This window comes from Acanthopagrus latus, chromosome 22 (genome assembly GCF_904848185.1).
Source record: "Acanthopagrus latus isolate v.2019 chromosome 22, fAcaLat1.1, whole genome shotgun sequence".
Lineage (NCBI taxonomy): Eukaryota > Metazoa > Chordata > Actinopteri > Spariformes > Sparidae > Acanthopagrus > Acanthopagrus latus.
Window position 1 is genome coordinate 537,156 of NC_051060.1, and position 121,896 is coordinate 659,051.

Below are 121,896 nucleotides of genomic sequence, written 5' to 3' on the forward strand. Positions count from 1 at the left end.
AAAAATGTTTATAAACAAGTGTTTATAATATGAGAATTTTGCTAACGGCATATGTGTGCGCACTGCTGTACCACTTTACACACTTCTCCATTGACATTTGTTCTTGTATGTCTTCTTATGAAATGAAAATCCAATAAAGATATTGTTGTTTAAAAAAAAAAAAAAAAAGATGTGGGATCCAAATTAAGCTGAAGAGAATTTTTTCTCCAGTTTTCCTAGCTGCTCTACTCCCTAGTGGTGATGTCACGCACATTAGCTCATGCAATATACACCCATTATAAAATGAGAAGACGAGCTAAAACTCCTTAAAACTAAAACTGTGGAGATTTCAAAACCGTAAAAGATTAATAATAATAATAATAATAATAATAATAATAATAATAAGAAGAAGAAGAAGAAGAAGAAGAAGAAGAAGAAGAAGAAGAAGAAGAAGAATCACTACGGAAACAATAGGGACTCAAGTGACACTGTTGCTTGCTAGTGGTTAGAAGGTCAACATTTGCTCGTGTCCATATTAATAGTATTTTTTGGACGGTTTTTCTGACACCATCTAAAATCTCAAAGATTTTCGGTTTTATTTTGAAGGCTGCGAACGGAAGTCACAACTTTCCCTCCACTGTGCTCCAGAGATCTGCGTCAGGAACTGCTGGCTGGTGTGAACTTCCGCGATCTGAGTTGAGCTCGAGCGTCCCGAGGTGGTTCGGTTAGGTCCGTCGGCTGCTGTCTTCACTGGACTGCCTTCACTGAAGGAGGCTCTGGTTGAACCGCTCAGAACAGCCGCAGCCGCAGGAAGTCGTCCCAGCAGCCACTGCGAGGACTCTGCGTGTTCGTCCGAAGAGTTGAGTACAAACCTCATTCAAAACTTTATAGAGCAGTTCTATTGGCACTTATCCACACAGATGTCAGAGCACATGTTGAGTTTAGTTGCGATGATGTCAGTTTTAGAAGAGGCTGTGAGCTGGACCGTCCACACAGGCCGGGGTAACGCGTCGTTACACTCAATACTTACGTTGGCTGTTTTCCTCCAACACCAACAATGAAGCTGTCCGTCTCCCCTGGACCGCACGGTACCGTCCGGTGTCACATTGTGCCACAACAACTGTGTTTTAGATGGGCGAGGCTGCGGCTAATTCCTGGAGCGTGAAGTCGAACGGCCGTGAAGCAGCCACCCTTTTAGTTTCACAGACAGGTCAGTAATGAGAGGGACTCTGTTAGAGTCCTGAGGCCGAGCTCATAGCTACACACCAGTTAAACTTTATGAATTCACTTCGATACAGTGACATCTGACTCCGTACATCGTTTAATTTTCACCAAAATTCTCGGAACTTGAATGGTCATTAACGGGACTGGATTTCTGGTGTAGATCCAGCTCAGTTTGGATTTTCATTCCCAGCAGGCAACACAAAGTACGGCAGCCTTGTTGGAACCTTTTCTCTCCCAGTACCACTCCAGAACACAGGGTACCTGCTGACCTGAGTGTTGATCTGATACGGAGCAGAAAGTGGTAGAAATATTGACAAGGATTGATCCATTGTATTTGAATTGTTTGACAGAAAACATTTATCAGAATATGATTCTATGAACTGAAGGGTGGTTCTTTGAGGGGTTTTTTTTCCCGATAATTTGCTAATTTATAGTTTGAAGAGAGGGCGATAGTGACTGGTAGTGTTTCTCAAAAGTCATATTTCACTTGCAGGTGACTTGTGGTCTATGGGAAGACATCATTTCAACACATTTATCGTGGTGGCTCTTAAGTCAAAAGGTTGTTGGTTAGATTTCTCACCTTGGCTGTTTAATCTCATATTGCAGGATTGGAGACAAAAACACACTTGATCCTCTACAGTGTGTTAATAACAGCCTTTGGGCTTCTCAGAGCCTAACTAAGAATCCATATCCAAATGTCTCAATTGAATGCCAGTATTGCAAAGCCCAGCTGGTGTAGATGTGAACCTTTAACCAAGATCATCAAACAGTCGATGAAAAACTTTCATTTGTGACTGTTTTGACGTTTTTTTTTTTTTTTTGTGATGACTAAATAAGTTTTATAAATGTCTTTTCAAGGGAAACATGCTCACTGGCAAGCGACAACAGAGACACCCTTTTGTTTAGTGCTCTCTAAGGGTTAGTGTAACTGATATTGATTGTAAAAGTGATCAGGGATGAAACCTGAATACCTTAAACATCATCGTGATAAAGTTTTTTTGTCCTTGTCATTTGGTCAGGATTTTCAGAGTAAAGGACTGTGCTTCTGAAACGTCTACATAAAATGTCTTTCTTCTGCTTCCACTTTCACACAAATCTGATTTATGCCTATATCATACCTACATTGGCGAGGTAGCTGCAATGGACCTTTATACGCTAACTTCCTCACTGTGTTTCCACAGCACCATGAGTCTACGAGAGATCAGTGAGAATGTGAAGCTGGCCCGCGAGTACGCCTTGCTTGGAAACTACAGCTCTGCTAGCGTTCTCTATCATGGATTGCTTGAACAAATTAAAAAGTATGCGTACACCGTGCGAGACAGCAGTTTTCAGCAGAGGTGGCAGCAGGTAAATATGGCATCAAAATGTGACATCTTAACAGAAAAGAGACCTGTGAGTTCATCTTCAATGTGACTGTGATTGTGTCTCAGTTGTGGCAGGAAATTAGTGAAGAGAATCGACAAGTTCAGGACATCATGTCGACTCTTGAAAACTTTCAGCTGGACACGACGCCTGCTAAACCCAGTAACCACGACGACTGTGAGATAAGGCCTGTGCACATGGAACCAAGGTAATGCAGTTGGTTAATCACATACAACTTTGGATTTTGAACTTTCTCACAATGGTTTAGTGTATATGCAATTTTGATACTGTTTGAACACTGTAGTTGTAGTTCACTGTTCACCTGTGTCGTGCACAGATTTGTGATGGTGTGTTGTATGAGCAGTTTTTCTGCCAACAATAAGCCTCCTAGAGTCATATGATTGAGATCAGTGAGCTGATGTGAGCCTGTTTTGTTCCCTGCTCTGTTAACCCCACACTGCCTCTTTGGTCTTTTTTTTCCTCTTCATTTCCAGGTCTGGTTACATTAGTACATCCGATGAACATTTTCTCTTCTAATGTAGTGATTCATACAGTCTGCACGACCTCCAAAGTGTTTATAAGAATGCATCACTTTATAGTGCTCTGAATAAAACAGCTAAAACACAACAGTCACAGCTTGAATGGCTGTTGTTTGTTGAATCTTCCTCTTCTCATTTCACAGACATTCTCCCAACCCTGTCAGGCGGCCCTCTAACCCCTATAAAGACAGCAAACCTACCAACAACCGCCTTAGTGTGGCTGTGAGGGCCCAGCAAAGGCATTCGCCTCGGGGGGGCAACGGGGACAGAAGTAAACCCTTCAAGGGCAAAGAAAAGAAGGAGTCAAAGGAGGTGAAGGAGGCCGCTGGCAAAGCAAAGGATGATAAGGTAATGAACATGTTGATGGGTTTAATGCACCGCCTACTCCTTCATATTATTACTTAATATATTTTGTAACATAACATGTATTTAGAGACTCTATTTGCATTGTTGGTTAAACAGTATCCACATGCTGCTTGTTTGCTTACAGCCATGCCTAGCCTGTCATTCCAGTTTGAGTGTGGGAGAAACCAGACTTCATGGGTCACATTCAGGGAGCGGGGAAGAGTGATAATCTTTTGTGTCTGCCTTTCAGAACAAAGCAGATGTCCAGGAGAAAGAAGTGAAAAAGTTTGACGGGACAGGATATGACAAAGACCTTGTGGAAGCTCTGGAGAGAGATATTATATCTCAGAATCCAAATGTTAAATGGTACATTTATGTGTTCATCACATTCTGTTCATCACAGCTGGGAAACTCATGAAGAGTTTTGGTGTCATTTTGGCTAGACGACTATCAAAAGATATTATAGCGTTTGTGTTGCCAACAGGGACGTTGTAGAGCAGGGGTGCCCACACTTATACAAGCTACTTTCAAAATCACCAGCTCAAAATGATCTACCTACATAAAAGATACTAAACACCTATTTATTTATACATGCACTGAGTATACTTTATAGCAAAATGCATAACTGATATTTAGAGAGTAATGTAACCCTTGGTATTGCACATAAAAATTGACAGCAGTAATGCACATTTTTTTATGTCCCTTCTTCTGCTGATATCAATTGAAGCTGCTAACCAGGTCACTTAGTGTTATGTCCATTCAGGACGACTTAATCTGTGTTTGTTTGGCAACGCCGCTGCTTTTGTCTGAAATTGTTTAGTTTTGATGGAAAGTAAACAGAGTTGCATGCATAAACCTCCCATCCAGCGTCCCTTTTATACACAACACTTAGCTCACTTGTGTTTTGTAATAGCTAGCGCGTTTGCGCATGCAGGGTGACCCATGACAGGTGACCCGTACAAGGAGAGATCTCAGACTCAATCAGGTGGCATAGACTCGACCTGTTGTAGACTGCCCTCTGGTGGACAAACTCTGCAGGGCAAACACTCATGACATGGTTGAAAGGTGTTTCGACCGTTTTTATTTTATTTTTTTAAATATTCATTTACCGGCCATTATAAAGCTGATACCCATAGTTTGGAAAATGCCTAATAATAATATAATATTGGCTCTAGTCAACACTCAAAGATGGCTTATTGTTACTTTTTATCCATTTTGAACAGAGCCAAAAATAGCTTGCTAAATCTACACAAATTTAGCAAAAAGCACTGACAGAGGAGTCATATTTTTTAGGGCCTGAGCAGGGAAACCAAACTCCCAGGCGATTTCACCTATTTGCACACAGTATCTGTGGACTCTCCGGACAAAAAGTTATTAAAAGAATTTTGATATTCCAAACAATACTCAAGTTATTAAATAGCAACGTCCTGCAGATTTGGTTCCAAACAGGAAGTGATGTGTATCTCCACACTGGTCTGATGTCTAATGACATGAAACTGAGGTTAATACTTCCATCAGAATCCTCTTGTTAAACCTTTAGCCAATGATATGTTATCATTTTAAGATTATTACCTTACCATGTGGGAATATGCAACAGGCTGTCAGCCTATGAAACTTTACAAAACATACCGTACCATAGTGTCAGAAACACACATTTCAAAGCACGGGCTCTGTAGCAAGAACTGTAGGCAGTGTGCGCTTTATCAAGCAATTCTGTTTGCATGATCACAAACCTTCCAGAGAACTGTTAGGTGTACTCCATCTAACATGTTTCTTTAGGGACAACATTGCAGATTTGGAAGATGCAAAAAAACTCCTGAAAGAAGCGGTTGTGTTGCCGATGTGGATGCCAGCATTTTTCAAAGGCATACGGAGACCATGGAAGGTAATGATTTCAAGATACAAATGTTTTTTTTCATGTGTATCACTAATACTGATGCACAGAACCATTCCTTTTGTGTTTTGCTTTAGGGAGTGCTTATGGTGGGACCTCCAGGCACAGGGAAAACACTTCTGGCCAAAGCAGTAGCTACTGAGTGCAGAACCACATTCTTCAATGTCTCCTCATCCACTCTCACCTCAAAGTACAGAGGGGAGTCTGAGAAGCTGGTTCGCCTGCTCTTTGAAATGGTACAACTTTTGATATGATTAGTAGAGATTTTTGCTACAATGAGAAGTGCTCTCCAACAAGGATTTCAAAAATGAGAATAGTCTTTGATCTTCTAGTTCAACTCATAGAAATGAGGAGTGAAACTACAAATGTTGGGCCCATATTTTAGTTTAGTGTTAATGTGCAGATCTAATTTGAGTAAGATATCTGTTCTCACATCCAGTTTACCATCCCAAACAGTGACAGAGACAGTGAGCTTATAATGTATATTTGTACATTTATGAAGGCTTGGTCACACTGGCAGATTTTTTTAGATTCAGTGTTGAAGTAATATGTAGCAGTGTTCCTGATAAAAGTACTGTATTATAGAAATACCTACTAACTACCTTTCTCTTAGACTCAGTCATTAGGGCCCGAGCAGGGAACCTGCAAGGTTCCTATTGTTTTTCAAATGATGATTATTATTATTATCATTATTATTACTATTATTATTATTTTATTTTTCTTTCATCCCAAATGATTGCATTTTTCACTGCCTGAACATAACCCAAAACTCACCAAACTTGGAATATAAGTCACACCTGAAAAATGTTATAATCTATTATATATCAGAATTTCCACCACTAGGTGGCGCTGTTATTAAGGAACGTGCGTTTTCGCTTATAACTCCCATATACTTTGTTGCACATACAAAAACCTTATATCCACGCGTTCAGTAAATTGTGCTGAATCTTATGCTATATTGCCACTCCAGGCAATTTCACCACTTTGCACAAAACTTGGCACACAGCATCTGTGAACCCTCCTGACAAAAAGTTATTAAAAGAATTTTGATAGGCCAGACAATACCAAGTTATTAAAGAACAACTTCCTGCAGATTTGGTTCCAAACAGGAAGTGATGTATATCTCCACAGTGGTCTGTGTTGTGTTCCGATATTCATACTTCCATGAGTACACTTAAACGTAGTACACTATCAGCACTTACTAAGTACGAAGATTTCAGCCGGTGAGTGTTGTTCCAAATCTAATACTCCGTGGTGCCCTTACCGGAAATTACGATTGTGACAGCCGCCTCTGCCTGGCTCCGCTTCTTCCGCTACGTAGACAAGATGGCGGCCTTTGAGTGCATAAAGTGTACATCGTTGCACACTCAATGTTTTTGCCTTTATGAGGGCAACATCCGGGTCCTTTAAGTACACTTCTTTTCGCCGCGATCGATATCGGAACACTCTAAGTACTCAAAGTAAGTATGGTATAGTAAGTACGGGAAGTATGTATATTGGAACACGGCACTGGTCTAATGACATGAAACTAAGGTTACTATTTTCCCATGAGACCCTGAAGCCCTGTGCAAAATTGTAGGCGATAACCACAAGGTGGTGCTCTTTTAAATTGAAGTATTTTATATCTCCACATTGGTTCATTGAATTAACACGAAACGTAGTACGATAATTGTCAGTGCCCTCCTGAGGACATCTGACAAAGTGTTTACTGAGCCCACACCATAACACTTATGGAAATTAAATTCATAGGGGTGGTATAGAATGGCCCCTTTGACTCACACACCAAAAATGACCAACAGGTGGCGCTATTTTCAATGCAAAAGCGTTTTTGGCCCATAAATCTCACATACTATGTTGCAATTGCACCTTATGTGTACCTGTTCCCTGAATCCAGCTGAATTGTATGGTGTGGGCCACGCCCACGCTAGCCGTAACTTTCCATTCGCAAAATTGCGACTAATGAAAATCTTACTTTTTCAAACTCCTCCTAGGCAATTTGACTGATTAGTACCAAACGTTACATGAAGCATCTGTGGACCCTCCTGACAAAAAGTCATCAAAATAATTTTGAAAGACCAAAACACACCCAAAATATAAAACAACAAATTCCTGTACATTGTGTTCAAAACGGACAGTCTTGAATATCTTGACGAAATACAGTCCCAGTCCGATTGACTCAACACTTTTGTTAATTGTGTTCCATGGCCCAATGAGCATTTGTGCAAAGTTTGATGCAAATCTGCCAGTAGATGGTGCTTTTATGGCTAAATGACAAAAAACTCCAGAAATATCTTCACTTTTGAATGGACAGGCTTTCTCCAACAGAGGGCAGTGCTGCCTTGCTAATGGATACAAACCTCAGTTGTAGATGTGTTTGTAGATCAGCACAGTGTTAGTCCTCTCATTACTTGATCTTTATGTAGATTGCAGGGAGTTTTTCTGACTTCACCTTACATTATTTAATACTAGTAGGAGCAGGCCATCAAATATTGTCATAAAATATTCAACCTCAACAGAAGGTGTTGCGTGAACAAGCCTGACAGCAGCCGCAGCCCGACACGCGCAGCCTGCGAGGGCCCGTTCATCGCTGCTTGCTGCTTTAATTGTGATTGTATTTTTACAGGCCCGTTTTTATGCTCCCACTACAATCTTCATTGATGAAATTGACTCCATGTGCAGCCGGAGAGGGACTTCAGAGGAACATGAGGCCAGCCGGAGAGTCAAGGCAGAGCTACTGGTGCAGATGGATGGTATAATGTTTATGAGACTTTCTTGTGCTCATTTGGAAATGTTCTCCAATAAGCCATTTTACTGGCTATAGCCTATTTTCCAGCATTCCATTTATATTTAAACTGTTATATTTTCACTGTAAAAGCCATCCATTGAAGCACGGATTATTCTGAGGATTCCTTATTATTGTGGCTTTTGTGTAGGTGTTGGTGGAGCATCAGAAAACGATGACCCATCCAAGATGGTGATGGTGCTGGCTGCCACCAACTTCCCATGGGACATCGATGAGGCTCTGAGAAGACGACTAGAGAAGAGGATCTACATCCCTCTGCCATCAAGTACAGTGATTTCTCTGCTGCTTTATTGTAGGGCCTCCTTAAATCTCATAAAACACAACTGTTCACCAACAAAACAAACATGGTAGACCAACAACAGAGGCTCGGACAGGATGCAGCCTCATCTGAACAGCATCATGTGAGGTCATACTGAATTAACCTGTTGCAGAGACCTTATGGCAAAAATGAGCTGTTGAGCACCCACTGACCCCCACATTCCTTGCATTATGTCCCCTGTCACGTTAATGTACGGTGCACACAAGACACACATGCTGCTTCATTGTATTTTGCTTTGGGCACCAGAAATCAACCAGTTATTTTATGCAGGAACACTGACATGTTCTAGGTTTGCTGTATGTCAGTTTATGATAAATCCAGCATTATAGCAAACAAACTCTTTTGGAGGGTTGCGGGGGAATGGATCCCAACAGATTTTGGGTAATAGGCACCCTGGACAGATCACCTGCCAATCACAGGGCTGTATACCTGGATCATTCAGGGACTCCAGAACAATCTCTGTGTGGCTAGATTTATAGTCCAGCTAAGCTTTAATTGGGCTCCTTAGTCTTGTTACCTGGTCGGTGTACAGTGCCAAGAAAAAGACAGTGGCGCCTTTGGAATTTATATTTATTTATGTCTTGACTTTGGCTATGACCTGATGTTCCAGCAATGGACAAACACCATGTTTCAACTAATACACAAATGATGAAATTCACTCAAACCATTTGATTTTGCAAATCACAAAATTATCTTAGCTGATTTCCACCACTCAGAGGACCTGTGCTCAATAATACAACCCTGATTCCCACAGAGTCTGGATGCTCTGTAAAACATATAAATCAGAATGTGAAAATGTGTTTATACTTTTCTACATAAATTCAACAGTTCAAAGTTGAGATATGTAATGTTTAACATCCTCAACTTCTCTGATTTTGTAAATATATGCCTACTTTAAATTGGAAGCTAGACATGCTACAGACAATAAATACCAGAAAAGAAGATCAGACATGGTTTTTACCAGGTAATTCCAAGAGTTCACACTCTTGATACTGTTAAGTGGAACCTACTTCCTGTCTGCTCCACTCAATATTACAATTTTGTTTACAGCCAAAGGGAGAGTGGAGCTTCTCAGGATCAACCTGAAGGAGCTGGAGCTAGCCAGCAATGTGGACTTGGACAAGATCGCAGAGCAGTTGGAGGGTTACTCAGGAGCTGACATTACCAATGTGTGCAGGTCAGTCATCTCTGGGCTCCTCCTCAAAGAAAATTAGGATTATTGTAGGAATTTGAGTAATTAATGTAAATGAGTTTGCTGGTAGTTCATGTATCTCTATAAATTCTCTGCTGAAAATGTTGTTGTGTGATGCTGCAGGGATGCCTCTCTGATGGCCATGAGGCGAAGAATCGAGGGCCTCACACCAGAGGAGATTCGCAACATATCCCGGGATGAAATGCACATGCCCACCACCATGGAGGACTTTGAGTCAGCTCTGAAGAAAGTGTCTAAATCCGTATCTGCAGCTGATCTGGAAAAGTATGAAAAGTGGATTGAAGAGTTTGGGTCCTGTTGAAAAACACCAGCAACCGTGTGTCTGACATTGTAACTCTAGTTAATATTGACTCTGTGTGTGTGTGTGTGTGTGTGTGTGTGTGTGTGTGTGTGTGTGTGTGTGTGTGTGTGTGTTAGGTTGTGGATGTGTATTTCGTCGAACCATTCAGGTGATACTGAAGAAATGAGTAAGGTTTATTACTTTAAGTAAATACATGCACTTACAAAATGGCCCCTCTTCTTATTGTACATTATATTAATGTTGTCCAAAAGCCTTTATCTAAAAAGGGTGACTTAAGAGGCAACATTTTTTCAAATGTTTAACAGAAACCTAAAATTATCAAACATGTTCATCAAAATCTTCTTTAGCTTTCACAAAAACATACAAATCTGACGACACGATATACCCCTCACCACACTAATTTTCATAGATGTTTCCTTATGTTGCCTTCACAAGTGTCTTAATGTCAATCTAATGTTATGCCTGTTTTTTGTTTTTTTTATGCACTTGATCTTACTTGGAACCATGTGGTTCCTTCACATTTTGAAGATGTAAGCTCTTATGAACATAACACTAACATGATATTTCTAAATAAAGTTAATGAGAATGGATATAAACATTGTCTATCATGGAACTTTATTTATTAAGCTATACACCTTTTGGGGAAAATGTACTCCACTCAGGACATGCTTAAACATTATTTTAAAACTTAACTGTGGTGAAGTAAAACCATAGATTACTAATTTGAGTATGAAGTACAGCTGTGTTGGTATTGTGAGTCTTGATAATCTTGTTAATCTTGTAATCATGAGTTTATGACTGAACTAATGTCATAACCATACAATCATGCATGAATCCATCAGTATAAGATGGTGTGAGTGTAGTAGACAGTATCTACCGGGGTGGAAGTGACTAGTTACAGTTACTCAAATGTTTGTGGGGTACTTTATACTTTCATAAGCATTTTCAAGTCGGTAACGTTGCTCATACTTAAGTATTATAAAACCATTAAACCAGTACGATTTGAATTAATATGATAACCTTTGATATTTGTTGCCAATATGGCAGTCTTATCCCAAACAGGCCTATGAAAACCCTGACCTATGGACCAACCCTGCAGCAGTGGCATGTCTGGTAACAAGTGTAACTGATGTTTAAAAAGAATACCTTATACTTTCGCCTAAGTAGTATACCAGTAGGGATGCACCCATACCGTTACTTGGCATCGGGTATCGGGCCGATACTGCGCTCATATGGGCCGCAGATTGCATGAAACTGATCAGAACGCGGCTTGTCATTTCTAGTTGTCAGGCGGACCGCGGTCCTATACAAGTATTTTAAATTTTAACGGGGCGCCTCTATTTTGACCAGCGTCGCCGGTTTAGCGGATAAGGAAATCCACTGACCAATTACACGCGAGTTAAGGTATCCCATGTGATGCTACTCAGCCAATCAAATCTGTGCATTCCAGGCGATAAACATTGCGACTCTATTGTGTTGAACAAGTCACAGATAACATGCACATCACTTACTTTATATCTCTTCAGTTGTATTTTAAAGAGTCAAATCCACCCAAAATTGAATTCCAGACAAAAAACTAATCTTCCCAAACTTTTTTGCCACAAATCTTTTTTTGAATAAATCTATCAAGTAAGAGATGAAAAGTGTATGCAGAAATGACACTTTTAGTAGTTTAAGTCAAACATTGAAACACTTAACATTGTTTTTAGTGTCATATGCATCATGCCTGTACATACAAGAAAGCCAATAGACCACACAGGGACGCACATAGACGGTGAAAGAAAACATTTTCCTTTACCTTTAGCTGAAACATTAAAACATTCAAAGAGGAATTTGAAAATTAAAAAAATTCTGCATGTGAGCTACAGTAATACCGCACACTGCGGGTGTTCTCTTCAAATTAGGCTTCCTCCTTGGTCACCAGGTATCTGAAAACAAAGCAGTAAGTCTTCAGTGTCCTCTCTCATGGTGCACAACCACAATGATCAGAAGAGACAGAGGCTTGATGTCATAAGGAAAGCATTTATTCAGCAGGATTTTAGACCCAACTACACAGTCCAGCTGTAATTCATACATTTTATGCACACAAATGTCTCAAATATTAACACATGGGTCTACTGCAAAGAACAAAGAACAAATGAAAAGATATTTCTGTTGATTTCATGCCTGACGTGTTGTTTGCCTACAGGATATTTTAGTGTCTACAGCACTTTGTTGTTCATCAGTTTGGAATTTGAGACTGATCTGAATACAGGTTGAGCTGTTTTGAGTCATCATGCAGCTTCCTAGTTTTAATGTATAACTTGCTGACAGAACAGCAAACTGTATTCACTAGCTAGACTACACATGCACCGATCACAGTACATCATGCATTTTCCAGATTAACTGAACCCCGGGGGGCCAAAACCACCACCTCAACTGCTCTGAGGTGCACAAGCTGATGTTTTAAGGGTGTTTCTTTAAAAAGCATACATTTGAAATCAAACAAAAACTGTGCTGAAACTTGCAAACTTTTGGATTAATTAGACCTGCTTATTTGACCAATGACCTGCCTTGTGCCCACCTGATTGGCCCCTCATACACAGCCTGGTGAAACATTAGGAGTGATAGCCAGGAGATGTATCATTTAAGTCCTTCTGGCTGTTACATCATGGTGAGATGACTACAAAATGACATTTTGAAAAAAAGGAACATCCATGCAGGTTCAAATTCAGTTTTCACCCCAGAATTCAAAACTAAGTGCAGAATCTTTCCAATAACAATACTACGATTTTACATCAGTCCAACGATAGCAGTAGTTTGTCTTATATGTTTAGAGTGCATAGAAAATCCCAAAAAAAAGAAACTCACTTACATTCTTCATTATAGCAACAGATTACCACACACAAAATCAGTAAAAACAAATAAATCATAATCGCTCCTTTACTGACAGAGTTCCCAAATAGTCACTGAGGCACTGTGAAGAAAGACAATCAATGTGTGAGCCTCAACAGTGTGCAACAGGCCTCGAGGGGACGTGTCCTTCATGAGTGACATTCAGGGTTTAGAAGAGGTGCTGGAAGAAAACAATCGTCACTGAATGTGCAGAAATGATTTGTAATAACAACATTATAAAATATGATCTGCATCTTTGTCTTTTCAGAATCAATAGTGCCTTTGCATCATCAGAGCGAAATGTAACAACAAATTAATATCTTACAGCTTAAAGTATTTATTTTTGCATCAGACAGGAGATAATGCCTGCCTCACGTTAAATAATTATGTTGAATAAAGTCATTTTAGTGTCTTCGCTCCCTTTCTTCACATTTTTTTTTTTAGCAGTGGGGTACAATAAAAAACAGCTTGAGAGAAAGTGTGACCTGAACAGAACTGCTACATATAGAAAGTATTTTTCAGTGAACATAAAGACTGTAAATCATTAGAAGCAACCCCTACAATACTAAGTTTGTTCATATTTATTTGGTAAATCTATAGTACTCCTATCAGCTTTACTAAACCATTGTCTATTCTAATATGTGTTGCTTGTATTTGCTGACATCATACAGCAAATGAAAAGATCCATCCTCAAGGTCCAATTAGTTGCAGTCCTGAAGCTGTTGATCATAACAAGATTTTCATCAGTAAATGGAGTTTCCTTTACTGCAGATGTTCAAACTGCCATTTTTTCTGAGCACTCTGAGGATGTCTCACCAATGTTGGCTTTAAGGAATAGTTCAACATTTTAGGATCCAGAGTTGGATAAAAGAAATCTCAAGTTACTTGATGCCTGATCAGTTACTTGTCAAAAGGTGACAGTCATTGTGACTTTGTAAAATTCTATCAGACCAATCACAGGAGCAAAGAGTGATTTTTTTGTACTAATGATGAGTGGATAGCACTGATGCTGGTAAACAAACCAATACTCAAACCTCACAGAGCTCGCAGTGCCTTCATAATTCAGCACTATAAATTACACTTTTTTTTTTCTCCAATTTTGATCATGTGATTACATTTGAGAGATTTATATGGGCAGACGGCTTTAAACCACTTCCTGTTCCATTGTAATGTGCTTTCAGAGTAGCTAATGTGGAAACAAAACCAAGTGGCCCATAGATCTGAAGTAAAAAAGAAAAGAGAAAAAACAGGCCATGCTGAAAATATAACACAGTAACAGCAGAATAAATACGAACAAACTTAAAATGAAGGGGCTGCCAGGTCACTCCTTGTTTAAGGTTCCTTTTCTTCTTCCTCTGCTTCTATTTCTATGTTCTCCAGCAGAGTGTGCTTCTCCTCCTCTGGCATCAGAGTGACAGGGTTTAGGTGAAAAATGTGCCTGTAAAAAAAAGAGAAAACATTTTGGAAATGATCAGGTTAAGGTCAGCTGGTCAGTGATCACATGGATTCATACACTTTCTTCAGCAGTTTTTGTTCACTCACAAACCTGATGAAACAAACTCACTTGTGTTCACAAGTTGGGAAGAAGATGTCCAAGATCTTGACGATGACTGCTGATCCCACAACACCGATGACAACCACCCACATGACTAGGAAGAAAAGAGGCAGTGACTCGGAGCTGAAGCGCCTCAGACGCTCCCTCACTTCCTCCACCCACTGACACATGGCCTGAGGACAGATGGACATGGAGATATGAGTATTTCCTGCTTGTCTAAGGCTCTATTAGTGCAACATATTACAGAAGGGAAGATATGCACATGCAAACACCAGAAAATAATCCAGAATGACTGAGAGCCTATGAGGAGATCATGTACCATAACTGCATGAATTCCAAAAGTGATGTGGAAAATGTCACTGGCACTCACGGTGTCATGTTAGACCACTAGAGCTGACAGATACCTGCAGCAAAATATTTCTGAAATGTAAGGATGGAAACATCCACATCGAATTTACTGCTTTTTAGCAAAAACTAATACTGGAAGCAAATCCTCAATTGTAAACCAAGCCCCCAGGCAGTACACTATACACTGAAGGCAATCTGACATAGTGGCCAAACTGTGTAATTACAACGTCACATGATGAACCAAAAATTACTTTCTCCCACAAGTTAACAGTGTGATGAAAAGTAAGTGCTTTACCATAGCACATTAAAGCCAAGGTTAATCTATTCAGTGCCACTACATTTGGAAATTCTGTAGGAGCCCCATGATTAAATCATTTTATGCCCAGTGGAATAAGTCAGTGGGGGGCTAAAACAGTAGTTAACTCCCTCTGATGGAAGAAGTCTCTAATGCTCACACTCTGTGGACTGTACAATGTAGAAGCTATGCAGAAGTTCCAGGTAATTTTCGCTCAGTAGCATCTCAATTTCATCTTGAGGCTTGATTTACTTTTTGAAATTCAGAGCAGTTGATACAGTTTTACAATCTTAGTTTTACCCTCTTTACAAGGGAGGAGTTAAAGGGGCACCTCTTTGAACTATAACAAACTTGGACATTGGTCATTCATGTAGGCATATCTAAATTTTCAAACCTATTTTGATCCCACAACTGCAGAGAATTAAGATGAAGCAAATGAGTGTTAGTACTAGCTAGTGGCGCAACGGATCATCATCCGTGATCCGTTCAGATCAATAGTTTCAGTGCGGCACACACGATCCGCAGATTGATTTATGAAAAAAAAAAAAAAAAAAGTTGTGCACATGTTCAATCCACACACTTGTTAAGTACAGCGTGGCTTCCCTGTCAAATATAATGATGAAAGAAAGAGGTTAGTGGATGAAACTGTGTGTAGGCACTGTGGCACAAGAAAGCCACATGACAGTGGAAACATCAAGCATGGCCATTCATCTGAAGCGACATCACCCCAGTGTTTCACTGACAGAAGGCTGCTCAGCAACCGCTTATCACGGCAGCATTTAAGGAGCCCCTTGCTGTAAAATATTCGGCTGTGCAAAACGAGGGCTTTAAACACATGCTGAAAGTGCTTGAGCCACATTATGACATCCTGTCACGCACCCACTTTTATGTTTTTCATTTATTATGTTAAAAAGAAGATATTATGCCTTGAGCATTTTAAGTTGTTTTTATATATTTTCCGTGACTGTGATCTGCGACTTCATTCCCTCTTTGTTACAAGCGACCTCAAACAGTCTGATTTCTAGGGAATCCAAAAATTGTCATCCACTCCCTCTTACACAGCAAACCACACCTACTGCTGACAGCTCTCCTGCTGACATGGTTAGACACCTGTGAGGTAGATTATACTGTATGTTGTCAACTAGACCTAGCATCCTGCTTGGCTCACAGAGTAGGATGATATCAATTCTTTGGGTGGAGTTTCCATCTGAATCTGATCCGGCTGGCTCGGCTCTCTGTCTTCAAATTCATCATCGTATCTGACATCATACAGCAGGTCAGGGTCCATACGCAGAGGGGTCTCTGGGAGCTTTCCTGGAGCTGCAATTTCCTCTTGGGTGGTCTCTGTGTGCTTCAGGGGGTACTGGCTGGTGGTCTGGGAGATCAGCTGTTCTTCATCTGATTTAAATAGAGGAGAAGAAATACAAATGTGTTAAAATGCAAGACCATATAGACATATAGAGAATTTGTATAATAATGAAGAAAAAGCAGCATGTTTTCATACCTTTTCTAGGATTTGGTGGATCTGTGACAACAACATCTTTCTCCCTGGGAACCCTGAAGATCTCACTGTGTCCAATGGGGTAGATGTTGGTGAACTGAGCCAGTTTCTGGAAATCTGGGCTCATCAGTATTTTCACCTCACACATGTCAGGCTGCTGGACCTAAATGATTCAAACCCAAATGGTGTAAAACTAAATTGAACTGGTGTTACTGTATTTGATACAAAATAATTTGTAACACAAAAGAAAGTTAAACATAATTCAGACTACCATCTTCATGCATTAAAAATTCAGTATGCAATTTCTGCCACTAGGGATTTATCATTCAAGACAACAAAAAACAAAGGTTTGATGACAACATGAAGTATGGGAGTTGTTGTCTTCATTGTTAAACAACCACAATTGCATATGAAAATCCACCCATGTGACTCGAAATAACAAACGTTTCCTTCCCTCTTTACTTCCTAATGTATCATCTTATGTTTCACCAGAAGTTAAAGCAACAAGCGACCAAATGAAATACACCATTACCTTGAGTAATAATAATAATAATAATAATAACAATAATAATAATAACCCTAACGCGCAAGTACGCAACTCAGTGTTTCCCACACATTCATTTGTTTGTGGTGGTCTGCCACAATATCAACATTTGCCGCCACATACCGATTTTCTATTTCTGGAGCTGCACGTCCCGTTCTCACTCACTAAAGGCAGCACACCCGTCAGTGAATAGCATGATGTTATTTACTACTGGCGGTGTGGTTTATAGTCTGCCGGTAAAACCAACGAAGAAGAGGAGGAGGACTATTTAACGCAGCTGGGTTGACCATAACTTCCTCTGCAAAGAAGACGGCTGGCCACATCGTCCAGATCCAGCCTCCACAAAGAGCGCTGGGTCTAGAAGTCAGTTTTGGCTTGGCCAACATGAGTAATTACATCATTATGCGATGCACTGGGGACTTTTTCCCACAAGCTAACATTGTGAAAGACACATCTGTAAAACGGTAATAAAAGCCAAACAACCCCGCTGACACGTTTTACTGTCAGAATTTGGGCGATTCAGTCCAATAATATTTGGAGAGTCTAGAATAGCTGCCAAGCTACATTTTATCCCCAGCCGAGTTAGCTCAATGCTAAACCGGAGGTTAGCCGACTCGGTCATCTAAAGTCCAGAGCACGCATGCTCAGTGGCACCCCAGCTGGACAGCCACCTCCACAGTTAGAGTCAGATTCTGTGGGAAACACTGCAACTCAACAAAATCTATAACAAAGGTCTAGTTGTTTTTAGACAATATCATGCAAAAAGTTACATGTTTTATCTTTCATTCAGAATGCTTTATTAAAACTACAAACTGATCAGTATCACATTTAAACAACATGGGAATATTATGACAGAACTATAACTCAGTGATGGACCACGGGCCAAAGGCACACATCCAGTGTGTAAAGATGCAAAATGATAGTATACGGCAGCCCTAAAAGGCAAGAATCAGAAAGCCTTTTTTAAGTATGATCTGAATTGTTTATCCTCTTGCGATTATTTCCAAGAACAGAAGCAGCAAAAATGCTTTGCCAGGAAGATCTTTCGAAGTTCCTAACATTTTTTTTCACTTGACTCTCAGGGCTTCTGAACTAGGATCCCAAGTTCAATTGATCTGTTAATTTAACTCATATTATGAAAAAAAACTGATGATGAAGGATCCAACATAGACCTTTGATCCAACGTTAGCCCACGGACCCAGCTTTGGACATAAATAAAGCTATAAAACACTGTCTCATCTGTGAACACTTTTGCCTGAGTCACGTTGGTACATTTTCCTCAGCAGTAGCGTTGTTAAACAATTAAAACATTTCCTATGATACCATATCAGAGTCATGTGTTTTGTTTTGATTGAGAGAACCCTTGTAGCAGAAATGATATACTTCATATTTAATATTATTGATAAGTGTTGTAGGTTTTGAGATAGTCCCTAAAAGAACAAACACAGTTCTGTGGGCAAATTCTCTCTTATTATCATGGCTAAGAGTTCCTAAAGGGGAACAGACTGCAGCTTCAAAATATATGCACAAAAGACTTGGGAATTCACTTCCTCAATGTCTGATCCTGTGACAAAATTAAGATTTAACAGTTAAGACCTAGAAGTGACCCATAAGATTCAAGAGATATTTACCTCTTTGCCCTCCAACTCTATGACCTCACTAAACACCTGCAGAGCCACCACCTCCTCTGAATCGCTGTATAATCGGTTCTGGCTCACCATCACTCGGGTGACAGTGGTCACCAAGTCCCCGGATTCAAAGTCACTGCTTCCATTGATGCTGTCTACTGTAAAAATACAATCAGTTTATTAATAAGCCGATGATATTTGCATAATATCATGTTATGTTGTAACTTAAGTGATTTTACTTAAGTTCTCCCATTATTAGCTAATTAATCCATCAATTAGCGTATTACCTTAATCAATAACAATTCTGACAATCAAGTCATTTATCAAATAAATGCAACACATTTGCTATGTTTGTTGATCTTTAATCATTGTAAAAATCGAAGAGACTTGACAATTTGAAAACATAAATCTATACTCCAATTGCTTTTACTTGTGACTTTACTTCAGACGCTATGGGAGTTTCCACACTTCTAACCCGAGCAGGGGCTGTTAATGTGCTACATACATAGTCAAAAGTTATTTTTGATGTAGATTTGGTGTGCTAAAAACACTAAGAAAGAAAGAATTAAAGAACAACAAAAGATGGTCAACAGAAAGACCATATATTGTAGAGTTAGAGGTCTTCACTGGTGCCACAGAAACTACTATTGTCATTATTGATTCATCTATTGCGTGTTTTTGATGAAGGAATTTCACATTCCACTGACAATATAATGGCATGATGTAAAGAAAGGAAAATTCATTCTTAAATTTAGTGAACACAATAATTGATCTTAACCGGAAAAAAATATATTTTCCCCAGATTTAGAATAATACTTTCTTCTTATTTCTGTGATTATGAACTACTTGGATTAATCAGAACCGGTGAAGATCCAGGTGATGCGAGAAAAACTCACAGAGGAGAGCTTGACAGTTGAACCTGGTGACCCCTGACAGCTCCACTGGGATGTCATTGACCAGCACCTGCTCTTCACCCACCGATATGTTTAAATTAATCTGTAAGACGAAAGAACAACAATATGGCTTAGCGTTAGCTACTGGTCGTTTAAAAAAAAAAAACACACACACACCTTTGTTACATGGGATTATATTGCGTAACGTTACCTGCAAGTTGTTGGCATCCTGTAACTGTGTATCAGCCAATGTCCCTGCTGTCACGTTAATCAGGATGTTTTCCTGTGGAGATCAAAATGTACAAATATAAGGAACATACCCAAACAGAGGTGGCCACAATGTCTGCTAGTAGCTGGACGACGAGTAAGCTAACGCCAGGCTAACATCAACATCATCAGGTTCGCAAATGTTGACATTTTCCGCTTTCCGTCTTACCGTATTTAGTTGCCTAGGTGGCGAATCTGTGCAGGTTACTGAAGCAGAGAGAACAAACACAAGACAAACTGCTAGCCCTGTGGTTTTCATCTTGACTTGACTCCTCTCAGCAGCGGGACAGCTACAACAAATACATTGAGCAAGGCGGATGCAACGTTAGTACGCGAACGTGCGCCTCTCTCGCGAGAATAGGAACGTCAGCATGGCGGTGCTCCTTGAAACGACGCTGGGCGATATTGTTATTGATTTGTTTACAGAAGAACGGCCTAAAAGTAAGAAACACAAGCAATATCCACATAACGGCGTCTAATTTCGTTAACTGGTCGCTAGTTGAGTTAGCTATCGACAAGCTAAGTTACAGAATAAGTGATTGCTAGCTAAGGCTGTTAGCTTGCTTGCCTCCTATTCATTTGTTCATGTTAATATCATCAAATAGCTTACGTTAGTTAGTTGACTTACTAATAATAACGACAATGGAATATTGATAAACCATCACACACTTCTGTTTATCTTTAAGTTCTTAATGCTAAATAGAGGCTGTGTTATTATGTATAAGGACTGTGTATTAATCTGTGTGCTCTTCTTTTGCAGCTTGCTTAAACTTTCTGAAATTATGCAAGATAAAGTATTACAACTACTGCCTCATCCACAATGTTCAGGTAAAACTAAAGGGTCCCATGCAAACTTCTGTAACAACTCTGAATCTGTGTCCGATATTATCAGCTGAAACACGGCGGAGGCTCCTGCTGACTTGCCTGTGGGGGGCGACATGGTCACAGAGCTGCCTCAATTTGCCTATGAAGGTGAAAAAAAGGATAAAGATAAACTAGACTGCTGCTATGAAGTTAATGGGACAGTGATTGTGTTCCGTGTATCAATAATAAAAAACACCACTGCTTTGGGTCACACGAACAAGATCAGACCGATAAAAGCAACTTGTATTTATTGGCATCACTGACATTGTTCTATCTGATAAATAGCCACTTTTATGAAGCTAAATTGCTTTCACTGACTTGACTAGCAAAGCATTTAAAAACTCCTATACAGAAGGTGGCTGTTGGCCCCTTAAAAGTTGTTTTTTAATCCACCAATGAGCACATGAGAGAACAAAAAAGGGGAAGAAGAAAATGAAATATGAAATCATCTATTTGCACCATTTGCTGCATATTAGCCCTTTTTATTCACAGGTTTGCATAAACCTTTCTTAGAAACTTCTTGAAAATAAAATGATTATTACATTATCGGTTATCAGTTAAAAAGAAAAGTTTTACCTTAAGTGCAAACCAGAGTAACCACATTGATCATCTGCAGTGTTACTTAAATTGTTGAACCTAACAATGATTCATGTGTACAAAGACAGTTACTCTTTGCCTGTATGGAAGTTTTGAAGGCCATAGTATACATGTCTTAATCTGTTCGACAGAGTTGTATACATAAACATTTTTTTTTGTTTCTCATCTTTCCATACGATCATAAAATAAGAAATTCAAATTATTGTCACTAAAATGATGTGGATTATGTGATGTGTGCTGTTAATTATGGTGAAGATACTGTCCTCCCTTATTTATCAGTCTATCTTAGAAGTTGGACACTTGTTATAACAATGTGTTTGTCTCCTCTTCAGAGAGACTTCATCATGCAGACTGGAGATCCCACTGGGACTGGACGTGGTGGAGAATCTGTCTATAGGTCAGTCATCTTCCTCACTGCTGTTGACCGCTGTTTTAAGCCCATGAATTGAATTGAAGTTTTTTTTTTCTCCTGTTTGTGTTTAGCAAACTGTATGGGGACCAGGCCCACTTTTTTGATGCAGAGAAAGCACCACGCATCAAACACAGGAAGAAGGGGACAGTGTCCATGGTGAACAATGGAAATGATCAGCATGCTTCTCAGGTGAATAAGATGAACATCTGCACTGTTGTTTGCCCTGTAAATTGCAAAAAGCTTTCACAGCATAAACAACATGAACATAGCCAGATTTTATAGAAATTCTTCTTTGGGGCTTTCCCTTGATTAGCCAAGTTAAAAATAACTTAATTAAGTTTTTTACCTAATGAATTAATTAGCTGATAACGTGATCCAGAAGTCAAGGATATGTTGAATATACACCTTAATAATTTACACTAACCAAGTTTCAATAATTTCATGGTGAACTATGGACTACATCTCTGGTTGTACCAGTTTTGCTATTTTTGGTATGCTAGCTGTAGCGAGGGTACAGTGCCTTTTTAGCATAAACCATATTTGAGTAGATGTTCGCTGCCAAATGTGTTTCATGATTTGCTTAATCTGTCTTTATTCATGACCTCAGTTCCTGATTACCATGGGTGAGAACCTGGACTACTTGGATGGAGTCCATACTGTGTTTGGGGAAGTGACAGAAGGCATGGATATCTTGGCCAAAATCAATGAGACCTTTGTGGACAAAGACTTTGTCCCGTTTCAGGATATCAGGTGAAACGCGACAAACTTCCAGTATAACATGAAGTGGAAGCATGTGCCCCAATAGAGCATTTATTAATTCTCAGAAACACCACTTCAAATAACGTTGTCATCTTGCTGCAGAATAAATCACACAGTTATACTGGATGACCCTTTTGATGACCCTCCTGACTTGCCAGTGCCTGATCGATCACCAGAGCCCACCAAAGAGCAGCTGGATGTGAGTGCAGTGCCATGCTTAATAAGTTTAGGAGAGTTCTGGGACTACCTTACATTTTATTCCCAGATTCCCCTACAAAGTGATTTCTGTCTAGCAGACGTTATCTGGCCAAATAAACATGAACTATATATGTATACAGTATCTTTAAAAACATAAAAATATTGCCTGAATAACAACACATGTTTCTGCCATGGCTGTGCAGAGTGGGCGAATCGGAGCCGATGAGGTGATTGATGATACGGATGGGAAAGGAGCTGAGGAGATAGAGGAGAGGCTGAACCAAAAAGAAGCCAAGACTCGAGCCATCCTGCTAGAGATGGTGAGAAGAAGAAACCAGCTCTCAGTCTTCAACTGAAGATACTACGTTCGGAAACATTTCTTCTCTTTTCTGTCATAAATTCTTCCAGGTTGGTGACCTCCCTGATGCAGATGTAAGGCCCCCTGAGAATGTGCTATTTGTGTGCAAATTGAACCCAGTGACCACAGATGAGGACCTGGAAATCATCTTCTCTCGCTTTGGGTCCATAAAAAGGTGTTGTTAACCTCTAAGTTCAGCAATTCCAGTTTTTTTTCTAGATGTTTAGGAAGAATTTGTGCACATGAAAATTTTACATGTGGTAATATTTTGCTCTAGTGCTGTATTATTAAAAATGTCTCTTGTTCCTCTGTGGGTTCAGCTGTGAGATCATCAGAGACTGGAAAACTGGAGATTCCCTCTGTTACGCTTTTATTGAGTTTGAAAAGGTGAGCATCTGATACGTTTCATATCCAAGTAAACTGTATAATTGCATGGGTACTACACTTGTCTATTCAAACTATGTCAACCTTGTTCACTGTCTTTTCGAGGGTGAGAAGAGAAGATCAATATTGATGTCATTACTCTGTGTACAGTACAGACCTGGAGTCAGAACATGGTTAGCCTAGCCAAGAGAGAGAGACAAATATCCTGGTTCTTTGGTGTAAACATGCTTGCAAACATGTTTTTGACCTGTGGTAAAACAACTGAAGATAAACAGCTGAAAATATACATAAAATGTTTTGTGGACTACGACACTTCACACGCCTTACATCAGCGTTGGGCTGAGTAATTTTCACTTCTGGATGAACTGTTCATTTTTGTAAAATAAGTCTTATGATACAACACATTTATCAGGACTTTGCCTTCAGGTGTTCATTAGTCTTTACAAAATACAGTATATATGAAGTGAAAGTGACAGTTGGAAAACCCTGAGCACGATGTGATTAAAGAAACCCATAAACCACATCATAACTTTCGTCATACACTACCAGTCAAAATTTTGGACACATCTTCTCATTTAATGTTTTTTCTTTATTTTCATGACTATTCACATTGTAGATTCTCACTGAAAGCATCAAAACTATGAATGAATGCATATGGAATTATGTATTAAACAAAAAAGTGTGAAATAACTCAAAAAAGTTTTCATATATTTATATTTTTCAAAATAGCCACCCTTTGCTTTGATTACTGCTTTGCACACTCTAGGCATTCGCTCGATGAGCTTCATGAGGTAGTCACCTGAAATGGTTTTCCAACAGTCTTGAAGGAGTTCGCAGTGATGCTGAGCACTTGTTGGCCCTTTTGCTTTCACTCTGCGATCCATCCCATCCCAAACCATCTCGATTGGGTTTAGGTCAGGTGACTGTGGAGGCCAGGTCATCTGGCGCAGCTCTCCATCACTCTCCCTGTTGGTCAAATAGCCCTGACTTGGGGTCATTGTCCTGTTGAAAAATAAATGATGGTCCAACAAAAAATCTGGATGGGATGGCATGTGGCTGCAGGATGCTGTGGTAGCCATGCTGGTTCAGTGTGCCTTCGATTTTGAATAAATCCTCAACAGTGTCACCAGCAAAGCAGCTCCACACCACCACACCTCCTCCTCCATGCTTCACGTTGGGAACCATGCATGTAGAGACCATCCGTTCACCTTTTCTGCATCGCACAAAGACACAGAAGGTGGAACCAAAGAAATTGGAAATTTGCACTCATCAGACCAAAGCAGAGATTTCCACTGGTCTAATGTCCATTCCTTATGTTTCTTGCCCAAAACAAATCTCTTCTGCTTGTTGCTTTTCCTTAGTAGTGTTTTTTTAGCAGCTATTTGACCATAAATGACTGATTTGCACAGTGTTCTCTTAACAGTTAATGTTGAGATGTGTCTGCTACTAGAACTTGTGTGGCATTCATCTGGGCTCTAAACTGAGGTGCTGTTAACTTGCAATTTCTGAGGCTGGTGACGCGGATGAACTTATCCTCAGCAGCAGAGGTGACTCTTGGTCTTCCTTTCGAGGGGCGGTCCTCATGTGAGCCAGTTTCGTTGTAGCGCTTGATGGTTTTTGTGATTGCACTTGGGGACACATTCAAAGTTTTTGCCATCATATGAATTCTAACAGATGTCAAATAGGGCTGTCAGCTGTGTACCAACCTGACTTCTGCACAACATAACTGATGGTCCCAACCCCATTTAGAAGGCAAGAAATTCCACAAATGAACCCTGAGACGGCACACCTGTGAAGTGAAAACCATTTCAGGTGACTACATCACGAAGCTCATTGAGAGAAGGCCAAGGGTTTGCAGCGCTGCCAAAAAAGCAAAGGGTTGCTACTTTGAGGAATCTAAAATATGAAACATATTTAGAGTTATTTCACACTTTTTTGTCTACTACATAATTCCATGTGTTCATTCATAGTTTTGATATCTTCACTGAGAATCTACAATGTAAATAGTCCTGAAAATAAAGAAAAACTATTATAAGGTGTGTCCAAACTTTTGACTAGTAGTGTATGTCATAACATATTACTATAGAAATTTTAAAGTTGTATGAATATAGTATATTTACCACGAACCTGGTATACCTTTGGCAAGCTTTTCGACATTATGGAAGTAAAATGTTAGAACTTGAATGTTCTGGAAATGGCCCCAGTTTATGACTGGTATTCACCACTTTTTCAACTGATGAAGGGTAAACGTCCCTGACATAGATGTATACATTTACGCCTTTACGGGTTACGAGAGGGGTATTACGTTCATCATTAGTTTTTCTGTGGAGTGTTGAAGTTGTTTTGCTGACTTCTCTATGGACTGTTATGTATGTTGGAAAGAGGGGCAGGTTTGCCACTCGCCTTGAGTCCTCTGAACAACTTCAACAACAGACTGTAAATAAAAAGACAACAATTGAAATTGGGTACAGTTACAACAAAAAGATGATGGTGCAATGAATAGTGGAAGCATTAGAGGGCACTGGGGAGTTTGTTTTGGAAATTCTGTGTGACATCCAAAATATAATGAATTGTCTTTGGATATGGGCCAAAAAAGTTATCATTATGAATAAGATACATGGCAGCTAAGGGATTTTTCTCAGGGTATTTCATTAATTACCTTTGCTGCAGAAGAATGCCTTTTTATAAAGATTTTTTCAACAAGTAATATATACTTCTTTAAGTCTGGCTTCTCACACCAGACATGCTGGACAAAGGGGCTGCTCTTACCATCACTGTGTTGAAAAAGTGAGCATCTGGTTTAAACAGTGGTTTGGCACTTCATCAAATACCTCCTCTATAAACAGTCTGTGAAAGCCTTTCTTGTTCTCAGATATCTGATAGCAGATAAAAAATGAAGTGATGGTTGTGTTTTGGAAAAGTTTCATTGGCTGGTTCTATCTTCTCCTGCAAAATGAGTTGCAAAAGTTTTTTTTTTCCAGTTATGTTGCCCAATTGTTCTCCTGCTATATGAATATTGACTGTGGGAAGACTAACAAGGACAAATTTGTCTGTTTATAAGAGAAGTTTTGTCAAACATTGTCTGTTTTTTAGCATCTCCAATGCAAGGATTTGGAGTTAAGTTAGAATGAAGCTGTCTAACAAAATGAAACATGAAGACCTCATTTTCAAAACTGAGATATCATCTTAACTATACTAGTGTTTTAGAAAAAAGTTAACCAGAAAATAATCAGAACTAATAATAATGGAAACATTAGTTGGAGCTCTAACAAAAATAACTAATGCTTGGACGATAATTTCTGAAATGAATTTATTACCTAAACTGGTTTTTATTAATCTTCCAAAGCTTTGTTGGTGACATAATTATGTAATCTGTTGTAGATGACCGGACATTTACATTTATTACACTTATTTTATGCTCTCCATCTTCGCAGCAAGAAGATTGTGAAAAGGCCTACTTCAAAATGGACAATGTGCTAATTGATGATCGTCGCATTCATGTGGACTTCAGCCAGTCAGTTGCAAAGATTAAATGGAAAGGAAAAGGTACTTGTACTGGTTTGCATATTTTGAATATTTGTCTTTGTTGAAAGGTTGTGCCAGTGTTGACTGTGTTCCTGTATTCAGTGTTATTCTCTTCCACACCATGAGTCAGAGTGACAGTCTAGGGCTTTAGATGTGGAGTTGTATGTACAAGTACTTAACCCTAGTCATTGTATAACCTGGAGAAGATGATTGTCAACTCTCCCCCTGTGTGGAGCAGCAACTCGTAGCACTGACTGGGAAGCAAAGCATTGTACAGCTAAACAGCACCGACAGCAAGACATATTTGAGCCACCTAACAGAGTGCTGCAGTGTCTGTTTAAGTGTATGTATTGAACATTGTTGAAACTCAACATTGCTGTCAGACAGCCCTTTCCTTTGGCACTACACGCCCTCAGCCACACTACATCCGATTTTTAGGCTGGCCTTCTTTAAGGGGGCTAAAATATCTTGCTGTCAGTGCTGTTTAGCATAATAATTCTCGTGCTGCGTGCTGCATTTCCACACGGGGGGAGAGCCGATGGTCATCTACTGCAGGTAATACACTGATTTAAAATCAGAGGGTTAGGGTCAGAAATCTTTTAATGTCCGGCAGACAGGGAGATTTGTTTGTCCCAGTAGTGACAGAATATTACAGAACAAAAACCAATAGCAAAAATAAACAATGTAATCAAAAAGGGAAGAAATTGGATTGAATAGACGTATATACATATTTACATGATATAGTGCAAAATTAGGGTCTCTCCTACAACCCCACATCAAAAGCCCTGAACTGTCACTGCTACTCTGTTTCACTGTGTTTCATAAGCAGAGAATGTACTCATGGCCTTGTGTGTTTCTTAGGTGGGAAGTATACTAAAGATGACTTCAAAGCCTATGAGAAGGATGCGGAGAACCGATCCAAACTGGCTCTCAAGGATCAAGTGAAGCCTAAACAAGAGTATCCTTGTGTGTTAACAGGATGGAGTTTAATTCAGCTCTTTTCCCAATTCTTGTCATAACACATCAGTCTGCAGTATTTAACTGAGCAGCCTCTGTTGTGGTGGCCCTTCCACATTTTTTTTCACAGTGTCATTTGGCAAACCTTTCAGTATTTACTTTTTCAACTTCCTTAACTTTCCCGAAAGCTCCAAGTATGACCTGCTAATTGAGGAGGAGGAAGAAGCCACAGGCCATCGACACTCTGAGAAGAAACATAAGGAGAAGAGGCACTATCATCATTCGGACGATGAGGACAGCAGGAAGTCCAAAAAGCACAGGGTATCTTCATGCTATTACACCCTACACAACATAATGTGATAAAATCTTGAACATTCTAATGAGAGTTGTGCCGTTCTACTGCTGCAGCTTTTCTTACAGTAAGGTGGTAATACATTTGAAGTTATGGAGAACCTTATCTGGAATTACATCTTTATTTCTAAATCATAAAGTATGTGGAAATACACATGATGTTCTGTGAATATTACCAAAACTATAAACAAATGCTAAACACTTATTCACACAAGGTCAGAAACCATGGTAGGGGCATTTTGATTGTATGCAAATGATGAAGAAGGACAAGAAAACAGTGCAAATGACCTGCACTATTTCTCTATAAAAGCAAGCAATCTCTGTCTGTCTGTGTGTGTACATCATATTTGTTTGGACTACAATGATACCGTTGATACATTTTTTCAGAAATGCTTTACGAATTCCGCTAGCATTGTTAACCGTAGCCACCATAGTCATGTGTGCACCAGAGCCAATCACTGCACACCATAGCCACGTCTGCAGAGCTCACTTCCACGACATACCTTAAGAAACAAGCGGATTTATACCTGCAGCGGTGCGAGCTGGACCACGATTTTGCCGGCAGTTCGGTCCCGTTCTGTGCATCTAAACTGACTGTCCGGAATTGGAATCTGTGGATGTTTAGTGTGTAGCTAGCTGCTAGCCCAACCCCACGGCCCACCTCCTGAGTTGACCGACGCACCGGCAAGTCCAAAACCGGACTTACGGTAAATGATGTCCACCATGCATTTTTTTGTGAACATTGCCGTCACGTTTGCTTTGTGTCTGGTGCAGGAAGAAACAGTAAAAATGGGCTTTTGTCTCAGAAGTGTCCGCAAGGGGCAAGTGAGTCAAAACAATGAGGAGACTGCTGAATGTGGAGAAGGCAGTGCAGCTGGAAGGAGCTGAGGGAGCCCTGACCTGAGGCAACGCCTGCATTTAAATATAAATAGTTACATATAACTTTGTAAATTGCAAACACTTATGCACAAATTTAGCAAACAACAATTTATATTTGCATGATAAGTAATAAAAATGGTTTGTTAAACATATTTGCGGTTTTCACAGTAAAAAAGCTAACTTTTTCCTACTTGGATTTTATGGGTTTTTGGGGGGGATTTTAGGTCCAGACTTCCTACAGGCAATGCACTAGCTAGAATAGAATAGAATTGAATTGAATAGAATAAGATTACTTTATTGATCCCAGACTTGGAAATTATTTTGACACAGCAGCAGTGGGTCCACAAAAATAGAAAGAAAAAAGAAAAACACACAGTACATAACATAAATAGAAAGCAACATATATACAATGTATGTACGCAGTGCAAACTGTACTATAAACAATAATATTCTGTACAACTATACAAGAAATAAGCAGTAAAAATAATATTCTGTTTTAAATATTATTTAATTCAGGAAACTGCATTGTTAATATTGCACAGAACTTATAATTTCAGTGAGCTTCTCATGTCTTCAGCAAAATAGCAAAACACACATGTTCTTATTCCAACTGTCCTTGAATGGATTTACATTAGCAAAGTATCCACTGTGTTTACTTGAACTAGCTAGATAATAAACCTGTCAAAGAACATAAAGGGCAATGCCTAGGGAGGGGCAGATTTGTATATTTAGTGCTTTCCCTGTCTGTGATTAAACTATTTGCAAAACAACAGACCATTTGTATCAGGAAATGGAGATATTTCCATTAACTATAGAAAAACTCCAACAAGGAAGCAACTAACAGCAGAACCTATAATAACTTTTTATATTTATTTAGTTACAAATTCATGATTCAGAATGTTTTGTAGGTTTGAATTACATTCCATCAAAAATTTATGCTTGTTTATAAAAGATTTGCAGTTCATCATCATTGTGACAGCCACCAGTCGGTTTGCACAAACCCAAACAGACACACCAGAGCTTTCTTCCAAGAACCAGGTTTACTGATTTATGTGGGTTGTTGTTGAGAAACTCCCTCATACCTGGAAAAGTGACTGATGGAAAAAGAGCTCTTCCCGATAACTGAGTAAACCTGATTCTTTGAACAGGCCCCTGCATGCACAGATGTCAACACATTGACACGCACAGTCTCCACCTCAGTTTATCCAAAGTCAGGCTATTAATTATGATTTAAACTTGGAAATTATTTTTCCTGGTCTTTTTCTCTCCTGTTTTTCATTGTGTTGCATTTTGGCATTGTATATGTCATACTACAGACGCAGACAGGAAATTGTGAGGAAGAAATATGAGAATCAAAATCTAAGTCGGTTTGTGTCTTCACTACTGGTCCTGCCCGGCCCATTGCCTCCCTTGGTCACAGTCAATAAGACAGAACTTTTATTAAACAGCAGAAAGAGTTTGAAAATAATGATTGAGGCACATTGTGTGGGCACTGAGAAAGCTTTTGTTCTGTCTTTAGCTTAATTTGAATTTCTTAACAGATCTGGGGGAAAAACTAAATAATTAAACAAATCTATCCAGAAGACCGCTGTTGGATCCACTTGTCCAGTGGGCAGTAGGCTCACTGCCTCTTTTTAATGTACACCACTCTTTTATAGTGTCTGTGTTTACATGCAAGGAGTTACCTGACTGGTTACCTGATGTGACTTGCATCTTATCTTACCTTACCTTTGAAATGTTGAGTTTCCTTGTTGATAGATATGTATATATACACGCAGAGGAAACTCTAGCACAAATGATAAGGTGATAAAAGAGGTTCTTAGTAAATTATGTGCAGCATAATGTGCAGACTCTTGTTATCATAGTAATGATAACAAGAGTCAATTTAGCACAAAGCTAGTCCCAGGTCAGCATTATTATGTATACAGTTCCTCGTTCTTCTTGCCTCATAACTTGTTTTTGATTTCAGTCTAATTATTGTACCAATATCAGCATACCAGTTAAGTACTGTATGGAAATCAAAAGCTTAACTAGCCAAATACACTTGATTCATCTGCTCCTTATGACAATCATTTCCTCTTTCAGAATGTTTTACTGCTCACATCTACTGCAGTTGTGACTGATGCTCATATCCAACTAGTACTTAAAGCAAGAGAAGACATGGATTTTGAATGCCATTTGGTGCAGCACTGACTTCTAGTCATTAGATAAATATGTTTCTATTAATGATAAGATGCTCTTTAACAGATGTACATGTCAGATCTTTATTTCGATAGATCTTCTTTACTCAGTGAGGTGCTGAATGTTAAAAAGATCCCACATGACATTGTATACAAATTAGAGGGGTTAATAAGTAGCAGCAAGTAACTACAAAACAACACATACAGGGAACAGTTAAACACTTTCATGAGATGGTTATTTCCTGATGATTCATAACCATTTTCTGTTCAATCAGGATGTTGGGGCAGGCATGCAGATTTGTCATCGGAGTAACTAATGAGATTATCAATGGCTCGATTCTTTTCATGTGTCCCAGTCAGCCATTATGCAGTTTTAGATAGAATGCAGTGTGACGTGTAAAACAAAAATGTCAGCTGTTGCAACATGTGTGGGGCAGCACTTTGAAATGAAAGGTAAAGGTAATAACATGGTAATAACAATAAGATACCAGCCTTATAACCGTTGTATGGCACGATGTGGTCCTCTGCTCTGTGGGTAAGGTGTATCCTGACTTTGTTGTCTCCCCAATTTTCAGACATTTTCAGTTGCCCTTCTTCTTTGAGTTAGTTGCTAACTCCTGCTAGCTGCCATATGCTTTTTGTGTTGATGCGCTACCCTCACATCCCGTTTGCTGTTCAACTCTCTACACAGCCTGAACTGTGGCCACAGTCACGTTACACACTGCTGATCATTTGTTTGTGAAAATCTTGATATTGATTTGGGGACAATGACATGACTGGTTATCTAGCTAGTCTTGTTGTTAAACATACTGTCAAATTATATTTACTGTTTGTCAACCGTGCGCAATGTTATCGACTTTGAATCTTGCTAGCAGTGTGTTAGCTTTCTGGCTCATCGCTGAGTGGACTAGAATATCTCCCGTTGCCAAGTGAACAACATTTCCCTCAGGCGTTACAAGGGAAACTTAGTAGTGGCTTGTGAAAAGCTTCATATTTTGATTGTAAAACGCATGAAATTATAAATGAGTTGTCTGAATTTCTTTTCCTTGGCAAATGACCATGGTATAAGCGGGATAATGCCCTTCGAGGTGTCCATAATCTAGGATTAATGGACTTCGCGAAGGCGCGTCCATTAATTCCTGATTATGGACACCTCGTCGGGCATTGTCCTTACTTATAGTATCGAATTGTCAAAATAACAAATTATAAGAGTGCTGTATCGTAGGCAACCGGACATGTTTCAGTTTCTTGAAGACGTTTCACCTCTCATCCAAGAGGCTTCTTCAGTTCTGAACTGAACTTAGAATACCCATGTTCAGGATGACTGAGAACCTTTATCAATTCATAATATTATCGAGCTTTCATACAAAGATTGTACAAAGATTGTTCCACAGCACTTGCTTTGTTCTTATTCAGGCAAACCTAGACAAAGAACATGTTTTTGTTCCAGACTGAAGGAACCAAGCTTCAGTCTTGGAACACATCCTTACTTTTTAAAGATTTGTCTTTACTCTGTCTGACACCCTCGCGTCTTTTCTGACATTTCCAGGACAGTGAGGATAACCGACGAGACAGGAAGGTGGTACGTCAGCGCTCTCGCTCCCGCTCAAATTCCCGCTCCAGAGACAGGGACCTCAAACACAGCAAGTCCCGGGTCAAACATGGGAAAGAGGGCCGTGATAAAGGCCACAGCCACAGGGACCGGAGCCGCAGTGGCAGCCGCTCCTCAAAGAAGTCCAAGGATAAAGACAGAAGTAGATATAGATGAGGGAGAGCAGGAAAGAAAGATGGTCACCCTAAATTTGCTGAATATCTCTCTGAACTTCTTTCAGCATGAATTATAAAACTACTGGCTTCCTTTAAAATCTCTTGATTTGGACTTTCAGAAAAACACAGAAGATGATTATCAGGTCCATGTTTCAGTGTCTTGTAGAGAAAACATGTTTGAAAATAGTTTTTTTTATGTATTAAAGAGAAAATCTCCAAACACTACATTTGTCTAAGCTTTGTTTCATTTGAATGCCACAACAGACTTCCTGCTCTGATATTTACTTCCTCTGCACCTTCCACTTCCCTCACACACTACCCAGTTTAGAATGGTTTTGTAGAAGATTAATACATCACCTTTGACTTTTAGTTTCTAACAGGTGGGTTTTTTCTTTTACATTCATGAGCTAGGGGATGGAAAATTGTTGGGTGGCATGTGTTTCCACAATAGTCAGGGAATTCACTGGTGTCTCCCTCCACCCACCTCATAGAGCTGCAGTGATATGACATCTCAGCGTCCCATTGCACTAACTGAAAGTTAGCTTATTTCTGGCTCAGGGAGTTCAATGAGTATTTTGGGTGTGATTTGAACTGATTAAATGCCACAGAAAGTAATCTTACAAGTGTGATCTGAAATTCTAATAGTTACTGATGAAAATCAGTTTCTGGTAGAGATGCTGTCTACTGATAAAAAAAATATTCTGTCAATTGTCAAACCCTCCTCTTGCCGCAATGAGCTGAGCATTGTTTTTTAGTTGCAGTCCAAAAATACAAGTACAATAAACAAGAATTCAAGGCTTTATCTACGTCCAGGATGAGAAGCTTTTAATGTGTGTGTTTAGGGTATAACATAAGCAGAGATGTTGAGATCGCCCTTTCTCTCAGTGAGCTGAGGACACTCAAGTCTTCCGAGTGACATCCTTTCCCATTCATGCTTGTGAGCGGCTGAGCCTTTCTTGGGTGCCCCTTATATAGTCAACATTTTTTACAAGTGGAGGGAAGTAATGCCAGAATTGGCATAAGTATTCCATGACTATTATTGTTCTTTTAATAAAATTCATTAGCCATGCAAATATCTAAATGGCTGTCATTTTCCAAGATGGCAATTCTGGACACTTTTCTTTCACAATATGAACAATCCTTGCTGTGAAATCATACATATTTTATTACAGAGAAGCCAGATGTATCAGTCTGGGCAGGCCAGGAAGCTTCTGTCTACCATATTTCCATCATTGAAAGAACCAAAATCTGCTTATTATACCCAGTCATGAAACCATCACCTGTTACCAATCCACCTCTTTACCTCTGGAATGTTCCAAACTGAAGTTTTTGGAGTACTCCACAAGTCTTGCGGGGAATTCAAAACTTGGACTTTGTGTGCCTATTTGAAACATAGTTACAACACTCTACTCCTATCAGTGTTTTCACAATGACTGTGTACCAATGTTTCAGACGAGACAAGACTGTGGGGAAAGGGGGCGGGGTACTAATGTATGGCGGAATCAGATGCGAAGACATGTTTTTCAAGGCAGCAATTGCACTGGAGCATATCGCACTGAAAGTTGTCTTGTGTCAGCAAATGTCTTTTACTATTATAAGCTTTTATAGACCCCCAACTGCCAATTTTATGAACAACTAACTGGTATCTTGAAAGAATCTAATCACAACTAAGAAATTATTCTCATGGGGGATTTCAATCTTAACTGGGAGCATAAGACTAAAAGGAAAAAGCTAAAAGCCATTACAGACAAATACTATCTAGAACAGTTGATTAAAGGCCCAACCGGAATCACAAAATGCTCAAGTATACAACTTGACCTATTTTTCTCCAATAAACGTGAAAGGATAACAAAAAGTTACAACCTGATCACTGGTTTGTCTGATCACAATTTAACTCTGGTGGCAAGGAAATTAACCAAACCACACAAATATTTTCTCTATACCTATAAGTAAACAAGACATATTTCACAGTGAGATAAATAATATCGACTGGGGGGATGTACTATGCTGAAAACCTGGAGTTGTCCGTTATTTACATCAAAGACCAATGCAGTCAGACTCACTGTGAAAATCCAGAAAAAAACAGAAACAAAGTCAACCTGCCTTGGTTCAGTGAAAACCTATGGCAACTGATGAAAAGGTGAGACGCAGCTTTAAAAAAGGCCATTAAGACCAAGAGAGACACCGACACTTTAGATTACAAAGGTTTAAGGAACAAAGTGATTAAGGAACTGAGATTAGCAAAGTCACGTTTTCATCTTCAACTTTTGAGTGAGGCTAAAGGTAACAGCAAAGAAATTTGGAAAAGTATTAACAACTTGAGAGGGAGAGCTCAACATCACTCTAGGGACATCCAGCTCACCATTCAGGGCAAGATAGTAGATGATGTTGCTATATCTGGGGCAGGACTTCGACCTAGACACAGTCAGTGAGGAAGAAGTTAAAGTTATTTGCTCCTTAAGGAACTCAAAAAGCAAAACCTCTCTATTGCACACAGTTCCATTCCTAACGACTGGAAACATGCAGCTGTAACTCCCAGTTTCAAATCTGGAGACTGCCATGTAGTCAGTAATTATAGACCAATTAGCATACTGCCAGTAGTCTCTAAGGTTGCAGAGAAAGTGGTCATAAATCAACTAACTGACCACATTATCAGCTGCAACCCTGGCCTAAATCCTGCCCAGTTTGGCTTTAGAAAACACTACAGAAACAGCCATCTTAAGCAAATTAGAAAACATCTTGACAAAGGTGGAGTTGTTGGAGCTGTATTCTTAGACTTGCGTAAAGCCTTTGACACAGTTGATTACAATGCTATCATATCTAAACTCACCAACTTCAACCTTTCATCTAACACACTTGCTTGGATATCGTCATACCTATCCAACTGAGTATAGTGTGTGAAAACCAAAGATGTGTGCTCTATCATTCTATTCATCTCCCCACTGGGGCTGACAAGGTATGTGTGTGTGTGTGTGTGTGTTGTGTTGTGTGCTGTTTATGCCACTGTGTATGGGACATTTCATATGTAATATATTGCTATTTGTTACTTGTTCTTTATTTATTGAGTTGTTTCATGTTTTCATATATGTTGTATTTGTATTTGTGTTTCCTGCCAGTGGACTTCAGATGTAAACTAGCCTAAGGCTAACTCTGGTACAATGCATTAAATGGTTGCATTTATGTTTTCATTGCATGTTGTCCCTTACAAATAAAGTTTAAATTTAAATGTTGTTGCCCCGTCCCAACATGTTTGAAAAATTGACATCAAATTCAGAATATGCAAATATTTCCAAAAATCAATGGAGATGATGAGGCAACCCTAACCCTAACCCTAACCCTAACATTAAATATACTATCTTTGTACTGTTTTCAATGTATTATATGTCAAAAATGATCACATTCTGTTTTCACTGAAATGAAGTATTTGGGTTGTACAACTATAGATGCGATAATTAACTTGAACTCTCTCACTTGATCATCAGCAAATCTAACCATAAATACACATAGACACATCCATAGTCCCTTTTTTAACAACGAACTTATTAAGAGTCCCCACACAATGTTTTGAGTTTCCCGAAAATACCCAGTTGCGTCGAGAGCAGAGGCGGAGCTGACTATGTGCGGTAAGCAGAAATGGAAACAAGTCCTCCTGATTGAAGCTGAATAATCTCTAGAGGGAGGGTGTAAGAACTGAAAGGTTAGAGCACAGAGCAGCGTGGAAAAAAAGGGTTGCACAGCTTCACTCCCCCATATGGAACCACTGCTAGAGACTTCCCCAGCTGCCTACACTGATACACACCACAGCAACACCTCAAACCTTTTGTCAGATCACAGCGTGTAAACCCAACACACCCAGATGGGGATGAGCGGTTTCTAAATTCAGCTGAACACTAGTGGAGTAACTAAGCCTACCATGCTGTGGTGTTTGACAGCTTTCTCCTGTGACATTAGACCTGTGAAGGCATTACACAAAGACTGATATTTAGAGTTAGCTGAGAGAGCCGACCTCACCCTCTTCCTCTCTCTCCTCATCATAGGATTTACTCATGCCTGTGCCAGCATTGTTTTCTGCTGTTTCGCTCTCTTAACCATGTCATCAGTGTGTCAGCGTACCGAAAGCAGGAATGTCGCCACAGCAGAATGATAGGTTGTCATGTGAAAGACTTCATACGCTTCCGTCAGTCTAAATTCCTGACATAGACAGGATCATGCACACATACCTGTAGTCATGCAATCAAGTGTGCTGTTTAGTAGTTACAGATCATGTAGGTTTTCTCTTGCTCGGTTTGCTGGACAGTAATAAGTAATTGCAGTGATCTCCTTTTCTTTCTCCATGTTTCTGGTGTCTGATCAATCTTTAGGGATAAGGATGGAAAAAAAGATAGATGGAATAAGAGTCTCCATTTTACAGTGTATATGTTTTATTTTTGTAGTAAATAATGAGTATAAGTATGTGAGTAACAACTGTGTGTAAATTACATTAAACCGGATTACATAAGATTTTGATAAATGAATGAATGAATTTGACACCACCACTGAGAACTAGAAAACAGAAAATAAAAAAGTAATAAAATCTCAGTGTTATTCTACTAAAGTTGATGAGAGCTATAGCTGAAGGTAAAGCACCAAACAATTAAAGCACCTGACCAGTGAATTTTAAGCACTGAGAGAGGCTCAAGGTTTCAGTTGAAACTAGAATGGTACTCAGTAGAGCGCATCCCTCCACCAAGGCCCAACGGTCCCCTTTAGTTCAGTCAAGACTTTCAAACTTGATAGCCCTTCATCCTTCATTGGTTCCTCTCTCCCACAGAAAACACTGCTCCTGAAACACTCCATCAGTAGTTCCATCTTTGCTGTGACTTCATGACTTTGTCACTATGTTGCACATTTGCTAAAACGGAGCATTTCAGAGAGAGAGTATGAAGCGCTGCAGCACTGGACAGTAGCAGAGAAAATGCATGTGTTTTTTTTTTGATTATAGAGATATTAAAATGATTCTAGTAGTAACTCAACGATCAAATAACAATCTAGAGATCTCATCAATCCACCTTAATACATCAGATTTTTTGTGAAAATGTTGTTAAAGATGTTTGAGAAAATGAGAAGAAACTCCTGGACCTGCCCCTTTATCTGGATCTACAACAAGACTTACTGGTGTCTATTCTGAGACCCTTCCTCGATCCAAGATTGTGAAAATCCATTCAGTAGTAATCCTGCTGAAAACAGACACAGACACAAACAACAACAAAAGTACAGTGCTATATTAATAAGATGATAACTGAGATTATTTGGTAGCTAGACAAGGTAGATAACAGGTTGTGCTTTTGCTTAAGCAATAATGTACTTCTGAAGAATATTAACATCATCCCCACAGTCAGTGATGATTCACTTTTGTTTTTGTTGCAAGTCCTGCTGTCCTTCAAGGTGTTCTTGTGAATGTTGTGCCCTATTTGACTTGACTTGATCTGAACACTATTTTAAGTACTTTTACATGACATATCATAAAAGCAACTGTATTCTGAATGAAGGCACTCCTCTACAGCTGTGGGTTCTCTCCAGAACGTCTACTGTAATCACACCACCACCCTCATTCACTCTGCCAGCGTCTTTGTGTCTTTCCACTGAAGTATCAGGCGTGACTTGGAAATATCCACCCAGCTGAAGGTGTTCACAGGCTCCCATCTGAACAAGCCCAGACAGACCAAGGAAGAAAGTCACTCTCATTGTCCAACCTGCACACGTCGTGGTTACAGAAAACGTCTGTCGCCATTATGTGCTACCTCTCTTCCTCATTTTACACAGTGTGCGTACACAGGTCAAAACACAGATATGGTTTTAGGGAACCAAAAGCACCATCTGTCATTTCAAATAACTTATTGTTCCAGTTTTGTGCCTTTGCAACACTTTCTTTCAACAAACACTGCATTGTTTTACGTCACAAGAATAATATCAAGCAGTCTTTTGACACTTGACTTGACCTGATCTTTTGATCTGCCCTCTATGGGGTATTTACAATGGTCGGTATTGAAGAAAAAAATAAAGATACTTCACCTCACAAGGAACTTTTAACTGGTTATGAAACATTCTCAATTTAAAACTGATGCCTGTATATGACCTACACAAGCAAACAGATCTAACTATAACTGTATCTGGGTTGAATAAGTCATGAGTGCTGAGGATGAATTAAGGAATCAGATCAAGATAATGTCTGTATTTTGCTTGTTCGCAAATGCAGCACACAGCAGTAGATTGCTCGTAGCAGACATGTTCACACATGTGGGATACTCTGTATTGTTTGGGTGAGGGGTGTTGCCTAAGAGTCTACGGACTTTGTACTCTGTAACGGTAGCTCTTTTGCTCTGGTATCAACAATACATGTATAAGCAATATGAACAAAAGTGTGGAAAATAATATACAGACAAGCAAAGAAGAGCAGCTACACTCACTCATAAAGATCCCAGTGTGGAAAGAAATCTGCATTTCTAATCTGTGTCCAGCAGCTGCATGGAAGCTTGAGAGAACGAGCCGAGGAAATATTCTGGGGCGATATTTTGCTGAGCTTTGATGATGAACAGTTAACACCATTTCTGAGTGTCCAAGTGTACATTTCAGTATGTGTAACAGCTGATTTATAACACATTGTTGACACTTGCTCACTGTGAATTCAACCCAGACAATTGTCTACTCTAGTCACCTGGACTCAGGACGAGGGAACTGGCAGGGTAAAGTCCGGGGCAAATAATGTGGACATTTGTTACACATACACTTCCTACAGCTTCGCCAGGTTAATAAATAAATAAATAAATAAATTCCAAGTTACAGTGCATGCGTGAAAGGGGATTTAGTCTCGCCATCTTTTTTATTCTCGTTATTCATTTTACATCCAGAAAAGGATACATTCCCTCAACACTATGCAACCTGCAAACAGCTGTTTAAAAAAGAAAGACAGTATTAGAAATGTTTCTTTTCTTTCACTTGCTTTAAAGATAATGCTCGCATTAGTCAGATCCAGATCTTTCTGACATGAGGTGTTCCACATGGGCTGCCAGAATCAACAAATAATGAATTTTTTAGTAGATTCATTAAGTGAAATATTCAGAACAACACTACTGAAAATAAATAAAAACATTCAAAATTTTACCAAAAGGAGGTGTGTCTACAAAAGGAAAAATACTCTTAATGCAGATAGTCAATGCAGATCTTCCTCTTCTGATTAAAATGTATTCCCCAAAACTATGTAGTGCATCTTTAATCTTAGCGACAACCCCTGTCATCTCATTCAGCCACTTGTTAGCAACTATCTTTGTAAAGAAGTAAAAGCTTAAGCAGTTAGGTATGAGTGTTTGTGTTTTATGTTGTAGAGCTAAATGTGAAAATGTCTTAAGCTTGTGTGAACCACACAGACAGACATTTCAGACATCCAACCAGACACCCACTGACTTAAGACAATAGAGCCAGAAGTACAAAACTCCTAGTTGCAGGGCTCTTCTCTGCAGCACTCTACTGAATGTAGGCCTGTTAGAATACATTGTACATTTACAGCACTGAAAACAAAGTACAGCTGGGGCTAATGAGAAAGTTACAAGAAACATGTTAGGATCATGAAAGTAGATGCTGAAATTCAAGCCATTCAATAGTTGTTGAGATATGGTGGACATGATTGAACAAATGATGAATCCTTGAATCTGTGGTGCTAGCATGGCTGAAAAATAAGCTTTCATCACAAGTTCATCATCTATACATTCAAATGTATTTTGTGCTCTATATTCTATTCTATTCCATTTAATAAAATAACAACAACAACAACAACAACAACAACAACAACAACAACAACAACAATAATAATAATAATAATAATAATAATAATAATAATAATAATAATAATAATAATAATAATAATAATAATAACAATAATAATAATAGGCGTCCCGGGGGCATCCGAAACAGATGCCTGAGCCACCTCAACTAGCCAGCCAGCTGGCCTGGGAACGCCTTGGGATCCTCCCAGAAGAGCTGGAGGAAGTGTCCGGGGTGAGGGAAGTCTGGGTGTCCCTGCTCAGACAGCTGCCCCCGCGTATTGGATAAGCGGAAGAAGATGGAATAATAATAATAATAATAATAATAATAATAATAGGTTATGTAGTAGTACTGCATGTTATAAAATATGTAATTATTCCTAGAAAGTTTTTTTTTAATATGTAGTAAGATATTGTTTTTACCATTGCAACTTCAGTCGATCTGCTAGATTGTCATGATGCACACCACATTATTTCCTCGTTCTTTCATGTCAAACCCTCACTTGTCCTACCTGAAAAACAGTTTACTGAACCTGTCTTTAATTGTCAACTCACCATGAATCTGAATGTTGTACAATACAAGAGTCTAACAACAGTTTCATCACAAATTGTCTCTCCACTCCCTTCACACTCACACACTCACGCACACACACACACACACACACACACACACACACACACACACACACACACACACACACACACACACACACACACACACACACACTGTTTCATTGTGAGTGCAACTTTACCAGTCCCAAGTCTGCTTCATGCTCGGTTTGTTATATCCTGTCATTGGCGTGTTTCTCTCTCTGTATAAATGCAGGGTGAAGACATCAAAAAGTAAGCTGCTAGAACAACGAGTAGAGCCACAGTGGCTTTGTGTAAGCACAGTGTGTGCACTTTGACCAGAGTGGTTCTTAAAGTAAGGAGCAGTTCAGGTAAACTGTGTCCCATTGTGTACATTTCTGGTTTTAATTTACCCTTAATGATAAAGACAACAACATAAAATCATCAAAAATAATCAGACTATTAGCTATTAGCTTTCCTGTCTTTTCTTTTAAAGCTTACAGTACAATGGAAAGTGTTCAGCTATTTTTAGCTCCAGTCAGTGTGACAGCTCTAAGCACTGTTCAGTCAGCAGCAAAATGTTTGACGGCTGAATATCCAAAGGAGTGTCTTTGTTCATTTGACAGCAGGCAGAACAAGATCACGCTCACTCTTTGTAAGGCCAAATGTGACACTTTGGTTGGATTAGATGTCACCTTGTGGTTTTACAAACATCAGTACCAATGTTGACAATCTATGCCATGACTTATGATATATCTTATGTTGGCTACCTGGAGCTTGGAACTTACATAGCACTATGTAATTTTGGAGAAGAAATTCAAACTCAGAATCTTAATATTTACAGTACTGATGAGGTAATAATACAAACTCAGAAATATATACATTTTTCCAATCAGTGAATAAACAAGCTCTTCTAAGAGGAAAATTAGGTCCCAGAACACTGTTTGAAGCTAGAAAGGGGGCAGGGTTCGCCACAGAAACAAAGTAAAACAGAATAAAGTGTGTTGTCCTTTAAGGTCAGTTTGATTATTCACTTCATTTAGTCATGAAAATGAAGAGACTTTTATCATTTAGTTTGTTTAGGTATAAAGAAAATCAGCCAATGAGGATCTTTGACTTCTGATTCACCAGCATACAGATACTGGCTCTTTTTCTTGGAGTTGTCAGAGCTTTGATTTATCTGTTGCTGTGGGAATGTTAAAGGTCTCACAATCATGTAGTTACTAGATGTTATTCAGGTTTGTGGCAGTTTATTACTCTAGTCTAACACAGACAACTGTAGGCCGTAGCCAACGCAACAGATCTGGCTGTATTTGCTTTACAGTAACACCACACATTAGCACTTAGCTTCAACTCTCCTACTCGTACACTGACACATACTCATCTCAAAGCCAGATGAATAACAAGCAACTCTCTGCAAAGCACAGTCGTGCACAGTGTTAGATGTTAAGATCAGTACCACCCACTACACCGAGACTGGTAGAAGTCCACTAAGCTGACTCTCAAGAGAAAGCGAAGAAGCATATTTCCCAAAACATTTTCTTTAACCACTAATTCAACAAATTCAAACACTTATTTAATGTTTGAAACCCTGAGACCAATTTTTAGATAAAGAAAAATATATAGGGATTAAACCTAAACTACTTGCTTTGTCACAGACATTCAATCAGCATTTATTCCAGCGCACCAGGATGAGCTCAAAAAACAAGAGAGAAGGAGGAAATAATTCCTTCAGGCTCCCACATCAGCTTTGAATCCATATGAGGAAGTAGAGATCACAAATTCACAGAGCGTTCTTCCTTGCTGGTCAGAGTGATCTTGCTTTCTCAGCAGCAGGCAGTCACTTCCTCTTACGAGTAATAAGAGCAGCTTTTCACAGACCGGTCTGCTTGTCAGAGTGACTGACTGACTGAGAGCAGCTCACGCACAGAGAGAGGCAGCAGGGGAGACTCACACTCCGATCTACCACTTGCTGAATGTGTAAGTACAGAATAAGACAACTTCTTGAGTCATGTGAGTCAGTGTAGCTCTGCTGTTTGTGTTAAATGTGATTTCCTAGACAGAGCCTGTAGGTTTGTCTTGTTCAAACTTGTCATGTTTCAGATTGTGAGAGGCAAGGAGGTGTCAGATTGTCCACTTACTCTTGTACTGTGTTACTGAGAGCAAAGGTTGTTGGAGTCGGGACATGTGAGGCAATCAAGCAGAAAAAATCTTAGCCTACACTCTTCATTTTCAGGCAAAAGGAGTGTGAGTGCCTTGTAGTTGTTCTGAAGTCAGCAGCTAAGGATGTGGTTTGGTGCAGGTTGTAGCAAGCTTGTGCGAAGCCAAGCCCCTTGCAGAGGGGAATATGTGTCAGATAAGAACATCTTCAACTGTACCGGTGTCTCGTTAGCATCACATCTTTGGTTTTTCCTCATACTTGAAATGTTTGGTTTCAATGAGCCTGTAATCTTGTAGTAGAGGCTTGCTGATGTATGGCAATGATCAAACAGCCTGGACAGAGAGAAATGCGTCAAAGCATGATAGATATGTTTATCTGTAAACAAGCAGGGAGGTTAGGTCATTATGATGAGATTTATTTAAACTCAACACTCCTCTCTGGTGCCACTGTTTCTGTGTTTCATTGTTTCAGGTGTGAGAGGTTAAAGTTATAAAGTTATAAAGTTTTTTTTTTACTCAGAATAGCTCTGCTTGGTGGAGGGAAAAGTGGAACAGGTTGAGTCATTCAACAGTCTTCACCCTCAAGTCCATCACTGTGATCTCTCTTTAGCCATGAAGTTCAGGGGCTTTCCACAAAGAGCCATAAAAGGCTTCCTGAATGGGCTGAAGCTTATCACATTAATACTCACATTCACATCAGTGCCATTCATGTTTGTTTTGGAGACTGACCTCAATTACAGTGCAAGAAGTCAGACCAGGGATCAATGCAGACCCCCAGCTTCCTCTCTTAGTGTGTGACAGGGGCTTTCTTAACCAGTGTGACATCAGCCGGTGTTTGTGCTTGCGTTGGCAGTCATGTGTTTGTGGTAAGCAGAGCAGATTCTATCAGAGAGCATCAAACCACATTCAATTTATCGGGAAAACCCGTGTGAGACCACAGCTGTGCTTCTATGCTTCCTGTGTTTACAGTGACAGAGTTTGACACTCCCTCCCTCCCATTTTCACACCTGTCAACTGTTCTGAAACACAGGCTGTTGCTGTGGAGACATCAATGAACCACAAGAAATAGGCGAGGAGGCTTCCCCAGCCACACAGTCCTGAGGAGACAGAGGAGAGGAAGCACACAGAATCCATCATGGACCACCACGCCAAAGTGGAGCGGTTTCTCAAGTTGGGGTACTCTCACAGCGACATCCTGAGGGTGCTGGAGAGCCTTCGCCATGATGCCCAGACCAATGACATCCTGGAGGAGCTGATAAAGACATGCCACACTCGCACTCACAGCAACAAAAGTGTCCCTAACAGTCCCAAGCTGGTGCCCAGAGGCTCCAGCCCTAGTCCCAGTCAACCTAGACCTGGAGCAGACAGAGAGCCAGCTGCTGGCTTCAGACCAGTGGTTATAGATGGAAGCAATGTGGCCATGAGGTGAGTCAACTCACTATTCTTATCATTTAGAATACTTGTATTATATCTCAGAGCATTAATGTTAGTATCAAGCTGCAGGGGTGGAACAAGCAGTCCAATGTTTGACTTGAGTATTTCTACATCAGTTAAAGGATAAAGGTATGATGAGTAAGTTACAGGAGCGAAAGTAAATGTACTTTTTGGCCAGCATGTTAGATATCAGAGTGTTATATTATTATCTAATATGGGCCATAACACAATAGTAGCTACAGTCTCTACACTAAAAAATAGTTTCCCTATAACATTACCATTACAAGCAATGTTTTTATATCATGTTGCATCTTTAGAAATGCATTAAGGAGAACTTCAACCTTAACATAATGTGTTTTAAAAGTGTTTATTACTCAAGTATAACATGTAAAAGTATTTTCCTTCAAATAGCTTATTCTGTGTACATATCACACCCATGGTTACTTAAGACTAATAATTATTTAAGAAGCTTATATGTGGCCCTTTACATCAAACGTATGTCACAGAATTACATGGAAAAATGACATGTAACTAAAATACTTCAAGTCACCGGAGTCAAACATATGCCTCTGAAAACATTTTAAGTAACATAGAATAGAAATAACAAGTAAAATACCTGAGTGTCATACTCACGTGTCATGCAGCACTTGAGTCAATGTACTTTGATGAATTTACGTCTGTATATCAGCATCTCTATTTGTGTCAAATCTTGTTTCACTTCACAAATCTGAGCACAACACACTTCCCCTTTAAAGATGTGGGAAGTAGAAAACAGTGTGTGCCTGTATTCTCCTCTGTCCACTACAATCAGGATCACCCAGTACCTGAAGGGTAGAGCAGTCAGGGCTGCCACCGTTGTCACATGTTTCAAATGTGACTTACATTGTGTGTACAATAAGAAGTGAAATGCCGGCATCACATGGTCATGTGGTTGCCATTTTTATGTGACTTAAATTGGGTAACAAGGAAGTTCTGAGTCAGAACTCATACTCATACAGATAACATTGCAAGTAGGTGGAGGGCATGATATGAACTGAAAGAAAAATGTTTGCACAATACATATTCCTGTAAGGACATGAGATCGAAAGAGGAAGAAGACTACACTATTTACTGTCACACCTTTACTCCCAGGAGAGGTGACTGTAGTCTTTCCTCAGGCATGAAATCTCAGAGGCTGGGGGGAAACTCATCAGGCTGTTTTTTCTGTTTCACTATATGTGCTCTGAATACCTGCATGAGAAACTGACCGACAAGTTGTCACCTTTCAAAATGTCCAGAGACAGATTTTTTTTTTTAAAAAACGGTCAAATTCATAGAAGCAGAAGTTGACTGACATTTAGATCCCAGAACGACTTCAACAGCAAAAACACTTCCTATAATACAACCCAATATTTTCTTTTGTTGGACCCTCCCTGCTCAGTATGCACCCATGTCCTCAAATCTAGCCACCCCAGTTTGTAATGTTCTATGAGATCAAGCCGAGATAACTCCGACAATCTCACTTCAGTAATATCCTCAGACTTTGACTACAGAGACAAGGAAGACATTTACTAACTGACCAAATTACCCTGACAGCTACATTTTTCAGTGTTTACATGCAAAACATTGATTTAAAGCAAACAATATGGGGCACTGTGTATAATGTGAAAGGTGTCACTGGTTGTGAAAAGAAGCACTCATCTCCTCGGCTTCACATTGTGTTTTACTAACTGTTTTAGTTGTCAGCAACTTTAATGTGTGGTTTAGTCTATCTGCTTTTCATTGAAAGGCACTGATAAACCTACTGTACACTACCTACTGATAACACCTGGGTACAGAACATCATCCACTCCACTTGGCAGTGTTTCCAATTTTGCTCATTGGCCTTACTCTGGAGGTGTTTGGAAGAAATACCAGTATATCACTGGCTAACTTAAACCAATCATATTACCAAAGCTGGTAGAAGTGTGAAAACATAATTTCCACTGTTTGCATTTTATGCTCTCCTGTCAATGAAATATCCTCTCCAGATCTGCTTTAACTGATGGTATAGTAGCATCTACTCTAACCTCCTGATGAGCCACCACTGTTGTTTTCAAACGTACAGTCACTTCTCTTATGACTAGCACCTCAACTGCAAACAAGGTCAATTATAACTCTTTCTATCTTGAATATTTGATCAATGGCTGTTTCATATTTGTAAAAGTTTCCTTGTGCCGACAAAAGCAGTTTAAGAAGCTGTCACATCATCACAAAGTCTATGGGTAGGGTGGGTACTGGCAGGCAGGGCCAGCAGGAGAAACTTACAGATTATGGGCCACTTAATCAGGAGGTAAACCCAGTAGAAGGTTTGTTGGCTTATGAAGACCAAATGAGCGCCATCTTTGGGTCTGACATTGGGATCATAAAATACATCCAAGCTCAGCGCCTAATAGCAGACACAGTTAGCAATTAGCTGTGGGGTGGAGTGGCACATTTAGCAGCTAAAGAAGCCAATTTTCCCACGACTTTGTGGTGACCAAACCACAACTAATATTAGGTGATCAGCCCCAAAAGTAATGCTAATATTGCTCTGTGTCTGCTGAATGTGTAAATAGAAAACCCCTTGCTAAAGTGTTAGGCTTAACAACTCTATAAGGACAGTTGGTTCCCTGTGACAGCCTGTTTCTCTCACTGCTTCTTACACGAGTCTCTATCAACAGCCAGTGGTGCTGTTTAACTCAAGGGCCCAATCAAGCCTTGAAGTATAAAACACGTCTACAAATAAATAAATAAATAAATCTGCAAACACACTGAGTCTCTCTCTCAGGTTACATTTGAGGAAGCGACAGGCATCAAGGAAACGTCATTCAAAGCAAATTTTATAACACACCGAGCCAATAAAGATACGTAGGGCTGATGACTTTATCTCATGCCAAGCCTTGTGTTTGGTACCTGTTGTATGCAAAATGTCTCACTACTTCCTGCTGATGGAAAGAAGGGAAACCCCCATGTGCGAGCATGCGCACACACACACACACACAGATACACACAGACACACAGTGTTTATGTTCTCCTCCAGGCAAAACGATCCAGTTTTCTTGTTCAGTAGCTCCTCAGTACAGCCTGGTAATGTGAGTGTTAGAGCAGGATTGGATTTCAGACAACAGATTTCAGGTTGCCTTCACTCATTTTTCTATGAACTCTAATAATTGTCCATGACTCTTATCAAGTTCTTCAGGTTTTATGGTGCAATATGTAAGAACTGGCCTCCGGTTAAATTAATTCTCAAACCAGAAAGATGGCAGAACATCTCTAGAGTAACTTCTAACTGCTGCTAAATAGAGCTGCTGTTTGCTAGTTAGCTCAATTAGCAATGCAGCTAGCAGCTTGGACTGAGAGCTCAGAGCAAATGGAGTATTGATGTTTACATCTCGAGCACAGGAGCTTTGGACTGGGATCAGGCGGGGCTAACTGGTTAGCATGCCAACTTCAGTAGATATCTTTACACACAACACAGTCCATAGATGTCATAACTGATGTAAGCTGATATTCTTGTAGAGATGCTGATCATTTAGTGATATTTTTTAACTCATGATCTTGCCACATGAAGTAAAATGTGTAAAGCTAGTACTACACAAAACCCCATCTGTGTGTTATAAGATCTGTTATTTTTGCATTTGTATAAATCCTCACCAATTTAAAAACAAAGTATGCAGAGCTTCTAAAATACCCAGCCCTAGGCTACCACATTCATCCAAACAGCCAGTCAACATCCAAAAGGCCTTCTAGTGCTTAGAGCGATCAACTTATTCATCTAATAACTAATTACACTTAATAACTTATTTGACTTAATAATTTCTAATTCTAATAACTTCTTAAAGTAATATGTTTGAGAACCCTCCATAACATTGCTGTGGTTTATTACAAAGTACTCATTTGTACAGCAGACTATGTAAAATTAGTAATACTGAGAACATTTGTATTACAAAAATGAAAAGGTATTACATTTCTATATTTGAAAGAAACTGGCTTTACTGAACTCATGGGCATAACATCAGATGCTGAATTAAAATACCATCTACAACAGTGTAACAGTCTAGATTGAAAACAAGTCTTTTGCATGTGAACAATAACAGTAGTCGTGGAGAAAGAAAGAGCGAACAGTGAGTACTTGACAGCAACGTTTGGCTGGTCTCCTCAGTCACCGATGATGACTGCTTGTAAATAAATAAATAAATAAAATTAGCAACACAACATCTCAGGTAGAATATAGAAATATGAAATATTAATGGTCAAGTTCAGGAATAGCCAGTAAGGTTACATATTGTCACTCAAAAATGAGTAGTTTGAGGAGTTTGAGCAGTAAAGAAGCACTATCATCAAATAGAAACATAAGCCTGCAATCATCTGTAAGATGCTGATGGATAATGACTTGACTTGAGAAGGGATGTTAGCACAGGTCTCCACTGCTCGACAGAAAATACTGTTAAATTACAGTTTATTATTGTTAACTGAGCATTAACTGTTAATTTACATGTAAGCATGAATATTTAATAGTATTTAACAATTATTTTAAAATACATAAGATACCGTTGTAATCCACTGTAAATTTACAGCAATTCGTTACTGTGTTCACTTATTTTGTAACTGACGGTGAAACAATTATTTAGAAGACATGTAGTCTATAGTCTATGTCCAGTTACTCATCCCAGTGCTTTTGCAATTTTCTTTAGCAATGTTTGAGAGAACTCTGAAAACATGCCTTGTGACACCATCTACTTCCTGAAAAAAGTAGAGGATGTGTGTGCATGTGCATAACGTGCACAAAAGAAGAAGTCGTTTTTTTGTTGACTCTGGCCTCTTTGTCTGTGTAGCCATGGTGACAAGAAGGTGTTTTCGTGCCAGGGCATCCAGTTGGCAGTGAACTGGTTCTGGGACAAAGGGATGAGGGACATCACTGTGTTCATTCCCCTGTGGAGGAAGGAGCAGCCGCGACCAGAGGCTCTCATTACAGGTAGGATCACCTGACTAAGGTGGTGGCAGTGCCCACTCATTCTCACATGATTTGAGGACAGTTAAAGGAAAATGCCACCAAACCTGAAAAATCCTTTGTTATACTATTTAGTTTAATCAGGGTTTGTGTGCATATTATTTCTCCTTGCCACAAGCCCAACAACACCCAACTGTGATGTCATATTGCCTTATGACACGTCTCCAGGCAGTCTACAGATGATTAATTTAATGTGGCAGTGACTGTGGGCTGTTGCTGTTCATCAGGATGAACCAGAATTTAAGCATTAGTTGTGGACTAACCCAAAATATGTGACTTCATCATAAATGCTTCATCATACATCATGCAGACAGGCAAATATGATATATTTAGATGTTTTCAAGAAAGACTTTTGAAAGAAAAATATCATTGTTAGGTTGATCTGTAATAAACTGTCCTTGTTGTTGTTGTACTTGAATGTCCCAATATGTCATTTGAATATGAGAAAATATGTGAGTTAATTGTAAATTAAAGTAACATCAATTCAACGTCTGATGTAAGCTTCTACAAAAACTGAAAAACAGATAAACCAGTCTTTGTTTCTGCAGAAGAGAGTCTTCTTTACAGGAAATGGTTCATTTTACACTCTGAGCAGCAAAACAAGCACTTTCATAAAAAACAGTAGAAGCCACAGCACTGTGTGTGTTTCATGCAGCATGTTGAGACAGTGCTGACATGAGCTGGAAAACTTATCACCAAAACAGTTCCCGAAATCGAGGAAATAAGACAAACTACATTCTTGATAACTGTTCTAGCATGTTAGATGACACCCATCACACGTAATTGATGGCTGCTGATAAATACAACCAATAGAGTCCATTTAAAGGATTTCACCTTGTTTCACTGTGAAAAACAAGTAAACTGTCTGTGGAAACAATGAGAAAGTGTAAGCATCAACATTGAAATCCAGTACTTTTAGTGCTGGGCGGTATGACCAAAAATGTATATCACAGTATTTTTCAAAATTCTAAGGGTTTCACGGTATATGACAGTATTTTTTTTCCATGCATAATCAGGTGTTCACAGCATTTTCTACTGGTTGAGAGAGGAATTACTAGCCTTTTTTAGATAGAAAAGGCGGCACATTTGCTGCAAGGTAAGGGCTGCACTCTGCCGCCCTGTCTATCTAAAAGGGAGGTTTATTAAAAAGCCACCAGTGGGGTAGGTGTAATTATGTGATGTGACGTGAAGCATGAAGTTGGGTGTGAACAGTGACGTACAACATGTGCATTGGAAGAAACGTGGAGACACTTGACAGATTTACTTAATTATAGACCTGTGGCTATGGCAAGCCGTTTTAACATTTAATCGAACCACATTCCTATCTGTAATTGCATTGTAGATAGCCATAATAGCATTTCTCCTAGTCAAAACTGTATTCTCACTAGTCAGAATGGTAATTAAAGATATCCGCAATAACATTCTTACTAGTAGAAATGTTAGTTCAAGATATCTACAACTTTGATTGTACTAGTCAAAACTAAATTGAAGATATCTAAAAATCCTTAAAAAGTATAAGTGGCCATTTTAACATTTAATAGTTAGACTGGATATGTATTGCCGATATCTTTAATTCAGTTCTTCCTAGTCAAAAAGAACATTTCAGATGTCCACAATGACATTCTTCCTAGGACAAATGACCTCACTTTTGCCATTCATGTGTATTGGGCTTTCAATTTCAGATATCCACAATTACATTGTGGATATCTAGAATGAACATTCTGGATATCTGCAATTGAATTCTTACTAGGAAAAACTCCTGTTTCAGATATCTTCAATCCAATTGTTACTAATCGTAATTTTCATTCCAGATTACAGATACCTGCAATACATGTACAGTCTAGCTATTAAATGTTGAAACAGACAACTAACAGGAAGCAGGTCGAATTTGTCTTCAAAATAAGAGCTTTACATTGCACCCCATTGGAGTTTAGAGCTGAGTTCATAGCGGGGGGCTTTTAATTTTAAAGTAGTGACCATTAGTAGATTGCCGCTACAACAACAAGCTGACAGCTACAGACACCGAGGAGACGCTGGCATCTCCTGGACCTCAGCGGCTTTCCAGTTGCTCATCTTGACATCCGCGGATGAAGTCATGAACTGCAATGTCTATCCTAGCCATGTTCACCATAATGTAACACCATAGCACTACTGCTGACCAGCACCGCGAAAACAGTGTTGCGTGGCGCAGCTTAGCATTCCGAACGTTGTGTAATCAAATACGCCGGTGTGGCGGTATATTAAAAATTCATATCATAATGAAAATATACACCGGTATACCAACACCAAGTGACTTGCTCATGTTGAATCAGGCTCTTTGCTGAAAGTGCCACCTTTTATGATCATGCTGTAAAGCACACTGTCAAAACAAAGATATATTCAGAGATAAAAACTCATGTGGACTTGTGTGGTTCACACATAAACATCTGCTTACCAGCAAGGACTCTGCTCTTTGAAGTGCTGATAGCTCCAGTACACCTGCTGTGTCAGTTATCCATGGACATCTTTCAACCAGCACCACAACTGTTTCCACACATGAATGTTTGCCACAGCTGTAATGTCAGCTGTTAACTGACCTCTTTCTGCTGGCAAAGATCTGGCTCTTAAAACAATCTCAATGCACCCTGGGAATTTCTGGGGGGCTGAACATACTTCAACCAAGCGATTACTCAAGTTACAAACGAATGAGGACTTTTTGATTTGAAGTAATTGGCTGATAGTATGGAAAGCCTTATAATGAAGAATGATAAACACTGTTGTCATTGTTTCGTAGATCAACATATTCTCCACGAGCTGGAGAGGAGGAAGATCCTGGTGTACACGCCTTCCCGCTGCGTGAACGGTAAGAGGGTGGTGTGCTATGATGACCGCTACATCGTCAAACTGGCCTTCGACTCTGACGGCATCATTGTGTCCAACGACAACTACCGTGACCTGCAGATGGAGAACCCCCAGTGGAAGAAGTTCATAGAGGAGAGGCTGCTGATGTACACATTCGCTAATGACAAGTAAGACCGATGGCAGCACCAGGTCACCACACCCAGGCAGCATGCAGGGCCGTGTACAGAGTAGGAAATGAAAAAGGTGTGCCCCTTTCTGCGCACTGGTTAGAGTGAAGGTTTCTTTTTTGGCCCAACCTCACACCACTCAATGAACTACCATCACCTGATCCAACTGTGCTTCTGTGCTGGTGCAGGTTCATGCCTCCAGATGATCCTCAGGGCAGAAATGGTCCCACCATTGATGATTTCCTGCGGAAGAAACCATGGACCCCAGACAACAAGCAGCAGCACTGTCCTTATGGTAGGTTTCCATTCTTGTTCCACCTGGCAGCATTCAAAAGTGCTTAGGTTCCACTTCCTTGTACTCTCCTGGGGGATTAAAACTGCAACCATGCCATACACACAATACAATCAGAACCGGTTTAAGGAATATGAAGTGTGTAATCAACATTTGGCTCTGTGACATGAGTTATATCTGTTTATGATTTTCACATTGCATGTTTAGACTATAGCAGGGCAAATTAGACTATGGCAGGCTGCCACAGTCTCTCTAAATATTGAAACCGTATTAAAATGCATTATTTATTGAATGAAAATCAGTAGTAGAGCCAGTAGTGGATTTTTCGTCTTGAATAACTTATCCTCAGGGACTTGTAGAAGGCCACTCTGAGATTAATTGAGCAGTGATTCATTCACTAGCCCTCGGTTGGGGATTAGCAAAACAGCAAAACTGGGACTCAGAACCCTTCAAAGAGTCCTGCAGTAATTGTTTCTGCCCACTGAAGGCACACAGACAGCTGGAGGTTACAGCTAATTTGTTTGTGAAGCCAAGTGTGTTTACAGTAGTGCAGACAGGAAGAGAGGACTGACACACGCACACACACACACACACACACACACACACACACACACACACACACACACACACACACACACACACACACACACACACACACACACATCCCGTGTTGACAGGTTCTTGGTTCACAGCTGTGGAGCTCATAAATAACCTCTTCATTCTTTCTTTCAGGAAAGAAGTGTACTTATGGAGTCAAATGCAAGTTCTACCACCCAGAGCGGGCCAACCAATCACAGCTCTCTGTGGCTGATGAACTGAGGGACAGAGCCAGGAACTTCTCACCCAAACCAAGCCTGCAGGACACACAGTGCATCTCTGCTGTGTTCCAGCCAGAGCACACATACACTTCCTCCACCCCTCCACCTCTCAGCACAGAGGATCAGGCCCACAGGGCTTCACCCAGTGAGCACTTCATCTATCACAGAGACACCAGCAGCCCGAGAAATCCGAACTCGGACCTCCACCACTGCCCAAACCTGGACGTAGACGAGGCCTTCAGCTCCATGGAGAGCTTTATGTCCAGGCTCTACATCCAAGATCCGTCCTACAGCATGGAGCGGCCTCCCCACAGCTACAGCAGCGGGGTGGCCAGCTACAGCCTGAGCCACGACGACTACTCACTCTCCGGGTCATTTGGTGGGAGCACTCAGAGGCCGTGCGTGGGCGGAGGAGGTTATTACCCTCATCAGAACATTTCAGTGTCTGGTGAAGGCCGCGTGTGCAGCCAGTGCAGGTGCTGTCAGCAGCAGACCAGTATGTCCTTACACCAACACCACCCAGCATGGGGCTCCTGCCCAGCTCTGCCTCCACATAACGGGGAACACCCTGGCCACTATTCAGAGAAGCAGTACTACAGACAACCTTCCAACAGACAGAGCCAAAGCCTACCAAGGAACCCATGGGCACAGGCTGATGGCAGGATGAGTGGCCGGGCTAAGAGCCCATCCAGTGAGCAGAGGAAGGGCCTTAGGAGCCAGCTAAGCACCTTGTTCCCTCAGAGCGCAGTGGAGCAGGTCATGAATGCTTACCCACATGTGTCAGACATGTCCAAACTGATCTCTCTCATCCAGAGCAGCAGGACCAGCCACATCGCCTTCTAGATTAGAAAGACTCAAACTGAGCCCACACTGGAGTTCTCATCTCAAAACAAAGTGAAACCGAAAAAAGGGAATATTTCTTAAAATGACTGTGAAGTTATTAAGAATCATACTTTGGTTACCGTGTATTTTAAGCATTAAACTCGATCCGAGAAAGTCTTAAAAAATGTAGCAGACTGAATGTTATATCTAATATAGAAGTGCAATGCACTACGCTCCAGACATGCTACTTATTGTAGCACTGACAAATGTTTTATTAAAGCATGTGTTGTTTTCTCATGTTGCCTCAAAGTGAGGAACTCTATTACACTAGGCTGTACTTCTGTTAAGAACGTCATTGAGCTGGTTTTGATATGAATTTTAGAGGCTTGTGTTTTCACTTTGCCTGTGAAATAAAATGACTTAAATCACTCTGGGTGTCTGTCTGTGATATATAACATACACAAACATCCTGTACTGAAGTATCTGCCAATAAATTAACTTAACAATCGAACCAAAAAGTTAAAGATAACTATACATAGCTCATACGGTATTTACATGTTTGTGTACTGTTTAATGGGTCCACTGACATCAGCATGGCTAATGATCTGATCCAATTTTGAATTTTTTTCTGTTTACTGGAAAGAAGTTATTTTTTTTTACTGTAAATCAGATTTATGAATTATACAGATAAAATTAAGTACTTGAGTTAATGTAATACTTACATTCCATCATCTATGAAGCATCTGCAGTGCATTATGGGGGTGAAATCAGCACTGATTATATTTCGGAGGTGCTGCTGCTGCTCTCTGCTGGTTAAAACACTCATGCTGAGGGTTTGAGCCAGTGGAGCAGAACTTTTCAGCCCTGTGTCAGGGATATTTACTGCAAAATGTAAATGAGCAGCTCAGTGATTGCTCATTTTTCATTTCATTGTTGCTAATGAAAATCTGGCTTTGCAACTGTGTATCTCACAGAAATGTATTTTTTTCAATAGGCCGAGCACTTTAAAGGACATCAGATTTATCCTTTAAAGTGAGCCTGTATGTAACATATTACATCTATCTGTGAAATAGAGATTTAATTTCTTTGCTTAAAGCACCCAATTGCCACTTACAGTAAATTAAATCACATTGTAATCATGATTGTAACATGTTAAAAATTATTATTGTGTATAATTATTATTGTGAGTAATGAACAATTATGAGGTATTGGCATTGGTATTGGAGGTATTGTATCGGTTCGGCACACACGTGATCGGTGGATTGATTTATGAAAAAAAAAAAAAAAAGGTTAGTGGATAAAACTGTGACGGTGTGTAGGCACTGTGGCACAAGAAAGCCACATGACCGTGGAAACATCAAGCATGGCCATTCATTTGAAGTGACATCACCCCAGAGTTTCACTGTCAGGAGTGAAAACGAAGGCTGCTCAGCAACTGCTTATCACCGCAGCATTTAAGGAGCCCCTTGCTGCATAATCCGACCAGGCTAAAGCCATCACAAATGTTATCGGTGTGTTTATAGCTGCAGACATGAGGCCATTTTCGGTCATACAAAACGAGTGCTTTAAACACATGCTGAAAGCGCTTGAGCCACTTTACGACATCCCATCGCGCACCCACTTTTGTGTTTTTCATTAATTAGGCTATGTTAAAAAGAAGATATTATGCCTTATGTACTTTAAGTTGATTTTATATATTTTAATTTAACAAGCGTTTGACATAATAAACAAAAGATAAAGCTGTGTTTATTTGTCTTGTCATGCTAATATTAGCAAACTCAACTCTCATCTCATTATCTACCAGTTTACCCACGCGAGGGGAGCCGGGACTTGAACTAGCAACCTTCTGATCACTCGTCGACCTGCTCCACCCAATGAGCTAGAGCTGCCCCAAACAACATACGGTTGCAGCAAACGGAAGTCCCACTTAGCTTCTCGTCTGTAGCTCAACATACTGTTGCAGTAAAACCTCTGTGTCTTTAATTTATAAACTGCAGCTGCTACTAAAATCAACTTAATACAAGCAAGAATGTGTTATTTCTTCTTTCAAATGTTGGACTCTACTTTAACTCAGCGGGTAGGATCATTGCTTCAGTGCTGTTTGACAGGGGACTCCCATCAGTCATCATCATCATCAGTTACAGATAATTCAGCTACAAATAACATACACATTTTGTTTTTTGAACAAACTAAGCACGTTCAAGGTTTTGCCATCATCTGAGGATGCAGGTGTCTTTCAGCAGCTATAAAGGCAAAACCTCTGACAGTATAACAACAAATTCAAGCTAGAAGCTTTTTTAAACACCATGTGTTGACTGCTCATAATAGAAAAGGCACAACTGTCCCAGTGAGTCAGCATGTCCAACGCCAAGCAATGCAGCTGATAAAACCAGTTCCAGTTTTTCTCCTATGATGTAGCACAAAGTTTGTGTGAACCATCTACTTATGTTCTAGTCCATCACTGTCAGGCCTTTAAGAAGAGTATACTGTGGGAAATATTATGTAACACTAGGCTGGTGTCAGCGGTGGAAAAAATAGTCAGATATTTGACTTAAGTAAAAGTAGCAATACTAGTGCAGAAATATTACAGTTATATATGGTTACAGTTACAATCATGCAGTCAACATGACACTTTGGTAATAGCACATAATTAATAACACTGGATTATATTTACAGCGCTAAAAGTAAAAGCATGATCTTTTCAGAATGATGATTACTCTAATGTAATGCATTATAATTACTGATGCATTCATGACAGCATCCCTTTAATGAGGAAGCTGGCAAAGGTGGGACTAATCTTATTCTTCTTTTGATGATTATATTTTGTATTCTTTATCAGACTCTGCAATTAACTATTCTATAAATATAGTGGAGTACAAACAGAAAATGTGCCTCTGATTTATAGCCGTTTTTATAAGGAGGCTGCCAATTTGGCTGCCCTGTGTGCGGCTTTAGACAGAGGACGGATGCTAGCATCTCCTTGGTCTCTGTAGCTGTTTGGTTGTGTTTGCTTGTTGGTGTAGCAGCAAGCTACGAATGGTCGCTACATTCAAATTAAAAGCCATCTGCTAAGAACCCAGTTCTAAACTCCAATGGGGTGCAATGTAAAGCTCTTGTTTTGAAGACAAATTCTTTGTCGCTTTTAGAAAGCCCAAATTTCATGCTTCACGCACGTCACGTTTATACCTGCCTCAGTGGTGGCTTTTGGAAAAGAAGGAATATTTCGCCTCTGTTTTAGAAAGACAGGGCGGCACATTGCCGCCTTCACCTTGCAGGAAATGTGCCGCCTTTTATCTGAAAGGGGGTATTTCTGCCTTGACTCCTATCTAAATCTCTCCCCCAATAGTGCCCATTTGCAGTCAAGATGGCCGACAAAGGCGCCGCCATATATCCAACCCAGACTGGATAGATGTGTCTTCCTGTGTGTCAAGCCGAAGTTAGTTAATTGCAGAGCTAAAACCAAAATAAAAGCCGTCATATAGCCAATCCATTGCTGCCCTTACCTTGGAGCAAATGTGCTGCCTTTTCTATCTACAAAGGGCTATAGATTCATAGTGACAGAAGTATCAGAAGATAGATATGCTAAGGTAAAGTACAAGTAGCTCAAAATGTACGTAAACAATACTTGAGTGTACATACTCAGTTACTTTGCACCACTGGTGGTCACTCTATACCTGCCTCTACCACAACCAGCATCGCTCTCTTCTGCCCCCTGGTGGATCACAATATCAACAAACATTGATTGTTGCTTTAAAGTAACACAAAGACAAACCAGGAATTTCAGAATAGATTTTTTTTTAATTATTTTTACAAATAACTTATCTGTTACAAAGACAGTTTTCCCAGCTAAAATCAAAAAAACACTTTAGAAATCCAAATTATCTTTTTCCATTAATAAAACATGAATAAACTGCCTCTTCACACCAAGGTGCAGGTAAGCTGAAAACTGATTTCCTTGGGTTGGAAGAAGAAAAAAGTATGGCGTTAAGTGCTTAAGAGACAATAATTCATCTTCTACTTTTAAATGGGTTTTTAAACAATACTAAAATTTAGATTTAAAAAAATGGCACTTGGGTGTGACAGAATAGATTATCAATACAAATTCAATAGTTCTGAAGGCACTGATGCAAAGCAACATTTTCACAAATGTGGAAAATAACAAAACAAAGTAACTACACCAGAGTTAAGGTAAGTTAATGACAATAAAGTAAACTTTAGAAACACCCTCATCAATAAAAGCTTCGGAGGATGAAAAGAGCCAAATAAAAAATAACAGTATACAAAGTGGACAGTCATGTTGTGCTTGCATTTTGACAAAAACTGTTTTTACCTTACTTGCTTCCAAGATGTAACAACTGTGACCTGCTGTCTAGAAGACATGGGACCCATGACAGTATTTCTACATCACAGAAACAGAAACATATTCACTTTGATAACTCACAAAAACCCAATTCAGGTGCACAGCAACATGGAAACGTTGAAGCCAATCAGCTGTTCCAGGAGAGCTCTGATCTGCAGTAACATCCTGATTGTACTGGAAAATGAGTGTCTCTTTGCACTGAGGTGTAGTCGTCCCCACACATTAAACCTACATTCCAGTTGTCAGATAAGATGGCAGTTTGTAATTTTGCTTTTTAACCCTTTCCCTCCCCCAACAGTCCCCACATATTTGGTGTCCTGGAAGAAAAACACAAACAAAAAAAGACTCCTCCATCGCCTTCCACTTTGCTGCATCTGCAGATCGAACAATTACACAAGCGATGAACGGACCGGGCAGATGTAGCTTCATGATGACTGCAAGGGTTTTTACTGCTCTGCTCCTCTCCTTCTGCAAGGCTTCAACTCTCACAGAAATCAAGTAAAAAGCTTAAAAAGGGAGCATGGTGCTTATTTGTTTGAAAGAGGGAAACAACAAACAACAAGACAAAAAGTTATTAAAGTCTATAAAGCTATACTTACAGGAAATACAAGTGATTCATAGTGTGAGGAAGAAGGCTTTTAAGGCACATTCTAAAATTATGTACAGTAAAAAGCTCAAAGGGACTTTCTGCCTCTGTGTACTGTACACAAAGCATGCAACTGAATTTCTTTTTTCATTAACTCATGTCTGAAGAGACAGGATACTGATGGGGGAGGACAAGAGGCATGTTTGAGTGGCAGCAACACTGCTTCCCCCTTGGACATCCTCTAGAAACAGCAAACAAACTTTAAAGTCCACCATTAGTCTGTTAGTTTTCCCTTCAGATGGAGCGGCTGAACACAGTTCCCAATCCCCTGCTCATGCCACCACAGAGGAAGAAGAACAAAAAATTCAATCAGCAAAAGGCACATTGGCACCTGTGTTGTGTATCAATGTATGTGTGTAGGTGTGTGTATGTGCGCCGTCACACTGCAGGGCCACACTCGTAATACTGTAAGTGGGAGCAGCGAGGTATCCCCAGTGTCACCCGTCGAGCAGAGAAGGGGGAGGTGACCCCACGCCATCCAAGTCTCTTAAGGTGAGGTATCATCCGACTCTGCCAGCCTTTATGAAAAAACACAAGCTGTAAACACTATCCAGTCAAGCCTTCAGTGGACAGCATTCTAAGAACCTTAAACAGGAGGAAAAACAAAAAAACAAAAAACAAAAAAATCCAGGAAAAAAGGCCGCATGGTGCACGATGACTACGACCCGTCTGAGTTTTCATACAACAACACAGAAACAGAGAGGGCCCTTTTATATTCTAGTCTGGTAGAAGACGGGCAGGCAGAGGAGGGGGCGGCGCGTCGCAGCCTTGTTGGCTCAGAAGTGCCGTGGGAACTCGCACTGTTCACAGCGGTTGAGGGCGGGATGGTTGAGGAAGGTGCAGGCGGTGCAGCTCCACTGCAAGCCCTCGTCCTCCTCCTGGTCTGCGGCGGGCTTCACAACCTTACTGCCCGGGTCTGAAGAAGAGAGGAAGGAGAAGGAGGTTAGGACAAGTCTGTCTATCAGGAACATCAACATGGTGTGCACATGTGGCTGTGATGACGTGGACACTTGTGTATCAGTTTGTTTACATGCAGTGCAGTATTGTGGACAGTAACCTAAAATAAGTCTATAGGCTAAATGGTTAAAAAGAACTTGGATAACACAGCAACAGGTCTTCTACTAAAAAATTAACTAACCCTAACCCTAAAAGAAATTAAGTGCATGACCAAGGAAATGAGTCTAGTATCATTATACAGAAAGGAGTGCATCTAGTGTAATTTGACCTCTTTAAGACTCTAAGCAGGCACTCAATTCAGTTCATTTTGAAAACCCCCTGTGCTCTCTGCTTCAAGTGACTCTGGACAGTGATGTGTTGCATAACCTGAAAATGCTGCATTTAAACCTTGTCTTACTTAAACTTAGTTTTAGCTATTCTTTAAATCAAGAACAAAAGAACAATTAAAAGACATGCTACATTAAGACAAGGAAGATTTTGAATTTCAAGGCTCAAAATAAACTTGTGGAAGATGCATTTCTGTTTAGTAGAAGCACACTCACACTAGATTATTATTATTTTTGAACTAATACTGATCTTTTTTGCTTTTTGTTTTCTTGAACTTGGGTAGTGCAGTGCAGTAATGCAGTAATAGCACGGGAAACTTCAGCTGTGTATATGTCTGTCCGTGTGTGTGCACGCTTTGTAAATGGATTCAAACCTACAGTGTGTGTGTGTCAGAAGGGAATTAAAGTATTCCACTTCCTCTCGGTTCGATAAGTCGTTGGATTCATGCTTGTGTGTGTTTCTGTGTGTGTGTCTGTGTGTTCACTCGTGCATGCCGGCACTGTGAAATCAAGTGTGTGCATTTACAATGTGTGTGTCTTCATGTATGTGTTTCATCCATCCTCAGCTGTGTATCATTTCTAGGTGTTAGTAAAGGCAATCAGGACATTGTTATTCAATGTGCCTTTGCTGTATTTTGTGGTATCTTTTCCTGCCAATGAGATGATGAATAGACACAGAATGAAAGAAGAGATGGAGTATAGAAGATACCAACCAAGTGGGAGAGGAGTGGAAGGACCAGAAGAGGGCTCCATCATGAGCTCAGAGGTCACATTATATCTACATCCTCCTCTCCTGTCTGGCCCAGGCATAATGGAGCAGAGCACAGAATGAAGCATAAATGGATGACAGGAGGGGGGAGGATAAAGATAACAGAGCAGGTGGGGGAAAGAAGAAAAGTGCAGAGATGATGATATCAGTAGATATCAAAGAAAGAGACTTTGATTTGCTGTGTGATGTTTCGAGCACTATGGTGAAGTCTGACGAAGGGCATTGTTCTCAAAACCTCAGCCAGCAAATAAATGTCCTTCAGATGGGGCTTTTTGGTGTGCAGGTCTCTGATTTTCGACACTGGTTTTCAACAACCCAGATTGCTACAAACATGATGGAACATAAATGGGATAATGAAAAGCTCCCTCACTGAAGTTAGTACTATTAACCTTTTAGATTTAGCTTTAGGGTTTATTCTGGTTGTTTTGCATATTTGGGCCTGCATGCTCAGTCCAAATCCACACTATTTCAGTAAACACAGTTATAGGCAACACAACCAGCACTGTCCTGTAAGTCTGTAAGTATAGCCTGAGAGCGGAATAAATACATGAATGAATAAATGAATGAATAAATGAGAAATGGATATCACAAAATACAACTGAATAGTGACCACATGACTGACATATAAGAACAATAGCACATTGGGTAATAAATGGAAACAATATAAACATATATAATCTATTAACGGGATAACCTGAGGAGACAGTGCTAATGTAGTAAAGCCAACAGTAAGCTAAATGAATAAAATCTTAATGTATGAAATGCCCAGCCATGACCATGCAACCTTTTCTAAACTTACCAATAGATAAAGTACCTTTGGGTTTGGGTGGGACAGGACCAAGGAATCCAATGTTGTCATAAAAATTATGGATTGCACTGGGATTAAAGTGTGGTCCTTAAAACAGAAGAACAAAGAGTGGAACCACAGGTTTACTGTCCATTTAATATAGGATTTACATTTTTTAGTAACACCTGCAGTTAGAAAATCCTGTATATACACCCCAACTGTACACTTTATATAGTACAATCATCACAGTGATGCTAGTGTGTGGCAGGATGTTAAAACTCAACCATGTGGAGCATTTCAAGCGACTCTAAAACACACTCAAAACAGTACACAAACCGGGGTATCGGGTGGTCTGATTAACCCACAAACACGCCCAAACGAGGAGCAAACAGTTATGACGTCATGGTATGAAAACATGGTGGTGTATGCATCTCAGTAAAATGAATAACCATACTGATCCACACTCCAAGCTAAGTGGAAACATTGCACATAATAGCTGTTTTTCAACTGCCATTAAACAACAGAGGCAGAAGAGAACTCAAAAAAAGGAAGATGAAGAAGACACTGTGACTATGAGCTACGGTCGGTTCAAATGAGACTCCGGAGCTAGCAAACCTGGGTGCTTCTTTCAAATCGGCTGTGTGGGAAGATTTGGGAGGGAATGGACAGTGTGTTGGTGTTGTACGACAGTTGTATGTGAGTAGAAACATGTCAAACATTGCATATTAGATGGCATCATCCAGATGTGTCAATCACCAGTGCGAGGCAAAAAGAAAACCCCAGAAAGACCAACAACTTCTCCCTACTGTTTAATGCAACTTCTAGATGTGAAGGCACATGAGGCCAAAGACATACTGAAATATGACTTGTGTTTAAGTGGAGCAACTGTAACCTACACTACTGCCAGTCGAAAATACATGAAAACGAACTTTAAGCATTTGCGTGCCACCAAAACCAAGGTATGTGCCGAACTGTGACTTCTGTGTACCCCAAATCACTAGAAAGTCACAAAACATTAAAACAATCTAACCTAAATCACAAAAGATGAGTGTGACTTGACGCCATAACTGGTTACAGCGAACGTCTGGGGTTAAATCCTAGTTCTCACCAGATTCATGACTTTAGTAGGTGAGAGGTAATATTCATTCAGCCATTTGCCTTTCTTCACCGGCCGGTTGGTGGCTTGACCTCTGATGGCAGTGCTGCCAGGGGGCCAATAAATCCCTTGTTACCAACCAGCAACAGGATGTAATTCAGGAAGAGCCGATAGTTAACAGCACAATGGCAGCAGGTTGACTGTGTGTGTGTGGAGAGGATATGAGCAGGCCTGACTGTGTGCTACAGCTGCACAGGATCACTCAATGACTTGCTGTTGACTTTATCATTACAGAATGCAGTCATACACAGGTGCTGTGTGCAAGATCACAATATCCAAATAGCTGCAAATATTCTATATTTAATATCAGAGAGATATGCACACACAGAATCCTACCTTTCGTTTGAAGGAGATCAATTTCTTTGGTGAGGCAGTCGATGTCTATCTGCAGTAACCTGTTTTTGCATCGCAACTGCTTCATCTCCTCGAGCTGAAAGAGCATGAGACAGGAGGGAATGATGGGTTAGCTGTCACAAAGGCTTGACATCCTGCTTTAAGTCAGTGGAACACATCTTTGAATAAGTGTGTGTGTGTGTGTGTGTGTGTGTGTGTGAAAGCTGTTCCACTCTCGCAACAGTAAACAGCACTGAACCAAGGAGCTACTGAGCTCAGCAACACAGGGCAATTAACCCTCTACAGTAGAGTTTAGATTGTGTGTGTGCGTGTTTTTAAAAAAAAAATAAATCAAAATAATTATAATTATAAGTATTTCCAGCCAGAAAACGCGCATCTCTCTTCTCCCTCCATTGTTGTTTACATTTGTGTCACTGCGTGGTGTACACATCAATCATGATGTAATCATGATGAAAACGCAACTTGTCGCATATTTGACATCACTCCCTGAGATGTAAGAAAATCGCAAAACTATATATTTCTACTAAGGAAAATTACAAACATAATAGTAACAGTGACTGCAATAAGTAACTTTAATCTGATTACTGGTTTGGAAATATTAACTCATTACTCGTTACGGAAAAAACTGGTCAGATTAGAGTAATGTGTCATCAGCATCACTGATTGTGTAGCTTAAGTGCAACATGGAGCTTGCAGATGTAAAGAAATAAATAAAAACAGGAGAATTAACTTTTAGCTAATTTGGAGGAATGGAACCATTTTAAACAAGTCGTGGGCAGTGACAACATATGTCGGCTTTGTCGAGTGCATTAAGTGCGGCACTTGCATTATTCATTAAGATAATTCAAAACATATTTCTGTAGTTGAAACAACTCGGAATTGCAGTTGAGAACGTCACTTATAACAGCCCACGTATTAAAAAAATGTCGTGTGTAAATCAGGCTTGGGTTCATAATTACAGTTAATGTATCTGGCCGGGCCGGGCTCGGACACAATGTGCATGGGCTCAGGTCGGGTCGGGCTTGATTTCTTTTGGGCCCGATCTAAGCTCTACTCTACAGCCACTCTCTCCCGTTGACTCAAACTGTAAGCTGACTCAACAAAAAACTAGGAGAGGCTCTTCATCTGAAGCCGAGATCAACAAACTGACAGCTGAAGATCTGACATGAAGCTGAAAATAAATTTTAAAAAAAAACAGCTCCAGAAAGAACTTTGAAGTCAGTCTGACATAAATTGTGAGTTCTGTCAGTCTGAAAATATGGAACAATATCAGGCAAATCATAAACAGACCCTGTAATCAGCATAGTTTCAGGCTGTCGGAGCACTGATGTGCCATGAGCTGGAACAATGGCAATGTGACCGAGATAATTCTGTTTTGTCTGTTCTGCCTTTTATCTGATGACGCTTTATGACATACATTTATGAGTTAACTGCTAATCAAATCACGATTAGAACTTGACAGATGTGCCAATGAAAGAAATTGGATAGTTTCTTGACATTTTCCCTTTGAGACTTCTCTACATTCTACCTGGTGTCAGCTGAGAAATATGACCAAATGTAGTTATATCATACTATACCTGATGATTGTGGATGGTGGCAGGTCTCCCAAAAAACAAAATATTTTCAAATGTTACATCAAGAATTCTACACACTCGGCGACTGATATGTTCGGAGACCTTTATCTTGAAACTATACACTTGTTTCTGCACATCCTCTCTGCTATGTCACTAATATAAATTACTATACTGATGCTGATTCATGTAGCCCTTGATTCCCTCTCTCTGTTTTCATCCTGTTGCACTGTCACATTGATGTTTAGTGTATTTACTGTGCCACTTAAATATCAGTATCACTTGTTTCAGTATCATCGGCAAACCTATGTTGCTTGCCCTGTATTACTGTACAAATATAAGGAGTGGAGCAGAGTTGACAACAACTTGTTACTTTACTGTAAGCCTCTACCTCTCCTCACATTTCCTGTCATTATTACGGCCATCAATGTTTTCATCCGTGTCGATTTGGCTGTTGGTTTGTCAGTAAATTACACAAAAACTACTGAATGGATTTCCACACACCAAAAGAATAATAAAAAAAATTGACAATTACATATCTAAGATCCCTGAATAATCTTACAGAAGGAATCTGGGAGGCCGAGTTGGATCTCTCCATCCGTCTCCTGGTCAAGTCATTCTCCATCTCGTTGACCTCCTCTTTTAGCTTCTCCAGCTTCTTCTTCTTCAGCTCCAGTTCGTGCCACAGCCTATCCATGCGGGCTTTCTGATGGACCAACAACGCTGGACAACACACACACACACACACACACACACACACACACACACACACACACACACACACACACACACACACACACACACACACACAGTACTATCAGCAGCTGTTTTCTTCTGTTCTATGTTCATTTAGTGGCACTGAAAAATGTGAAAATAATTTTGCATAGGGATGTCCCGATCAGGATTTTTCTTTTTTTTACCCTAGTCCAAGTCCTTTAACAATTAGTAAATGCCGATACCAAGTCCCGATCTGATACTTAGCCTCAGGTTTTTTTACTTTGTTGAAACAAAGTATATACTTTCATATGTCTCTTTCTAATTCTGCGCATGCTATTGCAACATTGGCCTATCGCCGTCCTTGTATTAGTAGGTGAGTCTGTGACACTGCATTATGACAGCAGACCCTCGTGTACAGCCAGTTGAAGTGTGTGTGAGACGCAGCCCACACTTGGTACCTCCATATCATCCATTGCTTTTTTCATATTCCTTACGTTGTCACGTAAAATGACAAGGACGCATTGCTTGTCTATTTCACATGTGTTCAAAATCTCCTTAACTGCCTGTTTTACATGCTCTGCTGTATGAGACCCACGAAACTAGTGTGCATACCAGCACGTTATAACTCGAAAGTGGAATAAATGTAATGTAATACAGAGATGGTAGGGCATACCGGGAGTTATAAAAATCCAGATGACGAAGAAAACCCTCATCCTCTACCATGGAGATGAGCTGGTTACCCAGAGTGATGAATTAATTTATATTTTGTCTAATATTTTATCGTACCAAATGTGTAGTATTAAATGCAACTCTTTTGTTACTCCCTCGTGAAATGGTTGTATTGCAGATGTGACATGTTGCTATTGGACTGCTTTCACTTTCTAATTTAAAATACTTCCACACTGCAGACATTTTATCCAAAGGATTGCCAGAGTAACGTTAGGTGCGCGTCTGAGTTCTGCCACAAATTGTGTTCTAACGTAAAAAAAAAATAAAAATCCTTGGGTCCACATTCAAAATTGCCAATCCCCTATCAGTGGAAAAATGCCAATATTGACATCCCTATTTTTGCATGATCATCAAAAGAGGGAAAGGTTGAGAAAAATGATAAACTTCCTATAACTAAAAGCTGCAGATCAAAACTAAGGCCCTTCCCTTCCAGGAATAGTAGGTGTGCAGTACTGACACTTTTTCATCACACAGGCTAATCTCTGCAAACACCAATCATACCAGTTTTCAGTATAATTCTCTGTGCATAAAAACATCTGAGTTTAAGGAGATACAGAGGAGCGACATAAGATCCCTAACGCTGTCCATAGGTCTGTATTTCATCACCTGGTGTGGTAAGACTGCTGCAGGCACATTCTGATGCAGCGCTTAATACAAAACCTTAACCGTGCACATGATCTGCTCAAGTCTCTACAACATGTTTCCTATAATTCATGATAGTTCCTGCATCTGTTGACAGGTTGTAACTCCTCCTGCACACACATTCAGCTATAAACAACTGCCTTTTCCACTGCTACACACATGCCACTTCACAAATTATAGGAAGATGGCCAACTGGTGATCATACATTAGTTCTCCTGTCAAAATGTCCTCTAGCTCCACTGTTACCTACATCAAGCAGTAGAAGAGAATAGGCAGAGTGTTCAAAAAGGGAATGTAAAAGTGGGGTTCTCCAACAGCCCAACACTCGTAGAGCTGAACATAAAGTGAACATGGAAAAAAGCCAAATGAATGAATGACTTTATATGAGCTGTTGATTTTAGTTCAGCTACAACAATGCCAGATGTGTCACAATGGAACAGTCATTGTGTTTGGCTCTCTGATTCACCTGATTATTTAATTCATTAATAGATTAAACCTAGCGCTGCAAAATGTAAGAAAAAAACAACACTGAAATATTTAGAGACATTTTCAGCCGATAACTTCAATAGTTTATGATGACATGTGATGTTACATTAGGCAGCAGTCACCATGGTTACTACTGAGTGGCAACATTGTGAATATTTATCAATTGATGCAAAGATAACTTTCAAAAATAGAAATTAACATCTAAAATGTGAAAGAGCCTTAGTTGATACTGCATGTCCTGTGATGTGACCATTGTGCATTCACACATTGCGATTTAAATTCTGAAATGATATGCTTTGCATCTCTCCTTAAGACACCAACCAGATTTATCATTTCACAAGAAATACCGTTTTAAGTTAGTGGCATCTAGCGTTGACGTTTCAGATTGCAACCAACTTAACTTAAAAAACCCTCACCTCGCTCCTACTATGGTGGCCAAAAACATTCAGGCTTTCTCTGAAAGCAGTGGTTTATTTGTCTGTGTCTGGGGTAGATTCTGCATCAATGCAGTGACACAGCATAATCAGAAGACTGCACCCTATGTTTATTGGGAGAAGTTGTAAAGTTATATCGCAATGCTGCTCTCTTGCACTGAAAACTGGATGAACATAACACTAGCGTTACAAGTCAATCATGGTCAGTGAGTGATTACAAAATCTGGCCGCATTTGGATTTAATGAACAGAGAGGCACATGCTTTCAGTTTTGCTGTCCAGCTCAGGGAGAAGTGTGTGCTGTAAAGTCATGTTTATGACTCTTGTAATGCACTGCAGACACATTTATTTATGTTTGTTTTGTGTGATATAATGTTTATGTACAGAGGTGTAGGGGTGTCACGATTTCGATTTTTTATTGAAATCGATCGAAATTACGTCATGGTCTCAAGCATCGAAGTCAAAGAGAGGATTGACGATCACCCCCCAGGGAGGTGTGCAAAGCTACGCACGCACGCTACGCAAATTATGCACATTGTAGCCGATGCCGCTAGTTAGCTAACCTGCTCTCCCTGCCTCTCAGGGGACAAAAAAGGGGACAAAAAAGTCCAAACTACTTATTTTTTTATGTTCAACTGTTAGGATATACTTTGTTAAGGCTCTCATTGTTCCATGACTCTGGACATGACTGTTATACTTTTTATTTATTTATTTATTTATTTATTTAGTTTTGTAGCACATTTGTTGCCAGGCATCCTCTGTGACCTCCCATTTTTGTTATTATTATTGTTATGTTTGTCTTTGTTGTTTTCCACTTGACTGAGAAGAAGATTGTTACCCTTATATTGTAAATAAATTATTTAAATTTGACCGTTACTGCCTAATGTGATACATTATGGAAATTGCATCACTTATATGTAGCCCATCTTTTGAAATAAGATTTACTATACAAAATTTGATGAATAAAACCAATGATCGTAGACTAGAATAGTCTGAAAATGGCATAGGCCTCTGTTCTGTAAGAAAAAGAAAAAAATCGAGAATCGAATCGTGACCCTAAAATCGAAAATCACATCGAATTGAGGATTTGGAGAATCGTGACACCCCTACTGAGGTGGGTCTGAGAAATACTGGTATTAAAAAGATTCATATTTTAATTTGAACACTGTCACAGTCTGATATCTTAAAAGGACTTTCAAAATAAAAAGGGAATTTAAATTTATCTAAATGCGCAGTTCTTAGTTTCAGGTGAATATACAAAACAGAAACATACTTTTGAACATACCTCTTAGCAAACCCTTATTTTCTTTACTCAGGGGGGAACCTGTCTTAAACCTGATTAGATGAACATATCACTCTCTTGATGACAGTTGTTTGTTCCAAGAAATGTCAAACTAGAAAAACTTGGTAGTTCCTCTATGTTACGATGTCTAGATTCTCCTAAACTCTGCACTAAATCCATCCGAGGTGACAATTGGGTCATGCAGTAACAAACTTTTTTTTTTTTTAATCTCCAGTGCCTGCTTTTAATTGTTGTTGTTGAGTTTCAGGAATTTGGGGAGGCAATGAGTCACACTGTTATCCAATATTATCAGTGAATGACCTGGTATGCATCTGACTGAATGAATTCTGTTTCAAAAGGACGTGTGATGTTACTAACCAACTAAACCAACAATAACAAACACATAAAACAAATATATGGGTTCAAAAAACATACAGGCTTAACAGGAATGCTTGCAGATTCAAAAGCGTCATTTCTTTTGGCACCAGGTGTTACATCAGTCTATTTAAATAAATCAAATAACACTAAAGTCTGTGGTCTGTATGACGCCTTCACTGATCAGTCAGAATTAGGTTGGCAACACAATTGTGTAATTACAATAATGTTATTCTGCTGCCAAACAGTAACACTTCTGCTGTGAACTGTGCACACATTAATGTTTAGTTAACAGTCAGGTGGTGACAGGTGTTGCATTATCAGCACAACATGACTCAGTTGGAGTCAATAAACACATTTTTTCAAATGTGATAAAGTAGGAGAAAAGTGGGCTGCTGAGGGTCAGCAAAGTCAGCACATCCACTTTGAAACCCCTTTTGGTGGTAGTCACGGCAGTGCGGGAGCCACAGCCGGTGACTCACACGTAATACAGTGAAAAGTCCAAAAAAGGAAACAGCAGTGTGCTCGGACACGTTTGACTCACACTACAGAATCCACCAGTCTCAGGGGTCGTCGGAGCAAACACAGCATTCAGTGCGGAGGACTCACACTGCTGTCACCATACCAGCCCTCACTGAGCGAGTCACCTATGCTTTTATCTACCTCATGGACACGCAGCAGTGTTTCTCCACTGGCTACGCATTGGTGACAGCAAGTATACTCAGTTTGGCTCAAGACTTACATTACACTCAATGTTATGGAAAGAGCCTTTAAAAACACACAGTATACTTTAGAGTAAAATTACTTTCTTGGCAGGCTCCAGTGGAAAAAGCATTTAGACCCTCTGCTGGGAGCAAAAAAAACTGTTCAATGAAGTATTATTCATTGTTAAGGCTGCTTGAAAAACATATTTTTTTGCCTCATCATAACTATGTGCTCTTTAGCTACTTGACCTTTGCTAACAACCAATAAACAGTAAAGCAGTGGTCTAAGAAGATATCAGAGGCCTACTTGATGACGATTCATAGTGTAAACAATTTTTGGATGTCTTTGTCTGTTTGGTTCAAGATGTGGGTGTTAATTCCTTATCTAAAGTATGTATTCACAAACTTGTTGATCGGAGTAACTAGCTTTAAGAAACTGACACCACTTCATACTGCAATTATGAAAATATCAAAAAGTAAAAATAATTATAAAATAGTAAGTCAACATGTATTGTGAAAATAGTTTGTTACGATATTTTTGTCAACTTGTGAATGCTTGAACTCTCATTTTTTATGTTTAGTATAGTGTTCTATTTGGCCATAAAGATTGGGATCTTGATCACTGATGACACGCAGCATTGCTCACCTTGTGTGTATGCTGCATCATCAGAGCCCATGCTGAGTCTGCGAGGCTCACTTGGCCTCTCCCTATGTGGTGACAGCGGGTCTGACAGATGGAGGGGGTCTGGCTCCACAAAGTGGTGGTCTGAGGGTAGGCTGAGGAGGTTGTTGGGCTCAAAAGTAGGGGACACAACTCCTGGGGACACGGCTGGGGGCTTATTGGGGGACACCGTGATTTTAAAAGTGTATTTGGTGTTGGGCTGAGTCACCACCACACGTGGGGAAGAAGCTGTGCCACCCCCTCCCACAGAGGCACGGGATTTAGGGGGATGGTGGTGAATGTAGGCGGGGCCCATGCTCACTTGGCCCCCCATGTTCCTAGCCCCTGAGGGCCCCTGCAAGGGTGGGTTGGCTGAGATGTAGACTGTGGGAGGGTTCCTACCCCCACTGTCATCGCTGGAGGCGTTGGCAGAAATGTAAAATTTGGGTTGGGAACGGGAGCCGGTTGAGGCCACAATGGCCTCCTCAGAAGGAGTGGTAGCAGCAGTAGGTGGGCTGGCAGAGATGTAAACAGTGGGCTGGCTGCGGCTCAAACCTGGGCCTCCAATGGAGAGAGGGGTAGTGGGGACAGTAGCCACCCCGGTTGAAGAGGAAGAAGAGGAAGGGCAGGAGGAGGAGGTGGAGCAGGACCGTGGCCCGCTGCTTGTCCGCAGCACGGCTGTTGTAGTTGTGGAGTTGCTCCTCTGAGGAGATTCAAGTTTGATCTCTATCTGATTCTTCCGTGGGCCAGTGGAGATGTTCTGGATGTTGTACTGACTGATTGTGGACAGGGAGGTGGGCATGACAGAGGAGGAGGAGGAGGAAGAAGAAGAGCATGAGGAGACACCAGAGGAAGAGGCCTGGCTTCCAGTGGGGAGAAAGGAGGGTGCCTGGGGGTTTGTGGGGGAGCTGATTGGCATGTAGACATGAGAGGTTTGGTGGCCCTGGGTCTGGTGCTGTGAGGTATGTGAGGAGGCGTGCTGAGGGCCGGACCAGGAGCCGGACAGGGAGGAGGGGTGTGAGATCTGGTAGATCTGCTGCTGGGGCTGGGAGGTTGGGCTGTACTGTGCCCTGCCTCCCTGCGGCTGGTTCTGCCGGGTCGTACCGGTCTGGCTAACATAGGGCCTGATATAGATAGAGTTACCCTGTGGACTGCTGAGGCCCGACTGTGGCCCACCGTGTATGTGCAAAGAAGTGGGAGTGTTGCGGCCTGTCTGGATATTAGGGGCTAGAGTCACGGTAATGGGGTTGAAGCGGGGTGTTTGCTGGGCACCCATACTCGTTCCTTTGACACCTAGAGGGTAGAGTCCGAGGTGCTGTGGAGGCTGCGGTTTGCGTGTGGGCTCCATCCCACCAAATACATTGAGGCTGGAGGGCACCTGCACTGGGGCTGACTGGGGCTCCTGCTGAAAGAAGTCACTGGTTTGGCCTGTCTGGAGGGGCCCGTCACTCAGGCTATGGGCCAGAGTCCGGCTGCCGTTCATTCTCAGGCTGTCCCGAACTGGGGCCACATGCACATTCTGAGACTGCAGGCCCAGGTTCAGCTGGGTCATGTGATTATGAAGCCTGGTGAAGGTGGGGTCGTCAGAAAAGCTAAGATTTCCGTCCTCACTATACAGGTAACCTGGACTGACCTGGGACAAGTATTCACAGCAGGCGTCCAAATTGTTGTTGTTCTGAAAGGAAAGATAGAGGGATTTAACTTATTATTCAGTATCAAAATTTCAGGTGAAGAGACAAAGATAATAACATTCATACCTACACTATACCATCAACATTATTAACTTACTTATTAAATCGTAACTTTTCTGTATACTCTCAGTTTTATCTAGCTGGCTTATACATCTTGGTTTAGGAAACACAGTTGTGGCCTACCCTAGTTTATTTGTTATACTAACCACGTGGAGGTACTGACACCCAAACCAACAGGATGACATCAAACTAGGGATGTAATGGTTACCAGTGTCATGGTAAACCATGGTAAAATTCCAGATGGTGAAGGTTACCGTTTAAGTTTTAATTACCATGGTACAGTCACTGTCGACAACCACGGTATGGAAAACATGCAAGATACTTCCAAGTCCCACTATGCGGGCACAGCGTGCAACGTGTGCTTGTTATGTAGTGAAGAGGACATGGTGGAGGGAGGATGTGATAGTCGCGGCCCTCAAGGCATTTTGCCGCCCTCAAAGACATCTAAATCTGAAGTCTGGGGGTGTTCTGGTTATTACAGGGATGCTCAGGGACAGCTGGTCCAGGACGGCAGCCCTGTCTGCAGGAGCTGCAAGAAGAAAGTTGTTGTGAGGGGCGGCAACACATCTAATTTACATGACCATCACCCTCAACTGTTCAGCGAATGCAAGGTAAGCTAACCTTAAGCTCAGGTGCATGATGTATGTGTATGTCGAGTTTTCTCTGTCTAATTTGCTGTTGTCAGTAATGTAAACTGACCAGATAGTGGTATAACTAAACACAGTTGATCTGTGATTTGGCATATTATCTGAACTGCTTATCAATTGTAGATTTCACTTTTTAAAGTTGAACTAATAATTCCCCAAATATTGATGCAGAGCTGCAGTGAGGTGGATTTGAGACAAACACATACTGAGTTAGTGAACGCAAACGGACTGAGATGACTGACTCTCATCTCAGCGCCGTTCACCGGAGCAGTGTCTACCTATCAGATTAACTGAGTCCATTGACAACAGACAAGCAGGCAGACAGAGAGACAGACAGCCAATATAAGTAATATGGATTATTTGCTGAATAGACTATATATAAAGAATAATATAAAATGGTGAAAATAACAAGTGTCTAGATAGAGATAAGAGCCAAAATAGAGTATTCATAATTAATTTAACATTAATCCTTTTTGTTTTGATCTAAAAAATTATCCAACCTGTTTCTCACAGAAGCGATATGTTAGTGGCACCCTTAGTATTAATTAACAATGACAGTAATAATCAATAATGACATTTTCTATTCATTTTTTTTCCACAGAAAGGGTCTGCTGACCAATTGAGTGTTACTGCCACGACGTCTCATTCTACCTCTGTAATGTAGACATTTAAGGACACGTTTCAAAAATGGACTGCCTCATCACAAAAAGCCAATGACCTATTTTGCATAGTTTTGATACTTTTTTTTTTAAATACCTGTTTCATTTTTATTTTGCAGTGTTTTGTTAAGGTTTTGGATTTGGACTATTTTAATATTTAATAAATCTATTGAAATATAAATCTTGGTGAAATTATTTCAGTTTATCAGTGTATTTTCGACATTTTGAGGACATTTTAAAAATACCGCGGTATACCGATAATCGTGACAATTTTGGTCACTATCACCAAGGTGTGAAATTTTCATACCGCTACAGCTCTACATCACACAAAGTTTAATTATCATTGGGTTACCACTCATTTATAATTTTCCTTCAGTTTTTATCTCACACCTTTATCCTATTATTTTCGTTTGTTGTTAGGTCTATATATTAATTTCAGTTCTTCGTATACTATAAGAGCCATCTGGAACAGTTAATCACATCTTCCAAACGAAACTGTATTTTATATGATGCTGAAATTTCAAGTCACTTTGGCACCCTGCATTATGAATATTGTACATTATTCTAAAAAACATGACAACAAATCACTTCATAAATTTCACTAATAACATTTATTGGAAACAATGTTCATCTCAACAAAGAGTCTTAGCTTTTTTATAAATCAACATTAGATTAGGAAGACATGGTATTTCAATGCAAATCATGCCATTTTCAGTTTAAAATATTTTTCATCATAGTTTAAGCAACTATTGTAGTTGTGCTGAGCTAGGGGTAGCAATGTTTAATCAACTAGCTGACTAGCTGTAAGCACCCCTACACAATATATCTACATATATAGACAGACATATGTTGTGGAAATATTTTTTTCTTATGTCAGAGGTTTAAACTTGCTTACCTGCAGAACACACTGGGAAACAACAACCTCAGGTACTTCAGGGAACTTCTGGCGCAGGTCATGCAAAACCTGAATGTCAATCTGGTGGCTTCCCTGGGCCATTCGTATGTTGCCAGGTCTGGACTGCTTGTTCTGTTCAGCGCACTGGGGCGTCAGTCGTGGCCGCAAACCACCTTCATCTTGAACATCTTCTGAAAAGAAAACAAGAAAAAAAGGTAAAAAATGGGATGAGAAAAAGATTCATTAAAGAATTAGAGTTTCATACAGAATCCAATCTGCATATAAGCCACACTCAGAGGGGAATCTCCACACAGTGATATGAGCATTCAATGAAAAGGTAAGCATGTCCAAATGGCAGGGAAGGAGCCAGTGTGGTCTATTGCTAATCTGTTCTACAAGACATCCATCAGACATCTGAGGTCTTCCGTTTCATTATGCCTGGGAGCTTTCAAAGCTACGTTTCAGAGGTCCTCAATGAGAATAGGTGGTGTTCATTTCTGAAGCCCTCCTCCCCGTAAAGCTCCTTAGTAAAAGATTAGCAAAGGGAGTTAACCATGTCTGACTGACTTCTGGGAGAACCAGCCTTTCCAACTGATCTTAACATCAACATTCACTTATTGAGGGCAGAGGGGGAGCAAACAGTAGTTTGGTCTGGAGGAAAACCTCCACATACATCTGCTCAGCTACAACTATTGCACCTCTGCAGAACAGTTGATTCCTGCAAACCAAAGCTTTGTTTCTGATACTGTTGTAAAAAGACACAGAACTGCAAGTCTATAACACTGTGTTTACCCCTGACTGTCTTCTGACAGTCATTTTTATTTAGCCAATCTTAATTTGTGCTCTTCTGCTCTATACTGCCAGTAAAGATCCCAGTGCATGCCTATGTTGCTACAACAGCTGCTGAATTAAGTGGGACAATTTAGAATATGATCACAATAGGATGAAAAGTAAGGATAGGGGACACAAAACTTCCCATTAACTCTCCAAACTGAATGGTACTGTAAGAAGGTTGGGATTCATTAACAGCTATGGCTGAAAGTACAACTGTAAGAAATGTTTCTCCTTCAAGCTCAAAACCTCAAAATCTCAATTATGTGTTTTCATTGGTTAATATTAAATAATCATGTAATAACACATGCAAAATAAACTAAACTACACTTAACTAAACAAGACAACACATGCCATTTATACTATAATATAAATTATTTCAAAACTTAAACAAAACATGTTTGTGCACTAATGAGACAGTTACAAGCTTCTTCTCTCTCTGTCTCTGAAAAGGGTTACTGGCCTCTTTTTACCATGTCTAATTGCACATCTAGTTAGCACGCATTCCCTCCAGGCATGTGTCAGCCTAAGTGGCAGCTTAATTCAGCTCCTTTCAGACTGGAATAAGGACTTAAATAACCCAGTACTATCAATATATAGAAGGCTGATAAGATGACTCTTTACTTCGGCTATGCTCACGCATGTGAACCATTGACCAAGCAGTTTTCTTATATTGCCCCAGTTAATATGTACTTTTTGAAAAGCACCTTACATCCCTGCATCTGGTCAGTGGGCCATCCCAATGAGAGTAGTGGTAATAATAATTTCATTCAATGAATAGTTGAGACTTGCTGTTCTCTGCCATCAGATGGAAAACATTGGCATCAGGTTGGCATCTGCAACTGGCCAAAATTATGTAAATGATGGCACATAAGATATTGGCGAATATCCAATATTGTGCATTCCTACTTACCAGTGAAAATGATAGCTACCACTGATTTTCCAACCTTGGTTTAATGCAGGTCTGACAACTACTACACTGCTTAAGTCTGGTTGAAAAAGATCAGTCAAACTGTCATTTCAATAATCATCAAGAAATTGACAATTACAGTAGTTGCTTACTGTTATGTTACTGTTTAGTGTGGTCAAAATGATCAATTTATTGATAAATACCGATTCTTTGACAGAGATTTAACACACACACGGCTGCAGTGCCCACAGAGGCCCGCCACCACACATTTGTCTGACTATAGTCAGAAATAAACAAGCACACAGTACACCAGTGTTATATAAAAACTTAAATGTTATGCTCTCTATGTTGTGTGTTCTTACCCTGTGGTATCAAACATTGTATCAAATATTAATATTGTTCAAGCTGGTGTAGCCGAGTTAATAATTCCAGTGTGGCGACCACACTAGTATACTAAATTAATGCAGGTCATACGTAACTGCACACTACCAAAACCTTCTGTACTGTGATGTGTTGTTACCGATGCTTCAAATATGATGTAGACAAGCCTCTGCTTGTGGACTGATTTTCCTTGGAAAGAGAGCTTTTTCTAATATTTAGTCCATCCTGCCTGAAATTAATTGGACAAAGATATTAGAAAGACCTTGCAGTACACCTCACAAAACATTACAACAGCATCACAATATGCAGCCTCCACAATGACAATGAAATTGGAAAATGCCTCTCTAAGAGCTTGAACAAAAACTAAACACTATAAGCTGTGATGAAAGCAGGATTTACTGCAGGGCTGTTGTATAATTTTGCAGAGGTATACCCAATGAACTCACAGCTATGATGCTGGGGTTGGCTTGGGAGAAAAATGAGTGGCTGATAGGTGTTCACAGACAGTTGTGCTTGGCTGTATTAGTTTTAGCTTTCGAAACATCTTCCTGTGGGATGTTCACATGCCATTCAAAACACTGTGACACATGAAGCACACCCTGTTCTGCAAATGCTGACCAGTGCAGCGTGCTGCAGAGTGTGAGTGTGCAGAAAGTGACAAGTCTCTTGACAGCAATGTTAATACATCAGACTACGTGAATTTGAGTACTGAAATAACCCCGAACAAAATTTACAGACACCTGAACACACTTATTTAAAGATTAAGAAAATTCAAGAGAGTCCTTCCGATCACAGTGGTCTCTTCTTTCTGCCAAGAAGACAAAGTATTTATCAGAGCAGCTGGGCTTCTGTCTTATTGTAGCTATTAGGATGTGTAATGTCATAACAGAAAAGTCGTTAGTCGGCTTTGCAAAACATCTGTATGTAGCTGATACGCTTCAGGAAAAGCCAGGCTGTCCTCAGAGACTGACAATGAGAAAAGGGAGATTCATTTTACATTTTGTGCCACCAAGGTAGATACAATCACAGTTCATTATAAAGAGTAGGGCCGTAACTAATCCTCAATTAATCTGGCTATTATTGTTTTGATTAATCGATTAGTTGTTTGATCTATGAAATGTCAGAAAATTTTGGATAAATGTCCATCAATGTTTTCCAAAGCCTAAGATGATGTCTTTAAAGGGATAGTTTGTGTTTTTTGAAGTGGGATCATATAAAATACATATCCATAGTCGGTCTGTTCCCTACCGTAAACACAGATCAGCGCAGCCTGAGTTTGGAGAAGTAGAGAGCAGCTCCAGCCCAGACGCTCAGCTTTGTACTGCAGTGAACGGGGTCCAGAAAAAAAGGGAAATAAACCACCTAAAACAAGACTCACCTTAAAAAATCTTTAACAGTTCAAGTGTACGGATTCTCTGGACCCCGATCGACTACAGATATGTACTTTATATGACCCACTTCAAAAAACACGAACTATCCCTTTAAATGGCTTGTCTTGTCATCAATCGAAACATATTAAGCATACTGTCAGAAATATTCACATCAGAGAGGCTGGAATCAGATTTTTTAACCTTTTTTCTGAGATAAAACTAATTATGCAAGTATCAAAATATTTGATACAACATATAAGATTTTTCACCAATAGGTAGAGGGCGGCTGTGGCTCAGGGGTAGTGCTCCTGGTCAGCACCCATCATCATCAGAGTGTGCATCAATTTGGACAAAAGTGTCTGATAAATGCCCCAAATGTAACAGATAGATTGACTAATTGTTGCTCTAACGAAAGAGAGCTCATCAACATCTGAATAACAAAAAATTTAATTGTCTCCAACTTGTTGCTCTGAAACTAACCGTCAGCCAATGTTTCTTTAAATCTTTTCAAATACAAGGAAATGGAATATTTTGTATCATAACAGACATGGCATTCATTTTGTGTCCAAAGAAGTACAAAATTAGCACACAAAGCACAGGAGTTCCATATTTAGAGTCAATATTACTGCCTCTACTAAATAATTTCCATCTCCAGCAGATCAAATTAAGTGTCCAGAAAATAAAGCCTTTATGGTATCCAACTTCACAGCCCACTTCTGGAGCCTTAAACATTATCAGTCTACATCTACCTGTTTGATTTACAGGCCAAGAGGAGCCATGAGTGCACAGAGCCAGAGAACACAAATCCACCATTCAGGCTGGTCAGCTCAACTACTGTGGGAAAGGAAATTCACTACTTGGCGGCTAACCAAGTGACAGGTCAACAGTGTGGTTAGATTGTTTCCTGACTTCAAAAACAAAAAGGTCCACACCTCTTCACTGTACATAATTACAGGCCTGCAGCCAGACTGTTTGTGTGAGTGATGGAGGGGGCTCTGAGTGGGGGAGATTAGTCCTTACTGTCTCTGGAGGTGTTGGTGGAACAGGGCCCGAGGCAGCACTGCACTGCCAGCAGAGATAGACACAAAGCTTCTATTGCTGAGGCTGTTATTCCCTGTGCCAAAGCACTGACCCACAGCTCCACACTAGTTTCTGGAGGTAGCAGGCCTGCCATGCTCCATCAATAGGCTTATTCACTCTGCCAGAGTGAAAGCCCCTAAAACTGTCTAAATCAATTAAAGCCTAAATAAAATGTGGCTAAATAACCAACAGGAGGCCTTTGGCAGAAATATCAGCCCAGCACCTGATGCTGTGACCACTGTGATAGTCCACACAAAACTAGTTCTTATACACAAAGAGGCTAAACATCACGGGGAACAAAAAGCACACAACAAAATGTCATGCCATTCTCTCTTCAGTATGCAAAGACTAGATGTTCTGATCATGATGGTTTGGAACCATTCTGACCTTGTCAAACAAAATCTTTCAACAGTTTTGTGGAAATGGGAGTTCAAATATGAAAAAAACATAAAATACAGTGGAAAGAGTAAGGATCTCATCTAAACCTCAATCGGAAATATCCAGCTCATCTAAAGAGCCCAGAGGCATTGCATGGAATGTCTCACTGCTGTGTCCTCGTCCAGCTAAATTTAAACAAATAAAGGGACTAATTAGCAGTGGACGCTGTCAAGTGTTGCTGGCAAGCACCCCAGTATTCCAAAGAAGCAATGGGTGTACTCCTGTGTGCTAGTCTGCCACACATCCACATTTACAATCATCTTGTACTATAGGGTGCCATATAAACAAGTCAGAGGACCAATATCTCGGGCTGCACAATTAATCAGAAGATTACTGCAATCGTAGTCTGGCCCAGTGCAATACCAAAAATTGCAAGTACGGTAGTACTGCAGAAATGCCCAGGTGTACAAATCTTCTTCAGATGTATGAATTTGTGTTTTGTAAAGATTCCCACAAATGTCACATCAGCATGATTCTAATAGTTTTTTTCAGTGAGAATTGAAAATTGTGCTGCAAATATGATAATTCCTAACAATTATGCTGGAAAAGGATCCGTCAAAAAGAATCACATTGTGAATATCTTTTCCCATATCATGGAGTCCGACCAATACTCACTAACATGAATAAGTCATGTTCCTCAGAAGAAAAAAAATTCATTGGGAAACACAACTATCATATCCACTAGAAAGCTTGAGCTATGTTGCACTTGAGAGACACAAAACAAATAAACAAGGTGAATAGGTGAAATGAATAAGTTTGTTGGACCATGTCATGTTGGAAGATTGTAATTGGCTCGGCTGTAATTATTGAGACAACAGTGAACATTTTTCCAATTATGGGTATCTATCTCTTTTTTTTATTGTCAGATTTCTGATGATCCAAAATAATAATACAGTTTTATTTATGTGCAAATAACTAGAAACCAGAGTTATCAAATAAATGTCGTTGAGTAAAAAGTACAATATTTGCCACCAATTTGGAGCAGAGTGGAAAATGGAAATACATGGAAAGTTTGTGTACTTTAAAATTATACTTAAGAGCCCTACTTGAGTAAACTGTACTTAAGATTCCATCACTGGATACTGTCAATTTTGACATTAGATTTTCACTTTTACTTCAAATGTCTACAACTCCAAATAACGGTTATCCCTCTCCTTGATTCACCAGTATTAGTATTATTCCTGGAAAAAAATACTGGTTGATCCCTAGCTGTAACATAGTCTGTTTCAGCTATACAGCTTGCAGGGTGGTGTCCCTCAGATTGCAGCAGTGTCTGCTACAATTGTCTCAAGCCATTTCTTCTTAATTTTTCTCGTCGACCTTAAAGAATGCCACTTGATTCAGGCATATCTTTTTTTTTCATTCAATTCAAATTCCACAGGCCCTATCGTACCTTGCCTCCCACAGAGTGTAGGAACACACAGGCTTGTATGGAAACTTTAGCGAGCAGACTAGTCTTAACAAAAGAGCTTTTCAAGTCATCACAAAGCTGTGACACACTGAATCAAAGTGATTTCCCACCATATTAATGTCACAAGTCTGACTAAAATAAACTGCAAGATACTCTGCAATTGTGTCATCAATGGAAACTTGAAACAGTTGTGCATCTTCAACAAGACTGTCTTAAAACATCCTGAAACATCAAATTGAAAGGTCAAGCTAAGAGTGTAAATCTTGACTTTTATTACCAGTTTATGAAAGATTTACCACATCACTTAGATGAATAAGTTTGAGACAACATTTTTTTCCATAATCAATCTAAATGCATCATACTAATGACAACACATTTACTATGAGTATGTTAGACTTGCACATGAGCCCCATATATGAGGCAACTCTTTTATTCCAGGCAATGTCTCCAGAACAGAAACAAAACCACACTTTATGTGCAGAACCCAAATTGCACTCAACTGTGCCATGAAGCCTAGGCCTCACAGAGCACACAAAGAACTGGGATAAACTCTGCGAGACAGCTTTGGCTTTTAGTTGCCCACTCTTGAAAATGGGGTATGAGATCTTTTGTGAGCAAGCATGTGAGTATATGCACGTAGTGGTGGAAGAGTGTGTGTGTGCAGGAAATCAAAAATTCTTCTGCACCACAGCCTGCAGCTGGTGGTTTATTGGAAGCAGGCAAGAAGGGCACCAACTCCCCAGGTCGACCAACCCCTTCCAAGGCACTGTGGGAAACTGGTAGGTTTTAGAAAGATGGAGGAGCGTCTCTCTCCAGAACTCTCTGCACAGTCTGTAGACTACCAGTCCAACTTCTTGTTTTCCTGTAAATACCATAAATAATTCAAAAAGCTGCCTGGTCGGTGGTGTCAGGCCTTACTGTATAATGCAGAGAAAAGATGAAAGGGGGGCTTTTATAAGTAGTAAGTAGGTGAAGCCAGGCGCTTTCTGCATCTCGCTTTTCTGTGTGTGTGAATGTGTGTTGGACTCAGACGCTAGTTGAACACCAAATTTATGTGGGCAACAAAATGCAGAGCTCATCCAGCAGCTTCTTAAAGTAGAAATGTGTGTGTTTCATCATAGATGGTTGGATTACGAAAAAGTTAAAAAAAAATAATTTAAAAATTTAAAAAGACTATTCATCTGGTATCTGAGCGTCCTTTTAAATATGTTTCACCCTCTTTGTGTGCCTTTCTGTTGGAGCATGGGTGGGGAACGTTTTTCCTATCGAGGGCCATTTTAATTTTCATACCATCCCTCTGGGGCCATGACATTTTTTTTTTAAAAGGTAAGCAGCTCACAACATAATTTTTATGGCCTTTTTAACTTAATTGAAATACCATGAATATCATGACCATCAATGAATGTTTTAGCCAATTTCAATTTTATCAATCTCAGTGTATCTTGATGTTTTAATCCAATTAATTCTGTTCCTTTTGGTTTTTATAATCACTGATGTTTAGTAGTTTAAGTAGTAGATAACCTATAATGTACCTCAAATCGTTACAAAGCATTCTGGTGTGAAAATAAACAAATACGGCCCTCTAAAATCTCATATATCAACTTTAAATCACTCGAAAATGACAGATCTGAGTTGTCTCATATAAGGTTGACTACTATCAATCTGAGGTTAAACTGTTGAGTGGAAACAGGGAGTTTTCTTTAAAAAGCAGGCTGAACATAGCTCCAAAGTCATTTTTCGAGTGATCTGAAGCTGATATATGAGATTTTAGAGGGCCGTATTTGTTTATTTTCACACCTGAATGCTCTGTAACGATTTGAAATACATTATAAGGTTGTCTACTCTCAATCTGAGGTGGAAAAAAAGAAGCTTACTCATTATTATCATTATCACGTGTGACCTAATCCAATGGCTAGAACTGCTTCTCCTTGGTGAGACGTCTGATGTCAGGTGGCAGCGATGATGATGCTACTCAGCTGGTTTTCCAGGTTTGGGTTAGTCAGTCTTGACCAGAGCTGAGTCTTTGCAAGAGTCAGTTTTGAAAAGAAAAACTGGAAATCTCTTGCAGTATCCTTCAATGATTTCTCAATGTCTTGTGCCATGTCAGTAGTCCAATCTGAGACAGTTCTCCGAGACAAACTGACCCTTTGGAACAGCTTGCTGGCAAATCAAACTCTGTTGTAGAGCAGCAACTTTATCCATGCGCACTTGTCCTTTCAACACACCCAGTTTTGCATGTTTCATGCTGTAGTGATGCTCAAGGTTTGCCTTTTTCATTCATGCCAAAGCGTCCGGACCAAACAGTCTTACGGGCCGTATACGGCCCGGAGGCCGGAGGCTCGCCATCCCTATGTTAGAGGGTCTGTAATAGCCTGTGAGTTGCTTTCACCTGCAGTCACCTCAACCACCAGCAAAACGTTCTCAGGCCTTTCATCAATTAACTGGCACGATTAAAGTGAAACTCTCGCCAAAATGCAACGTAAGCTTTTTTTTTGTGAATGTATATGAGTAAAACCTTTGTGTAAAAGCATAATTACGATGAAAGAGGCACTTATAGCATAAAAATCGCTATTTTTAAAACACTAAGAAGACACAACACAACATGAAAACTTTGCTCGTAGTATCACCAGGGTCTCTACACATGAACACGAGCATTGAGAACATTGTTTGTGTACACAGAGTTTGCTAAAAAGAGAGTTTTTGAACAACTCACCTTAGCAGTAGCTTGTTCTGCTCGCAGTCCTCATGGCAGCCAAGAAATATCAATCTCAACATAACTTGGAGGACAGTTAAGTTGGAACGCTCCAGCAACAACTATCCACGTGGAATCTCACGTGACTTTTTTGGCTTTTGATTTTAGTATTGTTTCTTATGTGAGGCTCCTTTTTCAATTCAAGGTCAATCTTGTTTTTCACTAACAACAAAATGAATTATCCGTGCATTTATATGGAACTAAGCTTTACGAGCGGTCCACCTTAACTGTCGTCCATGTTATGTCGCATCTGAGATCGACGCCTCTTGGCTGCCATGACGACTGGGAGCGTAACAAGCCACTGCTAAGGTGAGTTGTTCAAAAGCTTTCTTTTTAGCAAACTCTGTGTACACAAACAATGTTCTCAATGCTCATATTCATATGTAGAGACCCTGGTGATACCATGAGCAAAGCTTCATGTTGTGTCGATTCCTCCTAGTGTTTTAAACATAGTGATGTTGATGCTTTTGTAGAGCACTCAGAGCAAAGTTTCATGGTGTGCCAGCACTCTCATTGAAAATGAGCTTGCCCGGAAAACGAAAATACGACAAATCTTAAAAGTACCTCTTTCATCGTAATTATGATTTTACATGAAGTTTTGACTCATATACATTCACATAAAAAAGCCTAAGTTGTATTTTGGCGCGAGTTTCACTTTTAAAAAGGTACAACTGAGGCAATACTGTGCCATGGGAGTCTGTGCACTGCAACCCCACAGAGGGATGCACAACAAAGACATTATCAACAGCTTAGATATAACAGCAAAAAACATGTTCATGAATAGAACATACTCCTGACTTCTCTAATCATGGCTTTTTATTAATTTATTTATTGCGAGTTATTGTGAGTAACAATTCAGGTGCAGGAGTCATGAGTAGACACTGCTTTGCTTTTAAGGTTTTACAAGCCAAAATATTTGGGAACCACTGGCCGAGGTAAATATCATAATACATTTAATTTTACAGTGCCTTTCAGGGTACCCAAGGACACTTAACAAAGTGGAATAAACAAAATAAAGAATAAATGGATAAACAGAAAATATATATAAGAAAAAGAAATAGAAAAGTTAATTGATGTTGCTGGATCTAGAGCTGATAGGCCTAATTAAAAAGATGGGTTTTTAAGTCACAGAGAGAGCTGGTGTGTGCCTGATGTGCACAGTGTATGTGACTGGGTATAGGGGTGGAGGAGGTCAGACAGATATTAGGGGGCGAGGGAACGGAGAGATTTATAGGTCAGGAGGAGAATTTTGTAACTGATGCGTGATTTAACTGGGAGCCAGTGAAGGCGGATGAGAGTGGGGGTGATGTGTTGCCAGGGCTTGGTGCGGGTCAGGACCCTGGCAGCAGAGGGCTGCACTTACTGGAGCCTGTCCAGGGTTTTGTAAGGGAGCCCAGACAGGACTCCATTATGGTAGTCCAGGCGGGAGGTGATGAAGGCATGGATGAGGATGAGGGTCTCAGCCACAGGTTCGAAGAGGGAGGGCCAGAGTCTGGAGATGTTTCTGAGATGGTAAAAAGCTGATTTAATGATGGATTTTATGTGTAATTGGAAAGATAGCGTGGAATCAAGGATGACACCCAGGTTGTGGACTTCCGTGGATGGGGAGATAGTGCAGCCGTCCACATCCAGGAGGAGCTCTCCAACCCTCTGGAGCAGTGCCTTGGAGGCAACAACCACGAGCTCTGTTTTACTGGTGTTCAGTTTGAGAAGATTTGACGTCATCCAGAGTTTTATTTCATGCAGGCAGTTGACGAGTGACTGTGGGGGTAGCTGGGTGGACAGTTTGGTGCAAAGATATAATTGAGTATCATCAGCATAAGAATGGAAGTTGAGACCATGTCTGTGAATTATCAGACCAAGGGGGAGCATGTAGATGGTGAAGAGGAGGGGTCCAAGCACAGAGCCTTGAGGCACACCCTGGTTGACTGGAGTTGGGGTGGAACTGGAGTCTCCAATGGTGACAAACTGTTTCATGTTTGTTAAATAGGACTGGGACCAGGAGAGTGCTGTACCGGTGAGACCAAGGTAGTCAGATAGGCGAGTAAGGCTGCAGAGAGGTCCTGGAGGATCAGAATACTGATGTGGCCAGAATCTAAAGTGATGAAGAGGTTGTTGGTGATCTTGATGAGGGCAGTTTCTGTGTTGTGGCGTGCCCTGAAGCCAGACTCAAGGGGTTCATAGAGTTCATGGTTGGACATGTGCTGCTGGAATTGGGTGGCAACTGCTCTTTCTAGGATTTTGCTTGTTTCCCCACACATTGATTAATATTTCTGCCTTTCCAGCGCATACCAACGTTTCAGTCAGTCTGTTTTGTTTTCATTACTTTTAATGACTTCAGTTATGCTAATTCAGGGCTGTGTTACTGAAAATAATAATAACATGAAGCTGTTTTCAAACCTGAAGCAGTGTGCTTCATGTGCTCAAAGGCTCCTCCACTCACACACACACACACACAGCGACAGATGGCCATGAATTAGTTACAAAATGACAAAAAAGTCGCCTATGACTGACTGTTATGATGAGTTGAAGAGTATCAGAAACATCTAGTTTGTTCACAAAAAAAATCCGATTTCATGTAAAACAGTTGGCATAAATACATTCCCTAAGTAGCATATGACATAAGTATAAACATTACAGTATGATGACCCAAACAACCCCCCCACCGCCACTGTGTCAGAAAATACTGGAGGAAACACTGCCATGTTTACATGTGGAAACAGACAACCAGAGGGTCAACTGTCCATAACCACATAAACAAGTTCACAGAGCGGTGTCTTATTGAAAGTGGTATGAAAGAGATACAGAATTAAAGCTAACACAGTAAACACACTACTGAAAAAATGCAAAAATGAATTCAACAACAAGCCGCGTCTGGTCTACATTAGTGGAGATACTGAGTGAAAATGAACACTGTACACCATGAGAGTGATCCCCAAGCTGATTGTAAATAAAAAATACTTAGTGTCAGTGGGTGGTTTGTACTGGTTGAGGCAATGAGGCAGGGCTGCATGTCAGTAAATATGACATGATAATGAAAAGCTCTACTGCTTTGATAAATACTTTAATCATGAATAAACATCTCATCATTTTAAACACCATTTATCTTGTTTGCTTATTCAATCCCTTAACTCTGACTCACCTACATTTGTTTTCAGAAGTCATCCTTCATACGTAAATGAAGAATGCTTGTCTGTGAGCTGTGTGAGAAAGTGTAAAAAGCAATTGAAGCTATAGATTTTGTAAGTCATTTATGATTATTCAATTAAGGCTAATTAATTGGATATGTATGTCTCGTCCGAAAATAACATTTATATTAATCAAATTCTAGTAACTTATTGAAAATTTCTTGTTTGGCATCTAGCATTACAGCCTAACAGTTCTATATGGATATGACACACAATGAGGATTTTGAAACTCTGTTGAGGTACCAAGTTTTTTTTGCTCTCTTTCCTTTAACCAACAAGTGCCATATTTATTTAGGTCAAACTACATGTTTGAATGCAGCTTAAGTCAACTACACAACCTAAAACACAGATGATAACACACAATGTTATTGGTGAACAGACAACTGTGCATTCCTTCAGAACTGAAAGGTTAAGTTTAAACCATGAGCCACACTGACATGCAGAAATGACAAGAAGAACACTCCACAACTGATTCCAAGAGGCTAATCAAAGTGATGCCAGTGAAGCCATGAAGACACCCTATTGAGAAAAATCAGGAAGTAAATCTGTGGCAGCAAGAATTTAATCAAAAATATGATTTCTGTCCAAACTAGTATGTTTACAAGCACAAACCATCTCTATAATAACTTCTGTAAATACAGACTGGCTCACACTTTGGAAAAGAAATTGGTTTCAGAAGATGAAACGGGGTTGAAAGAAAGAATGAAGAACCAATCTGGGTATATAAAATTGTAAAAGGACGACAAAGCATTCTGCAAAGTCCTTTCAAACACAAACATCATCACACAAACATCACAATCACAAAGTCCTTTAAAGCCTGACCAAACTCCAAACATGCCCATAGCACCTTGATCATGTGTCTGAATGAGAGCCAACTATCTACATGCCCTGCTGGTCACACTTAAGGCTGCAGATGAAGCAATGTTAAACAAAAAAATAGAATACTCTGAATAACATTCAAATGGCTGGGTTTCCCCCCATTATACAGTTTAGGTGCAGCACACTAACAGTGTTGGGCACCAATGTGAAGGGCATCAAAACTAACTCAAAGACTTTCTCTCTGTGTTGAAAGCCCAGCAGTCGCTCTTATTCAAGGAGGCTATGACTATTACCACCAACACAGTTTTCAAAGATTTCATCAAAGATGACATCAAAGCAGCACTCAGCAGCACCCCACTCGGCCCTGCAACAGTGACAAGAGGGGTCGAAGCACTGTCGAAGGATGTGGATTGACGTGTTAAGTGACCTGTCACTTTGTGAATATTTCTCTCTGCAACTGGGTCAATTTCTGGATGTAACTGAAACAGCTCAACTTGATGCGTTTGCCAGAATGACTTTCCAGAATTACAGGACAGAACATGAGGTGAGGATATTTTCAATAAGTTCAAAGAATATGTCCTTGAAAATGATGTTCCCATTCATAAACTGGTAGTGATCACTACTGATGGGGCACCGGTGATGTGCGGTGTGTGCTCAGGTTTTATTGCACTGTGCTGCAATGATCCTGCTTTCCCAGACTCTATGAGTTATCACTGCGTAATTCACCAGCAGGCCTTGGTGGGGAAAGTCTTCGGGTGGTCAAATTGATCAACTCGATTCGAGCTAAAGCTCTTCAACACCGCTTATTCAAGTTGTTAATGGATGAGGTTGATGTCGCTTATGGAGACCTAATACTCCAAGCTGATGTTCGCTGGCTGAGTTGTGGCAAAGTGCAACAGAGATTTGTTGACTTGCTGCCCGAGATAAAGACTTTTCTGTCAACGAGGAATGAGGAGCACAAAGAATTGTCTGATGATGCGTGGCTACTTGACCTGGGATTTTTGACAGATTTAATGGCAAAACTCAATGCACTCAACACTGACAAAAACCAGACACCTGTCCCACATGATAAGCACTGTGAACGCATTCAAGGCAAAGCTCTGTGTTTGGACTGCACATCTGAACACGAGGAAGCTAACACATTTACCTAACCTGGAAAAAAATGGCACAAGCAATCAAAGACAAGCATTTCCACCCAGAGCAGTACTGTACTCGTCTGGACAAAGTGGCAGCGGAGTTCAGTCAGGATTGTGGTGGGTAAGATGTCATGGAGGACATTGCTGCATTTGTCTCAAACCCATTCCAGCCCACTGATATGGAGCAGGTATCAGCCAATTTTCACACGTGTTTGCTTTGTAAAGTGGTGTTGACATGGAGATCATTGATTTGCAAAATGACATAGAACTGAAAGGCAGACCAAGGGACAGTGACTTTTGGGGACTTGTATGGAGAGAGAAGTTTCACCTCCTCACTACATGCATACTAAAAGTGAGTGCCTACTTTGGATCCACATACCTCTGTGAAATGGCATTTTCACAGATGAAAATAATCAAATCCAAGTATAGGACTGACAGACACCTCACAGACTGCCTCAGATTGGCTGTCTGCTGCTATGAGCCAAACAACAAAGAACTCATACAATCACAACCCTCACACTGTCTTGAGTCAACATAACTGCAAAAGCTTTGCCTGTTAAAATGTTGTAAAAGCACTGTAAAAATGTGGCACTGCATAAGAGGGATCTTAACTGCATTTCATTTCATTAACTGGGGAAGTTGTTGCCACTCATTCTGCTGTTTAAATGTCAAAAAGTAAGCGTAGTAACTTACATGAGGCAAGTTCATAAGCTTCATAGTTAACTCTTGTTAAATGTGCTTTTTTTCCCCACTATGAACAAAATAACCTAATGTGCATAATTCTGTTAATATGTAGATTTATTCTTTGTGTTGGTATGAATCTGTTCATTAAAAAATATGTAGATTTCTTTCCTAATATGAACAAAATTATTAACAAAAGTAAAGGTAGTAACTTAAATGAAGCATGTCCATAAGCTTTACAGTTGACTCTTATCAATGGCACTTCATATGATTTGGTGATTACAAAATGTGTTGATTTTTTTTCTATGAACATAATTCTGTAATGTAAATATAGGCCGCATGCCTTCATTCTTTGTGTTATGAACTGAATGCAACTTAAAAGTGATTGTGTTACATTGACTTCTTAAAGCAAAGGCCAAGACCTAATTAATATGCCAAAGTTTGCCTGAATAAAAGGCTTTTATTTGAAAGTATTTGGGCTTTTCTCTTGCGATGCTTCAATAGATAGATATTTCCTTTGTTCAGGACCGAGGTCAGGGATCTTGGGCTCAAAAGGGTTGGTGACCACTGCTTTGAAGTCTGCTGGACCTCAGATGGGAGATGCAGGGGAGATGCATGGGAGAGCAGATGTAGGCAGCTGGAGACGAGCCGCGATCGATCTCTTTATAGTGCATTACTGTGTGTTGGTTGTTACCATGGTTTAAGCTAAATAAAGATGGGCTTAATGCAGAACTGTGTGTGTTGCTTGCCGAGATTACTCACGGTAGCACGGAAAAAGGCTACACCAAAATTTTTAACATAGCTATGGTAATAAAATTGGTCTAAAACGTGAAATTGCATTTATTTTTTGGTACCATTTTCTCCTTACTGATACAGTACTTATTGAAAAAAATGCAATACTGCCATTACATGACTTTTCCTGAAAGTGTCTGTATTTAAATTAAGAGCAGTTTTTATATAAATCACACAAAAGAAAAAAAACATTATATGTTTTACCTATTTCTGCCATAAGTGGTCATATTGACCACACATCATTTCGCGGGGTTTGCTACTTTCATTGTCTGTCGTCTCTACATTTGTTAGCAGTCTCCAGCTGTGCTTCTTTGTGAATTTACTTGCAAGTGAATTATTATATAGTGGCATTATATGGCTTGGTGGTTGGCACCATGAGCAAACAAAAACCGCAAGCAGAGCTGTTCAACACAAAGGTGCTTAAAGTGTGGTGATGTTACTCTGACTGTGTAACAGGGAAAGCCGAAGAAGAATGTCTGCATCCTGCGCACCGTGCCCACAGGTGTGGGCACCTTTAGAGGTGCAAAGGCAAAACCAGAGTCTGTGATGTACTATAACACAAAGTACAGCGAGGACGTCCCGGACCAGATGCGGAGGGCGTACTCCGTCAAAGGCGGTACGCAAGATGGCCAGTGGCGGTCTTCTTTAACATCCTCGACTTGTCTGGGAACAATGTCCGCATCTCATTCAAGGAGCACCAGCAGCAGGAGAGCTCGGAGGAAAGTACTGCAGCAGCCGATAGAGGAGCTGAGGGCAGAATACATGGAGGGGAAAGGAGCCGCGGCAGTCCGTAGAGGGTGGGCAGCAGCGGAACCAACCACCGCAACAACAGCAGACACGGAGACGGACGCAGTATCCAGTATTAAAACAAGGCCAAATAGCTGCCATATTGCTAACTCCACCCAACTCACTGCTTTTAGAGCAGCAAAAGAAGAATTTATTTCCAGTGTGTAACTTTAAGCAGAGCTAACAGAGCTAACTGGCAAGCAGCAGGGTCCTAAATTATGTGGCAGATTTTTCTGTAATAAACACATTTTATTGAGACATAATCAGAACTTACTTTCTTGATCAACACTTTTTTTTTTTTTTTTTTTTTAAAGGTACGAATTTGGCCAAAGGTCCAGCTGTTCAGTGAGAGGCTGTACAACAATCCTCCATCTCTGCACAGCAGTTGTTTCTGGGGACCCTGCTTTACTTTCCTCAGGCATTATCTGTCAAGACCATAGCCTGAACTTAAAAAAGAAATATTAGCAACATGATGAGCCTTATCATAAACCATCCATCTTTTTGTGTGGTTTCCTCCAGAAAATCCTCCTTAAAAAATATTTACATTTAAAAAAAGATTGTGTGAGCAATATATGGAGCAAAATTAATAAGTAAAAAGAAAAACAAGCAAGTAATACTGACAGTCTCAGCAGGGCACACTGTGCAGAGTTTTTCCTGACATTGCTAAAACATTATTTGCCATGTGACAAGCCCCAAAACAGACTCTCGTTGAGCAGTGAGTTGTAGCATCTATAAAAGCATAACATTCAGTAAAACAGCAGTGTCCTCACCATGTGACCGTGTACATTATTTTCACACCTTATTGGGATAGCGTGCTTGGAGGGAGGCAAACACTTAAACTACTGGCACTCACTGTATTCTTCCAAATACTACCACGGGCCAAGAGGAGGGTGGAGGTTTCATCCAACCAATCCAGGTCGAGACAATGGGAGAAAAAAAAAAAAACGATGCAAACCTTTAAAATGGGTGTATAAAGCAGTTGGGTGCTGTCTGAGCACTTGATATCACATGAGAGCACACAGTCAGCAGCAGCAAAATGTTGTGTGCTTTCTGCTTCCTATATTGCTATTGATTATTCCAACCAGATCAGAGAAAACTCTTCAGATCTTCCTCTAAAGCAAGGTGTGGAGCAGCAAATAATGGAAAACACTGAATGTATGATGCAGATGAGACACACTTTGATGGTGAGCACTGAGAAGAGTGGCTAGACTGATTAAAGGCATTTTCCTGTGTCCTCTAAGAGGAATAACAGATCCAGTGATGCTCTCTTAGTCAAGAAAAGCCCCTGTTCCTCTTTTAATCCAAACACAGTCCACCTGTTCTTACACTGACCTCTGTCAACCAAACGTGCAATAGTTTACATCTCTTCTACTATATGAAAAAATAATTTTTGACTGAGAAGGAAATTATGCAAATGAAAATGTCACAGACAACAGACACAATGATAAACAATTCTGTTCTTCATTGGTCAATGAATCATTTGGTCTAGTCAATACTCAAATTTATTTAAATATAGGCTTTTCACACTATATTATTATTAGCCCTGCATTCCAAGGGCTATACACATTGCATAATCTCTAGAGAGCCTTGGAATAATGTAGCCCCTTTTCACACGTACAGGGGCTTGCAGTGGTATACATCCCCCTTGAACTTTTCCACATTTTATCACGTTAAAACCACAAACATAAATGTATCTTATTGGGATTTTATGTGACAGACCAACACAAAGTGGAGCATTATTGTGAAGTAGAAGGAAAATGATTTCAATGATCAATTTATTTTACAGATAAAAAAAACCCAGAAAAGTGTGATGTGCAAAAATATTTACAGTCAACACTTTGTCGAACCACCTTTAGCTGCAATGACAGCTGCAGGTCTTTTGGGGTATGCATCCCCACAGATGCTGCCACCACCATGTTTCACGGTGGAGATGGTGTGCTCAGGGTGATGTGCATTATTAGTTTCCTGCCACACATGGCATTTTGCATTTGGGCCAAAAACTTAAAGTTTGGTCTCATCTGACCAGAGCACCTTCCTCCACATGTTTGCTATGTCCCCCACATGCCTTTTGGCAAATCGCATCTCTTTCCATTTTCAGATGATGGACTGAACAGTGCTACATGAGATGATCAATGTTTGGGATATTTTTTCATATCCTAACCATGCTTTAAACTTCTCCACAACTATATCCCAGACCTGTCTGGTGTGTTCCCTGGGCTTCATGATGCTGTTCGTTCACTAATGTTCTCTGATAAAACTCTTCAGGTTTTTACAGAACAGCTGTATTCATACTGAGATTAGATCACACATAGGTGAACTCCATTTACTAATTAGGTGACTTCTGAAGGCAACTGGTTGATTTGGATTTTATTTAAGGGTATCGGAGTAAAGGGAGCTGAATACTTTTGCACGCCATACTTTTCACTTTTTGATTTTTTTGTAATTAAAAAAAGGTCAAACATGTATCATTGTTCTTCCACTCCACAATTATGTGCCACTTTGTGTGGATCTATCACATAAAATCCCAATTAAATACATTTACGTTTGTGGTTGTAATGTGACAAAATGTGGAAAAGTTCAAGGGGGATGAATAATTTTGCAAGACATTGTATTGATTAACCCAGGGTTAACCTAAACCCAGGACTTTACAATTCACACTGCACTTCTACTAGCCCTGGGCTAAAAGTCAGCTTGAACAGGGGTAGACCATCCATCCATCATCTGTACACATTATATGTACGCCGCTTAATCCTCTGCAGGGTCGCGGGGGGGCTGGAGCCTATCCCAGCTGACTTAGGGCGAAGGCAGGGGACACCCTGGACAGGTCGCCAGTCTATCGCAGGGCTACACATAGAGACGAACAACCACACTCTCATTCACACCTACGGACAATTTAGAATGATCAATTAACCTCAGTATGTTTTTGGACTGTGGGAGGAAGCCGGAGTACCCGGTGAAAAGCTGGACTTACGGTAAATAATGTCTGGTGCAGGAAGAAACGGTAAAAACGGGCTTTTGTCACGAAAGTGTCCGCAAGCAGCAAGTTTGTTTGCTGAGGAACGCCGGCAGTGATACAGACAGCGACAGAGATAGCGAGTTTTGTGAGTTGAGAGATTTGTGACATATAGCGTGTTTGGAGTGTATAGTTAGTGTATTATATAGTGTTTAGTGTAGTGTGTTTAGTGTGTAGTGAAGTCTTTTTTTTGTGTTGCGAGTCAAAACAAGGAGAAGACTGCTGAATGTGGAACAGGCAGGAATGAGCTGAAGAGCCCTGAGCCTGAGGCATTGCCTGCATTTTAATGTCAATAGTTATATATAAATTTGTACATTTCAAAAACTTTGCACAAATTTAGCAAACAACAATTTATATTTGCATTATAAACAAACACAATCTCATTTTGCCATCCATGAAAAAACTACCTAACCTCCCACTTTCCTATAGGAATACATGCTTCCTAAGGGCAATACACTAGTCATTTCAGATTCAGAACGTCTGTGAGAGTAAATGGGCTTGTATGCAGATATAGAAACACATTTTTCCCCAAGGAAGGCCTGACTAAAGTCTTTAAGTGAGACACACAGACCAGATAACCCCATTGTTGGTAAATTTAGGTTATGGCAGGTGTTGACTTTGCCAGAGTTTTTTGGAAGGTAGCCCTCCATCACTGGAATGACTAACCCTACCTTCATTTGTAAGTTCAAAGCTCCCATTTACAGCTGTCAAGTAGTAATTATAAAGCCACTGTATCCTGCTTGAGTCAAAAACATAGACTGTTAGAGGAATACAGAAGCAGGAACTTTACTTACTGCAAAACGTTTTAACCAGGTGCAAATGCTCATTCATTCGACTGAACTCTGGCGCAGTCCACAACTTGAAGGAACATTCATGTTCGTGTAAACTTGTATAGTTATTCCAATGAGGTGTTCAAGCAGAATAATTCTGTCAAAATAGTTGTTTTATAGCTAAAGTGGTTGCTAAATATTGAGACACAGCAGGCAGCCAGGCTAGTGTTGCAAGTATTTCACTGTGCTCATTGATCACAGCAACACTGCACTGTGTGAAGGAGCTTCTGAGTCTATCCACAATAACGACTCATACAGTGACTCATGGACATGTGGCAGAGTGAACCTGCTGGCTGCTACTAAAAAAACAACTGAATACCAGCTGAGTTTTTAAGTGGAAGAGAGTGCTGTACAAGTAGACTGGGAACTACATTTAACCAGGAACAAAAATTGACTGAAGTGACAGACTGACCACTGTTCTGCTCACACCACAACTGCTTGTTTTTTCGTATTACAGATAGTAGGCAATGCATTGAAGAAAAACCAAGTTCTGAAAAAATCTGATCTGATACCAATGAGGGTTGGGATGACATGGACTACAGCAACAACAAAAAAGGCTGCTTTACTGGCCATCTGTGTGGCAGCAGATTCCTCCACTACATGATTCACAATTACAGATTATTTGTCAGTTAAAGGGCCACAGTTACAACCCCTCATACAATTTCTGCTTCTTACTTACATTCACATTTAGTAGATGCATTTGTCCAAAGCGACTTACAGTAATTCATACAAACATTCATACACTAATGGCGGTGGCAGCCACACAAGGTGCTTACCAGCACATTAGGAGCAGTTTGGGGTTCAGTATTTTGCCCATTAGCTTAGGAATTCATTTGGTCATCTTTAACACTATAACCATACAAATCAGGATCTGACTGAAGTTATCAATTGAACCTTTGGCACTATTTAGATATGCACATCAACAATTATACACCAATAATTATGTAGAAATTGTGCGGATACATTTAAAAATCACCTCTTTGGTTAGAATTAAATACAGTCAGATTTATTTGAACTCAAAATCATGAGTAACGCATAATAGTCTGGAAGTTGACTAATGACCTGACTTACTGTCTGGCACTTTAACTGCCTTCTATGCCCTGTCCTTGAGATAACAAAGCTGCGTATGAAAAGCCATAAATACCAGACATAACTTCCATGTCAATCCCATCCACAGCCCCACCTTCAAGAGGAAGTCCCACATACACTTCTCGTGGTGCAACAGTGTAGAGAGGGAGCATGCCACCCCCCTCACAGATCTCACCCAATATTTTCTGCAAAACAGAACAGCTTTTAAGACGTTCATATTTCTAAATGATATTTTCAGACCTATATTGATTTGAAGAACACTGACCAACTTTTACTTCACTTTCTCAGTAGTAAACTTTTATTTTTAAAACACTAAAAAGGCTCGACACAACATGAAACTTGAGCGCGACCTAACAGGAAGGAGAGTAGAGTAATGGTGGACCTCCTTACCTGTGAGGTTGCACTTGGGGATCAATACTTTTTTCTGCCACGACTGCGGCGTGACGGAGATGCTACCACTAACATGAATTGTCCAAAAACTCTCTTTTTAGTAAACTGTTCTCAATGCTCTTGTTCATATGTAGGGACCCTGATGATACTATGAGCAAAGTTTCATGTTGTGTCGAGCCTTCTTAGTGTTTTAAAAATAGCGATTTTGCTAGCGTAAGAGTGTCCCTGTACTCTTTTGTCGTAATTATGCATTTACATGAAGGTTTGACTCATATACATTACCTACAAATAAAGCCTAGGTTGCTTTTTGGCGAGAGTTTCACTTTAACCCCCAATTTCCACTGGATACGTCTCCGCTGCGTTGCACCTCCGCCACGCCAGCGGAGCTGATACGTTTCACTTTAGTCAATGTGTCAGTCCCCACCAGGTCCGCTGCACTGCGTATCTGCTCCGTCCCAGCTCCGGCAGTCCAGAGTCCTCCGGAGCAGATATGCAGGACTTCTATTTCTGGCAGAAGCTGGAGCATGAAGCAGCAATTCAGCTGAATTTAGCACGGAGCAGACAGGAAGTCAAGCGGAAATAACAATCAACATCTGGTTACTTTTCAAAATAAAACACTCCATGTTGACACCAGCACACAAATCTCAAAAACTAGACAAACACAAGCTCTTCTGCTGATTCTTCGGTCAGGAACACTTTGTGTTGGTGTTTTTAATAACACAAACCTATAACTGTGGTCATGAATGATCATGTGATTATCGCGGGAACTCCTCAGCCTCGTGGCGGACAACCGGTGGGGATTACCAAAGGGCAGAGCAAAACCGGATTGGAGCCACAATGCAGTGCACCCGTATCCAGTGGAAACTGGGGGTAAGGCCTGTGTCTCAGAGCAGATTAGTGCAAATTATTGTGACAACAAATTACCATTTTATTACTTATCAATTCTTCTTATTCATTTATTCAATTAATTGTAAGATATCCAAGTGTCTAAGTGGCAAAAAAATGACAGACAACAGCACCCCATGTGATGACTTTAAAGTGCACTTTAAAGGAGCAAACACAAGAATCCAACGTATAAAGATAAAGGTTTACACAGAGGGAAACAAGCTGTATCTTTACTTGGACAAAAAGACCTGCAAACTCAACAGAAATAAAAAATGGATACAAGATATGAAACTACCATCAGGTAGGGGGGCCCGGAAGCATTCCAAAAGTTTCTTTTCACTGTGCTCTTTTAGAAACATTTTAGAAACATTAGAAACATTAGAAACATCAAAAAGATATCATGTTTTGATAAACACATATTTCGTAGCAGATGAGGCCACTTTGGGTTCTAGTAGGGATGTCCCGATCTGATCACGTGAGCAGAAATCAGGGCTGATCACTTGGTTTCAGACTCGATCGGAGTCAGAAGTTACATCCCGATCAGGGATCGTGTATGTATTATTTTTATATATATATATACACACACACACACACACACACACACACACACACACACACACACACACACACACACCGTTTTTTACAGCCCAATTTTATTTTATTTACGTCAGAGCACAATTTTTGGCAGAACGCAGATAAGTGCGTAACGTTAATCTGGCAACCCCGTGGATAAAATGTCTGCAGTGTGGAAATAACTTGAATTAGAAGGCAAAAGTAGTCCAACAGCAACATGTAACATCTACAATACGACCGTTTCGCGAGGGAAACAAAAGAGCTGCATTTAATACTACACATTTGATACGGCAAATAAAACACTCAAAGAATACAACGGGTTCACTCAAGGAATACAGGCAAAGACATCGAAGCAACAAACACTTGCGGATACTTTCGAAAGGACAGAGAAATATTCTTGGACAGCGACATGGCCAAAAATATTACAGAGAAGGTAATTAATTTCATCACTCTGGATAACCAGCTCATCTCCGTGGTAGAGGATCAGGGTTTTCTTCATCACCTGGAGTTTTTGAATCCCTGGTATGCCCTACCATCTCAGCATTACATTTCTTCCACATTCGAGTTACAACATGCTGGTATGCGCACTAGTTTCGTGGGTCTCATACAGGACAGCATGTAAAACAGGCAACTGAGGAGAAGCTGAAAGCATGTGAAATAGACAAGCAACACATCCACGTTATTTTACATGACAGGTTAAGGAATATGAAAAAAGCAGTGGATGATATGGAGGTACCAAGCGTGGGCTGCATCTCATACACTCAGACTCAGCTGGCCTGTGATTCAAACTAGTGACTTCCCATACCGCTGTAGCTTCAATTTGGGTGGCAGTGTTGTCTCTCAACACTCACAGCGAGCCAACTGAACACAATGACACTGCTTGCACTCAGGCGCTTAGTGATGACATGCCAAGTATGCACCAGCCAAATCTTCAGCCTTTATTGCCTTACAAAATGCACTTACTGTATGTCATCATGGGCTTTGAAGTACACAGACAGCAGGACATTAGCAGCACTTCTGTCTTTGGTCCGTTCATTCCATCAGTTCACTCCACCGCTCATGGTGTTATCGGCTGATTATACTCAGGAAAAAAGGCCTGCCTATTAACCACAAAACTGGTCTTCATCACACATGCTAAATCAGATTAAGGTTTAGACTCATCAGGGAGATAAATGCTACAAGAGGAAATATATGTAGTCAGATATCATTTATTATTATCATCATCATCATCATCATCATCATCATCATCATCATCTCAGTCTTTTTTGAGAACATTTCTCTCAAGGAAAAAGACATTATATTAAACAACTTTTTCAAAGTGACCCTCAACCAGCACAATTCCAAACTCAAAAATGTTGTGCTCAGAATATCTACTGGCGGTGGAGAAGTAGTTATTGATGCATCCCTGCTTCAGCTGGACCTCCGAATGCTTGGCTGAGGCAAAAACCCTTTGCCGGAAATGCTTCCCGCAGCTGTTAGGAGTATCATTCTCCACCTTGAGGCCAACCAAAAGACAAATAGCAGCCAAGTCACATGACTCCTCTGCTGCTGCGATGCCATTCACTCTCATTCCAGCCCACTCAAAACATTCAAGTCATATTTGTCTCGCTCTGTGAGCAGGCTCTTTTCACCATCATCAAGGTAATTGACTTGCATTACAGCCCTGCTTGATATCATTACACAACTTAAAGAACCAACAATCAACAAAGTTCCCTAAGCCTTCTGCAATTGGTAACACAGCTAACAATATACAGTCTCTATGAAAAGGGACCAGGAGTGACTTCTTCCTACATTACCTGTGTGATTTTTTTGATCACATAACAGGACAAATCTTTTAAGTCGAAGAATCTTGATCTATGAGGGGTATAGCCTTTATTTTATAATAATTACATTTAAAGTTTGTGGAATTGTTGGAAAGTGTATAGTGTATTTTTTCACCTCATAATTGAAGCTGGGCTACACCTGCACAGTCATACCAGTGGCAGTAAATAGTTTAAGCAGCATTTAAACCTGATTTTAAAAAGGGGCCTGAAAGTAGTATAAGCCCTGTATCATGCTCTATCACTGACTGATTATGTCAAGGTTTCTTCTGAGTGAAATGTGTGATAAATTCAACAAAGGACCAAGTGTATTAACAATAACAATTTGTTGTCACTTGGACTTTCTGGAATGTAATAGACCAAATAATAACAGCATTATAATATATGTTATATATCAAATTTTCAGTTGAATTGTATGATCCAATGTCAATGAGTAATCCTATAAAATAACTGTGATTTCTATATTGAAAAAAATTGAGGATTATTATTTTGGCGAAGTCGAGCAGTCCTCGTATTATGTCTGTAATATTGAAAATATACCTATCAGGTGAGATTACATGATATTTTGCTCCAAAACAAAGTGAACTTTAGTTACTGGCACTGATTAACAACCCCATATATTTTCCATTTTCAGATTGTATTTATTGAGGTGATTTGCATTGTGTAGCAGCCAAAGTCTTACATATTGCCAAACTTTGACACTCGACACTGTGAGATGCTCAATCATCCCTGCTCTATACTGCAGGTTTCATTTGTGCATGACTCTGTTCCCCCACACACCCATAGTTGGCCCATGTGTCTAGGTTCAGTGTGTGCAGGCTTTGATCATCTGTGCTGGTCCTTGCAGATGATGGGAGGGACAACACGGCACTAGTTCTCCTCAGACTGGCAACAACAGGTGTGGCTTGGAGGTTGCCAGTGCCGCCCAGGCTTGATACACTGCACTGACAGCAGCCTGCCCCACACAAGCCGTTTTTAGACACGGCAGCAAGCTGCCAATTTGCCCGTCCTTATGGCGGCTCGGTCCGTGGTTTTAGACAGAAGATGGCAAATTGGGGGTCTGTTTTGGTCCGCTGATTTGCTGCCTCGGAGGGTAAACTTATTTCCGGCTCGCCTGCTATCTAAATCGGAGGCGTCAATGTGCCAGCCCCTGCGTGAGCTGGGCGGAGGTGTCGATGACCTGCACTGTTGTGTGACCCACAACCAGGGAGTTTTTAAAAACCAGGAAACAGCTGATCACAGCAGTCAGTCTATCACTTCATCTGCAGACATGCAGATGCAGATGAACAACTGGACAGCCGCTGAGATCCGGGAGATGCTAGCATCACCTCAGTCTCTGTAGCTGTTTGGCTGTCCATTTGTTGTTTTAGTGGCAAGCTAGGAACGGTCGCTACTTTAAAATTAAAAGCCCTTCGCTAATAACCCAGTTCTAAACTCCAATGAGGTGGAATGTAAAGCTCTTATTTTAAAGACAAATTCGTTGTCACTGTTCACAGCCCAACTTCGAGTTTCACGTCACATCATGTTTACGCCTACCTCTTTTAGAAAAGGAGGACTATTAAGCCTCCGTTTCAGAAAGGCAGGCCGGCACATTGCTGCCCTTATCTTGGAGCAAATGTGCCACCGTTTCCAAAAAAGGGCTACAGAAACTGACACATGCAAACACACACACAAATTCCAAAGGAATACCAAAGTAGAGTGGCTCTGTAATGACATCTCTAACCAGGAGCGGAGGCAGGCCAGTGGGTTTGGGAGGCCAAAGGGCACCATTGAAGACTGGGAGGAAAAGGGTATGGGGGTTGGGGAAAAGAGTGAAGGGAGGAGAGGCAAAAGGGGTGGACTTAGTTAACTCAGGGTTATCCCAATACTGAGTGTTCCACCACTTCACTTTTTTAACATTTACATTTCAGGGCATTTATCAGAGGCTTTCGTGGAAAGCAACTTATAGTAATTCATACATTCATACACTCATGGTGATGGCTGCGATGCAATGTGTGAGCAGCACATCAGGAGCAGTTTGGGGTTCAGTATCTTGCCCAAGGATACCTCAACATGCAGACCAGGGGAATCGAACCAGCAACCGTCCAATAACAAGAAACTTGTTGCTCTACCCCTGAGCCACAGCCGGCACCATGGAACATGAAGAGGGGTTTATGTGGAACTGAGAACAAGGGAACACTGTAAAAACATTAAAAGCAAAAGGGAGAAGTGTAGACACTTGAGTCCTCATTAGTTGACTCCACTTTGACTTAACATGCTCCTCTCTTTAGAAACTTGTCTCTGCATAAAAAATGGGATGTCTTCGCACATTGTTGATGCTCCATATGCTTTACTTGTGTGTGTGTTTGCAGTGCTGTTGTGCAGTCTCCTGTGGACTGGAGGGAAAAAACATCCCCTTCAAAGTGTTGTGGTAGGAAAGGTTTGTTTTCTTCCCCCGGAGTGCAGGTGGTTATATGTGAGATGTGAACGGTTGCAAAACATCAGCAAATGTAGGGTCTAATTTAATAGACTGCAAGAATTTCATAGAGACCCACACAGGCAGTTGCCCTTGGCAAAGCTACACTAAACCACAACAAACAAAGGCTTTTTCAGCTGGGTGGACTCCGCTGTCCACCACGCCCTGACAATATGTTTTCAGAGTGAGACAGCAAGGGAGCAGGGGAGTATGGGGGCCTCAGTCCCACGCTGTTACTGATAGGATACTAGATCAAAGTCCTTTCCCATCATTAGTGAGGGCAAAAAACCTGAGAGAGATGAAAGACCATCAGCAGACTGTGGGAGAAATGATGAAGGACAGAGCAGTCCCTGTATGGCATTAACAAACAGCACTGGAGAAGACAAGCTTTCTTGAGACAAGTCAGAGGGGACGTGGGGTTAGAACCTGCCCACAGGATGAGCAGGGCAGTGATAAGACAGCAGCCTGCAATATCCATCCCACAGAAAACAAGCAGCTGGGAGGTTAACTCACAATATGTGTTCTAACACCAAAACAGCTCCATGGATGCACTGCAAAAGTATTCATATAATCATCTATGGGCTGAAGACACCGACACAAAATAGACTCAAAGGAATCCCTTCAAATCAATGTATCCACCAATGTAAGAAATTTAAAATATAGTGTTTAAAGCAAACTTAAGTTGCAGCAATCAATAGACTGATTATTTGGTTGGTTGTCAACTATCAAATTAACCGTGAATTCTATTAATAACAGTTTAATCATTTTGGAGTAATTTCAAAAGAAAATAAGTGAAAGTTCTCTGATTCCAGCTTCTTAAATATGAATATTTTCTGGTTTCTATCCTCCTCTTTGACAGGCTTTGGGAAACACAGATTGACACCCCCCCCACCCCCCTTTTTATTTATTTATTTATTTATTTATTTATTTTTTACCATTTTCTGACATTCTATAGACCAAACAAATAACTGACTGATTGAAAAACTAACCAATTGTTAATGAATGAATGAATGAATGAATGAATGAATGAATGAATGAATGAATGAATGAATGAATTGTTAGCTGTAACCCCAAAGCAAGCTGCACAAACACCAGAACACTAACATTTCCTCAACATCCCCCAAAACAATAAGCAGGGTGGGGGAAGACTTGTTATATTTATGGATCGTAGAGCAGGCCAGTTGTGCCGAGAGTGTGTCTGTTTTCCTTTTTGTTTCACCACCAAAGGCTCCTGTTTACTATGAGTTGTGATGAAGAGTGTTCTCTTGCAGCAGCAAACACAATTTGTTATTCAAACGTTACTATGGCTCAGAAGTAAGGTTATATCTATCAAAGAACCATGCCAAGTATGGAGTGAGCTGCTTTCACTAAAGTAATACTATTTAATTGGCCTTTGCACACCCCAACAATGTAAAACTAAGTAGAGGAGGTCAAATGTGAAAATACAAACTGAGGTGTTTCTCAGAGCAATGCACTCTGAGAGGAAGTGTTTGTGTCTCACACACATATCCTGCTGCAGAGGCCCCGGTCTGCAAGACTCTGAGGAGCACGGGGGCAAAAGATAACCACTGAACCATCTTCCTGTGCACTGTCACTCAGGGTTTACTGTCAAAAAGGGGCCTGTGTTGGAACAGTGGTGCTCATGTGAAAGTGCTGTGACATGTAGCACTAAGAAGACCAGGAGATTTGTGGATATACGAGAAAGCCAACAAGTAATTTAAGGGGATATTTGCAATTATAGTTCATATTTGATGCTTGTTTGTGAATGAAAACAGCGCAGGATTGCACTCAAAGTAACAAAATCAGAGATGGCAGATTTGGGTCTCTACACATAGCTCAATTGAACCACATACACTCTACTCAGATGTGTCGATCCCTGAGTACATCTGGGCTGCCATGATGACAGCTAGAGGAAGAAGCTACTGCTAATGTAAGTTGTTCAAAAACTTTCTTTTAAGTAAACTCTGTGTACACAAACAATGTTCTCAATGCTCATGTTCATGTGTAGAGACCCTGGTGATACTATGAGCAAAGTTTCATGTTATGTCGAGCCTTCTTACTGTTTTAAAAACAGTGATTTTGATGCTATTGTAAAAGTGCCCCGTGCACTCCCACTGAAAATGAGTTTGAGCCAAAAACAAAAATACGGTCAATCTTAAAAGTGCTTCTTTTGTCGTAATTATGCTTTTACACAAAGGTTTGAATCATATACAGTCACAAAACAAGCCTAGGTTGCATTTTGGACTTAGACTTGTCACATTCTCACACACACACACACACACACACACACACACACACTCATGTATGGTGCCAACCGTGGTCATCAGAAACAAATTTGAATATCTTGTTCAATGATATGTCGACATGCAGCTAGGGGATACAGGAATCAAACCAGAGACTTTCTGATTACTGGTCCACCAACTCTACCTCCTGACCTACAACCGCCCCAACCTAAGATGTTTTTAGTTTAAAAATTCAACTCATGGAAAAATAGGACTGTATTGTCAGCTTGGCCTTTAAGTGATGAACTATGCTGGAATTAACATTAACTTTCAACAATCATTGGTAAATCAGGTAGTCACTATTAGGAAAAGTGTCAGATTTGTTTTGGCCTAAAATGTCTATACAGATTAAAACCTCTTTTCAAGATACTGATAAGGGGCACATATTGTAAACCAAAGAGTAACATCTAATTGTTGCCCAGATTTAATGCATGCTTCTGGATAATGAGGCGCCATTTTGCTTCTGTGTTGTCAAACTGAATCTTAATACCTGCCGGTTTTTGCATTTAGTTTTATGTGAAAGTAAATCACACTGATAACACAAGTCCAACAACAGGAACTATGTAGGTTTTCTGTCAGCTCAAAACAATTGCATGTTAATAAGTCTGTTGTGAAAGCACATTTTCCTGTCTTCCAGAATAAAGGGCAACATAATCCTACTGGTCTGCTGCTTCTATTGACCAATAAATCACAAAAGTGAAACAAGGGTGGAAATGAACACTTAAAGCACAACACTGATCCCACTAACAATAGTGAAGTATCTCAAGAGCTCTGCTGCTGTCTTTCCAAACATGCCTGTTTAACACTCCAGCTCTTATGGTTCCAATTAGTTTAAATAGTAGTACATCCAAAGGGAGCCAGCAGATGAGCTCCACTATATTCCTTTAATTGATGGTTGTTCCACTATCCTAGTTCATAGCCTACTTTCTGCAAAGGAAACTTGAAAAACACTTAATTAGCATGAAAAGCTACTCTTTAATTATTCCACCGCATTTCGGTCTGATTTACAAGTGCCATTACCCAGGATGGGTATTCTGAGTTCATTAATTCAATTCAGTTGTCTATGAATATTGGTGATATTAAGGTTAATGTACCTTGAATTTAATTAAATGAGAAATGACATTACGTGGTTTCTGCAGGTTGCAACAAGTCAAATGAAAGACTTTTTAAGATCTTAAGACTTTTTGTTTTACTAAATTTAACACCTACACAAAGTACGAAAAAGTTAAGAAAAATGCAGTCTCAGAATTACTTTAAAAAATAGCCACATTTGTTGCCATTCACAGAGCATCTCATACAATGACTACTGCAATGATTGTGTGGGTGTACTTCAACAGTGGACATCAACTGTACCAAAGCAACGGTACGACTGATGTTTAGTGACAGCATTCAAAATCAAAAGCACCTCTGCTTTCAACGCCAGAGTTGAGCCGAAGATGGTTTGAATGTTGCGTTACTGCGAGATGGCAGAGGTGGCGCAGATTTCAGGTCGAGCAGAATTGGATGAACTTGGACTGGGAACTGGTGACAAAGGTGTACAAAAACATGCGATAGCGTTATTTCGCTGGAGACTTTTAGAAGCTAACGGTGTGTGACACCAGCGGTTCTTCAAATTCATTGTGAGGTACAGCTTTTAACCAACTGAATTCTGGTTGTTCAAACACTTTCCCATAGTTGTAGCAGATTCTGCAGTTGAAGTCTTTCCAGCACTGGCGAAGTGTACGGTGATAAATTCCGACCGGGCTGTTGGCAAAAATGCCACTTATGTTCCTGATAGTTCAGAAAGAAGTACAACACATGGAGCTATCAAAATAGGCAATGATGGAAGCGGCAAATGAATGTACATATTTAAGATCAACTAAATGTAATTTAAAACCTATACGCAAAATATAGATGTATTTAAAGGCCTAAAAAATTGAGATTGTCGAAACCCTGCATTAGCAGTTGCATTGAGTAATTCTTCATTTCTGCACGTGGCATGGGGAAGTTTCTGCATCTGTTGGTCTCTTTTCTCTAACAGTCATCACAGTTATTGCTGCCAAGCAATTGTAAGTAAACATAAACCTTTTAATGATAACAGTAATTTCACATACTTCTAACTATAATCAACAAATGTAGATTTAAAGGGTTTTAATTGCAGCTGGTCAGTCCTCAAAACAGCTATAATACAGAATGAGTGAAATTCACCTGCATTATTATATTTTGGATGCACCACATTGTCAACACTTGAGCAGCATGCAACAGGAGCATACCTGCTCAAGTGAGGGTTATTCTCTAGTCCCATTCACACTGTCTTTTCAGTGCAGGAATTATGCAGTAATACTCCACCTCTCCATCTACGTGAAAGTTACACATGCAGAGAGGGGGGACAGTTTTGTTGTCTCTCTGATTCGCCGGTGGTAGTATCAGAGCTGCAGCAGAGGCAAGCCAGTGTCTGTGTGAATGGATAAGCCGGATGTGGGGGAAGAGGTATGTCGATCTGATGGTGTTCAATGTCTGACAACCGAATAGAGACTTCAATCATCAAAGGTGGTAGTAGCTCAGTCGGTAGAGACTTGGCTTAGGGACCGGAGGGTTCAAGTCCAGCTACAGACCACAATATGGAAGTAGACTGGTAGCTGAAGAGGTGCCAGTTCACTTCCTGGGCCACTGCTGAGGTGCCCACCGAACCTCCATGTGCTCCCTGGGCGCTGACATGGCAGCCCATTGATCCTAGCTTGCAGTGTGTGTGTGTGTGTGTGTGTGTGTGTGTGTGTACTAACAATGTGCAGCAAGTGATGGATTAAATGCACGGTGTGTTTGCATGTCACATGTAAAAATATCTGACAAAATAAAGATTCATCTTCTTCTAAATAAAACACAAATGTCCCACACTTCTGCTCACAAAGCAACATTACAGGACCAACCAACAGTAATGTGGTAACTAGTAGTGTCTTTGTCAACTTATATGAAGAATGAAATTCCAGCAGTTATACGTGAAGTAGGGCTGTCAACGAATATTCTAAATTCGAATATATATTTGAATATTTAAAAAAAAAAACAAAACAAAACAAAAAAACGGAGATTTAATGGTGGAAAAAAATACATCAGTGGCTACTTTGCGAGTGGGCGCACGGCATGACAGGTCAGGGACAGGACACAGGAGTCGCACTTGCACAGTGTCAATCATTGCTAAAAGTTAAACGTGAAAAAACCATGGTAGATGTAGATGGCAGAGAGAAACATAATGGCAGAAAATTCAGAGCCCAACTCGGAAGCAGAGAGAGTGGTTTGGACTCCTGGCAACCTAAAAAGGCCCGTTTGGAAATACTTCGGATTTTGGTCAGTAGACGGCAAAAATGTGGAGCCTCAAGATAAAGTTATATGCAAGCTGTGTAAGCTACAGTTGGCTTACCATTCCACCACTAGCAACATGAGGGCATATCTCAAAAATTGCACCCAAATAAGCCCCAAACCCAAATTGACCCGTATTTTTCACCACCCACCACAAGGTCTTTGTCTGCAGCACGACAAGAGGTGTGACCGAAGAAATGTGCTTCATTCATATGCAAGGACATGAGGCTGATCAGTATCGTTGATGGCACGAGCTTCAGAGAGTTTTGTCAGTAACTGAATCAGAGGTACCGTATCCTGAAAATATGTATACAAGTAGTTATGTCTTGTTGTATTAGTTTGTTGTCCTGTTATTGACATGTGCAAATATAGATATTCGAATGGTTCAAACCTATGTGTTTTTTCAGAACGAATATTCGAACGTTATTTTGGAGCAATTTCAACAGCCCTAACATCATGAAGTGTCTGTCTATGACACATCTCTGCCCGAAAACAACTCATATTATGCTGGCAGCAGAGCCAGGCAGCTCCAACAGTCAAAAGGCGTGATTATGTGATGCAATTCAGAGCAAAAAACTTTAACTCACCATGTCTTTTTCTCCTTCCACTATCATGTTGTTACAGTTACTGTCTTTAGCAACTTGTGTTGAAAAAAATTACAGCGAAGGTAAGCCTTCCTGAACAAGATTTTAGTGAACTTTCCCCCAGAAAACAGCATCCCTCCCCACGAATGTCATTTTCTTCAGCAGCCTTTACAGTCGAGAAATGGGATCAAAAGTCTGACTTTGACCTAAAGTGTGCTGACTAAAGCTTTGGACAGTTTTGAGGAATTACACCAAAGGTCTGTGCAGCTTGTTACGCAGGATGTGTCAGTTTAGGGAAGCTGGCAAGAAAAAGACATCAGAGAGAAAACCTTGTGCACAGGTCATGGGCACAGGGATGGGGGAGGGGGCAACAATACAAAGTCTCAGTGTAGGATGTGGTTCTTACTCCTGCTCATTACTCTTGATGCATGAAACAAAGAGACAATAATAAGGTAAGCTATAATAATACATTTGACCGCAGATTGTGAGATCCACTTGTGAGATGCACTTAAAGGCATTTGCACTTGAAGGCCATCAAAGAGGAACTGAATCTCATCTGCATTGTGTTGCCGCCTGAAGACACTTTCACCTAAGCTGCACAGTGTGGCACTTTATTCGAGCAAGTTCACTCTGACATTTTACAGGAACTTTTAACTGGTTATGAAACAGTCTCAGCTCAATACTGATGCCTCAATATGACCTACAACATTAGAGAATGAGACCCTCAGAGAATTAACTTAATTATTAGTAGATATATTATCTTATTCGCCATGCATCCTGCAAACAGCTGTATTTAAAAGAAGAAGTTCGAGCTTTTCACCCACAGGCAGTGGTGATGCTCATCCCACTTATGTCCACAGGGGCTGCCAGAATCAGCACAAAGTGAAAGTTCCTTGGTGCCTTTAAAGTCTAAATGAATATGTTTAATCTGTTGCACAAGTTGGAGTGACTACTGAGGATCTATAAATTGTAGACTACACAGGCTCTGACAAATCAGGCCACAGCAGCAAGATTATCATATTATCACTCAAGCTTAGCCCTTGGTGGCACCAGAGCACTTAAAAAATCCTGGGATGTTTTTAGTTATGATAACTGAATAAAATTACCACCTCAATGTCATTAAATCAGACCTTCCAATTGTTCAACTAAGAGTCTGAACATCTTAGACAGACAAATAATGAGAAGTACTGCCACATTTAAACGCAAGTGAAAAAAAGCCATAAATGAAACAATGTGCCAACAATTGAAATGGAACTCTCACAGCCTGCTGCGCAGCGTTACCTGTCACTTTTCATTTCAGCATCCATGATAACAGATTAGACCGTTCACACTGTGTCATGTGATCTTGAGATTCAGAGTCTCGCCTATTTTGACCGCAGGCAAAAATAAAACTGAAAATAACCTGTGGGCAGTCATATGGACATCATACCAGCAGTTCACTATAACTTTTATGTCTGTATCTGTAGAATATGTCACAGACATGAAGAGATACACAACACAACAGGTGAGGGGCAGTTTCTTTCCTGTGCACTCTCTTTCACTTTCACTTCATCTCCCTTGGTCCCTCTCGTTCCCCCTCCAACTTTCTTGCTCTTTCAGCAGGGCAAAGGATATCACGTCATCACATTTATCGCTAATTATCAAAGTCAAGCTCCTGAAGAAGTACAGACTTTGCGGCTGCAGCAGGATGTTTCAGAATGCTTAGTGTGTCTGTATGTTAGTTTGTTCATATGTGTTGTTACATTTACCACCATGAAGCTAATGGCTAACAGCTAGCGAAAGCTGTTTTGTCTCCAAAACAGTCTCCAAACTCTTGGACACTGTTAGCATCGTCTCTGTCTCCAGTCTGCACGTTTCCAGACTATTTAATGTGACAACCAAGCGCCATCGTAATATCATTAACATTAAACTCGCTTCAAACTCCACTGCATAATGGACCGAAGCGGAGCTAACTAGTTAGCCGATTTCCAGCTGACTTCACCATACTCGTAGGCAACTATAAATACTATTAAACCGCGGCGACGCTTTTCAGTGGCTCGGGTGCAGTTGCTGGGTCCGGTATGGTTGGGACTGATCCTTTTAAAAGGGTCAGTGTCGAGGCAAAGCCAGCTTTGTACTGACCCTCGTTACTGAAGCAGTCTGATGTGAAGTGATTAGCACACACACACACAAGCTAACACGAAACATAGCCGGCACGTTGTCTTAAAATATGAAATGCAACCAGTGTCTCTTCTGTTGTTCTGTAGCTGGGACAAAATATAGGCACTTAAGTTGATTTTTACAACCAACAACAGAGCTATTTGCATGTCTAGCTTTGAGCGACGACATTGTGAAATACTGCTGTCTCACTGCTGGACACACCGAACTTCACCTCAGGGATGAACGCCCCCCTCTCAGATATCTCCTATCACTGCGCAGAGGAGGTAGGCCTATGATAATGAAAGGAGCAGATTCTGAACAGCCTGTAGGAGCACCGTGTTACCAGTGGGTGGGCTGCAGAGACCATGCAGGAATCGCTTGTTTTCCTCATTCTGGGAGTTGGCAGGCTCAGGGAGGACCAGCTTATAAATGTAGAGTCCAGATAAAACGTGTTTTTTTATGATATGGGGCCTTTAAATATAAATGTGTACAGTGGGACCCCGCGACCCTGCAGAGGATTAAGCGGCGTACATAGAATATGTACAGATGATGGATGGATGGATGGGTGTACAGTGGGAATGCCATGGCTTAGTGATTAGTGATGATTACTGATAAAGATAACTTTCTATTAATTGATAATAGTTTTTAATCTATGTTGGCAAACTGTATAGTACAAAATTAACATTTCTTACTGATTTATTTTGTTAAAATCAAATCGACCAAAATTAAATCACAATCTTGAACTTTGAATTAAAAAATGGAATCGTCGATGCTGCCACGCCTCCATGTCATGTCCGGTCGGCTTGCCAAGCGGAAAAAAAACACACGTGTCTAAGTGCTGCAAATCAACCTCCTCCAACTTGGCTACTAGTTAAGCCAGTAGCTATTAGCTACAACCAGCCAAACAATAGAATAGTGTTACACCATTCCTATTCGACACCCGAACCGTGGTCGGGAAGCACAGGGGAGATGACTTCCTCCAGGGCCAAAGTTTATGTTTTCGGGGTGAACACCCTTTCACGTGTTAAGCTGGTCGGGAAATAATACTAGGGAGCTTTGCAGTATCTAGCCATCACCTTTATTCACAGCCAAACTGCGGCCTATTTTGTACACTTTATTGCCGTCGCTACTACTGCAACTCCTTTCACCTCTCCTTCCTCTCCCATTCATTTACTGTCTACGCGTACTCACGCTCCCTCACTATCGCTTGCCCACTCACACCTTACGCACACACACCTCACGCACTGCCCTATTCCTAAAAGGGGCTATGCCACTCTTACAACAATGGCAACTGCAGATACAGAAGACCAATGACAGAACTTGAACCCCCTCCTCTTTCACTGAAGTCGCCCATGTGGAAGTATTTTGGATTTCCAGTGAGTTATGTTGACAACGTTCGCGTTGTCAACAAACACAACACAGTTTGCAAACTCTGCAGAAACTAGACAGGTTATTTTGTTTAAGTTTCCGATTGACTGAAGATTTAAGTTATCATTACACTATGTTGTTAATAAATGTTTTAAATTTGAATTTATGTAGTGTGGTACATTGCGAACAAAGGTCAGATATTATATTGCATAAAAGTCTAGTCTAAAAATGGCATAGCAACCTGTGCTTTAAAAAAATGACTGTAAAAATCGAGAATCAGATCGAACTGTAACCTTAAAAATGTAATTGAATCAAGGATTTTGGAGAATCGTGACACTCCTATCTAATACTGTACTGGTATGGTATTGGGAAAAGGGAAACATGGGAACAAAGTATTGGCTGCAATGATTGATTGATTTGCTGTCAACTATTAATTTAATTACCAACTATTTTAAAAATATTTTAATCAGTCTGAGTAATTTCTTAAGAAAAAATGTCAAAATTCTTTGATTCCAGCATCTTAAATGTTTTTTCTGGTTTCTTTCCTCCTCTGAGACAGTAAACTAAATATATCATTAGGTCGTGGAAAAAACAAGTAATCTGTGGACGTCAATTTATAGCCGAAACAACTAATCGATAATTAAGAAAATAATTGACAGATAAATCAACGATTAAATAATATCTGTGTAAAGCTGAGCTTATCAAAAAAGATGTAGTCAAAATTGGGAATTATCACCCAAGTCTGGAGCTTTCAAGAGTCATTTTTCTGTGCCTAGTTTAGCCCAATGTTTTGGTTTCACAACCAACAGATGTACTGCATTTTCTTTTTCTCAGCTCTCCTCATCCCGGCAGGGATTCTGCAGGTTTGAACAAGTTAAATTTAAGACTTTTAAAGACCGTTTTAAACAAAAAATGTAAGACCTTCACAACGTACAAAAAAATAAGGAAAAATGCTGCCCCAGAATTGATTTTAAAAATATCGACATGTATTGCCATTCACACAGCAACTCAAACACTCACTCAAAAAGTGAGTGTGTGTCAGGGTTATCACAGTTTTTACATTTTCGTTATCCTAACTGTGAATCTCACCTACATATTTCCCAAAACAAAAAAATAAAAATAAAAAAGGCGATCATGGAAGCAGTAAATGAATGTACATATTAAGACCAACTAAATGAAATTTAAGACCTATATGCAAAATATGGATGGATTTAGACTTTTTAAGACTCCACGGAAACGCTGCCCTGTTACCAGCAGCAGGCAGATGTGTTCAGGAAACACGCTATAAAAAACAACCCTCAACTACCTGCTCAGCACCAACTAACATGGACAGAATACGTTAGTGAGCAATTTTTCAGGTGGCCAGAAACACAGAACCAAATGAATGCTTATGCAGCGTCTGCCGGATGTGTCAACAGGCTATTACAAAGTTATAATTTGTCTAGGTTGCAGTTTCGTCAACTTGTTGAGAAATTTTGCCTCCAAGTTGCCGCAACGGTTACATTAATGCATCTTTATTGTGCCAGAGTGCAGCATATAAGAAAACCTCAAGTGATCTCTGTGCCACAAGATCATTTGAGGTAGAGAAATTGTGCAAAGCTGTTTAAAAAGTGGCATACCCTACAAAATGCAATCTGCAATATTAACAAATACTGAGAAGTGACAGTTAGAGGTCTCTGGACTATGCGCTGTCAACCTTGATGCATATAATTTAACCCTTGAACTGGAGAGGACCATGAGCAGCATGTGTAATGGAGGACTCCATTTAAAGGAGAGAAGCCAGGAGAGCTCGACAGGGGGAGGGGGCTCCAATAAGAGCCTCTCTTCCTGACAGCCACACACTGGAGTGGGGGAGGGTTAAAATACACCAAACCCTCTTCCTGAGTCTGTAGCAATGGCCATAATGTGATGGATCCCTAACTTGCAAATACTTAATTCCTATTTGGAATTACATGTCTTACTCTGACACTTATACACCCTGAATAGAATATACACTGTATAATGACCTAAATGGACAGGTCAGTGAGCAGAGCGCTGCCTGAAAGAGCAGGTATCAAGTTATATCTACATCATTCTGTGTAGGCAGCCTCTTAAAGAGAATCTGTAGTGACATACAGAGAGCGAGAAAGGTAAACCAATACCATTTCCTGAGTTAAAAACTTACTCTGCACTGTTGATTGAAACAACAAGCATTTGTTCTCCATCCAAACACACTCATATGCACTATTTATCCCTGTAATAGGAGAAGGAAATGACACATCCCCACCCTTTGCTCTGATTGGTGATACGTTGTTGTGCAAACTGCAAATGATAAATCAGCAAACAGGTTTTTCAGGAAAGACGATTTAAATGTTGGCACAGCCCTCGCAACAACATGCCACAACCTCAGCTTGTTGTAAAAGTTCTTAAACATGAATGTTATGCCTACTTATTAATTGTCTGAAAGCAAATAGAACAATTCCTCACTTCAATCAACAAGCATCAAGGTAACTCTGCAGTCACTTAACTGTGATGACAGTTTGCCTGTTAATATATGACATCCAAACAAAGCAGTTAGCAGCCTGCTGTTCTACAACACACAATACCCACCAAAATCCTGATTAAGTGCTCATCATACAGGCTCTAAGCATTTGTTGCTGAGTCTCCAAAGAGTAGCAAATCAGCAAGGCCTCCTAGCAACATATTTGCCTGGCTACAGGCACACATGGTTTCAGTTAGGGGTCTGCACCTATAAACAGTTGGCCATGGCAGCTTATTGGTCAGGAAGTGCAATGTTGACTACAAGTCAAGACAGGCACAAGCTGCTAATGAATGATATACACTCTTGCAGTCTAGCTATGACAACACAGTTTTGTAGGTGTGTAAAGGCTGACAGAGTAGTGATTCTAAGCTCTCCAAAGTTTTGAATAAGCTTTCCACGCAATCAAAGTAAGATGTGTGGTTTACAAAAACAGTCAGGTAGTTTGTACTTTGAATGTGTGACTAACTTTTATATTGCAAAGTTAATTTAAATTTAAAAAGCAATTAAATTTATCAGCTGCCAGTTTTGAGATAAAACACTAATTGCACACAGGCTGATTACCTGCCAAACTGGCTGGTAGTGCTGACACACTTTCCAGCCACCGCCAACATTTTGCTTCATTTGGTGTTGTTGATCAACATTGTTGATATGAAGACCAGCCTAAATGATCAATATGGAGAAACACACTCTCAACACACCCAGAGAGGGTTTTAACTGTGCCAAGATCACCAAAAATGTCCAAATGCTACTATGAAGTGAGAAAAGCTTTATAAAACATTCTAAACATTTCTTAAACTAAATTACATGCCTCTTGTTTATATACTGTTTTGAGCATTGGTCCATCTAAATCATTACTTCATGAAAGATGATTTGAAGTGCATGAAGTTCATCTAGTAAATGGGGTTACAATGGTATGAGATTTCGACAGTACAATAAAAATAAAAAAATAAAAAAATCACAGAATCATGGTATTATACAATTATTATAATTAGAATATCAACAATCATTATAACAGTGACCCTTAACCAAATGTAAAAAGATCTTTCTAATATCACTAACATCTTAATTTTGATATTGTAGATAAGCAAATGTATACTGTGTCACGTATACTATACCCAAGAGATTCTTGATTTTTGGTGTCAATAACCATGTTGGGAAGTGAAAAATTTGGATATCGATCACTCAAACCCTTCTGACAAAGACATGTAACACAGGCAGGACAATTTAACTTTAAACAATAAACTTTATTGTCTAAAATGATGACAGTGCTGTGAATTCATCAGCACATATTGGACAACATATACACGGATACAATACATCTGTGACAGGCCAATATTGGCCTGTGGTATAAGATGACTGATAAATCAGTTGGGTGTGATAATCAAGATTTTTCATATATTCGTATATCTTGAAAACTGAATATCACTGAAACTCCAGGGCTCCAGACCGTGACCAAATGATTGCATTTTCCAACCAAACTTTAAGACAGCGCATGCAACCGGTGAATTTGCCTGTGTTTTTTTTGTTGTTGTTGGTTTTTTTTTTACAATGGTATGCAGAAGGGGCTAATCAAAGAATTTGGAATCTGGAATCCCAGGTGGCAGGCCAATGTGTGTGAGAGGGGGAGTGAATGGGGAATTGCACTGTAAGGGGCTAATGTGTGGAGGGGGAGGGTCCTAGAGTTGTTCCGAGCATGGAAGGGGAAGGTTTCACTATCAGCGAACAATGGCAAAACGAACTCTTGACGTTCCCTGATAAGCTTAGTAGTGTGCCAGAGGCAAAGCCTAACTCAGGGGATGAGTTCGATTCTGAAGACAAAAGTGTGGCGCAAAAGGGCAGAAAATGCTGTTTTCGTGAAGAATGGCTGCATAAATTTTACTGGTTAAGGTATATCAGAGAAACGAATTCCATGAACAGGAAATTTTGCAGTCGATACCCGCAACATGTGGGGAACACTAAATTGCAGGTAATGCTGGCATTACACAGTCAAAACATGATACACTGGTCAAACACAGTGCTAGTTTCAGGTATAAAATATGCTGTGATTATGATCTTCTTTGAACACACAGGTTTTTAAACTCACGTTTTCCAGTTACCTGACTCTTGTCTTACAAACATGCAGCATTGAAAAAACTAGGTCAACCGTGCAACCTTTCCTTTCCTTCCAATTCTGGCACCTTTAGATGCTTCACAAGAATAAATACCACAGGTGAGAAAATGACGACAGAACTGATTATCTCAAATCTTAACTAGACCAAGAACACAGCAACACAACAACAACCGAGCTGTCATTTAGGCTGGCACAGGCTCAGACCCACCCCCCTTATAAGTTTCCATCACAACAGCCACAAACCAGGGCCATCTGATCCATGAGGGACAGAGTCAGAAAGTTATCGAACAGGTTATGTGACTCACTCATCACCTGATTTTTAAAAGGAAAGCAAACACACAGTCTGGTGTTTTTATGTGTCTCATTTAGTTTAACTTGGCTGCAATTGTGCAACACCTAGTCTAAGTAAAGTCAAGTAAAGAGCACAGAGTCTCAATCTGCATCAGCTTACAATGAAAACAGGATACATATAGTGACGTTTACGACAAGACGTTCATTTATACGTATTTAAATTAGGCGATAGAGATTCTCAACTGAGCCAAACTGCCCAGCCAGCTAACCTGGGTAATCCAAGTGTCAATGTTACACAGAAAACAGTTTGATTGTCGTAGAAAAGAGATAAACGTTTCTTTTATGCTTAATTTGGAGGCTTGTAACATATAAAATACTTAGTGTCTGACGCTAAGTGAAGCTACAGTTTTATGATTTAACGTTTCCAGGACTAGTCCTGCGATGTTTCAAAGGAGAGCTCAATGGAAAAAGTAGCCTAACATGGGCTACAAAACATGTAGCGTCAGCCAGCGTTATGCTAAAATAAAAAGACCAAAAATGTATATTTCCAGTTATTAATAGAATAGCGGACGTAGGGTAGAAGTTAACAAATGTGTTGTAAAATTCAGACAATTTTGCCAACTCGGCCGACACGGGAACAGCCTCCAAACACTTCAGGGGAGCTAGCTCAGCTAACTGCTTGCTGTGGACAAAAACTTTTTCCACATCTGAAAAGTGTTTCTCTCCATTTTCTTTCAAACAGAGTGGCACGAAATATAACAACGCTTATCGCACAAGACGCTTTCATTTCACAGCTACGCTAATAAAACGACATTCTTCTGGCTGCTGCTCACTGGCTAAAGCCTAGTTCACTTTCTGTAACTTACCTTTCCGTCTCCGCTGCCACCGCCGCCGCTCCCCGGGCCGCCTTCAACACCCGAGACCGCCGCCGGACCTCCAGAGGGCCGCGGAGCTCGGAGAGGAGATGCCGAGAGGGGTCCAGCTACTACCAGGGAGAGGAAGAGCCAATTGCACCGAGGCCCCGGGCCTTGTGTGTCCTCGAAATAGCGTCCGGGGAGGGATAAAGAGCCTCAGCCCTGCGCCGTTTGACAGAGACTCGGGAATACCTTTTTGACAGCTCCTCTTCTTCAGCCCCCCCCTCCCCTCGACAGCCCTTCACTTTTCTCTTTTTCCTCACTTCCAGCAGATACGAATCAAAATACTGTCACAGAATATGGCGGCTGCATAAGAAAGCTACTATCGCGAGAGGAAGAGTTGTGTTTCTTTTTTTCAGTTTCCAAAGTTGTGCTGAGGGAGGGAGGAGAAAGTTGTGATTGCAAAATGAGCTGAGTGGCCTGCTGCTGCTGTTGCTGCTGCAGGAGATGCAAACAAAGGGGAAAAACATGAGTCAGTTCATTTTTAAGTTTCCTGGAATTAAAACAATGTGAGAGAAGTGGAACAGCCAGAGAAAAGGTTGGGCAAACATCTGCATTGGTCTGACTGTACATATCAAATGCAATAGTGACAAGAATGTCCACGATAGACTTTATTGTTGTCATTGTATGTTGCCTCTCTTTATATCGAGGTTAGAGTCCAGAGGTCAGCTACAGAGCAGCACCCTGATCACATGTGTTGTACTGCTGAAGGACACCTCAGCAGGAGAGTGGACCTCCGGTACTGGACTGATCCAGCATTATGATCTGTGATAATAAATGAATGATCATCACAGTACATTCTTGCAGCTGCCAGATTTTCCTACCACATTCAGTCACAGTTTCATGAATTAATAGTAAATTATGTTGCAATTGATGGTAGAGTATTAATCTATCTCTGCAGGAGCTGAAAATTGTCTCCCTAAATATTTGTAAACATTATTTATGGCCAAAGAAAAATTTATGTTTCTAAAGAATGTAATCTCTTTCCCTTTCTTTTTATTTATCGTCTTTTTTCACACCATCACAGACGAGCCAGTGTGGGTGGTACATGTCTTATCAGTGAAAATCACAAAGTAGGGCTGGACAGACAACAGCTTCTCCTTATCAGTTGACACCTTGTTTTGCTATATTTGGCCAAATAACATTTTGATGTAGGGTATGAACACTTCTCTGCCCACTGGAAACAATCCATTTCATATGTACGTGTGACATATAATGCTTATTTACAGCAGTACATTAGTGCTCTGTCCACAGCAAGTTTAACACATAATGTAGAGCTCCTGCCTCTGTCGTACTTTTGGTGTAAAACATGAGCATATTGCATATTATATTGCATACTTAAGTACGTTTTTTTGTCTTCTCCCGAAAAATGTAATGTTACACATCTGTAACTGAGCTCTCAACTACTGATCCTGTTGGCTCGAACTGCAAGTGACAGAATGTAAGTGAGACTCTTCATGGCTTGTTCTTCTGAAATCTCTCATTTTTCAACAGTTTTTGTTAAAAGGCAGCCAGAGATGAGCCAATACTGATGCCTCCAGGAGCCTGAAAACAAAGTGTAGAGAAAGGTCTGGTAAAACAAGAAGTACAAGTGATAAGATGCTTTTGTTTGAGTTTAAACTTTTTAAAGGCACACTATGCAAGATTTGTCAGCCTCTGTTAGTAAACAGTATTACTGTATTACTATATTAGTTTTTTGTTAAGTCTCATTCCCAGGCCATCAAATAACAGTGCATTGGGCTGGTGAGCCAACAACCCACTGCATCTGAATTTGACAACCTGGGAATGAGATTCAATATCAGCTATCTTTACTGATGGCCAGAACTGCCTAAACACAGTGTAAATAGAAAGTAAGAAAATACAGGTAGTGGGCAGGGTCTCTGCAGATCAGACAATGCCACACACTTCTAGTGGGTCATAAGTGTTGATTAGAAGGATTTATACATGATTATACATGATTTTTTCATGTCATGCACATAGAGTGCCAAACTGTCATGGGTTTACGATTACTAAAATACAGTACAGTTGCAGCCGTCAAACAATTTATTACATTTAATTTCATTTCAAAATTTCTTATTATTTTGCAGCTCAGCCTTATACACAATATTCTGCCTTTTCTCCCATGCATGACAACTAAAAAGATTCCCTTCCCGAAGCAGGGTTCTAGTTTTTCATAATCATCCAACTAAAAGATATCAGCATAATGGTTAGTAAAATGTACATCTCTTAAATCTTCATAGACAAGACAGCAAAACACAAGATTAAACTTATTCTTAATTTAACCTAGTTTACACAACAAACAAAGTCTGTCCTCTGGAACCTGCCCATCTCCAAGGCTAATGTCATGTTCCTGAACATAAGTGTGCACATACAGATACAGTATGTGCTGTTTGTTTAAATGTGGTTTAGATGTGGCAATCTGATATTCAGTATTGCATTGGTCTGATATTGGTCAAAATCAGAGGATCAGGTATCTGAGAGAGGAAAAGGTATCATCCAATCGAACTACATGCGACTTGCCATAAAGAGAGCAGTGTGTGTCATGTGACTAGCAGGAGGAGCTTGGCTGTGTCCAAAATCACTCACTACTCCCTACATAGTGCACTACATAGTGACTAAGCCATTTTGTAGTGCTGTCCGAATGTCTAGTGGGAAATATCATACCCTATATAATGCACTCAAAGTATCCCACAGTGCATCGCGAAAAGTAGTGTATGGTCACTTACCAAGCAATATTTACCATTATGCATTGCGCTGCGGACGAATGCATGGAGGTTTCGTCATTAACGGA

At 40.2% G+C, this 121,896-nt stretch overlaps 5 protein-coding genes across 15 annotated transcripts; 3 read left to right on the plus strand and 2 right to left on the minus strand.

Annotated features, from left to right (window-relative positions):
• Window positions 1-599: 599 nt before the first annotated feature.
• Window positions 600-10,575, plus strand: katna1 (katanin p60 (ATPase containing) subunit A 1). Of its 4 annotated transcripts, none has more exons than XR_005072581.1 (12): window positions 600-838; window positions 2,385-2,550; window positions 2,634-2,773; window positions 3,248-3,452; window positions 3,700-3,815; window positions 5,229-5,334; window positions 5,421-5,579; window positions 7,967-8,093; window positions 8,277-8,411; window positions 9,516-9,642; window positions 9,781-10,031; window positions 10,068-10,575. XR_005072581.1 is itself a non-coding variant. In XM_037086780.1 (11 exons), the coding sequence occupies exons 2-11, from the start codon at window positions 2,389-2,391 to the stop codon at window positions 9,977-9,979; spliced, it is 1,476 nt and encodes a 491-aa protein (XP_036942675.1). In that variant the 5' UTR covers window positions 600-838; window positions 2,385-2,388; the 3' UTR covers window positions 9,980-10,575. The 4 variants fall into 4 exon arrangements, 2 of the variants coding, with proteins under 2 accessions (XP_036942675.1, XP_036942676.1); XR_005072582.1 differs by having other exon boundaries at window positions 10,072-10,575; XM_037086780.1 differs by having other exon boundaries at window positions 9,781-10,575.
• Window positions 10,576-11,981: 1,406 nt separating this feature from the next.
• On the minus strand, window positions 11,982-20,251 carry ginm1 (glycoprotein integral membrane 1). Of its 4 annotated transcripts, none has more exons than XM_037086125.1 (9): window positions 20,054-20,249; window positions 19,829-19,900; window positions 19,621-19,720; window positions 18,728-18,882; window positions 16,556-16,715; window positions 16,220-16,449; window positions 14,418-14,581; window positions 14,153-14,291; window positions 11,982-13,034 (listed from the first exon to the last, which is right to left on the minus strand). In XM_037086125.1, exons 1-8 carry the CDS (start codon window positions 20,141-20,143, stop codon window positions 14,186-14,188), a joined length of 1,077 nt encoding a protein of 358 aa, XP_036942020.1. In that variant the 5' UTR covers window positions 20,144-20,249; the 3' UTR covers window positions 11,982-13,034; window positions 14,153-14,185. The 4 variants fall into 4 exon arrangements, with proteins under 4 accessions (XP_036942020.1, XP_036942019.1, XP_036942021.1 ...); XM_037086124.1 differs by having other exon boundaries at window positions 14,149-14,291; XM_037086126.1 differs by having other exon boundaries at window positions 11,982-14,291; window positions 18,728-18,879; window positions 20,054-20,251.
• Window positions 20,165-33,340, plus strand: ppil4 (peptidylprolyl isomerase (cyclophilin)-like 4). Its single transcript, XM_037086122.1, has 13 exons — window positions 20,165-20,325; window positions 20,645-20,712; window positions 21,678-21,742; window positions 21,829-21,946; window positions 22,365-22,507; window positions 22,619-22,715; window positions 22,918-23,034; window positions 23,123-23,247; window positions 23,393-23,459; window positions 26,891-27,002; window positions 27,843-27,939; window positions 28,127-28,259; window positions 32,898-33,340. Exons 1-13 carry the CDS (start codon window positions 20,256-20,258, stop codon window positions 33,114-33,116), a joined length of 1,431 nt encoding a protein of 476 aa, XP_036942017.1. The 5' UTR covers window positions 20,165-20,255; the 3' UTR covers window positions 33,117-33,340.
• A 9,957-nt stretch (window positions 33,341-43,297) lies between these two features.
• Window positions 43,298-55,455, plus strand: LOC119012916 (probable ribonuclease ZC3H12D). The gene is made up of 6 exons (XM_037087137.1): window positions 43,298-43,461; window positions 44,672-45,066; window positions 49,911-50,050; window positions 52,860-53,094; window positions 53,283-53,389; window positions 54,119-55,455. Exons 2-6 carry the CDS (start codon window positions 44,777-44,779, stop codon window positions 55,045-55,047), a joined length of 1,701 nt encoding a protein of 566 aa, XP_036943032.1. The 5' UTR covers window positions 43,298-43,461; window positions 44,672-44,776; the 3' UTR covers window positions 55,048-55,455.
• A 3,349-nt stretch (window positions 55,456-58,804) lies between these two features.
• Window positions 58,805-119,401, minus strand: tab2 (TGF-beta activated kinase 1 (MAP3K7) binding protein 2). 5 transcript variants are annotated; one of them, XM_037086055.1, is made up of 8 exons: window positions 119,058-119,401; window positions 75,934-76,121; window positions 71,967-73,656; window positions 66,515-66,675; window positions 64,364-64,457; window positions 62,884-62,979; window positions 62,029-62,112; window positions 58,805-60,948 (listed from the first exon to the last, which is right to left on the minus strand). In XM_037086055.1, the coding sequence occupies exons 2-8, from the start codon at window positions 76,033-76,035 to the stop codon at window positions 60,809-60,811; spliced, it is 2,367 nt and encodes a 788-aa protein (XP_036941950.1). In that variant the 5' UTR covers window positions 76,036-76,121; window positions 119,058-119,401; the 3' UTR covers window positions 58,805-60,808. The 5 variants fall into 5 exon arrangements, with proteins under 5 accessions (XP_036941950.1, XP_036941949.1, XP_036941952.1 ...); XM_037086054.1 differs by having other exon boundaries at window positions 75,934-76,124; window positions 119,058-119,400; XM_037086057.1 differs by lacking the exon at window positions 62,029-62,112 and having other exon boundaries at window positions 62,899-62,979; window positions 75,934-76,124; window positions 119,058-119,397.
• Between the last annotated feature and the right edge of the window lie 2,495 nt (window positions 119,402-121,896).

Coding starts and splice junctions, on each gene's coding strand:
- tab2 (XM_037086055.1), bottom strand. CDS start 76,035: ATGGCCCAGGGAAGCCACCAGATTGACATTCAGGTTTTGCATGACCTG. Junction 73,657..75,933: donor TTTCCCAGTGTGTTCTGCAG/GTAAGCAAGTTT, acceptor CTTTCCTTTCAG/AACAACAACAATTTGGACGC. Junction 64,458..66,514: donor CGGCCTCCCAGATTCCTTCT/GTAAGATTATTC, acceptor ATGCTCTTTCAG/CTCGAGGAGATGAAGCAGTT.
- ginm1 (XM_037086125.1), bottom strand. CDS start 20,143: ATGAAAACCACAGGGCTAGCAGTTTGTCTTGTGTTTGTTCTCTCTGCT. Junction 19,721..19,828: donor AGGATGCCAACAACTTGCAG/GTAACGTTACGC, acceptor TTCGTCTTACAG/ATTAATTTAAACATATCGGT. Junction 16,716..18,727: donor TAGAGTTGGAGGGCAAAGAG/GTAAATATCTCT, acceptor TGAATCATTTAG/GTCCAGCAGCCTGACATGTG.
- ppil4 (XM_037086122.1), top strand. CDS start 20,256: ATGGCGGTGCTCCTTGAAACGACGCTGGGCGATATTGTTATTGATTTG. Junction 20,326..20,644: donor TACAGAAGAACGGCCTAAAA/GTAAGAAACACA, acceptor CTTCTTTTGCAG/CTTGCTTAAACTTTCTGAAA. Junction 21,743..21,828: donor GGTGGAGAATCTGTCTATAG/GTCAGTCATCTT, acceptor GTTTGTGTTTAG/CAAACTGTATGGGGACCAGG.
- LOC119012916 (XM_037087137.1), top strand. CDS start 44,777: ATGGACCACCACGCCAAAGTGGAGCGGTTTCTCAAGTTGGGGTACTCT. Junction 45,067..49,910: donor GGAAGCAATGTGGCCATGAG/GTGAGTCAACTC, acceptor TTGTCTGTGTAG/CCATGGTGACAAGAAGGTGT. Junction 53,390..54,118: donor GCAGCAGCACTGTCCTTATG/GTAGGTTTCCAT, acceptor TCTTTCTTTCAG/GAAAGAAGTGTACTTATGGA.
- katna1 (XM_037086780.1), top strand. CDS start 2,389: ATGAGTCTACGAGAGATCAGTGAGAATGTGAAGCTGGCCCGCGAGTAC. Junction 5,580..7,966: donor TTCGCCTGCTCTTTGAAATG/GTACAACTTTTG, acceptor GTATTTTTACAG/GCCCGTTTTTATGCTCCCAC. Junction 8,094..8,276: donor GCTACTGGTGCAGATGGATG/GTATAATGTTTA, acceptor GCTTTTGTGTAG/GTGTTGGTGGAGCATCAGAA.